At 59.2% G+C, this 135,000-nt stretch overlaps 2 protein-coding genes across 3 annotated transcripts in view; one reads left to right on the top strand and one right to left on the bottom strand.

Moving 5' to 3' along the window:
- Positions 1-50,582: 50,582 nt before the first annotated feature.
- On the bottom strand, positions 50,583-103,091 carry tmem79b (transmembrane protein 79b). Of its 2 annotated transcripts, none has more exons than XM_072490565.1 (4): positions 102,919-103,091; positions 89,245-90,028; positions 68,023-68,236; positions 50,583-51,053 (listed from the first exon to the last, which is right to left on the bottom strand). In XM_072490565.1, the coding sequence occupies exons 2-4, from the start codon at positions 90,014-90,016 to the stop codon at positions 50,849-50,851; spliced, it is 1,191 nt and encodes a 396-aa protein (XP_072346666.1). In that variant the 5' UTR covers positions 90,017-90,028; positions 102,919-103,091; the 3' UTR covers positions 50,583-50,848. The 2 variants fall into 2 exon arrangements, with proteins under 2 accessions (XP_072346666.1, XP_072346667.1); XM_072490566.1 differs by lacking the exon at positions 102,919-103,091 and adding an exon at positions 102,751-102,820.
- A 24,557-nt stretch (positions 103,092-127,648) lies between these two features.
- smg5 (SMG5 nonsense mediated mRNA decay factor) overlaps positions 127,649-135,000 on the top strand; it is a 29,982-nt gene continuing 22,630 nt past the window's right edge. Inside the window, exon 1 of the mRNA XM_072490729.1 lies at positions 127,649-127,840. Coding sequence (XP_072346830.1) covers positions 127,725-127,840 — 116 coding nt within the window. The 5' untranslated portion in view covers positions 127,649-127,724. The remainder of the gene's footprint in view (positions 127,841-135,000) is intronic.

The following is a 135,000-nucleotide window of genomic DNA, read 5'->3' on the forward strand; positions in this document are numbered from 1 at the left end:
GAGGGGGTGTAGGGGCTGGAGGAGGTTACAGAGATAGGGAGGGGGTGTAGGGGCTGGAGGAGGTTACAGAGATAGGGAGAGGGTGTAGGGACTGGAGGAGGTTACAGAGATAGGGAGGGGGTGTTGGGGCTGGAGGAGGTTGCAGAGATAGGGAGGGGGTGTAGGGGCTGGAGGAGGTTACAGAGATAGGGAGGGGGTGTAGGGGCTGGAGGAGGTTACAGAGATAGGGAGGGGGTGTAGGGACTGGAGGGGGCTACAGCGATAGGGAGGGGGTGTAGGGGCTGGAGGAGGTTACAGAGATGGGGAGGGGGGTGTGGGGGCTGGAGGAGGTTACAGAGATAGGGAGGGGCTGTAGGGGCTGGAGGAGGTTACAGAGATAGGGAGGGGGTGTAGGAGCTGGAGGAGGTTACAGACAGGGAGGGGGTGTAGGGGCTGGAGGAGGTTACAGAGATAGGGAGGGGGTGTAGGGGGCTGGAGGAGGTTACAGAGATAGGGAGGGGGTGTAGGTTCTGGAGGAGGTTACAGAGGTAGGGAGGGGGTGTAGGGGGCTGGAGGAGGTTACAGAGATAGGGAGGGGGTGTAGGGGCTGGAGGAGGTTACAGAGATAGGGAGGGGGTGTAGGGACTGGAGGGGGTTACAGAGATAGGGAGGGGGTTACAGAGATAGGGAGGGGGTGTAGGGGCTGGAGGGGGTTACAGAGATAGGGAGGGGGTGTAGGGGCTGGAGGAGGTTAAGGAGACAGGGAAGGGGGTGTGGGGGCTGCAGGAGGTTACAGAGATAGGGAGCGGGTGTAGGGGCTGGAGGAGGTTACACAGATAGGGAGGGGGTGTAGGGGCGGGAGGAGGTTGCAGAGATATGGAGGGGGTGTGGGGGCTGGAGGAGGTTACAGAGATAGGGAGGGGTGTAGGGGCTGGAGGAGGTTACAGAGATAGGGAGGGGGTGTAGGGGCTGGAGGAGGTTACAGAGATAGGGAGGGGGTGTAAGGGCTGGAGGAGGTTACAGAGATAGGGAGGGGGTGTGTAGGGGCTGGAGGAGAGTTACAGAGATAGGGAGGGGGTGTAGGGGCTGGAGGAGGTTACAGAGATAGGGAGGTGGTGTAGGGGCTGGAGGAGGTTGCAGGGATAGGGAGGGGGTGTAGGGGCTGGAGGAGGTTACAGAGATAGGGAGGGGGTGTAGGGGCTAGAGGAGGTTACAGAGATAGGGAGGGGGTGTAAGGGCTGGAGGAGGTTACAGAGATAGGGAGGGGGTGTGTAGGGGCTGGAGGAGGTTCCAGAGATAGGGAGGGGGTGTGGGGGCTGGAGGAGGTTACAGAGATAGGGAGGGGGTGTAGATGCTGGAGGAGGTTACAGAGATAGGGAGGGGGGTGAAGGGGGTTACAGAGATAGGGAGGGGGTGTAGGGGCTGGAGGAAGTTACAGAGATAGGGAGGGGGTGTAGGGACTGGAGGAGGTTACAGAGATAGGGAGGGTGTAGGGGCTGGAGGAGGTTACGGAGATAGGGAGGGGGTTACAGAGATAGGGAGGGGTGTAAGGGCTGGAGGAGGCTACAGCGATAGGGAGGGGGTGTAGGGGCTGGAGGAGGTTACACAGATAGGGAGGGGTTGTAGGGGCTGGAGGAGGTTACAGAGATAGTGAGGGGGTGTAGGGGCTGGAGGAGGATACAGAGATAGGGAGGGGGTGTAGAGACTGGAGGAAGTTACAGAGGTAGGGAGGGGGTGTAGGGGCTGGAGGAGGTTACAGAGAGAGGGAGGGGGTGTAGGGGCTGCAGGGGGTTACAGAGATAGGGAGGGGTTGTAGGGGCTGGAGGAGGTTACAGAGATAGGGAGGGTGTGTAGGGGGCTGGAGGAGGTTACAGAGATAGGGAGGGGGTGTAGGGGCTGGAGGAGGTTACAGAGATAGGGAGGGGGTGTAGGGACTGGAGGGGGTTACAGAGATAGGGAGGGGGTGTAGGGGCTGGAGGAGGTTACAGAGATAGGGAGGGGGGTGTGGGGGCTGGAGGAGGTTACAGAGATAGGGAGGGGGTGTAGGGGCTGGAGGAGGTTACAGAGATAGGGAGGGGGTGTAGGAGCTGGAGGAGGTTCCAGACAGGGAGGGGGTGTAGGGGGCTGGAGGAGGTTACAGAGATAGGGAGCGGGTGTAGGGGCTGGAGGAGGTTACCGAGATAGGGAGGGGGTGTAGGAGCTGGATGATGTTACAAAGATAGGGAGGGGTTGTAGGGGCTGGAGGAGGTTACAGGGATAGGGAGGGGTTGTTGGGGCTGGAGGATGTTACAGAGATAGGGAGGGGCTGGAGGAGGTTACAGAGATAGGGAGGGGGTGTAGGGGCTGGAGGAGGTTACAGAGATAGGGAGAGGGTGTAGGGGCTGGAGGAGGTTAAAGAGATAGGGAGGGGGTGTAGAGGCTGGAGGAGGTTACAGAGATAGGGAGGGGTGTGGGGGCTGGAGGAGGTTACAAAGATAGGGAGGGGGTGTAGGGGCTGGAGGAGGTTACAGAGATAGGGAGGGGGTGTCGGGGCTGGAGGAGGTTACAGAGATAGGGAGGGGGTGTAGGGGCTGGAGGAGGTTACAGAGATAGGGAGGGGGTGTAGGGGCGGGAGGAGGTTACAGAGATATGGAGGGGGTGTGGGGGCTGGAGGAGGTTACAGAGATAGGGAGGGGTGTGGGAGCTGGAGGAGGTTACAGCGATAGGGAGTGGGTGTGGGGGCTGGAGGAGGTTACAGAGATAGGGAGTGGTGTAGGGGCTGGAGGAGGTTACAGAGACAGGGAGGGGGTGTAGGGGCTGGAGGAGGTTGCAGGTATAGGGAGGGGATGTAGGGGCTGGAGGAGGTTACAGAGATAGGGAGGGGGTGTAGGGGCTGGAGGAGGTTACAGAGATAGGGAGGGGGTGTAGGGGCGGGAGGAGGTTACAGAGATATGGAGGGGGTGTGGGGGCTGGAGGAGGTTACAGAGATAGGGAGGGGTGTGGGGGCTGGAGGAGGTTACAGCGATAGGGAGTGGGTGTAGGGGCTGGAGGAGGTTACAGAGATAGGGAGTGGGTGTAGGGGCTGGAGGAGGTTACAGAGATAGGGAGGGGGTGTAGGGGCGGGAGGAGGTTACAGAGATATGGAGGGGGTGTGGGTGCCGGAGGAGGTTACAGAGATAGGGAGGGGTGTGGGGGCTGGAGGAGGTTACAGCGATAGGGAGTGGGTGTAGGGGCTGGAGGAGGTTACACAGATGGGGAGTGGTGTAGGGGCTGGAGGAGGTTACAGAGATAGGGAGGGGGTGTAGGGGCTGGAGGAGGTTACAGAGATAGGGAGGGGGTGTAAGGGCTGGAGGAGGTTACAGAGATAGGGAGGGGGTGTGTAGGGGCTGGAGGAGGTTACAGAGATAGGGAGGGGGTGTGGGGGCTGGAGGAGGTTACAGAGATAGGGAGGGGGTGTAGATGCTGGAGGTGGTTACAGAGATAGGGAGGGGGGTGAAGGGGGTTACAGAGATAGGGAGGGGGTGGAGGGGCTGGAGGAAGTTACAGAGATAGGGAGGGGGTGTAGGGACTGGAGGAGTTTACAGAGATAGTGAGGGGGTGTAAGGGCTGGAGGGGGTTACAGAGATAGGGAGGGGGTGTAGGGGGCTGGAGGAGGTTACAGAGATAGGGAGGGGGTACGGGCTGGAGGAGGTTACGGAGATAGGGAGGGGGTTACAGAGATAGGGAGGGGTGTAAGGGCTGGAGGAGGTTACAGCGATAGGGAGGGGGTGTAGGGGCTGGAGGAGGTTACACAGATAGGGAGGGGTTGTAGGGGCTGGAGGAGGTTACAGAGATAGTGAGGGGGTGTAGGGGCTGGAGGAGGTTACAGAGATAGGGAGGGGGTGTAGGGACTGGAGGAAGTTACAGAGGTAGGTAGGGGGTGTAGGGGCTGGAGGAGGTTACAGAGAGAGGGAGGGGGTGTAGGGGCTGCAGGGGGTTACAGAGATAGGGAGGGGTTGTAGGGGCTGGAGGAGGTTACAGAGATAGGGAGGGTGTGTAGGGGGCTGGAGGAGGTTACAGAGATAGTGAGGGGGTGTAGGGGCTGGAGGAGGTTACAGAGATAGGGAGGGGGTGTAGGGACTGGAGGATGTTACAGAGATAGGGAGGGGGTGTAGGGGCTGGAGGAGGTTACAGAGGTAGGTAGGGGGTGTAGGGGCTGGAGGAGGTTACAGAGAGAGGGAGGGGGTGTAGGGGCTGCAGGGGGTTACAGCGATAGGGAGGGGTTGTAGGGGCTGGAGGAGGTTACAGAGATAGGGAGGGTGTGTAGGGGGCTGGAGGAGGTTACAGAGATAGGGAGGGGGTGTAGGGGGCTGGAGGAGGTTACAGAGATAGGGAGGGGGTGTAGGGGCTGCAGGAGGTTACAGAGACAGGGAGGGGGTGTAGTGACTGGAGGAAGTTACAGAGATAGGGAGGGGGTGTAGGGTTTGGAGGAGGTTACAGAGATAGGGAGGGGGTGTAAGGGCTGGAGGAGGTTACAGAGATAGGGAGGGGGTGTGTAGGGGCTGGAGGAGGTTACAGAGATAGGGGGGGGTGGGGGCTGGAGGAGGTTACAGAGATAGGGAGGGGGTGTAGATGCTGGAGGAGGTTACAGAGATAGGGAGGGGGTGTCGGGGGCTGGAGGAGGTTACAGAGATAGGGAGGGGGTGTAGGGGCTGGAGGAGGTTACAGAGACAGGGAGGGGGTGTAGTGACTGGAGGAAGTTACAGAGATAGGGAGGGGTTGTAGGGTTTGGAGGAGGTTACAGAGATAGGGAGGGGGTGTAAGGGCTGGAGGAGGTTACAGAGATAGGGAGGGGGTGTGTAGGATCTGGAGGAGGTTACAGAGATAGGGGGGGGGTGGGGGCTGGAGGAGGTTACAGAGATAGGGAGGGGGTGTAAGGGCTGGAGGAGGTTACAGAGATAGGGAGGGGGTGTGTAGGATCTGGAGGAGGTTACAGAGATAGGGAGGGGGTGTAGGGTTTGGAGGAGGTTACAGAGATAGGGAGGGGGTGTAAGGGCTGGAGGAGGTTACAGAGATAGGGAGGGGGTGTGTAGGATCTGGAGGAGGTTACAGAGATAGGGAGGGGTGTAAGGGCTGGAGGAGGTTACAGCGATAGGGAGGGGGTGTAAGGGCTGGAGGAGGTTACACAGATAGGGAGGGGTTGTAGGGGCTGGAGGAGGTTACAGAGATAGGGAGGGTGTGTAGGGGGCTGGAGGAGGTTACAGAGATAGGGAGGGGGTGTAGGGGCTGGAGGGGGTTACAGAGATAGGGAGGGGTGTAAGGGCTGGAGGAGGTTACAGCGATAGGGAGGGGGTGTAGGGGCTGGAGGAGGTTACACAGATAGGGAGGGGTTGTAGGGGCTGGAGGAGGTTACAGAGAGAGGGAGGGGGTGTAGGGGCTGGAGGAGGTTACAGAGACAGGGAGGGGTTGTAGGGGCTGGAGGAGGTTACAGAGAGAGGGAGGGGGTGTAGGGGCTGCAGGGGGTTACAGAGATAGGGAGGGGTTGTAGGGGCTGGAGGAGGTTACAGAGATAGGGAGGGTGTGTAGGGGGCTGGAGGAGGTTACAGAGAGAGGGAGGGGGTGTAGGGGGCTGGAGGAGGTTACAGAGATAGGGAGGGGGTGTAGGGGCTGGAGGAGGTTACAGAGATAGGGACGGGGTGTAAGGGCTGGAGGAGGTTACAGAGATAGGGAGGGGGTGTAGCGGCTGGAGGAGGTTACAGAGATAGGGAGGGGGTGTAGGGGCTGGAGGAGGTTACAGAGATGGGGAGGGGGGTGAAGGGGTTACAGAGATAGGGAGGGGTTGTAGGGGCTGGAGGAGGTTACAGCGATAGGGAGGGGGTGTAGGGGCTGGAGGAGGTTACAGAGATAGGGAGGGTGTGTAGGGGGCTGGAGGAGGTTACAGAGAGAGGGAGGGGGTGTAGGGGCTGCAGGGGGTTACAGAGATAGGGAGGGGGGTGTAGGGGCTGGAGGAGGTTACAGAGATAGGGAGGGGGTGTAGGGGCTGGAGGAGGTTACAGAGATAGGGAGGGGTTTGTTGGGGCTGGAGGAGGTTACAGAGATAGGGAGGGGGGTGTAGGGGCTGGAGGAGGTTACAGAGATAGGGAGGGGGTTGTTGGGGCTGGAGGAGGTTACAGAGATAGGGAGGGGGTGTAGGGGCTGGAGGATGTTACAGAGATAGGGAGGGGGGTGTCGGGGTTGGAGGAGGTTACAGAGATAGGGAGGGGGTTGTAGGGGCTGGAGGAAGTTACAGAGATAGGGAGGGGGTGTAGGGGCTGGAGGAGGTTACAGAGATAGGGAGGGGGTGTAGGGGCTGGAGGATGTTACAGAGATAGGGAGGGGGGTGTAGGGGCTGGAGGAGGTTACAGAGATAGGGAGGGGGTTGTAGGGGCTGGAGGAAGTTACAGAGATGGGGAGGGGGTGTAGGGGCTGGAGGAGGTTACAGAGTTACTGTGAAAAGCCCCTAGTCGCCACATTCCGGCACCTGTTTGGGGAGGCTGGTGCGGGAATTGAACCGTGCTGCTGGCCTGCCTTGGTCTGCTAGATAGGGGCGTGAGTAGGTTAGAGATAAGGATGACATTCCGGGCAGGATTGACGATCGGAGGTCAAGGATAGATTTTCGACAGCAAATTTAAAATGATGTTGTTGTCAGACGGGAGATGATATTGTCGAACGGGTCGGGGGGGGGGTGTTGAAGTGTGCACAATGCAGCGCGTGGGGGCAGCGTGACAAAATCTCACCCAGAAATGTTGACATAGGGATTCAGAATGGGGAGGGCAGGGGGGGGGGAATCCGAAAAGACCTGGCAGTGTGGCAAAGGGGTTAATTTTCGAAATAAAGCGATCAAGCCACTTCCTCATCCACATTTCTCACTGACCCTGGTCGAAACTGCTTCCTTAAAGTAGTTTCCCCTTCCCAAAACCAGGGTTTAGAGGCACAAATATAAACACGCAAGGGAAGCCCCCCCCCCCCCCGCCCCCCACCCCCCCCACCCCCCCCCGCCTCCACCAAAGCGATAAACTTCCTCCAGCAGCAAAGTTTTCAAAAAGTTTTTTACAAGTTCCGTCAATAGTTTGCCAAACTAGCTTCTTACCCCAGGAGCAAACGTGACTCGAAAAAGAGGAATTGGCTCTCTTGCAGCCTTCAGAAGATCACGGCGAGGTTTAGAAAGTATTTTACAAACAGGTTTTTAAAGCCTTACTGTATGTGTTGCTGGGCCGCAGCTTCCTGGCAAGTTTGCGCAGCGGACAGTGCTGGAAGGCCAGTCGGAAGATGCATTGTTTCCGACGGTGCTGGATATGCTCGGACGCTGCCATCTCGTCCCCCTTCCTCCCCTCCAGCCCTCCGTCCCTCCTGGGAGGGGAGGTGAAGTGACGGGAAGGCTCCGAGAGGCGGGTCCCCAGGCAGCGGAGACCTCCTCCCGCAAAGCGACCAGGGCCCGCCCCAAAGGAGTGCCATTGAACCCTCCCCACGGAGCTCTGCCAAACCTGTTGTGTGAGTACTTGGGCAGGTCTCAGACTGAGGGACGTCGTGCTCTGGAGATATCCATTACAGCCTTGTTTTGGAACCTGTGGGAGGTGGGGCGGGGGCGGGACTTGGGGCTGGAAAGTGCTGACTAGGCCAGCATGTGTCCTGTGATGTAGACCGGGAGTGGAGAGTTGTGGGAGGGTCAGTACTGAGGGAGCGCTGCACTGTGGGAGGGTCAGTACTGAGGGAGTGCCGCACTGTCGGAGGGTCAGTACTGAGGGAGCGCCGCACTGTGGGAGGGTCAGTACTGAGGGAGCGCTGCACTGCCGGAGGGTCAGTACTGAGGGAGCGCCGCACTGTTGGAGGGTCAGTACTGAGGGAGTGCCGCACTGTCAGCGGGTCAGTGCTGAGGGAGCGCCGCACTGTCAGAGGGTCAGTGCTGAGGGAGCGCCGCACTGTCAGAGGGTCAGTACTGAGGGAGCGCCGCACTGTCAGAGGGTCAGTACTGAGTGAGCGCCACACTGTGGGAGGGTCAGTACTGAGGGAGCGCCGCACTGTCGGAGGGTCAGTGCTGAGGGAGCGCCGCACTGTCGGAGGGTCAGTAGTGAGGGAGCACAGCACTGTCGGAGGGTCAGTACTGAGGGAGTGCCGCACTGTCGGAGGGTCAGTGCTGAGGGAGCGCCACACTGTCGGAGGGTCAGTGCTGAGGGAGCGCCGCACTGTGGGAGGGTCAGTACTGAGGGAGCGCCGCACTGTGTGAGGGTCAGTGCTGAGGGAGCGCCGCACTGTCGGAGGGTCAGTACTGAGTGAGTGCCGCACTGTCAGAGGGTCAGTACTGAGGGAGCGCCGCACTGTCGGAGGGTTAGTACTGAGGGAGCGCCGCACTGTCGGAGGGTCAGTACTGAGGGAGCGCCGCACTGTCGGAGGGTCAGTACTGAGGGAGCGCCGCACTGTCAGAGGGTCAGTACTGAGGGAGCGCCACACTGTGGGAGGGTCAGTACTGAGGGAGCGCCGCACTGTCGGAGGGTCAGTGCTAAGGGAGTGCCGCACTGTCGGAGGGTCAATGCTGACGGAGCGCCGCACTGTGGGAGGGTCAGTACTGAGGGAGCGTCGCACTGTCAGAGGGTCAGTACTGAGGGAGCGTCCCACTGTGGGAGAGTCAGTACTGAGGGAGTGCCGCACTGTGGGAGAGTCAGTACTGTGGGAGCGCCGCACTGTGGGAGGGTCAGTACTGAGGGAGCGCTGCACTGTCGAAGGGTCAGTACTGAGGGAGCGCCGCACTGTGGGAGGGTCAGTACTGAGGGAGCGCTGCACTGTCGAAGGGTCAGTACTGAGGGAGCGCCGCACTGTCAGAGGGTCAGTACTGAGGGAGCGCCACACTGTGGGAGGGTCAGTACTGAGGGAGCGCCGCACTGTCGGAGGGTCAGTGCTAAGGGAGTGCCGCACTGTCGGAGGGTCAATGCTGACGGAGCGCCGCACTGTGGGAGGGTCAGTACTGAGGGAGCGCCGCACTGTCGGAGGGTCAGTGCTAAGGGAGTGCCGCACTGTCGGAGGGTCAATGCTGATGGAGCGCCGCACTGTCAGAGGGTCAGTACTGAGCGAGTGCCGCACTGTGGGAGAGTCAGTACTGTGGGAGCGCCGCACTGTGGGAGGGTCAGTACTGAGGGAGCGCTGCACTGTCGAAGGGTCAGTACTGAGGGAGCGCCGCACTGTCGGAGGGTCAGTACTGAGGGAGCGCTGCACTATCGAAGGGTCAGTACTGAGGGAGCGCCGCACTGTCGGAGGGTCAGTGCTGGGAGTGCCGCACTGTGGGAGGGTCAGTACTGAGGGGGCGCCGCACTGTGGGAGGGTCAGTACTGAGGGAGCGCCGCACTGTGGGAGGGTCAGTACTGGGAGTGCCGCACTGTCGGAGGGTCAGTACTGAGGGAGCGCCGCACTGTCGGAGTGTCAGTACTGAGGGAGCCGCGCACTGTCGGAGGGTCAGTACTAATGGACTGCCGCAGTGTGGGTCAGTACTGAGGGAACGCCGCCCTGTGGGAGGGTCAGTAGTGAGGGAGTGCCGCACTGTCGGAGGGTCAGTACTGAGGGAGCGCCGCACTGTGGGAGGGTCAGTACTGAGGGAAAACCGCACTGTGGGAGGGTCAGTACTGAGGGAGCGCCGCACTGTGGGAGGGTCAGTACTGAGGGAGCGCCGCACTGTCGGAGGGTCAGTACTGAGGGAGCACCGCACTGTCGGACGGTCAGTACTGAGGGAGCGCCGCACTGTGGGAGGATCAGGATTGAGGGAGCGCCGCACTGTGGGAGGGTCAGTACTGAGGGAGCGCCGCACTGTCGGAGGGTCAGTACTGAGGGAGTGCCGCACTGTGGGAGGGTCAGTACTGAGGGAGCTCCGCACTGTCGGAGGGTCAGTACTGAGGGAGCACCGCACTGTCGGAGGGTCAGTACTGAGGGAGAGCCGCACTGTGGGAGGTTCAGTACTGAGGGGGCGCCGCACTGTGGGAGGGTCAGTACTGAGGGGGCGCCGCACTGTGGGAGGGTCAGTACTGAGGGGGCGCCGCACTGTGGGAGGGTCAGTACTGAGGGAGCGCCGCACTGTGGGAGTGTCAGTACTGAGGGAGCGCCGCACTGTCGGAGGGTCAGTACTGAGTGAGCGCCGCACTGTGGGAGGGTCAGTACTGAGGGAGCGCCGCACTGTCGGAGGGTCAGTGCTAAGGGAGTGCCGCACTGTGGGAGGGTCAGTACTGAGGGAGCGCCGCAGTGTCGGAGGGTCAGTACTGAGGGAGTGCTGCACTGTCGGAGGGTCAGTACTGAGGGAGCGCCGCACTGTGGGAGGGTCAGTACTGAGGGAGCGCCGCACTGTCGGAGGGTCAGTACTGAGGGAGCGCCGCACTGTCGGAGGGTCAGTACTGAGTGAGCGCCACACTGTCAGAGGGTCAGTACTGAGGGAGCGCCGCACTGTCAGAGGGTCAGTACTGAGTGAGCGCCATACTGTCGGAGGGTCAGTACTGAGTGAGCGCTGCACTGTGGGAGGGTCAGTACTGAAGGAGCGCCGCACTGTCAGAGGGTCAGTACTGAGGGAGCGCCGCACTGTCGGAGGGTCAGTGCTAAGGGAGTGCCGCACTGTCGGAGGGTTAGTACTGAGGGAGCGCCGCACTGTCGGAGGGTCAATGCTGACGGAGCGCCGCACTGTGGGAGGGTCAGTACTGAGGGAGCGCCGCACTGTCGGAGGGTCAGTACTGAGCGAGTGCCGCACTGTGGGAGAGTCAGTACTGTGGGAGGGTCTGTACTGAGGGAGCGCTGCACTGTCGGAGGGTCAGTACTGAGGGAGCGCCGCACTGTCGGAGGGTCAGTGCTGGGAGTGCCGCACTGTGGGAGGGTCAGTACTGAGGGGGCGCCGCACTGTGGGAGGGTCAGTACTGGGAGTGCCGCACTGTGGGAGGGTCAGTACTGAGGGAGCGCCGCACTGTGGGAGGGTCAGTACTGAGGGAGCGCCGCACTATGGGAGGGTCAGTACTGGGAGTGCCGCACTGTGGGAGGGTCAGTACTGAGGGAACGCCGCACTGTCAGAGGGTCAGTACTGAGGGAGCGCCGCACTGTGGGAGGGTCAGTACTGAGGGAGCGCCGCACTGTGGGAGGGTCAGTAGTGAGGGAGCGCCGCACTGTGGGAGGGTCAGTACTGAGGGAGCGCCGCACTGTCGGAGGGTCAGTACTGTGCGAGTGCCGCACTGTCGGAGGGTCAGTACTGAGGGAGCGCCGCACTGTGGGAGGGTCAGTACTGAGGGAGCACCGCACTGTCAGCGGGTCAGTACTGAGGGAGCGCCGCACTGTCGGAGGGTCAGTACTGAGGGAGCGCCGCACTGTCGGAGGGTCAGTACTGAGGGAGCGCCGCACTGTCGGAGGGTCAGTACTGAGGGAGCGCCGCACTTCCGGAGGGTCAGTACTGAGGGAGCGCCGCACTGTGGAAGGGTCAGTACTGAGGGAGCCGCGCACTGTCGGAGGGTCAGTACTAATGGACTGCCGCAGTGTGGGTCAGTACTGAGGGAACGCCGCACTTCCGGAGGGTCAGTACTGAGGGAGCACCGCACTGTCGGACGGTCAGTACTGAGGGAGCGCCGCACTGTGGGAGGATCAGGATTGAGGGAGCGCCGCACTGTTGGAGGGTCAGTACTGAGGGAGTGCCGCACTGTGGGAGGGTCAGTACTGAGGGAGTGCCGCACTGTGGGAGGGTCAGTACTGAGGGAGCTCCGCACTGTCGGAGGGTCAGTACTGAGGGAGCGCCGCACTGTCGGTGCGTCAGTGCTGAGGGAGTGCCGCACTGTCGGAGGGTCAGTACTGAGGGAGCGCTGCACTGTGGGAGTGTCAGGACTGAGGGAGCACCGCACTGCAGGAGGGTCAGTACTGAGGGAGTGCCGCACTGTCGGAGGGTCAGTACTGAGGGAGCGCCGCACTGTCGGAGGGTCAGTAATGAGGGAGCGCCGCACTTCCGGAGGGTCAGTACTGAGGGAGCACCGCACTGTCGGACGGTCAGTACTGAGGGAGCGACGCACTGTGGGAGGATCAGGATTGAGGGAGCGCCGCACTGTTGGAGGGTCAGTACTGAGGGAGTGCCGCACTGTGGGAGGGTCAGTACTGAGGGAGTGCCGCACTGTGGGAGGGTCAGTACTGAGGGAGCTCCGCACTGTCGGAGGGTCAGTACTGAGGGAGCTCCGCACTGTCGGTGCGTCAGTGCTGAGGGAGTGCCGCACTGTCGGAGGGTCAGTACTGAGGGAGCGCTGCACTGTGGGAGTGTCAGGACTGAGGGAGCGCCGCACTGCAGGAGGGTCAGTACTGAGGGAGCTCCGCACTGTCGGAGGGTCAGTACTGAGGGAGCTCCGCACTGTCGGAGGGTCAGTACTGAGGGAGCGCCGCACTGTCGGTGCGTCAGTGCTGAGGGAGCGCCGCACTTTGGGAGGGTCAGTACTGAGGAAGTGCTGCACTGTGGGAGGGTCAGTACTGAGGAAGTGCTGCACTGTGGGAGGTTCAGTACTGAGGAAGTGCCGCACTGTGGGAGGGTCAGTACTGAGGAAGTGCTGCACTGTGGGAGGGTCAGTACTGACGGAGCGCCGCACTTTGGGAGTGTCAGTACTGAGGGAATGCCGCACTGTCGGAGCGTCAGTACTGAGGGAATGCCGCACTGTCAGAGGGTCAGTACTGAGGGAGCGCCACACTGTCAGAGGGTCAGTACTGAGGGAGTGCCACACTGTCGGAGGGTCAGTACTGAGTGAGCGCCGCACTGTCGGAGGGTCAGTACTGACAGAGCGCCGCACTGTGGGAGGGTCAGTACTGAGGGAGCGCTGCACTGTGGGAGGGTCAGTACTGAGGGAGCGCCGCACTGTGGGAGGGTCAGTACTGAGGGAGCGCCGCACTGTGGGAGGGTCAGTACTGAGGGAGCGCCGCACTGTGGGAGGGTCAGTACTGAGGGAGCGCCGCAGTGTGGGAGGGTCAGTACTGAGGGAGCGCCGCACTGTGGGAGGGTCAGTACTGAGGGAGCGCCGCAGTGTGGGAGGGTCAGTACTGAGGGAGCGCCGCACTGTGGGAGGGTCAGTACTGGGAGTGCGCACTGTGGGCGGGTCAGTACTGTGGGAGCGACGCAGTGTGGGAGGGTCAGTACTGATGGAGCGCCGCACTGTCGGAGGGTCAGTACTGAGGGAGCGCCGCACTGTCGGAGGGTCAGTAATGAGGGAGCGCCGCACTTCCGGAGGGTCAGTACTGAGGGAGTGCTGCACTGTCGGAGGGTCAGTACTGAGGGAGCGCCGCACTGTGGGAGGGTCAGTACTGAGTGAGCGCCACACTGTGGGAGGGTCAGTGCTGACGGAGCGCCGCACTGTGGGAGGGTTAGTACTGAGGGAGCGCCGCACTGTCAGAGGGTCAGTACTGAGGGAACGCCGCACTGTCGGAGGGTCAGTACTGAGGGAGCCCCGCACTGTCGGAGGGTCAGTACTGAGCGAGCGCAGCTCTATGGGAGGTTCAGTACTGAAGGAGTGCCGCACTGTGGGAGTGTCAGGACTGAGGGAGCGCCGCACTGCAGGAGGGTCAGTACTGAGGGAGCACCGCACTGCAGGAGGGTTAGTACTGAGGGAGTGCCGCAATGTGGGAGGGTCAGTACTGAGGGAGCTCCGCACTGTCGGAGGGTCAGTACTGAGGGAGAACCGCACTGTCGGAGGGTCAGTACTGAGGGAGCGCCGCACTGTCGGTGCGTCAGTGCTGAGGGAGTGCCGCACTGTCGGAGGGTCAGTACTGAGGGACTGCCGCACTGTCGGAGGGTCAGTACTGAGGGAGCGCCGCACTTTGGGAGGGTCAGTACTGAGGGACTGCCGCACTGTGGGAGGGTCAGTACTGAGGGAGCGCCGCACTTTGGGAGGGCCAGTACTGAGGGAGCGCCGCACTGTGGGAGGGTCAGTACTGAGGGAGCGCCGCACTTTGGGAGGGTCAGTACTGAGGAAGTGCCGCACTGTCTGAGGGTCAGTGCTGAGGGAGAGCCGCACTGTGGGAGTGTCAGTACTGAGGGAGCGCCGCACTGTCGGAGGGTCAGTACTGAGGGAGCGCCGCACTGTGGGAGGGTCAGTACTGAGGGAGTGCCTCACTGTGGGAGGGTCAGTACTGAGGGAGCGCCGCACTGTCGGAGGGTCAGTAATGAGGGAGCGCCGCACTTCCGGAGGGTCAGTACTGAGGGAGCACCGCACTGTCGGACGGTCAGTACTGAGGGAGCGCCGCACTGTGGGAGGATCAGGATTGAGGGAGCGCCGCACTGTTGGAGGGTCAGTACTGAGGGAGTGCCGCACTGTGGGAGGGTCAGTACTGAGGGAGTGCCGCACTGTGGGAGGGTCAGTACTGAAGGAGCTCCGCACTGTCGGAGGGTCAGTACTGAGGGAGCACCGCACTGTCGGAGGGTCAGTACTGAGGGATCGCCGCACTGTCGGTGCGTCAGTGCTGAGGGAGTGCCGCACTGTCGGAGGGTCAGTACTGAGGGACTGCCGCACTGTCGGAGGGTCAGTACTGAGGGAGCGCCGCACTTTGTGAGGGTCAGTACTGAGGGACTGCCGCACTGTGGGAGGGTCAGTACTGAGGGAGCGCCGCACTGTGGGAGGGTCAGTACTGAGGGAGCGCCGCACTGTGGGAGGGTCAGTAGTGAGGGAGCGCCGCACTGTGGGAGGGTCAGTACTGAGGGAGCGCCGCACTGTCGGAGGGTCAGTACTGTGCGAGTGCCGCACTGTCGGAGGGTCAGTACTGAGGGAGCGCCGCACTGTGGGAGGGTCAGTACTGAGGGAGCACCGCACTGTCAGCGGGTCAGTACTGAGGGAGCGCCGCACTGTCGGAGGGTCAGTACTGAGGGAGCGCCGCACTGTCGGAGGGTCAGTACTGAGGGAGCGCCGCACTGTCGGAGGGTCAGTACTGAGGGAGCGCCGCACTTCCGGAGGGTCAGTACTGAGGGAGCGCCGCACTGTGGAAGGGTCAGTACTGAGGGAGCCGCGCACTGTCGGAGGGTCAGTACTAATGGACTGCCGCAGTGTGGGTCAGTACTGAGGGAACGCCGCACTTCCGGAGGGTCAGTACTGAGGGAGCACCGCACTGTCGGACGGTCAGTACTGAGGGAGCGCCGCACTGTGGGAGGATCAGGATTGAGGGAGCGCCGCACTGTTGGAGGGTCAGTACTGAGGGAGTGCCGCACTGTGGGAGGGTCAGTACTGAGGGAGTGCCGCACTGTGGGAGGGTCAGTACTGAGGGAGCTCCGCACTGTCGGAGGGTCAGTACTGAGGGAGCGCCGCACTGTCGGTGCGTCAGTGCTGAGGGAGTGCCGCACTGTCGGAGGGTCAGTACTGAGGGAGCGCTGCACTGTGGGAGTGTCAGGACTGAGGGAGCACCGCACTGCAGGAGGGTCAGTACTGAGGGAGTGCCGCACTGTCGGAGGGTCAGTACTGAGGGAGCGCCGCACTGTCGGAGGGTCAGTAATGAGGGAGCGCCGCACTTCCGGAGGGTCAGTACTGAGGGAGCACCGCACTGTCGGACGGTCAGTACTGAGGGAGCGACGCACTGTGGGAGGATCAGGATTGAGGGAGCGCCGCACTGTTGGAGGGTCAGTACTGAGGGAGTGCCGCACTGTGGGAGGGTCAGTACTGAGGGAGTGCCGCACTGTGGGAGGGTCAGTACTGAGGGAGCTCCGCACTGTCGGAGGGTCAGTACTGAGGGAGCTCCGCACTGTCGGTGCGTCAGTGCTGAGGGAGTGCCGCACTGTCGGAGGGTCAGTACTGAGGGAGCGCTGCACTGTGGGAGTGTCAGGACTGAGGGAGCGCCGCACTGCAGGAGGGTCAGTACTGAGGGAGCTCCGCACTGTCGGAGGGTCAGTACTGAGGGAGCTCCGCACTGTCGGAGGGTCAGTACTGAGGGAGCGCCGCACTGTCGGTGCGTCAGTGCTGAGGGAGCGCCGCACTTTGGGAGGGTCAGTACTGAGGAAGTGCTGCACTGTGGGAGGGTCAGTACTGAGGAAGTGCTGCACTGTGGGAGGTTCAGTACTGAGGAAGTGCCGCACTGTGGGAGGGTCAGTACTGAGGAAGTGCTGCACTGTGGGAGGGTCAGTACTGACGGAGCGCCGCACTTTGGGAGTGTCAGTACTGAGGGAATGCCGCACTGTCGGAGCGTCAGTACTGAGGGAATGCCGCACTGTCAGAGGGTCAGTACTGAGGGAGCGCCACACTGTCAGAGGGTCAGTACTGAGGGAGTGCCACACTGTCGGAGGGTCAGTACTGAGTGAGCGCCGCACTGTCGGAGGGTCAGTACTGACAGAGCGCCGCACTGTGGGAGGGTCAGTACTGAGGGAGCGCTGCACTGTGGGAGGGTCAGTACTGAGGGAGCGCCGCACTGTGGGAGGGTCAGTACTGAGGGAGCGCCGCACTGTGGGAGGGTCAGTACTGAGGGAGCGCCGCACTGTGGGAGGGTCAGTACTGAGGGAGCGCCGCAGTGTGGGAGGGTCAGTACTGAGGGAGCGCCGCACTGTGGGAGGGTCAGTACTGAGGGAGCGCCGCAGTGTGGGAGGGTCAGTACTGAGGGAGCGCCGCACTGTGGGAGGGTCAGTACTGGGAGTGCGCACTGTGGGCGGGTCAGTACTGTGGGAGCGACGCAGTGTGGGAGGGTCAGTACTGATGGAGCGCCGCACTGTCGGAGGGTCAGTACTGAGGGAGCGCCGCACTGTCGGAGGGTCAGTAATGAGGGAGCGCCGCACTTCCGGAGGGTCAGTACTGAGGGAGTGCTGCACTGTCGGAGGGTCAGTACTGAGGGAGCGCCGCACTGTGGGAGGGTCAGTACTGAGTGAGCGCCACACTGTGGGAGGGTCAGTGCTGACGGAGCGCCGCACTGTGGGAGGGTTAGTACTGAGGGAGCGCCGCACTGTCAGAGGGTCAGTACTGAGGGAACGCCGCACTGTCGGAGGGTCAGTACTGAGGGAGCCCCGCACTGTCGGAGGGTCAGTACTGAGCGAGCGCAGCTCTATGGGAGGTTCAGTACTGAAGGAGTGCCGCACTGTGGGAGTGTCAGGACTGAGGGAGCGCCGCACTGCAGGAGGGTCAGTACTGAGGGAGCACCGCACTGCAGGAGGGTTAGTACTGAGGGAGTGCCGCAATGTGGGAGGGTCAGTACTGAGGGAGCTCCGCACTGTCGGAGGGTCAGTACTGAGGGAGCACCGCACTGTCGGAGGGTCAGTACTGAGGGAGCGCCGCACTGTCGGTGCGTCAGTGCTGAGGGAGTGCCGCACTGTCGGAGGGTCAGTACTGAGGGACTGCCGCACTGTCGGAGGGTCAGTACTGAGGGAGCGCCGCACTTTGGGAGGGTCAGTACTGAGGGACTGCCGCACTGTGGGAGGGTCAGTACTGAGGGAGCGCCGCACTTTGGGAGGGCCAGTACTGAGGGAGCGCCGCACTGTGGGAGGGTCAGTACTGAGGGAGCGCCGCACTTTGGGAGGGTCAGTACTGAGGAAGTGCCGCACTGTCTGAGGGTCAGTGCTGAGGGAGAGCCGCACTGTGGGAGTGTCAGTACTGAGGGAGCGCCGCACTGTCGGAGGGTCAGTACTGAGGGAGCGCCGCACTGTGGGAGGGTCAGTACTGAGGGAGTGCCTCACTGTGGGAGGGTCAGTACTGAGGGAGCGCCGCACTGTCGGAGGGTCAGTAATGAGGGAGCGCCGCACTTCCGGAGGGTCAGTACTGAGGGAGCACCGCACTGTCGGACGGTCAGTACTGAGGGAGCGCCGCACTGTGGGAGGATCAGGATTGAGGGAGCGCCGCACTGTTGGAGGGTCAGTACTGAGGGAGTGCCGCACTGTGGGAGGGTCAGTACTGAGGGAGTGCCGCACTGTGGGAGGGTCAGTACTGAAGGAGCTCCGCACTGTCGGAGGGTCAGTACTGAGGGAGCACCGCACTGTCGGAGGGTCAGTACTGAGGGATCGCCGCACTGTCGGTGCGTCAGTGCTGAGGGAGTGCCGCACTGTCGGAGGGTCAGTACTGAGGGACTGCCGCACTGTCGGAGGGTCAGTACTGAGGGAGCGCCGCACTTTGTGAGGGTCAGTACTGAGGGACTGCCGCACTGTGGGAGGGTCAGTACTGAGGGAGCGCCGCACTGTGGGAGGGTCAGTACTGAGGGAGCGCCGCACTTTGGGAGGGTCAGTACTGAGGAAGTGCCGCACTGTCTGAGGGTCAGTGCTGAGGGAGAGCCGCACTGTGGGAGTGTCAGTACTGAGGGAGCGCCGCACTGTCGGAGGGTCAGTACTGAGGGAGCGCCGCACTGTGGGAGGGTCAGTACTGAGGGAGTGCCTCACTGTGGGAGGGTCAGTACTGAGGGAGCGCCGCACTGTCGGAGGGTCAGTAATGAGGGAGCGCCGCACTTCCGGAGGGTCTGTACTGAGGGAGCACCGCACTGTCGGACGGTCAGTACTGAGGGAGCGCCGCACTGTGGGAGGATCAGGATTGAGGGAGCGCCGCACTGTTGGAGGGTCAGTACTGAGGGAGTGCCGCACTGTGGGAGGGTCAGTACTGAGGGAGTGCCGCACTGTGGGAGGGTCAGTACTGAGGGAGCTCCGCACTGTCGGAGGGTCAGTACTGAGGGAGCGCCGCACTGTCGGAGGGTCAGTACTGAGGGAGAGCCGCACTGTGGGAGGTTCAGTACTGAGGGAGCGCCGCACTGTGGGAGGGTCAGTACTGAGGGAGCGCCGCACTGTCGGAGGGTCAGTACTGAGTGAGCGCCGCACTGTGGGAGGGTCAGTACTGAGGGAGCGCCGCACTGTCGGAGGGTCAGTGCTAAGGGAGTGCCGCACTGTGGGAGGGTCAGTACTGAGGGAGCCGCGCACTGTCAGAGGGTCAGTACTAATGGACTGTCGCAGTGTGGGTCAGTACTGAGGGAACGCCGCCCTGTGGGAGGGTCAGTAGTGAGGGAGTGCCGCACTGTGGGAGGGTCAGTACTGAGGGAGCGCCGCACTGTGGGAGGGTCAGTACTGAGGGAGCGCCGCGCTGTCGGAGTGTCAGTAATGAGGGAGCGCCGCACTTCCGGAGGGTCAGTACTGAGGGAGCACCGCACTGTCGGACGGTCAGTACTGAGGGAGCGCCGCACTGTGGGAGGATCAGGATTGAGGGAGCGCCGCACTGTTGGAGGGTCAGTACTGAGGGAGTGCCGCACTGTGGGAGGGTCAGTACTGAGGGAGTGCCGCACTGTGGGTCAGTACTGAGGGAGCTCCGCACTGTCGGAGGGTCAGTACTGAGGGAGCGCCGCACTGTCGGTGCGTCAGTGCTGAGGGAGTGCCGCACTGTCGGAGGGTCAGTACTGAGGGAGCGCTGCACTGTGGGAGTGTCAGGACTGAGGGAGCACCGCACTGCAGGAGGGTCAGTACTGAGGGAGTGCCGCACTGTGGGAGGGTCAGTACTGAGGGAGCTCCGCACTGTCGGAGGGTCAGTACTGAGGGAGCGCCGCACTGTCGGAGGGTCAGTAATGAGGGAGCGCCGCACTTCCGGAGGGTCAGTACTGAGGGAGCACCGCACTGTCGGACGGTCAGTACTGAGGGAGCGACGCACTGTGGGAGGTTCAGGATTGAGGGAGCGCCGCACTGTTGGAGGGTCAGTACTGAGGGAGCGCTGCACTGTGGGAGTGTCAGGACTGAGGGAGCGCCGCACTGCGGGAGGGTCAGTACTGAGGGAGCTCCGCACTGTCGGAGGGTCAGTACTGAGGGAGCGCCGCACTGTCGGTGCGTCAGTGCTGAGGGAGCGCCGCACTTTGGGAGGGTCAGTACTGAGGAAGTGCCGCACTGTGGGAGGGTCAGTATTGAGGAAGTGCCGCACTGTGGGAGGGCCAGTACTGACGGAGCGCCGCACTTTGGGAGTGTCAGTACTGAGGGAGTGCCGCACTGTCGGAGGGTCAGTACGGAGTGAGTGCCGCACTGTGGGAGGGTCAGTGCTGAGTGAGCGCCACACTGTCGGAGGGTCAGTACTGAGGGAGCGCTGCACTGTGGGAGGGTCAGTACTGAGTGAGCGCCACACTGTGGGAGGGTCAGTGCTGACGGAGCGCCGCACTGTGGGAGGGTCAGTACTGAGGGAGCGCCGCACTGTCGGAGGGTCAGTACTGAGGGAGTGCCGCACTGTCAGAGGGTCAGTACTGACGGAGCGCCGTACTGTCAGAGGGTCAGTACTGACGGAGCGCCGCACTGTCAGAGGGTCAGTACTGAGGGAGCGCCGCACTGTCAGAGGGTCAGTACTGAGGGAATGCCGCACTGTCGGAGGGTCAGTACTGAGGGAATGCCGCACTGTCAGAGTGTCAGTACTGAGGGAGCGCCACACTGTCAGAGTGTCAGTACTGAGGGAACGCCACACTGTCGGAGGGTCAGTACTGAGTGAGCGCCGCACTGTCGGAGGGTCAGTACTGACAGAGCGCCGCACTGTGGGAGGGTCAGTACTGAGGGAGCGCTGCACTGTGGGAGGGTCAGTACTGAGGGAGCGCCGCACTGTGGGAGGGTCAGTACTGAGGGAGCGCCGCACTGTGGGAGGGTCAGTACTGAGGGAGCGCCGCACTGTGGGAGGGTCAGTACTGAGGGAGCGCCGCACTGTGGGAGGGTCAGTACTGAGGGAGCGCCGCAGTGTGGGAGGGTCAGTACTGAGGGAGCGCCGCACTGTGGGAGGGTCAGTACTGAGGGAGCGCCGCAGTGTGGGAGGGTCAGTACTGAGGGAGCGCCGCACTGTGGGAGGGTCAGTACTGGGAGTGCGCACTGTGGGAGGGTCAGTACTGAGGGAGCGACGCAGTGTGGGAGGGTCAGTACTGATGGAGCGCCGCACTGTCGGAGGGTCAGTACTGAGGGAGCGCCGCACTGTCGGAGGGTCAGTACTGAGGGAGCGCCGCACTGTCAGAGGGTCAGTACTGAGGGAGCGCCGCACTGTCAGAGGGTCAGTACTGAGGGAATGCCGCACTGTCGGAGCGTCAGTACTGAGGGAATGCCGCACTGTCAGAGGGTCAGTACTGAGGGAGCGCCGCACTGTCGGAGGGTCAGTACTGAGTGAGCGCCGCACTGTCGGAGGGTCAGTACTGACAGAGCGCCGCACTGTGGGAGGGTCAGTACTGAGGGAGCGCTGCACTGTGGGAGGGTCAGTACTGAGGGAGCGCCGCACTGTGGGAGGGTCAGTACTGAGGGAGCGCCGCACTGTGGGAGGGTCAGTACTGAGGGAGCGCCGCACTGTAGGAGGGTCAGTACTGAGGGAGCGCCGCAGTGTGGGAGGGTCAGAACTGAGGGAGCGCCGCACTGTGGGAGGGTCAGTACTGAGGGAGCGCCGCAGTGTGGGAGGGTCAGTACTGAGGGAGCGCCGCACTGTGGGAGGGTCAGTACTGGGAGTGCGCACTGTGGGAGGGTCAGTACTGAGGGAGCGACGCAGTGTGGGAGGGTCAGTACAGATGGAGCGCCGCACTGTCGGAGGGTCAGTACTGAGGGAGCGCCGCACTGTCGGAGGGTCAGTACTGAGGGAGCGCCGCACTGTGGAAGGGTCAGTAGTGAGGGCGCGTTGTACTGTGGAAGGGTCAGTACTGAGGGAACGCCGCACTGTCGGAGGGTCAGTACTGAGGGAGCCCCGTACTGTCGGAGGGTCAGTACTGAGGGACTGCCGCAGTGTGGGTCAGTACTGAGGGAGTGCCGCACTGTGGGAGGATCAGGATTGAGGGAGTGCCGCACTGTGGGAGAGTCAGTACTGAGGGAGCACCGCACTGTGGGAGTGTCAGGACTGAGGGAGCGCCGCACTGCAGGAGGGTCAGTACTGAGGGAGCGCCGCACTGTCGGTGCGTCAGTGCTGAGGGAGTACCGCACTGTCGGAGGGTCAGTACTGAGGGAGCGCTGCACTGTGGGAGTGTCAGGACTGAGGGAGCACCGCACTGCAGGAGGGTCAGTACTGAGGGAGCGCCGCACTGTCAGAGGGTCAGTACTGAGGGAGCGCCGCACTGTCGGAGGGTCAGTGCTAAGGGAGTGCCGCACTGTCGGAGGGTCAGTACTGAGGGAGCGCCGCACTGTCGGAGGGTCAATGCTGACGGAGCGCCGCACTGTGGGAGGGTCAGTACTGAGGGAGCGCCGCACTGTCGGAGGGTCAGTCCTGAGCGAGTGCCGCACTGTGGGAGAGTCAGTACTGTGGGAGCGCCGCACTGTGGGAGGGTCTGTACTGAGGGAGCGCTGCACTGTCGGAGGGTCAGTACTGAGGGAGCGCCGCACTGTCGGAGGGTCAGTGCTGGGAGTGCCGCACTGTGGGAGGGTCAGTACTGAGGGGGCGCCGCACTGTGGGAGGGTCAGTACTGAGGGAGCGCCGCACTATGGGAGGGTCAGTACTGGGAGTGCCGCACTGTGGGAGGGTCAGTACTGAGGGAACGCCGCACTGTCGGAGGGTCAGTACTGAGGGAGCGCCGCACTGTCGGAGGGTCAGTACTGAGGGAGTGCCGCACTGTGGGAGGGTCAGTAGTGAGGGAGCGCCGCACTGTGGGAGGGTCAGTACTGAGGGAGCGCCGCACTGTCGGAGGGTCAGTACTGAGGGAGCGCCGCACTGTCGGAGGGTCAGTAATGAGGGAGCGCCGCACTTCCGGAGGGTCAGTACTGAGGGAGCGCCGCACTGTGGAAGGGTCAGTACTGAGGGAGCCGCGCACTGTCGGAGGGTCAGTACTAATGGACTGCCGCAGTGTGGGTCAGTACTGAGGGAACGCCGCCCAGTGGGAGGGTCAGTAGTGAGGGAGTGCCGCACTGTGGGAGGGTCAGTACTGAGGGAGCGCCGCACTGTGGGAGGGTCAGTACTGAGGGAGCGCCGCACTGTCGGAGGGTCAGTACTGAGGGAGCGCCGCACTGTGGGAGGGTCAGTACTGAGGGAGCGCCGCACTGTGGGAGGATCAGGATTGAGGGAGCGCCGCACTGTTGGAGGGTCAGTACTGAGGGAGTGCCGCACTGTGGGAGGGTCAGTACTGAGGGAGTGCCGCACTGTGGGAGGGTCAGTACTGAGGGAGCTCCGCACTGTCGGAGGGTCAGTACTGAGGGAGAACCGCACTGTGGGAGGGTCAGTACTGAGGGAGAGCCGCACTGTCGGTGCGTCAGTGCTGAGGGAGTGCCGCACTGTCGGAGGGTCAGTACTGAGGGAGCGCTGCACTGTGGGAGTGTCAGGACTGAGGGAGCACCGCACTGCAGGAGGGTCAGTACTGAGGGAGCGCCGCACTGTCGGAGGGTCAGTAATGAGGGAGCGCCGCACTGTCGGACGGTCAGTACTGAGGGAGCGACGCACTGTGGGAGGATCAGGATTGAGGGAGCGCCGCACTGTTGGAGGGTCAGTACTGAGGGAGTGCCGCACTGTGGGAGGGTCAGTACTGAGGGAGTGCCGCACTGTGGGAGGGTCAGTACTGAGGGAGCTCCGCACTGTCGGAGGGTCAGTACTGAGGGAGCGCCGCACTGTCGGTGCGTCAGTACTGAGGGAGCGCTGCACTGTGGGAGTGTCAGGACTGAGGGAGCGCCGCACTGCAGGAGGGTCAGTACTGAGGGAGCTCCGCACTGTCGGAGGGTCAGTACTGAGGGAGCTCCGCACTGTCGGAGGGTCAGTACTGAGGGAGCGCCGCACTGTCGGTGCGTCAGTGCTGAAGGAGCGCCGCACTTTGGGAGGGTCAGTACTGAGGAAGTGCCGCACTGTGGGAGGGTCAGTACTGAGGAAGTGCCGCACTGTGGGAGGGCCAGTACTGACGGAGCGCCGCACTTTGGGAGTGTCAGTACTGAGGGAGTGCCGCACTGTCGGAGGGTCAGTACGGAGTGAGTGCCGCACTGTGGGAGGGTCAGTGCTGAGTGAGCGCCACACTGTCGGAGGGTCAGTACGGAGTGAGTGTCGCACTGTGGGAGGGTCAGTGCTGACGGAGCGCCGCACTGTGGGAGGGTCAGTACTGAGGGAGCGCCGCACTGTCGGAGGGTCAGTACTGAGGGAGTGCCGCACTGTCAGAGGGTCAGTATTGATGGAGCGCCGCACTGTCAGAGGGTAAGTACTGACGGAGCGCCGTACTGTCAGAGGGTCAGTACTGAGGGAGCGCCGCACTGTCAGAGGGTCAGTACTGAGGGAATGCCGCACTGTCGGAGCGTCAGTACTGAGGGAATGCCGCACTGTCAGAGGGTCAGTACTGAGGGAGCGCCACACTGTCAGAGGGTCAGTACTGAGGGAGCGCCACACTGTCGGAGGGTCAGTACTGAGTGAGCGCCGCACTGTCGGAGGGTCAGTACTGACAGAGCGCCGCACTGTGGGAGGGTCAGTACTGAGGGAGCGCTGCACTGTGGGAGGGTCAGTACTGAGGGAGCGCCGCACTGTGGGAGGGTCAGTACTGAGGGAGCGCCGCAGTGTGGGAGGGTCAGTACTGAGGGAGCGCCGCACTGTGGGAGAGTCAGTACTGAGGGAGCGCCGCAGTGTGGGAGGGTCAGTACTGAGGGAGCGCCGCACTGTGGGAGGGTCAGTACTGGGAGTGCGCACTGTGGGAGGGTCAGTTCTGAGGGAGCGACGCAGTGTGGGAGGGTCAGTACTGATGGAGCGCCGCACTGTCGGAGGGTCAGTACTGAGGGAGCGCCGCACTGTCGGAGGGTCAGTAATGAGGGAGCGCCGCACTTCCGGAGGGTCAGTACTGAGGGAGTGCTGCACTGTCGGAGGGTCAGTACTGAGGGAGAGCCGCACTGTGGGAGGGTCAGTACTGAGTGAGCGCCACACTGTGGGAGGGTCAGTGCTGACGGAGCGCCGCACTGTGGGAGGGTCAGTACTGAGGGAGCGCCGCACTGTCAGAGGGTCAGTACTGAGGGAACGCCGCACTGTCGGAGGGTCAGTACTGAGGGAGCCCCGCACTGTCGGAGGGTCAGTACTGAGGGACTGCCGCAGTGTGGGTCAGTACTGAGGGAGTGCCGCACTGTGGGAGGATCAGGATTGAGGGAGTGCCGCACTGTGGGAGAGTCAGTACTGAGGGAGCACCGCACTGTGGGAGTGTCAGTACTGAGGGAGCGCTGCACTTTGGGAGGGTCAGTACTGAGGAAGTGCCGCACTGTGGGAGTGTCAGTACTGAGGGAGTGCCGCACTGTGGGAGGGTCAGTACTGAGGAAGTGCCGCACTGTCGGAGGGTCAGTGCTGAGGGAGAGCCGCACTGTGGGAGGGTCAGTACTGAGGGAGCACCGCACTGTCGGACGGTCAGTACTGAGGGAGCGCCGCACTGTGGGAGGATCAGGATTGAGGGAGCGCCGCACTGTTGGAGGGTCAGTACTGAGGGAGTGCCGCACTGTGGGAGGGTCAGTACTGAGGGAGCTCCGCACTGTCGGAGGGTCAGTACTAAGGGAGCGCCGCACTGTCGGAGGGTCAGTGCTAAGGGAGTGCCGCACTGTCGGAGGGTCAGTACTGAGGGAGCGCCGCACTGTCGGAGGGTCAATGCTGACGGAGCGCCGCACTGTGGGAGGGTCAGTACTGAGGGAGCGCCGCACTGTCGGACGGTCAGTACTGAGCGAGTGCCGCACTGTGGGAGAGTCAGTACTGTGGGAGCGCCGCACTGTGGGAGGGTCTGTACTGAGGGAGCGCTGCACTGTCGGAGGGTCAGTACTGAGGGAGCGCCGCACTGTCGGAGGGTCAGTGCTGGGAGTGCCGCACTGTGGGAGGGTCAGTACTGAGGGGGCGCCGCACTGTGGGAGGGTCAGTACTGGGAGTGCCGCACTGTGGGAGGGTCAGTACTGAGGGAGCGCCGCACTTTGGGAGGGCCAGTACTGAGGGAGCGCCGCACTGTGGGAGGGTCAGTACTGAGGGAGCGCCGCACTTTGGGAGGGTCAGTACTGAGGAAGTGCCGCACTGTCTGAGGGTCAGTGCTGAGGGAGAGCCGCACTGTGGGAGTGTCAGTACTGAGGGAGCGCCGCACTGTCGGAGGGTCAGTACTGAGGGAGCGCCGCACTGTGGGAGGGTCAGTACTGAGGGAGTGCCTCACTGTGGGAGGGTCAGTACTGAGGGAGCGCCGCACTGTCGGAGGGTCAGTAATGAGGGAGCGCCGCACTTCCGGAGGGTCAGTACTGAGGGAGTGCCGCACTGTGGGAGGGTCAGTACTGAGGGAGTGCAGCACTGTGGGAGGGTCAGTACTGAGGGAGTGCCGCACTGTGGGAGGGTCAGTACTGAGGGAGCTCCGCACTGTCGGAGGGTCAGTACTGAGGGAGCACCGCACTGTCGGAGGGTCAGTACTGAGGGAGCGCCGCACTGTCGGTGCGTCAGTGCTGAGGGAGTGCCGCACTGTCGGAGGGTCAGTACTGAGGGACTGCCGCACTGTCGGAGACTCAGTACTGAGGGAGCGCCGCACTTTGTGAGGGTCAGTACTGAGGGACTGCCGCACTGTGGGAGGGTCAGTACTGAGGGAGCGCCGCACTTTGGGAGGGCCAGTACTGAGGGAGCGCCGCACTGTGGGAGGGTCAGTACTGAGGGAGCGCCGCACTTTGGGAGGGTCAGTACTGAGGAAGTGCCGCACTGTCTGAGGGTCAGTGCTGAGGGAGAGCCGCACTGTGGGAGTGTCAGTACTGAGGGAGCGCCGCACTGTTGGAGGGTCAGTACTGAGGGAGCGCCGCACTGTGGGAGGGTCAGTACTGAGGGAGTGCCTCACTGTGGGAGGGTCAGTACTGAGGGAGCGCCGCACTGTCGGAGGGTCAGTAATGAGGGAGCGCCGCACTTCCGGAGGGTCAGTACTGAGGGAGCACCGCACTGTCGGACGGTCAGTACTGAGGGAGTGCCGCACTGTGGGAGGGTCAGTACTGAGGGAGCTCCGCACTGTCGGAGGGTCAGTACTGAGGGAGCGCCGCACTGTCGGAGGGTCAGTACTGAGGGAGAGCCGCACTGTGGGAGGTTCAGTACTGAGGGAGCGCCGCACTGTGGGAGGGTCAGTACTGAGGGAGCGCCGCACTGTCGGAGGGTCAGTACTGAGTGAGCGCCGCACTGTGGGAGGGTCAGTACTGAGGGAGCGCCGCACTGTCGGAGGGTCAGTGCTAAGGGAGTGCCGCACTGTGGGAGGGTCAGTACTGAGGGAGCGCCGCAATGTCGGAGGGTCAGTACTGAGTGAGCGCCACACTGTCAGAGGGTCAGTACTGAGGGAGCGCCGCACTGTCAGAGGGTCAGTACTGAGTGAGCGCCACACTGTCGGAGGGTCAGGACTGAGTGAGCGCTGCACTGTGGGAGGGTCAGTACTGAGGGAGCGCCGCACTGTCAGAGGGTCAGTACTGAGGGAGCGCCGCACTGTCGGAGGGTCAGTGCTAAGGGAGTGCCGCACTGTCGGAGGGTCAGTACTGAGGGAGCGCCGCACTGTCGGAGGGTCAATGCTGACGGAGCGCCGCACTGTGGGAGGGTCAGTACTGAGGGAGCGCCGCACTGTCGGAGGGTCAGTACTGAGCGAGTGCCGCACTATGGGAGAGTCAGTACTGAGGGAGCGCCGCACTGTCGGAGGGTCAGTACTGAGGGAGAGCCGCACTGTGGGAGGTTCAGTACTGAGGGAGCGCCGCACTGTGGGAGGGTCAGTACTGAGGGAGCGCCGCACTGTCGGAGGGTCAGTACTGAGTGAGCGCCGCACTGTGGGAGGGTCAGTACTGAGGGAGCGCCGCACTGTCGGAGGGTCAGTGCTAAGGGAGTGCCGCACTGTGGGAGGGTCAGTACTGAGGGAGCGCCGCAGTGTCGGAGGGTCAGTACTGTGTGAGCGCCACACTGTCAGAGGGTCAGTACTGAGGGAGCGCCGCACTGTCAGAGGGACAGTACTGAGTGAGCGCCACACTGTCGGAGGGTCAGGACTGAGTGAGCGCTGCACTGTGGGAGGGTCAGTACTGAGGGAGCGCCGCACTGTCAGAGGGTCAGTACTGAGGGAGCGCCGCACTGTCGGAGGGTCAGTGCTAAGGGAGTGCCGCACTGTCGGAGGGTCAGTACTGAGGGAGCGCCGCACTGTCGGAGGGTCAATGCTGACGGAGCGCCGCACTGTGGGAGGGTCAGTACTGAGGGAGCGCCGCACTGTCGGAGGGTCAGTACTGAGCGAGTGCCGCACTGTGGGAGAGTCAGTACTGTGGGAGCGCCGCACTGTGGGAGGGTCTGTACTGAGGGAGCGCTGCACTGTCGGAGGGTCAGTACTGAGGGAGCGCCGCACTGTCGGAGGGTCAGTGCTGGGAGTGCCGCACTGTGGGAGGGTCAGTACTGAGGGGGCGCCGCACTGTGGGAGGGTCAGTACTGGGAGTGCCGCACTGTGGGAGGGTCAGTACTGAGGGAGCGCCGCACTGTGGGAGGGTCAGTACTGAGGGAGCGCCGCACTATGGGAGGGTCAGTACTGGGAGTGCCGCACTGTGGGAGGGTCAGTACTGAGGGAACGCCGCACTGTCGGAGGGTCAGTACTGAGGGAGCGCCGCACTGTCGGAGGGTCAGTACTGAGGGAGCGCCGCACTGTGGGAGGGTCAGTAGTGAGGGAGCGCCGCACTGTGGGAGGGTCAGTACTGAGGGAGCGCCGCACTGTCGGAGGGTCAGTACTGAGGGAGCGCCGCACTGTCGGAGGGTCAGTAATGAGGGAGCGCCGCACTTCCGGAGGGTCAGTACTGAGGGAGCGCCGCACTGTGGAAGGGTCGGTACTGAGGGAGCCGCGCACTGTCAGAGGGTCAGTACTAATGGACTGCCGCAGTGTGGGTCAGTACTGAGGGAACGCCGCCCTGTGGGAGGGTCAGTACTGAGGGAGCGCCGCAGTGTCGGAGGGTCAGTACTGAGTGAGCGCCACACTGTCAGAGGGTCAGTACTGAGGGAGCGCCGCACTGTCAGAGGGTCAGTACTGAGTGAGCGCCACACTGTCGGAGGGTCAGGACTGAGTGAGCGCTGCACTGTGGGAGGGTCAGTACTGAGGGAGCGCCGCACTGTCAGAGGGTCAGTACTGAGGGAGCGCCGCACTGTCGGAGGGTCAGTGCTAAGGGAGTGCCGCACTGTCGGAGGGTCAGTACTGAGGGAGCGCCGCACTGTCGGAGGGTCAATGCTGACGGAGCGCCGCACTGTGGGAGGGTCAGTACTGAGGGAGCGCCGCACTGTCGGAGGGTCAGTACTGAGCGAGTGCCGCACTGTGGGAGAGTCAGTACTGAGGGAGCGCCGCACTGTCGGAGGGTCAGTACTGAGGGAGAGCCGCACTGTGGGAGGTTCAGTACTGAGGGAGCGCCGCACTGTGGGAGGGTCAGTACTGAGGGAGCGCCGCACTGTCGGAGGGTCAGTACTGAGTGAGCGCCGCACTGTGGGAGGGTCAGTACTGAGGGAGCGCCGCACTGTCGGAGGGTCAGTGCTAAGGGAGTGCCGCACTGTGGGAGGGTCAGTACTGAGGGAGCGCCGCAGTGTCGGAGGGTCAGTACTGAGTGAGCGCCACACTGTCAGAGGGTCAGTACTGAGGGAGCGCCGCACTGTCAGAGGGACAGTACTGAGTGAGCGCCACACTGTCGGAGGGTCAGGACTGAGTGAGCGCTGCACTGTGGGAGGGTCAGTACTGAGGGAGCGCCGCACTGTCAGAGGGTCAGTACTGAGGGAGCGCCGCACTGTCGGAGGGTCAGTGCTAAGGGAGTGCCGCACTGTCGGAGGGTCAGTACTGAGGGAGCGCCGCACTGTCGGAGGGTCAATGCTGACGGAGCGCCGCACTGTGGGAGGGTCAGTACTGAGGGAGCGCCGCACTGTCGGAGGGTCAGTACTGAGCGAGTGCCGCACTGTGGGAGAGTCAGTACTGTGGGAGCGCCGCACTGTGGGAGGGTCTGTACTGAGGGAGCGCTGCACTGTCGGAGGGTCAGTACTGAGGGAGCGCCGCACTGTCGGAGGGTCAGTGCTGGGAGTGCCGCACTGTGGGAGGGTCAGTACTGAGGGGGTGCCGCACTGTGGGAGGGTCAGTACTGGGAGTGCCGCACTGTGGGAGGGTCAGTACTGAGGGAGCGCCGCACTGTGGGAGGGTCAGTACTGAGGGAGCGCCGCACTATGGGAGGGTCAGTACTGGGAGTGCCGCACTGTGGGAGGGTCAGTACTGAGGGAACGCCGCACTGTCGGAGGGTCAGTACTGAGGGAGCGCCGCACTGTCGGAGGGTCAGTACTGAGGGAGCGCCGCACTGTGGGAGGGTCAGTAGTGAGGGAGCGCCGCACTGTGGGAGGGTCAGTACTGAGGGAGCGCCGCACTGTCGGAGGGTCAGTACTGAGGGAGCGCCGCACTGTCGGAGGGTCAGTAATGAGGGAGCGCCGCACTTTCGGAGGGTCAGTACTGAGGGAGCGCCGCACTGTGGAAGGGTCGGTACTGAGGGAGCCGCGCACTGTCAGAGGGTCAGTACTAATGGACTGCCGCAGTGTGGGTCAGTACTGAGGGAACGCCGCCCTGTGGGAGGGTCAGTAGTGAGGGAGTGCCGCACTGTGGGAGGGTCAGTACTGAGGGAGCGCCGCACTGTGGGAGGGTCAGTACTGAGGGAGCGCCGCACTGTCGGAGTGTCAGTAATGAGGGAGCGCCGCACTTCCGGAGGGTCAGTACTGAGGGAGCACCGCACTGTCGGACGGTCAGTACTGAGGGAGCGCCGCACTGTGGGAGGATCAGGATTGAGGGAGCGCCGCACTGTTGGAGGGTCAGTACTGAGGGAGTGCCGCACTGTGGGAGGGTCAGTACTGAGGGAGTGCCGCACTGTGGGAGGGTCAGTACTGAGGGAGCTCCGCACTGTCGGAGGGTCAGTACTGAGGGAGCGCCGCACTGTCGGTGGGTCAGTGCTGAGGGAGTGCCGCACTGTCGGATGGTCAGTACTGAGGGAGCGCTGCACTGTGGGAGTGTCAGGACTGAGGGAGCACCGCACTGCAGGAGGGTCAGTACTGAGGGAGTGCCGCACTGTGGGAGGGTCAGTACTGAGGGAGCTCCGCACTGTCGGAGGGTCAGTACTGAGGGAGCGCCGCACTGTCGGAGGGTCAGTAATGAGGGAGCGCCGCACTTCCGGAGGGTCAGTACTGAGGGAGCACCGCACTGTCGGACGGTCAGTACTGAGGGAGCGACGCACTGTGGGAGGATCAGGATTGAGGGAGCGCCGCACTGTTGGAGGGTCAGTACTGAGGGAGTGCCGCACTGTGGGAGGGTCAGTACTGAGGGAGTGCCGCACTGTGGGAGGGTCAGTACTGAGGGAGCTCCGCACTGTCGGAGGGTCAGTACTGAGGGAGCGCCGCACTGTCGGTGCGTCAGTGCTGAGGGTGTGCCGCACTGTCGGAGGGTCAGTACTGAGGGAGCGCCGCACTGTCGGAGGGTCAGTACTGAGGTAGCTCCGCACTGTCGGAGGGTCAGTACTGAGGGAGCGCCGCACTGTGGGACGGTCAGTACTGAGGAAGTGCCGCACTGTGGGAGGGTCAGTACTGAGGAAGTGCCGCACTGTGGGAGGGCCAGTACTGACGGAGCGCCGCACTTTGGGAGTGTCAGTACTGAGGGAGTGCCGCACTGTCGGAGGGTCAGTACGGAGTGAGTGCCGCACTGTGGGAGGGTCAGTGCTGAGTGAGCGCCACACTGTCGGAGGGTCAGTACTGAGGGAGCGCCGCACTGTGGGAGGGTCAGTACTGAGTGAGCGCCACACTGTGGGAGGGTCAGTGCTGACGGAGCGCCGCACTGTGGGAGGGTCAGTACTGAGGGAGCGCCGCACTGTCGGAGGGTCAGTACTGAGGGAGTGCCGCACTGTCAGAGGGTCAGTACTGACGGAGCGCCGCACTGTCAGAGGGTCAGTACTGACGGAGCGCCGCACTGTCAGAGGGTCAGTACTGAGGGAGCGCCGCACTGTCAGAGGGTCAGTACTGAGGGAATGCCGCACTGTCGGAGCGTCAGTACTGAGGGAATGCCGCACTGTCAGAGTGTCAGTACTGAGGGAGCGCCACACTGTCAGAGTGTCAGTACTGAGGGAACGCCACACTGTCGGAGGGTCAGTACTGAGTGAGCGCCGCACTGTCGGAGGGTCAGTACTGACAGAGCGCCGCACTGTGGGAGGGTCAGTACTGAGGGAGCGCTGCACTGTGGGAGGGTCAGTACTGAGGGAGCGCCGCACTGTGGGAGGGTCAGTACTGAGGGAGCGCCGCACTGTGGGAGGGTCAGTACTGAGGGAGCGCCGCACTGTGGGAGGGTCAGTACTGAGGGAGCGCCGCACTGTGGGAGGGTCAGTACTGAGGGAGCGCCGCAGTGTGGGAGGGTCAGTACTGAGGGAGCGCCGCACTGTGGGAGGGTCAGTACTGAGGGAGCGCCGCAGTGTGGGAGGGTCAGTACTGAGGGAGCGCCGCACTGTGGGAGGGTCAGTACTGGGAGTGCGCACTGTGGGAGGGTCAGTACTGAGGGAGCGACGCAGTGTGGGAGGGTCAGTACTGATGGAGCGCCGCACTGTCGGAGGGTCAGTACTGAGGGAGCGCCGCACTGTCGGAGGGTCAGTAATGAGGGAGCGCCGCACTTCCGGAGGGTCAGTACTGAGGGAGTGCTGCACTGTCGGAGGGTCAGTACTGAGGGAGCGCCGCACTGTGGGAGGGTCAGTGCTGACGGAGCGCCGCACTGTGGGAGGGTCAGTACTGAGGGAGCGCCGCACTGTCGGAGGGTCAGTACTGAGGGAGTGCCGCACTGTCAGAGGGTTAGTACTGACGGAGCGCCGCACTGTCAGAGGGTCAGTACTGACGGAGCGCCGCACTGTCAGAGGGTCAGTACTGAGGGAGCGCCGCACTGTCAGAGGGTCAGTACTGAGGGAATGCCGCACTGTCGGAGCGTCAGTACTGAGGGAATGCCGCACTGTCAGAGGGTCAGTACTGAGGGAGCGCCACACTGTCAGAGGGTCAGTACTGAGGGAGCGCCGCACTGTCGGAGGGTCAGTACTGAGTGAGCGCAGCACTGTCGGAGGGTCAGTACTGAGGGAGCGCCGCACTGTGGGAGGGTCAGTACTGAGGGAGCGCCGCACTGTGGGAGGGTCAGTACTGAGGGAGCGCCGCACTGTGGGAGGGTCAGTACTGAGGGAGCGCCGCACTGTGGGAGGGTCAGTACTGAGGGAGCGCCGCAGTGTGGGAGGGTCAGAACTGAGGGAGCGCCGCACTGTGGGAGGGTCAGTACTGAGGGAGCGCCGCAGTGTGGGAGGGTCAGTACTGAGGGAGCGCCGCACTGTGGGAGGGTCAGTACTGGGAGTGCGCACTGTGGGAGGGTCAGTACTGAGGGAGCGACGCAGTGTGGGAGGGTCAGTACAGATGGAGCGCCGCACTGTCGGAGGGTCAGTACTGAGGGAGCGCCGCACTGTCGGAGGGTCAGTACTGAGGGAGCGCCGCACTGCGGAAGGGTCAGTAGTGAGGGCGCGTTGTACTGTGGAAGGGTCAGTACTGAGGGAACGCCGCACTGTCGGAGGGTCAGTACTGAGGGAGCCCCGTACTGTCGGAGGGTCAGTACTGAGGGACTGCCGCAGTGTGGGTCAGTACTGAGGGAGTGCCGCACTGTGGGAGGATCAGGATTGAGGGAGTGCCGCACTGTGGGAGAGTCAGTACTGAGGGAGCACCGCACTGTGGGAGTGTCAGGACTGAGGGAGCGCCGCACTGCAGGAGGGTCAGTACTGAGGGAGCGCCGCACTGTCGGTGCGTCAGTGCTGAGGGAGTGCCGCACTGTCGGAGGGTCAGTACTGAGGGAGCGCTGCACTGTGGGAGTGTCAGGACTGAGGGAGCACCGCACTGCAGGAGGGTCAGTACTGAGGGAGTGCCGCACTGTGGGAGGGTCAGTACTGAGGGAGCTCCGCACTGTCGGAGGGTCAGTACTGAGGGAGCGCCGCACTGTCGGAGGGTCAGTAATGAGGGAGCGCCGCACTTCCGGAGGGTCAGTACTGAGGGAGCGCCGCACTGTGGGAGGGTCAGTACTGAGGGAGCGCCGCACTGTGGGAGGGTCAGTACTGAGGGAGCGCCGCACTGTGGGAGGGTCAGTACTGAGGGAGCGCCGCAGTGTGGGAGGGTCAGTACTGAGGGAGCGCCGCACTGTGGGAGGGTCAGTACTGAGGGAGCGCCGCAGTGTGGGAGGGTCAGTACTGAGGGAGCGCCGCACTGTGGGAGGGTCAGTACTGGGAGTGCGCACTGTGGGAGGGTCAGTACTGAGGGAGCGACGCAGTGTGGGAGGGTCAGTACTGATGGAGCGCCGCACTGTCGGAGGGTCAGTACTGAGGGAGCGCCGCACTGTCGGAGGGTCAGTAATGAGGGAGCGCCGCACTTCCGGAGGGTCAGTACTGAGGGAGTGCTGCACTGTCGGAGGGTCAGTACTGAGGGAGCGCCGCACTGTGGGAGGGTCAGTGCTGACGGAGCGCCGCACTGTGGGAGGGTCAGTACTGAGGGAGCGCCGCACTGTCGGAGGGTCAGTACTGAGGGAGTGCCGCACTGTCAGAGGGTTAGTACTGACGGAGCGCCGCACTGTCAGAGGGTCAGTACTGACGGAGCGCCGCACTGTCAGAGGGTCAGTACTGAGGGAGCGCCGCACTGTCAGAGGGTCAGTACTGAGGGAATGCCGCACTGTCGGAGCGTCAGTACTGAGGGAATGCCGCACTGTCAGAGGGTCAGTACTGAGGGAGCGCCACACTGTCAGAGGGTCAGTACTGAGGGAGCGCCGCACTGTCGGAGGGTCAGTACTGAGTGAGCGCAGCACTGTCGGAGGGTCAGTACTGACAGAGCGCCGCACTGTGGGAGGGTCAGTACTGAGGGAGCGCTGCACTGTGGGAGGGTCAGTACTGAGGGAGCGCCGCACTGTGGGAGGGTCAGTACTGAGGGAGCGCCGCACTGTGGGAGGGTCAGTACTGAGGGAGCGCCGCACTGTGGGAGGGTCAGTACTGAGGGAGCGCCGCAGTGTGGGAGGGTCAGAACTGAGGGAGCGCCGCACTGTGGGAGGGTCAGTACTGAGGGAGCGCCGCAGTGTGGGAGTGTCAGTACTGAGGGAGCGCCGCACTGTGGGAGGGTCAGTACTGGGAGTGCGCACTGTGGGAGGGTCAGTACTGAGGGAGCGACGCAGTGTGGGAGGGTCAGTACAGATGGAGCGCCGCACTGTCGGAGGGTCAGTACTGAGGGAGCGCCGCACTGTGGAAGGGTCAGTAGTGAGGGCGCGTTGTACTGTGGAAGGGTCAGTACTGAGGGAACGCCGCACTGTCGGAGGGTCAGTACTGAGGGAGCCCCGTACTGTCGGAGGGTCAGTACTGAGGGACTGCCGCAGTGTGGGTCAGTACTGAGGGAGTGCCGCACTGTGGGAGGATCAGGATTGAGGGAGTGCCGCACTGTGGGAGAGTCAGTACTGAGGGAGCACCGCACTGTGGGAGTGTCAGGACTGAGGGAGCGCCGCACTGCAGGAGGGTCAGTACTGAGGGAGCGCCGCACTGTCGGTGCGTCAGTGCTGAGGGAGTGCCGCACTGTCGGAGGGTCAGTACTGAGGGAGCGCTGCACTGTGGGAGTGTCAGGACTGAGGGAGCACCGCACTGCAGGAGGGTCAGTACTGAGGGAGTGCCGCACTGTGGGAGGGTCAGTACTGAGGGAGCTCCGCACTGTCGAAGGGTCAGTACTGAGGGAGCGCCGCACTGTCGGAGGGTCAGTAATGAGGGAGCGCCGCACTTCCGGAGGGTCAGTACTGAGGGAGCACCGCACTGTCGGACGGTCAGTACTGAGGGAGCGACGCACTGTGGGAGGATCAGGATTGAGGGAGCGCCGCACTGTTGGAGGGTCAGTACTGAGGGAGTGCCGCACTGTGGGAGGGTCAGTACTGAGGGAGTGCCGCACTGTGGGAGGGTCAGTACTGAGGGAGCTCCGCACTGTCGGAGGGTCAGTACTGAGGGAGCGCCGCACTGTCGGTGCGTCAGTGCTGAGGGAGTGCCGCACTGTCGGAGGGTCAGTACTGAGGGAGCGCTGCACTGTGGGAGTGTCAGGACTGAGGGAGCGCCGCACTGCAGGAGGGTCAGTACTGAGGGAGCTCCGCAATGTCGGAGGGTCAGTACTGAGGGAGCTCCGCACTGTCGGTGCGTCAGTGCTGAGGGAGCGCCGCACTGTCGGTGCGTCAGTGCTGAGGGAGCGCCGCACTTTGGGAGGGTCAGTACTGAGGAAGTGCCGCACTGTGGGAGGGTCAGTACTGACGGAGCGCCGCACTTTGGGAGTGTCAGTACTGAGGGAGTGCCGCACTGTCGGAGGGTCAGTACGGAGTGAGTGCCGCACTGTGGGAGGGTCAGTGCTGAGTGAGCGCCACACTGTCGGAGGGTCAGTACTGAGTGAGCGCCGCACTGTGGGAGGGTCAGTACTGAGTGAGCGCCGCACTGTGGGAGGGTCAGTACTGAGGGAGCGCCGCACTGTCGGAGGGTCAGTACTGAGGGAGCGCCACACTGTCGGAGGGTCAGTACTGAGTGAGCGCCGCACTGTGGGAGGGTCAGTACTGAGTGAGCGCCGCACTGTGGGAGGGTCAGTACTGAGGGAGCGCCGCACTGTCAGAGGGTCAGTATTGATGGAGCGCTGCACTGTCAGAGGGTCAGTACTGACGGAGCGCCGCACTGTCAGAGGGTCAGTACTGAGGGAGCGCCGCACTGTCGGAGAGTCAGTACTGAGGGAGCGCCGCACTGTGGGAGGGTCAGTAGTGAGGGAGTGCCGCACTGTGGGAGGGTCAGTACTGAGGGAGTGCCGCACTGTCAGAGGGTCAGTACTGACGGAGCGCCGCACTGTCAGAGGGTCAGTACTGACGGAGCGCCGCACTGTCAGAGGGTCAGTACTGAGGGAGCGCCGCACTGTCAGAGGGTCAGTACTGAGGGAATGCCGCACTGTCGGAGCGTCAGTACTGAGGGAATGCCGCACTGTCAGAGGGTCAGTACTGAGGGAGCGCCACACTGTCAGAGGGTCAGTACTGAGGGAGCGCCGCACTGTCGGAGGGTCAGTACTGAGTGAGTGCCGCACTGTGGGAGGGTCAGTACTGAGGGAGCGCTGCACTGTGGGAGGGTCAGTACTGAGGGAGCGCCGCACTGTGGGAGGGTCAGTACTGAGGGAGCGCCGCACTGTGGGAGGGTCAGTACTGAGGGAGCGCCGCACTGTGGGAGGGTCAGTACTGAGGGAGCGCCGCACTGTGGGAGGGTCAGTACTGAGGGAGCGCCGCAGTGTGGGAGGGTCAGTACTGAGGGAGCGCCGCACTGTGGGAGGGTCAGTACTGAGGGAGCGCCGCAGTGTGGGAGGGTCAGTACTGAGGGAGCGCCGCACTGTGGGAGGGTCAGTACTGGGAGTGCGCACTGTGGGAGGGTCAGTACTGAGGGAGCGACGCAGTGTGGGAGGGTCAGTACTGATGGAGCGCCGCACTGTCGGAGGGTCAGTACTGAGGGAGCGCCGCACTGTCGGAGGGTCAGTACTGAGGGAGCGCCGCACTGAGGAAGGGTCAGTAGTGAGGGCGCGTTGTACTGTGGAAGGGTCAGTACTGAGGGAACGCCGCACTGTCGGAGGGTCAGTACTGAGGGAGCCCCGCACTGTCGGAGGGTCAGTACTGAGGGACTGCCGCAGTGTGGGTCAGTACTGAGGGAGTGCCGCACTGTGGGAGGATCAGGATTGAGGGAGTGCCGCACTGTGGGAGAGTCAGTACTGAGGGAGCACCGCACTGTGGGAGTGTCAGGACTGACGGAGCGCCGCACTGCAGGAGGGTCAGTACTGAGGGAGCGCCGCACTGTCGGTGCGTCAGTGCTGAGGTAGCGCAGCACTTTGGGAGGGTCAGTACTGAGGGACTGCCGCACTGTGGGAGGGTCAGTACTGAGGGAGCGCCGCACTTTGGGAGGGTCAGTACTGAGGGAGCGCCGCACTGTGGGAGGGTCAGTACTGAGGGAGTGCCGCACTGTCGGAGGGTCAGTGCTGAGGGAGAGCCGCACTGTGGGAGGGTCAGGACTGAGGGAGCGCCGCACTGCAGGAGGGTCAGTACTGAGGGAGCACCGCACTGCAGGAGGGTTAGTACTGAGGGATTGCCGCACTGTGGAAGGGTCAGTACTGAGGGAGCTCCGCACTGTCGGAGGGTCAGTACTGAGGGAGCACCGCACTGAGGAAGGGTCAGTAGTGAGGGCGCGTTGTACTGTGGAAGGGTCAGTACTGAGGGAACGCCGCACTGTCGGAGGGTCAGTACTGAGGGAGCCCCGCACTGTCGGAGGGTCAGTACTGAGGGACTGCCGCAGTGTGGGTCAGTACTGAGGGAGTGCCGCACTGTGGGAGGATCAGGATTGAGGGAGTGCCGCACTGTGGGAGAGTCAGTACTGAGGGAGCACCGCACTGTGGGAGTGTCAGGACTGAGGGAGCGCCGCACTGCAGGAGGGTCAGTACTGAGGGAGCGCCGCACTGTCGGTGCGTCAGTGCTGAGGTAGCGCAGCACTTTGGGAGGGTCAGTACTGAGGGACTGCCGCACTGTGGGAGGGTCAGTACTGAGGGAGCGCCGCACTTTGGGAGGGTCAGTACTGAGGGAGCGCCGCACTGTGGGAGGGTCAGTACTGAGAGAGTGCCGCACTGTAGGAGGGTCAGTGCTGAGGGAGAGCCGCACTGTGGGAGGGTCAGGACTGAGGGAGCGCCGCACTGCAGGAGGGTCAGTACTGAGGGAGCACCGCACTGCAGGAGGGTTAGTACTGAGGGATTGCCGCACTGTGGAAGGGTCAGTACTGAGGGAGCTCCGCACTGTCGGAGGGTCAGTACTGAGAGAGCACCGCACTGTCGGAGGGTCAGTACTGAGGGAGCGCCGCACTGTCGGTGCGTCAGTGCTGAGGGAGTGCCGCACTGTCGGAGGGTCAGTACTGAGGGACTGCCGCACTGTCGGAGGGTCAGTACTGAGGGAGCGCCGCACTTTGGGAGGGTCAGTACTGAGGGACTGCCGCACTGTGGGAGGGTCAGTACTGAGGGAGCGCCGCACTTTAGGAGGGTCAGTACTGAGGAAGTGACGCACTGTGGGAGGGTCAGTACTGAGGGAGCGCCGCACTTTGGGAGGGCCAGTACTGAGGGAGCGCCGCACTGTCGGAGGGTCAGTACTGAGCGAGCGCAGCTCTGTGGGAGGTTCAGTACTGAAGGAGTGCTGCACTGTCGGAGGGTCAGTACTGAGGGAGCGCCGCACTGTCGGAGGGTCAGCACTGAGGGAGCGCCGCACTGTCGGAGGGTCAGTACTGAGGGAGCGCCGCACTGTCGGAGGGTCATTACTGAGGGAGCGCTGCACTGTCAGAGGGTCAGTACTGAGGGAGCACCCCACTGTCGGAGGGTCAGTACTGAGGGAGTGCCGCACTGTCGGAGGGTCAGTCCTGAGTGAGCGCCACACTGTGGGAGGGTCAGTACTGAGGGAGCGCTGCACTGTGGGAGGGTCAGTACTGAGGGAGAGCCGCACTGTCGCTGGGTCAGTACTGAGGGAGCGCCGCACTGTGGGAGGGTCAGTACTGAGGGAGTGCCGCACTGTGGGAGGGTCAGTACTGAGGGAGCGCCGCACTGTGGGAGGGTCAGTACTGAGGACGCGCCGAACTGTCGGAGGGTCAGTACTGAGGGAGCGCCGCACTGTGGGAGGGTCAGTACTGAGGGAGCGCCGCAGTGTGGGAGGGTCAGTACTGAGGGAGCGCCGCACTGTGGGAGGGTCAGTACTGAGGGAGCGCCGCAGTGTGGGAGGGTCAGTACTGAGGGAGCGCCGCACTGCGGGAGGGTCAGTACTGAGGGAGCGGCGCACTGTGGGAGGGTCAGTACTGAGGGAGTGCCGCACTGTCGGAGGGTCAGTACTGAGGGAGCTGTACTGTCGGAGGGTCAGTACTGAGGGAGCGCCGCACTGTGGGAGGGTCAGTGCTGAGGGAGTGCCGCACTGTCAGAGGGTCAGTACTGAGGGAGCGCCGCACTGTGGGAGGGTCAGTAATGAGGGAGCGCCGCACTTCCGGAGGGTCAGTATTGAGGGAGTGCCGCACTGTCGGAAGTTCAGTGCTGAGGGAGCGCCTCACTGTCGGAGGGTCAGTACTGAGGGAGTTCTGCACTGTCGGAGGGTCAGTACTGAGGGAGTGCTGCACTGTCGGAGGGTCAGTACTGAGGGAGCGCCGCACTGTCGGAGAGTCAGTACTGAGGGAGCGCCGCACTGTCGGAGAGTCAGTACTGAGGGAGCGCCGCACTGTGGGAGGGTCAGTAGTGAGGGAGTGCCGCACTGTGGGAGGGTCAGTACTGAGGGAGTGCCGCACTGTCAGAGGGTCAGTACTGACGGAGCGCCGCACTGTCAGAGGGTCAGTACTGACGGAGCGCCGCACTGTCAGAGGATCAGTACTGAGGGAGCGCCGCACTGTCAGAGGGTCAGTACTGAGGGAATGCCGCACTGTCGGAGCGTCAGTACTGAGGGAATGCCGCACTGTCAGAGGGTCAGTACTGAGGGAGCGCCACACTGTCAGAGGGTCAGTACTGAGGGAGCGCCGCACTGTCGGAGGGTCAGTACTGAGTGAGTGCCGCACTGTGGGAGGGTCAGTACTGAGCGTGCGCTGCACTGTGGGAGGGTCAGTACTGAGGGAGCGCCGCACTGTGGGAGGGTCAGTACTGAGGGAGCGCCGCACTGTGGGAGGGTCAGTACTGAGGGAGCGCCGCACTGTGGGAGGGTCAGTACTGAGGGAGCGCCGCACTGTGGGAGGGTCAGTACTGAGGGAGCGCCGCAGTGTGGGAGGGTCAGTACTGAGGGAGCGCCGCACTGTGGGAGGGTCAGTACTGAGGGAGCGCCGCAGTGTGGGAGGGTCAGTACTGAGGGAGCGCCGCACTGTGGGAGGGTCAGTACTGGGAGTGCGCACTGTGGGAGGGTCAGTACTGAGGGAGCGACGCAGTGTGGGAGGGTCAGTACTGATGGAGCGCCGCACTGTCGGAAGGTCAGTACTGAGGGAGCGCCGCACTGTCGGAGGGTCAGTACTGAGGGAGCGCCGCACTGAGGAAGGGTCAGTAGTGAGGGCGCGTTGTACTGTGGAAGGGTCAGTACTGAGGGAACGCCGCACTGTCGGAGGGTCAGTACTGAGGGAGCCCCGCACTGTCGGAGGGTCAGTACTGAGGGACTGCCGCAGTGTGGGTCAGTACTGAGGGAGTGCCGCACTGTGGGAGGATCAGGATTGAGGGAGTGCCGCACTGTGGGAGAGTCAGTACTGAGGGAGCACCGCACTGTGGGAGTGTCAGGACTGAGGGAGCGCCGCACTGCAGGAGGGTCAGTACTGAGGGAGCGCCGCACTGTCGGTGCGTCAGTGCTGAGGTAGCGCAGCACTTTGGGAGGGTCAGTACTGAGGGACTGCCGCACTGTGGGAGGGTCAGTACTGAGGGAGCGCCGCACTTTGGGAGGGTCAGTACTGAGGGAGCGCCGCACTGTGGGAGGGTCAGTACTGAGGGAGTGCCGCACTGTCGGAGGGTCAGTGCTGAGGGAGAGCCGCACTGTGGGAGGGTCAGGACTGAGGGAGCGCCGCACTGCAGGAGGGTCAGTACTGAGGGAGCACCGCACTGCAGGAGGGTTAGTACTGAGGGATTGCCGCACTGTGGAAGGGTCAGTACTGAGGGAGCTCCGCACTGTCGGAGGGTCAGTACTGAGGGAGCACCGCACTGTCGGAGGGTCAGTACTGAGGGAGCGCCGCACTGTCGGTGCGTCAGTGCTGAGGGAGTGCCGCACTGTCGGAGGGTCAGTACTGAGGGAGCGCCGCACTTTGGGAGGGTCAGTACTGAGGGACTGCCGCACTGTGGGAGGGTCAGTACTGAGGGAGCGCCGCACTTTAGGAGGGTCAGTACTGAGGAAGTGACGCACTGTGGGAGGGTCAGTACTGAGGGAGCGCCGCACTTTGGGAGGGCCAGTACTGAGGGAGCGCCGCACTGTCGGAGGGTCAGTACTGAGCGAGCGCAGCTCTGTGGGAGGTTCAGTACTGAAGGAGTGCTGCACTGTCGGAGGGTCAGTACTGAGGGAGCGCCGCACTGTCGGAGGGTCAGCACTGAGGGAGCGCCGCACTGTCGGAGGGTCAGTACTGAGGGAGCACCCCACTGTCGGAGGGTCATTACTGAGGGAGTGCCGCACTGTCGGAGGGTCAGTCCTGAGTGAGCGCCACACTGTGGGAGGGTCAGTACTGAGGGAGCGCTGCACTGTGGGAGGGTCAGTACTGAGGGAGAGCCGCACTGTCGGTGGGTCAGTACTGAGGGAGCGCCGCACTGTGGGAGGGTCAGTACTGAGGGAGTGCCGCACTGTGGGAGGGTCAGTACTGAGGGAGCGCCGCACTGTGGGAGGGTCAGTACTGAGGACGCGCCGCACTGTCGGAGGGTCAGTACTGAGGGAGCGCCGCACTGTGGGAGGGTCAGTACTGAGGGAGCGCCGCAGTGTGGGAGGGTCAGTACTGAGGGAGCGCCGCACTGTGGGAGGGTCAGTACTGAGGGAGCGCCGCAGTGTGGGAGGGTCAGTACTGAGGGAGCGCCGCACTGCGGGAGGGTCAGTACTGAGGGAGCGGCGCACTGTGGGAGGGTCAGTACTGAGGGAGTGCCGCACTGTCGGAGGGTCAGTACTGAGGGAGCTGTACTGTCGGAGGGTCAGTACTGAGGGAGCGCCGCACTGTGGGAGGGTCAGTAATGAGGGAGCGCCGCACTTCCGGAGGGTCAGTATTGAGGGAGTGCCGCACTGTCGGAAGTTCAGTGCTGAGGGAGCGCCTCACTGTCGGAGGGTCAGTACTGAGGGAGTTCTGCACTGTCGGAGGGTCAGTACTGAGGGAGTGCTGCACTGTCGGAGGGTCAGTACTGAGGGAGCGCCGCACTGTCGGAGAGTCAGTACTGAGGGAGCGCCGCACTGTCGGAGAGTCAGTACTGAGGGAGCGCCGCACTGTGGGAGGGTCAGTAGTGAGGGAGTGCCGCACTGTGGGAGGGTCAGTACTGAGGGAGCGCCGCATTGTGGGAGGGTCACTAGTGAGGGCGCGTTGTACTGTGGAAGGGTCAGTACTGAGGGAACGCCGCACTGTCGGTGGGTCAGTACTGAGGGAGCGCTGCACTGTCGGAGGGTCAGTACTGAGGGACTGCCGCAGTGTGGGTCAGTACTGAGGGAGCGCCGCACTGTGGGAGGGTCAGTGCTGATGGAGCGCCGCACTGTGGGAGGGTCAGTACTGAGGGAGCGCCGCACTGTGGGAGGGTCAGTGCTGACGGAGCGCCGCACTGTGGGAGGGTCAGTACTGAGGGAGCGCCGCACTGTCAGAGGGTCAGTACTGAGGGAGCGCCACACTGTCAGAGGGTCAGTACTGAGGGAATGCCGCACTGTCAGAGGGTCAGTACTGAGGGAGCACCCCACTGTCGGAGCGTCAGTACTGAGGGAATGCCGCACTGTCAGAGGGTCAGTACTGAGGGAGCGCCACACTGTCAGAGGGTCAGTACTGAGGGAGCGCCACACTGTCAGAGGGTCAGTACTGAGTGAGCGCCGCACTGTCGGAGGGTCAGTACTGAGTGAGCGCCACACTGTGGGAGGGTCAGTGCTGACAGAGCGCCGCACTGTGGGAGGGTCAGTACTGAGGGAGCGCCGCACTGTCGGTGGGTCAGTACTGAGGACGCGCCGCACTGTGGGAGGGTCAGTACTGAGGGAGCGCCGCACTGTCGGTGGGTCAGTACTGAGGGAGCGCCGCACTGTCGGAGGGTCAGTACTGAGGGAGCGCCGCACTGTCGGTGGGTCAGTACTGAGGGAGCGCCGCACTGTCGGAGGGTCAGTACTGAGGGAGCGCCGCACTGTGGGAGGGTCAGTACTGAGGGAGCGCCGCACTGTGGGAGGGTCAGTACTGAGGGAGCGCCGCAGTGTGGGAGGGTCAGTACTGAGGGAGCGCCGCACTGTGGGAGGGTCAGTACTGGGAGTGCCGCACTGTGGGAGGGTCAGTACTGAGGGAGCGACGCAGTGTGGGAGGGTCAGTACTGATGGAGCGCCGCACTGTCGGAGGGTCAGTAATGAGGGAGCGCCGCACTTCCGGAGGGTCAGTATTGAGGGAGTGCCGCACTGTCGGAAGTTCAGTGCTGAGGGAGCGCCTCACTGTCGGAGGGTCAGTACTGAGGGAGTTCTGCACTGTCGGAGGGTCAGTACTGAGGGAGTGCTGCACTGTCGGAGGGTCAGTACTGAGGGAGCGCCGCACTGTCGGAGAGTCAGTACTGAGGGAGCGCCGCACTGTCGGAGAGTCAGTACTGAGGGAGCGCCGCACTGTGGGAGGGTCAGTAGTGAGGGAGTGCCGCACTGTGGGAGGGTCAGTACTGAGGGAGCGCCGCATTGTGGGAGGGTCACTAGTGAGGGCGCGTTGTACTGTGGAAGGGTCTGTACTGAGGGAACGCCGCACTGTCGGTGGGTCAGTACTGAGGGAGCGCTGCACTGTCGGAGGGTCAGTACTGAGGGACTGCCGCAGTGTGGGTCAGTACTGAGGGAGCGCCGCCCTGTGGGAGAGTCAGTAGTGAGGGAGTGCCGCACTGTCGGAGGGTCAGTACTGAGTGAGTGCCGCACTGTGGGAGGGTCAGTGCTGACGGAGCGCCGCACTGTGGGAGGGTCAGTACTGAGGGAGCGCCGCACTGTGGGAGGGTCAGTGCTGACGGAGCGCCGCACTGTGGGAGGGTCAGTACTGAGGGAGCGCCGCACTGTCAGAGGGTCAGTACTGAGGGAGCGCCACACTGTCAGAGGGTCAGTACTGAGGGAATGCCGCACTGTCAGAGGGTCAGTACTGAGGGAGCACCCCACTGTCGGAGCGTCAGTACTGAGGGAATGCCGCACTGTCAGAGGGTCAGTACTGAGGGAGCGCCACACTGTCAGAGGGTCAGTACTGAGGGAGCGCCACACTGTCAGAGGGTCAGTACTGAGTGAGCGCCACACTGTGGGAGGGTCAGTGCTGACAGAGCGCCGCACTGTGGGAGGGTCAGTACTGAGGGAGCGCCGCACTGTCGGTGGGTCAGTACTGAGGACGCGCCGCACTGTGGGAGGGTCAGTACAGAGGGAGCGCCGCACTGTCGGTGGGTCAGTACTGAGGGAGCGCCGCACTGTCGGAGGGTCAGTACTGAGGGAGCGCCGCACTGTCGGAGGGTCAGTACTGAGGGAGCGCCGCACTGTGGGAGGGTCAGTACTGAGGGAGCGCCGCACTGTGGGAGGGTCAGTACTGAGGGAGCGCCGCAGTGTGGGAGGGTCAGTACTGAGGGAGCGCCGCACTGTGGGAGGGTCAGTACTGGGAGTGCCGCACTGTGGGAGGGTCAGTACTGAGGGAGCGACGCAGTGTGGGAGGGTCAGTACTGATGGAGCGCCGCACTGTCGGAGGGTCAGTAATGAGGGAGCGCCGCACTTCCGGAGGGTCTGTACTGAGGGAGTGCTGCACTGTCGGAGGGTCAGTACTGAGGGAGCGCCGCACTGTGGAAGGGTCAGTAGTGAGGGCGCGTTGTACTGTGGAAGGGTCAGTACTGAGGGAACGCCGCACTGTCGGAGGGTCAGTACTGAGGGAGCCCCGCACTGTCGGAGGGTCAGTACTGAGGGACTGCCGCAGTGTGGGTCAGTACTGAGGCAGTGCCGCACTGTGGGAGGATCAGGATTGAGGGAGTGCAGCACTGTGGGAGAGTCAGTACTGAGGGAGCACCGCAGTGTGGGAGTGTCAGGACTGAGGGAGCGCCGCACTGCAGGAGGGTCAGTACTGAGGGACTGCCGCACTGTGGGTGGGTCAGGACTGAGGGAGCGCAGCACTTTGGGAGGGTCAGTACTGAGGGACTGCCGCACTGTGGGAGGGTCAGTACTGAGGGAGCGCCGCACTTTGGGAGGGTCAGTACTGAGGAAGTGCCGCACTGTGGGAGTGTCAGTACTGAGGGAGCGCCGCACTGTGGGAGGGTCAGTACTGAGGAAGTGCCGCACTGTCGGAGGGTCAGTGCTGAGGGAGAGCCGCACTGTGGGAGGGTCAGTACTGAGGGAGCGCCGCACTGTGGGAGTGTCAGGACTGAGGGAGCGCCGCACTGCAGGAGGGTCAGTACTGAGGGAGCACCGCACTGCAGGAGGGTTAGTACTGAGGGAGTGCCGCACTGTGGGAGGGTCAGTACTGAGGGAGCTCCGCACTGTCGGAGGGTCAGTACTGAGGGAGCACCGCACTGTCGGAGGGTCAGTACTGAGGGAGCGCCGCACTGTCGTTGCGTCAGTGCTGAGGGAGTGCCGCACTGTGGGAGGGTCAGTACTGAGGGAGCTCCGCACTGTCGGAGGGTCAGTACTGAGGGAGCACCGCACTGTCGGAGGGTCAGTACTGAGGGAGCGCCGCACTGTCGTTGCGTCAGTACTGAGGGAGCACCGCACTGCAGGAGGGTTAGTACTGAGGGAGTGCCGCACTGTGGGAGGGTCAGTACTGAGGGAGCTCCGCACTGTCGGAGGGTCAGTACTGAGGGAGCGCCGCACTGTCGGAGGGTCAGTACTGAGGGACTGCCGCACTGTCGGAGGGTCAGTACTGAGGGAGCGCCGCACTTTGGGAGGGTCAGTACTGAGGGAGTGCCGCACTGTGGGAGGGTCAGTACTGAGGGAATGCCGCACTGTGGGAGGGTCAGTACTGAGGGAGCGCCGCACTTTGGGAGGGTCAGTACTGAGGAAGTGCCGCACTGTGGTAGTGTCTGGACTGAGGGAGCGCAGCACTTTGGGAGGGTCAGTACTGAGGGACTGCCGCACTGTGGGAGGGTCAGTACTGAGGGAGCGCCGCACTTTGGGAGGGTCAGTACTGAGGAAGTGCCGCACTGTGGGAGGGTCAGTACTGAGGGAGCGCTGCACTTTGGGAGGGCCAGTACTGAGGGAGCGCCGCACTTTGGGAGGGTCAGTACTGAGGAAGTGCCGCACTGTCTGAGGGTCAGTGCTGAGGGAGCGCCGCACTGTCGGAGGGTCAGTACTGAGCAAGCGCAGCTCTGTGGGAGGGTCAGCACTGAGGGAGCGCCGCACTGTCGGAGGGTCAGTACTGAGGGAGCGCCGCACTGTCGGAGGGTCATTACTGAGGGAGCGCTGCACTGTCAGAGGGTCAGTACTGAGGGAGCACCCCACTGTCGGAGGGTCAGTACTGAGGGAGTGCCGCACTGTCGGACGGTCAGTCCTGAGTGAGCACCACACTGTGGGAGGGTCAGTGCTGACGGAGCGCCGCACTGTCGGTGGGTCAGTACTGAGGGAGCGCCGCACTGTGGGAGGGTCAGTACTTAGGGAGTGCCGCACTGTGGGAGGGTCAGTACTGAGGGAGCGCCGCACTGTCGGAGGGTCAGTACTGAGGGAGTTCTGCACTGTCGGAGGGTCAGTACTGAGGGAGTGCTGCACTGTGGGAGGGTCAGTACTGAGCGAGCGCAGCTCTGTGGGAGGTTCAGTACTGAAGGAGTGCCACACTGTCGGAGGGTCAGTACTGAGGGAGCGCCGCACAGTAGGAGTGTCAGTACTGAGGGAGCGCCGCACAGTAGGAGTGTCAGTACTGAGGGAGCTCCGCACTGTCGGAGGGTCAGTACTGAGGGAGCGCCGCACTGTCGGAGGGTCAGTACTGAGGGAGCACCTCATTGTTGAAGGATCAGTACTGATGGAGCGCCGCACTGTCGGAGGGTCAGGACTGAGGGAGCGCCGCATTATCCGATGGTCAGTACTGAGGGAGCGCCGCACTGTGGGAGGGTCAGTACTGGGGGAGCGCCGCACAGTCGGAGGGTCAGTGCTGATGGAGCGCCGCACTGTGGGAGGGTCAGTACTGAGGGAGCGCCGCACTGTCGGAGGGTCAGTACTGAGGTAGCGCCGCACTGTGGGAGGGTCAGTACTGAAGGGGCGCTGCACTGTCGGTGGGTCAGTACTGAGGGACTGCCGCAGTGTGGGTCAGTACTGAGGGAGCGCCGCCCTGTGGGAGAGTCAGTAGTGAGGGAGCCCTGTACTGTGGGAGGGTCAGTACTGAGGGAGCGCCGCACTGTGGGAGGGTCAGTACTGAGGGAGCCCTGTACTGTGGGAGGGTCAGTACTGAGGGAGCGCCGCACTGTCGGAGGGTCAGTACTGAGGGAGTGGCGCACTGTGGGAGGATCAGGATTGAGGGAGCACCGCACTGTGGGAGTGTCAGTGCTGACGGAGTGCCGCACTGTGGGAGAGTCAGTACTGAGGGAGCACCGCACTGTGGGAGGGTCAGTACTGAGGGAGCACCGCACTGTGGGAGTGTCAGGACTGAGGGAGCACCGCACTGTGGGAGTGTCAGGACTGAGAGAGCACCGCACTGCAGGAGGGTTAGTACTGAGGGAGTGCCGCACTGTGGGAGGGTCAGTTCTGAGGGAGCACCGCACTGTGGGACGGTCAGTACTGAGGGAGCGCCGCACTGTCGGTGCATCAGTGCTGAGGGAGTGCCGCACTGTCGGAGGGTCAGTACTGAGGGACTGCCGCACTGTGGGAGGGTCAGGACTGAGGGAGCGCAGCACTTTGGGAGGGTCAGGACTGAGGGAGCGCCGCACTGCAGGAGGGTCAGTACTGAGGGAGCACCGCACTGCAGGAGGGTTAGTACTGAGGGAGTGCCGCACTGTGGGAGGGTCAGTACTGAGGGAGCTCCGCACTGTCGGAGGGTCAGTACTGAGGGAGCACCGCACTGTCGGAGGGTCAGTACTGAGGGAGCGCCGCACTGTCGGTTCGTCAGTGCTGAGGGAGTGCCGCACTGTCGGAGGGTCAGTACTGAGGGAGCACCGCACTTTGGGAGGGTCAGTACTGAGGGAGTGCCGCACTGTGGGAGGGTCAGTACTGAGGGAGTGCCGCACTGTGGGAGGGTCAGTACTGAGGGAGTGCCGCACTTTGGGAGGGCCAGTACTGAGGAAGTGCCGCACTGTCGGAGTGTCAGTACTGAGGGAGCCCCGCACTGTCGGAGGGTCAGTACTGAGGAAGTGCCGCACTGTCGGAGGGTCAGTGCTGAGGGAGCGCCGCACAGTGGGAGTGTCAGTACTGAGGGAGTGCCGCACTGTCGGAGGGTCAGTACTGAGCGAGCGCAGCTCTGTGGGAGGTTCAGTACTGAAGGAGTGCCGCACTGTCGGAGGGTCAGTACTGAGGGAGCGCCGCACTGTAGGTGGGTCAGTACAAAGGGAGCTCCGCACTGTCGGAGGGTCAGTACTGAGGGAGCGCCGCACTGTCGGTGCGTCAGTGCTGAGGGAGTGCCGCACTGTCGGAGGGTCAGTACTGAGGGACTGCCGCACTGTCGGAGGGTCAGTACTGAGGGACTGCCGCACTGTGGGAGGGCCAGGACTGAGGGAGCGCAGCACTTTGGGAGGGTCAGTACTGAGGGAGCCCCGCACTGTCGGAGGGTCAGTGCTGAGGGAGTGCCGCACTGTCGGAGGGTCAGTACTGAGGGAGCGCCGCACTGTGGGAGGGTCAGTACTGAGGGAGCGCCGCACTGTCAGAGGGTCAGTACTGAGGGAGCCCCGCACTGTCGGAGGGTCAGTACTGTGGAAGTGCCGCACTGTCGGAGGGTCAGTGCTGAGGGAGCGCCGCACAGTGGGAGTGTCAGTACTGAGGGAGTGCCGCACTGTAGGAGGGTCACTACTGAGGGAGCGCCGCACTGTCGGAGGGTCAGTACTGAGCGAGCGCAGCTCTGTGGGAGGTTCAGTACTGAAGGAGTGCCACACTGTCGGAGGGTCAGTACTGAGGGAGCGCCGCACAGTAGGAGTGTCAGTACTGAGGGAGCTCCGCACTGTCGGAGGGTCAGTACTGAGGGAGCGCCGCACTGTCGGAGGGTCAGTACTGAGGGAGCACCTCATTGTTGAAGGATCAGTACTGATGGAGCGCCGCACTGTCGGAGGGTCAGTACTGAGGGAGCGCCGCATTATCCGATGGTCAGTACTGAGGGAGCGCCGCACTGTGGGAGGGTCAGTACTGGGGGAGCGCCGCACAGTCGGAGGGTCAGTGCTGATGGAGCGCCGCACTGTGGGAGGGTCAGTACTGAGGGAGCGCCGCACTGTCGGAGGGTCAGTACTGAGGTAGCGCCGCACTGTGGGAGGGTCAGTACTGAAGGGGCGCTGCACTGTCGGTGGGTCAGTACTGAGGGAGCGCCGCACTGTCCGAGGGTCAGTACTGAGGGAGTGCCGCACTTTGGGAGGGTCAGTACTGACGCAGTGCCGCACTGTCGGAGGGTCAGTACTGAGGGAGCGCCGCACTGTCCGAGGGTCAGTATTGAGGGAGTGCCGCACTGTGGGAGGGTCAGTACTGACGGAGTGCCGCACTGTCGGTGGGTCAGTACTGAGGGAGCGCCGCACTGTCCGAGGGTCAGTACTGAGGGACCGGCGCACTGCCCGAGGGTCAGTACTGAGGGAGTACCGCACTGTGGGAGGGTCAGTACTGAGGGAGCGCCGCATTGTCGGAGGGTCAGTACTGAGGGAGTGCCGCACTGTCGGAGGTCAGTACTGAGGGACCGGCGCTCTGTCCGAGGGTCAGTGCTGAGGGAGCGCCGCACTGTGGGAGGGTCAGTACTGAGGGAGCGCCGCACTGTCGGAGGGTCAGTACTGAGGGAGTGCCGGTCCATGGACACAATGCTGTGTGCGTGATCTTGCTCTGATAACATTTGTTTCTCCCATTGCAAAGAGGCCTGTGTCCATTCTGATGGGACTTTGTAAGGTGTGAGGGGATTGAGTTCAATCCCGCATTCCCTGGCAACTCTGCAGGGCGATGCTTCTTAAATCGAATGAGTAATAAACACAGCGTTCTCGTATTACAGATGCATTTATTCATCGGACCACCTCTTGTGGCCTGGTCGGTTGCCAGGGAACCATTAAGAAAATTAATAAAATGGGAACATTGACACCAGATGGGGGAGGGATGCGTGGGGGGCGGGGGGGGGGGGGGGGGTGTTATTTTTTAAAATCCTTTTACGAAAGAAAACATCAACGATTCAGCTGTACAAGAACGTTTGGCGGGTAGAGGGCCAGTCGCCACGGTAACCAGAGTCCATTTCTCCAAGGGACGACCTTCAACCCCAGAACCTCTGGCGTGGGCCCGAGCCCTCCTCCTGCCCGTCGCGCCCGCTGGCCGAGGTGGCGAACATCTTGTCAGGAGCTAGGATGAACATGTAGCAGAGGTTGGCGATCAGCAGGGCCACGATGGGGAAGAAGGTTAGGCCGTACCCAAAGCCCCGGAACGTGCTGCTGATGGCGAAGGTTAACCAGTAAATCAATCTGAGGGAGAGAGAGAGAGAGACGGAGAATAAAGAGTGCGGTATTAAACCTGTCCAAAGACCAGTCATCACACACTGTTCCTCACTAATGTCTACTTTGTTGTGTAATACCTTATTACGCATTTGCTTCTTTCCAAGATCATCGTGTAATCGATACTCATTAACACTCAAAGTCTCCAAATAAAGCAAATTGTTTATTGAGTAATGTTAACAAATAAACTGTGAGTTCGTTCTCTCCTCAACAACTAAACCGGAGATTAAATTAACCAGATTAAATATATATTAACAAACAACAGCTGAACTCTGAGCTATCTCTCTCTACCTCTGGTCCCTTGAAACAGAAAGACGCATGAACTCAAATTGAGCTTGTCTTTTATACCCATCTCCAGTGCTGCCACCTCATGATTATCTAGCTGTTACTTCTGTGTATTAACCCTTTATATACTTCCAGATGTGCAGGTCACTACATCCCCCCCTTTTTTAAAAAAAAAAAAATTTTTTATTAAGGTTTTCATAAAATATCAATAACAAAATGAAAAAGGAGCCCAACAGGGTTAAGTACAAAACACGGTCTAAAAACTACAACCCTCCCTACCCCCCTCCCCCTGTACATAAATAATAAAATTAACATTAACACCCCGACTTAACACAACTGGTATATACACCCCCCTGGACCCTCCAGTGTAAATAACAAAAACAGAAATAAAGTAAACCCCTCCACCCCCCCCGAGTTGCTGCTGCCATTGACCAATGTCTACCGTTCTGCCAGGAAGTCTAAGAACGGTTGCCACCGCCTAAAGAACCCTTGTACTGACCCTCTCGAGGCGAATTTCACCATTTGTCCTCTTGCTGTGAAATACATTTTGTCGAAGAAGTGACTCATTCAGATTTAATGTGGGAAGAATTGGTGTTGGACGTTGAACCTTCAGTGGATCTCGCTGGTTGCGTTGGATAATCGCCCCCTCGGCAGACGTTTCTTTACATTTAGAGTACCCAATTCATTTTTTTCCAATTAAGGGGCAATTTAGCGTGGCCAATCCACCTACCCTGCACATCTTTGGGTTGTGGGGACGAAACCCACGCAGACATGGGGAGAATGTGCAAACCCCACACGGACAGTGACCCAGGGCCGTGATCGAACCCGGGACCTCGGCGCCGTGAGGCAGCAGGGCTAACCCACTGCGCCACCGTGCTGCCCCCACCCCCATCCCCCGCCTCAGCAGATTTGACGATGTAAGATCACGGTGCTGCTTGCCGAAGTACAGTGGCTGGAGAAGGCCCACCCTTGTTCCCTCTGGATTCTTTACTTTGTCACCTTTTGTCAGTAGTTTGATCGCTAACTGATCACGGTGTTGCCTCTGGAACGCGGTTTTTTGATTTTGGCGAGACCATTAAAGTGATCAGGATCTTGAGTGAGGGAACCATGGTTGACAAGAGAGGTTGAATGTCTTGTTAAGAGGAAAAAGGAGACTTATGTAAGGCTGAGGAAATTTGGTTCAGTTGGAGGGATACAAGATAGCCAGGAGGGAACTGAAGAAAGGGATTAGGAGAGCTAAGAGAGGGCATGAACTATCTTTGGCGGGTAGGATCAAGGAAAACCCCAAGGCCTTTTACACATGTGTGAGAAATATGAGAATGACTAGAGCGAGGGTACGTCCGATCAAGGACAGTAGCGGGAGATTGTGTATTGTTGGAGAGGACAGTGTGAAACAGACTGGTAAGCTCGAGGAAATACTTGTCAGGAAGGAAGATGTGTTGGGCATTTTGAAAAACTTGAGGATAGACAAGTCCCCCGGGCCTGACGGGATATATCCAAGGATTCTATGGGAAGCAAGAGATGAAATTGCAGAGCCGTTGGCAATGATCTTTTCGTCCTCACTGTCAACAGGGGTGGTACCAGGGGATTGGAGAGTGGCGAATGTTGTGTCCCTGTTCAAAAAAGGGAATAGGGATAACCCTGGGAATTACAGGCCAGTTAGTCTTACTTCGGTGGTAGGCAAAGTAATGGAGAGGGTACTGAAGGATAGGATTTCTGAGCATCTGGAAAGACACTGCTTGATTAGGGATAGTCAGCATGGATTTGTGAGGGGTAGGTTTTGCCTTACAAGTCTTATTGAATTCTTTGAGGAGGTGACCGAGCATGTGGATGAAGGTAAAGCAATGGATGTAGTGTACATGGATTTTAGTAAGGCATTTGATAAGGTTTCCCATGGTAGACTTCTGCAGAGAGTAAGGAGGCATGGGATAGTGGGAAATTTGGCCAGTTGGATAACGAACTGGCTAACCGATAGAAGTCAGACAGTGGTGGTAGATGGCAAATATTCAGCCTGGATCCCAGTTACCAGTGGCGTACCGCAGGGATCAGTTCTGGGTCCTCTGCTGTTTGTGATTTTCATTAATGATTTGGATGAGGGAGTTGAAGGGTGGGTCAGTAAATTTGCAGACGATACGAAGATTGGTGGAGTTGTGGATAGTGAGGTGGGCTGTTGTCAGCTGCAAAGAGACATAGATAAGATGCAGAGCTGGGCTGAGAATTGGCAGATGGAGTTTAACACTGAAAAGTGTGAGGTTGTGCATTTTGGAAGGACAAATATGAATGCGGAATACAGGGTTAACGGTAGAGTTCTTGGCAATGTGGAGGAGCAGAGAGATCTTGGGGTCTATATTCATACATCTTTGAAAGTTGCCACTCAAGTGGATAGAGCTGCGAAGAAGGCCTATGGTGTGCTCACGTTCATTAACAGAGGGATTGAATTTAAGAGCCGTGAGGTGATGATGCAGCTGTGGTAAGGCCACATTTGGAGTACTGTGTACAGTTCTGGTCGCCTCATTTTAGGAAGGATGTGGAAGCTTTGGAAAAGGTGCAAAGGAGATTTACCAGGATGTTGCCTGGAATGGAGAGTAGGTCTTACGAGGAAAGGTTGAGGGTGCTAGGCCTTTTCTCATTAGAACGGAGAAGGATGAGGGGCGACTTGATAGAGGTTTATAAGATGATCAGGGGAATAGATAGAGTAGACAGTCAGAGACTTTTTCCCCAGGTGGAACAAACCATTACAAGGGGACATAAATTTAAGGTGAATGGTGGAAGACATAGGGGGGATGTCAGAGGTAGGTTCTTTACCCAGAGAGTAGTGGGGGCATGGAATGCACTGCCTGTGGAAGTAGTTGAGTCGGAAACATTAGGGACCTTCAAGCGGCTATTGAATAGGTACATGGATTACGGTAGAATGATATAGTGTAGATTTATTTGTTCTTAAGGGCAGCACGGTAGCATTGTGGATAGCACAATTGCTTCACAGCTCCAGAGTCCCAGGTTCGATTCCGGCTTCGGTCACTGTCTGTGCGGAGTCTGCACGTCCTCCCCGTGTCTGCGTGGGTTTCCTCCGGGTGCTCCGGTTTCCTCCCACAGTCCAAAGATGTGCAGGTTAGGTGGATTGGCCGCGCTAAATTGTCCCTTCGTGTCCAAAATTGGGTGGGGTTATGGGGATAGGGTGGAGGTGTTGGCCTTGGATAGGGTGCTCTTTCCAAGAGCCGGTGCAGACTCCAGCAGAGGGCAGTAGAGCGGAGCTGCTGTTTGGTGTTGCAAGGGAAATTTGCATACCTATGTCGTGGTCACCCTAACTTGAAGGTAGTTTGTGGAGGAGCTGTTGCCAAGTGACACTTAAACCCAAAACACTTTTTCAGTGTTTCCCTCCCTAACCCCTCCTCTAACCCAAAAAAAACAACCGCTGTAAAGATCAAGAGGAAGGCTCGAGGGCAGGTAGAAGTGGAAAGTTGAACCGTGACACCACAGCCTGCAGGAAGGGATTGGCTGGTGACTGGTAAGTAGTTTTTATTTATTTTCCCTCAGGTGTTATCGTGCGGGGCGCAGAGGTTGCTGAGTGAGTGCTTGCTGAGAAGGGGAGTGAATAACATGTAAGCTCTTTCTTTTAATTTGTTTTATCTCGAGGGGATGACAGGGAAGGTAGTGCAATGTTCCTCCTGCAGAGTGTTTGAAGTGAGGGACGCTGTCAGTGTCCCTGCTGATTTCATCTGTGGGAAGTGCACCTATCTCCAGCTCCTCAGAAACCGCGTTAGGGAACTGGAGCCGGAGCTGGATGAACTTCGGATCATTCGAGAGGCAGAGGTGGTCATAGATAGAAGCTTCAGGGATGTAGTTACTCCGAAGAATAAAGATAGATGGGTGATGGTGAGAGGGGCTGGGAGGAAGTAAACAGTACAGGGATCCCCTGTGGCCGTTCCCCTTAGTAATAAGTATACCGCTTTGGATACTGTTGGGGGGACGACTTACCAGGGTTAAGCCATGGGGTGCAGGTCTCTGGCACCGAGTCTGTCCCTGTTGCTCAGAAGGGGAGGGGGGAGAGGTGTAGAGCATTAGTCATTGGAGACTCCATAGTTAGGGGGATAGATAGGAGATTCTGTGGGAACGAGAGAGACTCACGGTTGGTGTGTTGCCTCCCAGGTGCCAGGGTGCGTGATGTCTCGGATCGTGTTTTCGGGATCCTTAAGGGGGAGGGGGAGCAGCCCCAAGTCGTAGTCCACATAGGTACCAACGACATAGGTAGGAAAAGGGATAGGGATGTAAGGCAGGAATTCAGGGAGCTAGGGTGGAAACTTAGATCTAGGACAAACAGAGTTATTATCTCTGGGTTGTTACCCGTGCCACGTGATAGCGAGACGAGGAATAGGGAGAGAGAGGAGTTGAACACGTGGCTACAGGGATGGTGCAGGAGGGAGGGTTTCAGATTTCTGGATAATTGGGGCTCATTCTGGGGTCGGTGGGACCTCTACAAATGCGATGGTCTACACCTGGACCAGAGGGGTACCAATATCCTGGGGGGGAAATTTGCTAATGCTCTTCGGGAGGGTTTAAACTAGTTCAGCAGGGGCTTGGGAACCTGAATTGTAGCTCCAGTATACAGGAGGTTGAGAGTAGTGAGGTCATGAGTAGGGTTTCAAAGTTGCAGGAGTGTACCGGCAGGCAGGAAGGTGGTTTACAGTGTGTCTTCTTCAATGTCAGGAGCATCCGGAATAAGGTGGGTGAACCTGCGGCATGGGTTGGTACCTGGGACTTGGATGTTGTGGCCATTTCGGAGACATGGATAGAGCAGGGACAGGAATGGTTGTTGCAGGTGCCGGGATTTAGATATTTCAGTAAGCTCAGGGAAGGTGGTAAAAGAGGGGGAGGGGTGGCATTGTTAGTCAAGGACAGTATTACAGTGGCAGAAAGGACGTTTGATGAGGACTCGTCTACTGAGGTAGTAGGGGCTGAGGTTAGAAACAGGAAAGGAGAGGTCACCCTGTTAGGGGTTTTCTATAGGCCTCCGAAAAGTTCCAGAGATGTAGAGGAGAGGATTGCAAAGTTGATTCTGGATAGGAGTGAAAGTAACAGGGTAGTTGTTATGGGGGACTTTAACTTTCCAAATATTGACTGGAAACGCTATAGTTCGAGTACTTTAAATGGGTCCGTTTTTGTCCAATGTGTGCAGGAGGGTTTCCTGACACAGTATGTAGATAGGCCAACGAGAGGCGAGGCCATATTGGATTTGGTACTGGGTAATGAACCAGGACAGGTGTTAGATTTGGAGGTAGGTGAGCACTTTGGTGATAGTGACCACAATTCGATTACGTTTACTTTGGTGATGGAAAGGGATAGGTATATACCGCAGGGCAAGAGTTATATCTGGGGGAAAGGCAATTATGATGCGATGATGGGCAGCACGGTAGCATTGTGGATAGCGCAATTGCTTCACAGCTCCAGGGTCCCAGGTTCGATTCTGGCTTGGGTCACTGTCTGTGCGGAGTCTGCACATCCTCCCCGTGTGTGCGTGGGTTTCCTCCGGGTGCCCCGGTTTCCTCCCACAGTCCAAAGATGTGCAGGTTAGGTGGATTGGCCATGATAAATTGCCCTTAATTCCAAAATTGCCCTTAGTGTTGGGTGGGGTTACTGGGTTATGGGGATGGGGTGGAGGTGTTGGCCTTGGGTGGGGTGCTCTTTCCAAGAGCCGGTGCAGACTCGATGGGCCGAATGGCCTCCTTCTGCACTGTAAATTCTATGATGAGGCAAGACTTAGGATGCATCGGATGGAGAGGAAAACTGCAGGGGATGGGCACAATGGAAATATGGAACTTGTTCAAGGAACAGCTACTGCGTGTCCTTGATAAGTATGTGCCTGTCAGGCAGGGAGGAAGTGGTCGAGCAAGGGAACCGTGGTTTACTAAAGCAGGCGAAACACTCGTCAAGAGGACGACACTGGGGCTCTGATCCCCACGCCCGCGGAAAAGCGCGCGCGAATCACTCTGGACTTGCCTGGATTGAGTCCAGGGTGATTCTGCGATTTGCATGGGGGCTTGCCGGACCCCGGAGTGCTCCCCGCAGCTCCGGCTACCGGTACGGGCCCCCGCATATCTGGTGGAGGGTCCGCGCACGCGGCCGCCGCTCGCGCCATGGCCGACCCACACCGCGGAGCAACAGCAAAAAGATAGCCCCCCCCCACCTCCAAGATCGCGCCTGTCCGCGGATCGGTGGCCCCCCCCCCGGAGGCCCTCTCCCCCCCCCCCCGTGAATGACACCCCCGCTCCTCCCCCCCCCCCCCCCCCACCAGGGTGGCCGCGCTCTGAGTCCGCAGCCGCCACGCCCAGTACTCAGCCAGTTGCACCGGGTGAATCGCCGCGGGGGCCTTTTTCAATGGCCCCCGACCGGCGCAGCGTCGACCGCGCGCGCGCGCGCCCCCCCCCCCCCGATTGGCGCCCATTCCCCCGGGACCGGAGAATCGCAGGAGCGGCGTCAGGCCCGGTCTCGGGGTTTGCCGCCCATTCTCCGCCCCTGCGCCTGTTGCTAATTGATGGCGGCCAATATGGTCGCCTTCCTTAATTCTAATTACGTTTCGCTCTAGAGTCGCCAGGTATCTCTCGATACCGCCACAAGGTTCAAACCCCAATCCTGATCAAAGACTCGATACACCGGTTAGTAAGTTCAAACTCAATGCTTATTTATTTACACACACAGTTAAATATACTCATGCATAAAACACTACAGACTAAACTATCACTACTGCTAAAGCCTATACTTAGCTTCGGGCGCCCACTCAGTCAGAGGAACAATGGCCGTTGTCCGGTTCTGAGGCTGCTGGGGTCGGATTGGTACGGAATAACAGCTAGGAGCGTCTGTCTCGGAGCGTGCGTTGACCTAGGACTTACTTGTTCTGGTGTTGCTGTTGGGCAGGTCTCTCCTCGGTGAGAGCCGGGGCCGCAAGAGAGCGATTCTCTCTTGGGGGATTCTTCTTATACCCAAAAGGGGCTTCGCGCGCTTTTGGGCGGGCCTTGAACTTGGCCCCGATTAATTGGGCCGTTTCCCAATCATTCCTATCGATTTCCTCCAATAGAGGGGTGGGTGCCCTGATTGCTGGGCGTGTCCTAGGTGGCCGTCGGCCTGCTTTGTTCTGGTCTCCTCTGGCGCCGGGGTGTCTGCCTTGGTATTGTTTACTTAAATGTTACTCTTGTTCCCGGAGATGGGCCATTAGTATGGAAATGGTTTGCAGTGTCGGTCTTGTCTGGGAGCTATGGCTCCAATCAACAGACAAACCTTGCACCTGCTTGCTTTCTCAGCATTGTCCATTTTCCCAGCAATCTTTGCAAAGTGTCCATTTTGTAATCGGGAAGTGGCCATCCAAGATGGCTGCCGTGCGAAACGTGCTTCTTTAATGCCTGCGACCCCATTTTTAACACTCTCGACCTCGCGGTGGATTTTTTTTGCCTCTTTTTCACGGAGATTACATTCAATGTACTGGTTTTTACTCGGTTTTGTGAGGTAAACACCTTTCCAATTGCGATTTTCAGCGTTAAATCTTGGCTGTCTTAACAATGCTTCCCTTAAACTCTCATCACATATTCCATACACTACCTGATCGCGGATCAGCGAATCACGCAAAGTTGCACAGTTACAAGTTGGTACGAGTAATTTTAAATCGGTGACAAGGCTGGGGAATGATTCTCCACGTTTTTGCAAACGTTTGTTGAACCTGAATCTCTCCAAGATTTGTCTGTGTTTTGCAATGGTCACCAAATTTGGTAATTATCAAATTAAATTTGCTTTGTCTTCCCCTTCAGAGTAGATGAAAGAGTGATATATTTCTATAGCCTGCTGTCCTGCCATGGATAACAGCAGTGCTATTTTCCGAGCCTCAGTGGCGGCGGTTAAACCATGTGCCTCGAGATAAACCTGGAATTGCTGTTTCAATAGTTTCCAATTGGAGTTCAGGGGCGAGATTCTCCGACCCCACGCCGATTCGGCCCGGATGGGCCGAAGTCCCGCTGCTGGATTAAACCACCTCTCTTACCGGCGGGACAAGGCGGCGCGGGCGGGCTGCGGGGTCCTGGGGGGGGGGCGCGGGGCGATCTGGACCCGGGGGCGTGCCCCCACGGTGGCCTGGCCCGCGATCGGGGCCCACCGATCCGCCGGCGGGCCTGTGCCGTGGGGGCACTCTTTTCCTTCCGCCTTCGCCACGGTCTCCACCATGGCGGAGGCGGAAGAGACCCCCTCCACTGCGCATGCGCGGGGATGCCGTGAGCGGCCGCTGACGCCCCCGCGCATGCGCCGCCCGGCAATGTCATTTCCGCGCCAGCTGGCGGGACACCAAAGGCCTTTCCCGCCAGCTGGCGGGGTGGAAATCAGTCCGGCGCGGGCCTAGCCCCTCAAGGTTAGGGCTCGGCCGGTCAAGATGCGGAGGATTCCGCACCTTTGGGGCGGCGCGATGCCGGACTGATTGGCGCCGTTTTTGACGCCGGTCGGCGGACATCGTGCCAATTACGGAGAATTTTGCCCCAGATTACTGATTGTCTTGAGTTGACGTGGAGATTGAACATGGTCCATCGTGGTCATTTGGCTTCGAAGGATCCGAATGCTGTGAAGCCTCCCCAGTAAAATAGTCGGCACAACTTTTTTTTCTTCTCGCTGATTCTAATCTACTCTAGTAAATTTTCTTGAAGTCAAGGTCCTGGTACCATGTTACATTACGTTGTGTAATATCTTATTACTCAGTTGCTTCTTTCCAAGCTGATCCGGTACTAGATGTTTATTGACACTCAAAGACTCCAATTAAAGCAAATTGTTCATTGAGTAATGTTAACAAATAAACTGTGAGTGTAAAGCTCCCTCTACACTGTCCCCATCAAACACTCCCAGGACAGGTAGAGCACGGGATTAGATACAGAGTAAAGCTCCCTCTATACTGTCCCCATCAAACACTCCCAGGACAGTTACAGCACGGGGTTAGATACAGAGTAAAGCTCCCTCTACACTGTCCCCATCAAACACTCCCAGGACAGGTACAGCACGGGGTTAGATACAGAGTAAAGCTCCCTCTACACTGTCCCCATCAAACACTCCCAGGACAGGTACAGCACGGGGTTAGATACAGAGTAAAGCTCCCTCTACACTGTCCCCATCAAACACTCCCAGGACAGGTACAGCACGGGGTTAGATACAGAGTAAAGCTCCCTCTACACTGTCCCCATCAAACACTCCCAGGACAGGTACAGCACGGGGTTAGATACAGAGTAAATCTCCCTCTACACTGTCCCCATCAAACACTCCCAGGACTGGTACAGCACGGTGTTAGATACAGAGTAAAGCTCCCTCTACACTGTCCCCATCAAACACTCCCAGGACAGGTACAGCACGGGGTTAGATACAGAGTAAAGCTCCCTCGACACTGTCCCCATCAAACACTCCCAGGACAGGTACAGCACGGGGTTAGATACAGAGTAAAGCTCCCTCTACACTGTCCCCATCAAACACTCCCAGGACAGGTACAGCACGGGGTTAGATACAGAGTAAATCTCCCTCTACACTGTCCCCATCAAACACTCCCAGGACTGGTACAGCACGGTGTTAGATACAGAGTAAAGCTCCCTCTACACTGTCCCCATCAAACACTCCCAGGACAGGTACAGCACGGGGTTAGATACAGAGTAAAGCTCCCTCTACACCGTCCCCATCAAACACTCCCAGGACAGGTACAGCACGGGGTTAGATACAGAGTAAAGCTCCCTCTACACCGTCCCCATCAAACACTCCCAGGACAGGTACAGCACGGGGTTAGATACAGAGTAAAGCTCCCTCTACACTGTCCCCATCAAACACTCCCAGGACAGGTACAGCACGGGGTTAGATACAGAGTAAAGCTCCCTCTACACTGTCCCCATCAAACATTCCCAGGACAGGTACAGCACGGGGTTAGATACAGAGTAAAGCTCCCTCTACACTGTCCCCATCAAACACTCCCAGGACAGGTACAGCACGGGGTTAGATACAGAGTAAATCTCCCTCTACACTGTCCCCATCAAACACTCCCAGGACAGGTACAGCACGGTGTTAGATACAGAATAACGCTCCCTCTACACTGTCCCCATCAAACACTCCCAGGACAGGTACAGCACGGGGTTAGGTACAGAGTAAAGCTCCCTCTACACCGTCCCCATCAAACACTCCCAGGACAGGTACAGCACGGGGTTAGATACAGAGTAAAGCTCCCTCTACACTGTCCCCATCAAACACTCCCAGGACAGGTACAGCACGGGGTTAGATACAGAGTAAAGCTCCCTCTACACTGTCCCCATCAAACACTCCCAGGACAGGTACAGCACGGGGTTAGATACAGAGTAAAGCTCCCTCTACACTGTCCCCATCAAACACTCCCAGGACAGGTACAGCACGGGGTTAGATACAGAGTAAAGCTCCCTCTACACTGTCCCCATCAAACACTCCCAGGACAGGTACAGCACGGGGTTAGATACAGAGTAAATCTCCCTCTACACTGTCCCCATCAAACACTCCCAGGACAGGTACAGCACGGTGTTAGATACAGAGTAAAGCTCCCTCTACACTGTCCCCATCAAACACTCCCAGGACAGGTACAGCACGGGATTAGATACAGGGTAAAGCCCCCTCTACACTGTCCCCATCAAACACTCCCAGGACAGGTACAGCACGGGGTTAGATACAGAGTAAAGCTCCCTCTACACCGTCCCCATCAAACACTCCCAGGACAGGTACAGCACGGGGCTAGATACAGAGTAAAGATCTCTCTACACTGTCCCCTTCAAACATTCCCAGGACAGGTACAGCACAGGGTTAGATGCAGAGTAAACTCCCTCTACACTGTCCCCATCAAACACTCCCAGGACAGGTACAGCACGGGGTTAGATACAGAGTAAAGCTCCCTCTACACTATCCCCATCAAACACTCCCAGGACAGGTACAGCACGGGATTAGATACATAGTAAAGCTCCCTCTACACTGTCCCCATCAAACTCTCCCAGGACAGGTACAGCACGGGGTTAGATACAGAGTGTGGTAGTATGCATTAGGGGTGATGTGGGACTGTGAAGCCGTGATGTCATTGGCTGACAGATCCCAGGTCCTGGTTGGCTGTTGATCTCTAGCTCCGCCCTGAAGGCGGAGTATAAGAACCAGGAGTTCTCCCCCGCAGGCCAGTCTGTTGCTGAACTGCGGGGAACAAGTCACGCTTAATAAAGCCTCATCGACTTCACCTCTATTCGTCTCTCGGGAGTCTTTGTGCGCTACAATTTATTAAGCGTGCTTAAAGGACTATGGAGCTCAGGATCATCCCGGAATGCCTGAGGATCAGCCCCCACGCAGTGAACTCAGCAGCAGTTTTTAAACACTGGCAGACTTGTTTCGAAGGCTACCTCCGAACGGTCCCTGGCCGGGTCACAGAAGACCAGAAACTACAGGTCCTGCACTCGAGGGTAAGCCCGGAAATTTTCCCTCTCATAGAAGATGCAGAGGATTTCCAGACGGCGTTCGCAGCACTAAAGAGCATCGACGTTCGCCCCGTGAACCAGGTCTACGCACGCTACCAACTCGCAACGAGACGGCAAAGTCTCGCAGAATCGCTGGACGAATTCTACGCCGCGCTACTAATTTTGGGACGGGCCTGCAGCTGCCTGCCGGTAAACGCGACTGAACACACGGACATGTTAATTCGCGATGCGTTTGTGGCAGGTATGAACTCTCCCCAAATCCGCCAAAGACTTTTAGAAAAAGAGTCGCTAGGACTCTCAGAGGCACGGGCCCTTGCAGCCTCACTAGATGTGGCCGCGCGAAACGCCCGCGCCTACGGCCCCGACCGCGCGGCAGCCCCTTGGGCTCCGTGGACCCCCGTCGCAACAACCCCCCCCCCCCCCCCCCCCCCCACAGGCTTTCGCGGTTCAGACGCCAAGTCGTCCCGGGGGAGCCCGCTGCTATTTCTGCGGCCAGGCGAAACACCCCCGGCAGCGCTGCCCGGCCCGCGCAGCGATTTGCAAGAGCTGCGGGAAAAAGGGCCATTTCGCGGCTGTGTGCCGGTCCCGGGGGGTCGCCGCTGTCCCCGGAGAAGAAGGAGTCCAGCGCGTTCCAAACGCTCCCCAACCCCCCCAGCGCCCCATGTGCTACCCGCAGGCGCCGCCATTTTGGGTCCCGGCCACCACGAGGGGAGGAGGGGCGCCGCCATCTTGTGACCACCCAGCCATGTGCGATGCATGGGGGTGGCCATTTTGTTCACCCCCGCCGCCATCTTGGACGGCAACAATGGACCCCAGCATCGACGGCTCCACGGGGTTCGAGGAAGACGCTGAAGCACTACGACCACGTCTGGCCTTAATGACGCTGGACCAAGCACGGCCCCGGACGCTCCAGACGACGACAACAACGGCGCTGATCAACGGGCACGAGACACCATGCCTGGTCGACTCCGGGAGCACAGAAAGCTTCATCCACCCCGACACGGTAAGACGCTGTTTTTTGACCATCCGTCCCAGTGCGCAAAAGATTTCCCTAGCTGCAGGATCCCACTCCGTACAGATCAAAGGCTTCTGCATAGTGACCCTAACGGTGCAAGGGAGGGAGTTTAAAAACTACAGACTCTACGTCCTTCCCCAACTCTGCGCCCCCACATTACTGGGATTAGACTTCCAGTGCAATCTGCAGAGCCTAACCTTCAAATTTGGCGGCCCAAAACCCCCACTCACTATCTGCGGCCTCGCAACCCTCAAGGTTGAGCCCCCATCCTTGTTTGCAAACCTCACCCCAGATTGCAAGCCCATCGCCACTAGGAGCAGACGGTACAGCGCCCAGGACCGGACATTCATTCGGTCCGAAGTCCAGCGGCTACTGAAGGAAGGCATCATCCAGGCCAGCAATAGTCACTGGAGAGCACAGGTGGTAGTAGTAAAGACAGGGGAGAAGCAAAGGATGGTCATAGACTATAGCCAGACCATCAACAGGTACACACAGCTAGATGCGTACCCTCTCCCCCGCATATCCGACATGGTCAATCGGATTGCCCAATATAAGGTCTTCTCCACCGTGGACCTCAAGTCCGCCTACCATCAGCTCCCCATCCGCCCAAGTGACCGCAAGTACACAGCCTTCGAGGCAGACGGTCGATTATACCACTTCCTAAGGGTCCCATTTGGCGTCACAAACGGGGTCTCGGTCTTCCAACGGGAGATGGACCGAATGGTTGATCAACACGGGTTGCAGGCCACGTTCCCGTATCTCGACAACATAACCATCTGCGGCCACGATCAGCAGGACCACGACGCCAATCTCCAAAAATTCCTCCAGACCGCTAAAGCCTTGAACCTCACATACAACGAGGACAAGTGCGTTTTTAGCACAAACCGGCTAGCCATCCTGGGCTACGTAGTGCGCAATGGGATAATAGGCCCCGACCCCGAACGTATGCGCCCCCTCATGGAATTTCCCCTCCCTCACTGCTCAAAAGCCCTAAAACGCTGCCTGGGGTTCTTTTCATATTACGCCCAGTGGGTCCCCCAGTACGCAGACAAGGCCCGCCCCCTAATACAGACCACGACCTTCCCTCTGTCGACAGAGGCTTGCCAGGCCTTCAGCCGCATCAAAGCGGACATCGCAAAGGCCACGATGCGCGCCATCGACGAGTCTCTCCCCTTCCAGGTCGAGAGCGACGCCTCCGACGTAGCTCTAGCGGCCACCCTTAACCAAGCGGGCAGACCCGTGGCCTTTTTCTCCCGAACCCTCCACGCCTCAGAAATCCGCCACTCCTCAGTGGAAAAGGAAGCCCAAGCCATAGTGGAAGCTGTGCGACATTGGAGGCATTACCTGGCCGGCAGGAGATTCACTCTCCTCACGGACCAACGGTCGGTAGCTTTCATGTTCGATAATGCACAGCGGGGCAAAATTAAAAATGACAAGATCTTAAGGTGGAGGATCGAGCTCTCCACCTTCAACTATGAGATCTTGTACTGTCCCGGAAAGCTGAACGAGCCGTCCGATGCCCTATCCCGCGGCACATGTGCCAACGCACAAATTAACCGTCTCCAAACCCTCCACGAGGACCTCTGCCACCCGGGGGTCACTCGGTTCTACCATTTTATAAAGTCCCGCAACCTCCCCTACTCCGTGGAGGAGGTCCGTACAGTCACAAGGAACTGCCACATCTGCGCAGAGTGCAAACCGCATTTTTTCAGGCCGGATAGTGCGCACCTGATCAAGGCTTCCCGTTCCTTTGAACGCCTCAGTCTGGATTTCAAAGGGCCCCTCCCCTCCACCGGCCGCAACACATACTTCCTTAACGTGGTGGACGAGTACTCCCGTTTCCCCTTCGCCATCCCCTGCCCCGACACGACAGCGGCCACAGTTATTAAAGCCCTTAACACCATATTCACACTGTTCGGTTGCCCCGCATATATCCATAGCGACAGGGGGTCCTCCTTCATGAGTGACGAGCTGCGCCAGTTCCTGCTCAGCAAGGGTATAGCCTCGAGCAGGACGACCAGCTACAACCCCCGGGGGAACGTGCAAGTAGAGAGGGAGAACGGCACGGTCTGGAAGACCGTCCTACTGGCCCTACGGTCCAGGGATCTCCCAGTTTCACGGTGGCAGGAGGTCCTCCCGGACGCTCTCCACTCCATCCGGTCGCTGCTGTGTACCACCACTAACCAAACGCCTCCTGAGCGCCTCCTTGTCTTCCCCAGGAAGTCCTCCTCTGGAACGTCGCTGCCGACCTGGCTGGCGGCCCCAGGACCCATCTTGCTCCGGAAACATGTGCGGGCGCACAAGTCGGACCCGTTGGTCGAGAGGGTTCGCCTCCTCCACGCGAACCCGCAGTACGCCGCGTACCCCGACGGCCGACAGGACACGGTGTCCCTGCGAGATCTGGCGCCCGCCGGCAACACGCACACCCCCCCGACACCAATCACCCCCTCCCTGCCACCGGCGCACCCCGCGACCGCCCCCTTCCCGGGAGGATCGGTCCTCCTCTCAGGTCCGACCAGAAGTGAAGCGGAAGCAGAAACCGTAAGGCTCCCGGAGACGACAACACGGGAACAAGCACCACCACCGGGGCCGAGGCGATCGACGAGGACGACCAGACCGACCGACTCGTGGCATCGGTGCAACACTAGAATGTTGTGGACTTTAACAAGAATTTGTTTTCCTTTTTCCCTCTTACGAATACTGTAAATAGTTCAAAACAAAAAACCCTGTACATAGTCCAGTGTAGGACACTGTGATGACATGTAAAAGTTTTTTTCCTCCCAGGACCAGCCTTGTAAACCCCTACCACCATGCGAAGCACCACCCCTCCGGGTTCATTTTTAACAAGGGGTGAATGTGGTAGTATGCATTAGGGGTCATGTGGGACTGTGAAGCCGTGATGTCATTGGCTGACAGATCCCGGGTCCTGGTTGGCTGTTGATCTCTAGCTCCGCCCTGAAGGCGAGTATAAGAACCAGGAGTTCTCCCCCGCAGGCCAGTCTGTTGCTGAACTGCGGGGAACAAGTCACGCTTAATAAAGCCTCATCGACTTCACCTCTATTCGTCTCTCGGGAGTCTTTGTGCGCTACACAGAGTAAAGCTCCCTCTCCTCTGTCCCCATCAAACACTCCCAGGACAGGTACAGCACGGGGTTAGATACAGAGTAAAGCTCCCTCTACACAGTCTCCATCAAACACTCCCAGGACAGGTACAGCACGGCGTTAGATACAGAGTAAAGCTCCCTCTACACTGTCCCCATCAAATACTCCCAGGGGAGGTACAGCACGGGGTTAGATACAGAGTAAAGCCCTCTCTACAGTGTCCCCACCAAACACTCCCAGGACAGGAACAGCAAGGGGTTAGATACAGAGTAAAGCTCCCTCTACACTGTCCCCATCAAACACTCCCAGGACAGGTACAGCACAGGGTTAGACACAGAGTAAAGCTCCTTCTACAGTGTCCCCACCAAACACTCCCAGGACAGATACAGCACGGGGTTAGATACAGAGTAAAGCTCCCTCTACACTGTCCCCATCAAACACTCCCAGGACAGGTACAGCACGGGGTTAGATACAGAGTAAAGCTCCCTCTACACTGTCCCCATCAAATACTCCCAGGGCAGGTACAGCACGGGGTTAGATACAGAGTAAAGCTCCCTCTGCACTGTCCCCATCAAATACTCCCAGGGCAGGTACAGCACGGGGTTAGGTACAGAGTAAAGCCCCCTCTACAGTGTCCCCACCAAACACTCCCAGGACAGGAACAGCAAGGGGTTAGATACAGAGTAAAGCTCCCTCTGCACTGTCCCCATCAAACACTCCCAGGGCAGGTACAGCACGGGGTTAGATACAGAGTAAAGCCCCCTCTACAGTGTCCCCACCAAACACTCCCAGGACAGGAACAGCAAGGGGTTAGATACAGAGTAAAGCTCCCTCTGCACTGTCCCCATCAAACACTCCCAGGGCAGGTACAGCTCGGGGTTAGATAGAGAGTAAAGCTCCCTCTACACTGTCCTTATCAAACACAGATTAAACAGAGGTGGTCACGGAGGCCATTCGGTCCACCTTGACTGGACTAGCTCTGCGAATAAACATCTCGCCTCGTGCGTTATTCCCCCACCAACCCTGCCGACGATCTGACTGAGCGGGCGTCCCCAACGAAGACTGACCTTGCCAGGGCGAAGAAGGCAGCGAGGAGCGGGAGGAGCTTCAACACCTCCTGGGGGATGTACGTGGAGAGGACGAGCAGGTTGACGAGGAAGAGGACAAGCAGGTGGATGGAGTCCGTCACAAATCGCAGGTGGACCTCCACCTCGTCCCTGCGCGGTCCGAAGGGGTCGATGGCATCCGAGCAGCACCTCGCCAGGCCGTACACGATGATACCTGCCATTCCAGGGTGGGTGAGGGAGGAAGGGAAGACAAGGTGGGTCAGTGAAACCGGCGGGGATATCGAGGACCCAACCCTGGGACGTGGAGCACATCCCCCCCCCCCCCAGGCCAATCCATTGCCGCACTGACCGACGGGCGAGGGTGGGTCAGCTTTCAGCTGTCTCATTAACGGGATTGGGGCCTGTCTGGCACCACCAGGATTTGCCCCCCCCCCATTGCGTGTTGCCCCTTGAGAAGGTGGGGGGTACCCGCCAGCTTGAGCTGCAGCCGCCCGTGTCGTGTGGTTCCACCCATTGTGCTGACCCCCCCCCCAGTGTGTTAGAATGCCACGTTGCAGGACTCAACAGTAAGCGGGTAAATGCCAATCACATCGCCGCACTGTGGGAGGGTCAGTACTGAGGGAGTGCCGCACTGTGGGAGGGTCAGTACTGAGGGAGCGCCGCACTGTCGGAGGGTCAGTACTGAGGGAGCGCCGCACTGTGGGAGGGTCAGTACTGAGGGAGTGCCGCACTGTGGGAGGGTCAGTACTGAGGGAGTGCTGCACTGTGGGAGGGTCAGTACTGAGGGAGCGCCGCACTGTGGGAGGGTCAGTACTGAGGGAGTGCTGCACTGTGGGAGGGTCAGTACTGAGGGAGTGCTGCACTGTGGGAGGGTCAGTACTGAGGGAGTGCTGCACTGTGGGAGGGTCAGTACTGAGGGAGCGCCGCACTGTGGGAGAGTCAGTACTGAGGGAGTGCTGCACTGTGGGAGGGTCAGTGCTGAGGGAGTGCTGCACTGTCCGAGGAGGGTCAGTACTGAGTGAGCGCCGCACTGCGGGAGGGTCAGTGCTGAGGGAGTGTCGCACTGTGGGAGGGTCAGTACTGAGTGAGCGCCGCACTGTCCGAGGAGGGTCAGTACTGAGGGAGTGCCGCACTGTGGGAGGGTCAGTACTGAGTGAGCGCCGCACTGTCCGAGGAGGGTCAGTACTGAGGGAGTGCCGCACTGTGGGAGGGTCAGTACTGAGTGAGCGCCGCACTGTCCGAGGAGGGTCAGTACTGAGGGAGTGCCGCACTGTGGGAGGGTCAGTGCTGAGGGAGTGCCGCACTGTGGGAGGGTCAGTGCTGAGGGAGTGTCGCACTGTGGGAGGGTCAGTACTGAGTGAGCGCCGCACTGTCCGAGGAGGGTCAGTACTGAGGGAGCGCCGCACTGTGGGAGGGTCAGTGCTGAGGGAGTGCCGCACTGTCCGAGGAGGGTCAGTACTGAGGGAGCGCCGCACTGTGGGAGGGTCAGTGCTGAGGGAGCGCCGCACTGTGGGCGGGTCAGTACTGAGGGAGCGCCGCACTGTGGGAGGGTCAGTGCTGAGGGAGCGCCGCACTGTGGGAGGGTCAGTGCTGAGGGAGCGCCGCACTGTCGGAGGGTCAGTACTGAGGGAGCGCCGCACTGTGGGCGGGTCAGTACTGAGGGAGCGCCGCACTGTGGGAGGGTCAGTGCTGAGGGAGCGCCGCACTGTCGGAGGGTCAGTACTGAGGGAGCGCCGCACTGTCGGAGGGTCAGTACTGAGAGAGCGCCGCACTGTCAGAGGGTCAGTACTGAGAGAGCGCCGCACTGTGGGCGGGTCAGTATTGAGGGAGCGCCGCACTGTGGGAGGGTCAGTGCTGAGGGAGCGACGCACTGTCGGAGAGTCAGTACTGAGGGAGGGCCGCACTGTCAGAGGGTCAGTACTGAGGGAGTGCCGCACTGTGGGAGGGTCAGTACTGAGGGAGTGCCGCACTGTGGGCGGGTCAGTACTGAGGGAGTGCCGCACTGTGGGAGGGTCAGTACTGAGGGAGCGCCGCACTGTGGGAGGGTCAGTCCTGAGGGAGCGCCGCACTGTGGGAGAGTCAGTGCTGACGGAGTGCCGCACTGTGGGAGGGTCAGTACTGAGGGAGCGCCGCACTGTCGGAGGGTCAGTACTGAGGGAGCGCTGCACTGTCGGAGTGTCAGTACTGAGGGAGTGCCGCACTGTGGGAGGGTCAGTACTGAGGGAGTGCCGCACTGTGGGAGGGTCAGTACTGAGGGAGCGCCGCACTGTGGGAGGGTCAGTGCTGAGGGAGCGCCGCACTGTGGGCGGGTCAGTACTGAGGGAGCGCCGCACTGTGGGAGGGTCAGTGCTGAGGGAGCGCCGCACTGTGGGCGGGTCAGTACTGAGGGAGCGCCGCACTGTGGGAGGGTCAGTGCTGAGGGAGCGCCGCACTGTCGGAGGGTCAGTACTGAGGGAGCGCCGCACTGTCGGAGGGTCAGTACTGAGAGAGCGCCGCACTGTCAGAGGGTCAGTACTGAGAGAGCGCCGCACTGTGGGCAGGTCAGTATTGAGGGAGCGCCGCACTGTGGGAGGGTCAGTGCTGAGGGAGCGACGCACTGTCGGAGAGTCAGTACTGAGGGAGGGCCGCACTGTCAGAGGGTCAGTACTGAGGGAGTGCCGCACTGTGGGAGGGTCAGTACTGAGGGAGTGCCGCACTGTGGGCGGGTCAGTACTGAGGGAGTGCCGCACTGTGGGAGGGTCAGTACTGAGGGAGCGCCGCACTGTGGGAGGGTCAGTCCTGAGGGAGCGCCGCACTGTGGGAGGGTCAGTGCTGAGGGAGCGCCGCACTGTCAGAGAGTCAGTGCTGACGGAGTGCCGCACTGTGGGAGGGTCAGTACTGAGGGAGCGCCGCACTGTCGGAGGGTCAGTACTGAGGGAGCGCTGCACTGTCGGAGTGTCAGTACTGAGGGAGTGCCGCACTGTGGGAGGGTCAGTACTGAGGGAGTGCCGCACTGTGGGAGGGTCAGTACTGAGGGTGCGCCGCACTGTGGGAGGGTCAGTACTGAGGGAGTGCCGCACTGTGGGAGGGTCAGTACTGAGGGAGTGCCGCACTGTGGGAGGGTCAGTACTGAGGGAGTGCCGCACTGTGGGAGGGTCAGTACTGAGGGAGTGCCGCACTGTGGGAGGGTCAGTACTGAGGGAGCACCGCACTGTGGGAGGGTCAGTGCTGAGGGAGCGCCGCACTGTGGGAGGGTCAGTACTGAGGGAGTGCCGCACTGTGGGAGGGTCAGTACTGCGGTAGCGTTCCTTTGTCGGGGGGGGCGGGGGGGAGGGGGGGGAGATGGGCAGGGAAGTGGACAATGCATTTCAATCTCAGCAAATTCATTCTGTCGAATGAGAACACGAATTGACCCTCATTACAATCAAATTCTCATCCTTGTTTTCAAATACCTTCCTCCAACCCCTGCACCTCCTCCCTATCTCTATAACCTCCTCCAGCCCCTACACCCCCTCCCTATCTCTGTAATCTCCTCCAGCCCGGACGCCCCCTCCCTATCTCCGTATTCTCCTCCAGCCCCGACGCCCCCTCCCTATCTCCGTAACCTCCTCCAGCCCCTACACCCCCTCCCTATCTCTGTAACACCCTCCAGCCCCTACACCCCCTCCCTATCTCTGTAACCCCCTCCAGCCCCTTCACCCCCTCCCTATCTCTGTAATCTCCTCCAGCCCCTATACCCCCTCCCTATCTCTGTAACTCCCTCCAGCCCCTACACCCCCTCCCTATCTCTGTAACCCCCTCCAGCCCCTACGCCTCCTATCTCTGTAACCTCCTCCAGCCCCGACGCCCCCTCCCTATCTCCGTAACCTCCTCCAGCCCCTACACCCCCTCCCTATCTCTGTAACCACCTCCTGCCCCTACAACCCCCTCCCTATCTCTCTCTGTAACCTCCTCCAGCCCCTACACCCGCTCCCTATCTCTGTAACCTCCTCCAGCCCCTACAACCCCTCCCTATCTCTGTAACCTCCTCCAGCCCATACAACCCCTCCCTATCTCTGTAACCTCCTCCAGCCCCTCCCTATCTCCGTAACCTCCTCCAGTCCCTACACCCCCTCCCTATCTCTGTAACCTCCTCCAGCCCCTACACCCCTTCCCTATCTCTGTAACCTCCTCCAGCCCCTACACCCCCTCCCTATCTCTGTAACCTCCTCCAGCCCCTACACCCCCTCCCTATCTCTGTAACCTCCTCCAGCCCCAACACCCCCCTCCCTATCTCTGTAACCTCCTCCAGCCCCGACACCCCCTCCCTATCTCTGTAACCTCCTCCAGTCCCTACACCCCCTCCCTATCTCTGTAACCTCCTCCAGCCCCTACACCCCCTCCCTATCTCTGTAACCTCCTCCAGCCTCTATACCCCCTCCCTATCTCTGTAACCTCCTCCAGCCCCATCACCCCTCCCTATCTCTGTAACCTCCTCCAGCCCCTACACCCCCTCCCTATCTCCGTAACCTCCTCCAGCCCCTATACCCCCTCCCTATCTCTGTAACCTCCTCCAGCCCCTACACCCCCTCCCTATCTCTGTAATCTCCTCCAGCCCCGACGCCCCCTCCCTATCTCCGTAACCTCCTCCAGCCCCTACACCCCCTCCCTATCTCTGTAACTCCCTCCAGCCCCTACACCCCCTCCCTATCTCTGCAACCCCCTCCAGCCCCTAGGCCTCCTCCCTCTCTCTGTAACCTCCTCCAGCCCCGACGCCCCCTCCCTATTTCTGTAACCACCTCCTGCCCCTACAACCCCCTCCCTATCTCTCTCTGTAACCTCCTCCAGCCCCTATACCCCCTCCCTATCTCTGTAACCTCCTCCAGCCCCTACACCCCCTCCCTATCTCTGTAACCTCCTCCAGTCCCTACACCTCCTCCCTATCTCTGTAACCTCCTCCAGCCCCATCACCCCTCCCTATCTCTGTAACTCCCTCCAGCCCCTACGCCTCCTCCCTATCTCTGTAACCTCCTCCAGCCCCGGCGCCCCCTCCCTATCTCCGTAACCTCCTCCAGCCCCTACACCCCCTCCCTATCTCTGTAACCACCTCCTGCCCCGACAACCCCTCCCTATCTCTCTCTGTAACCTCCTCCAGCCCCTATACCCCCTCCCTATCTCTGTAACCTCCTCCAGCCCCTACACCCCCTCCCTATCTCTGTAACCTCCTCCAGCACCTCCACCCCCTCCCTATCTCTGTAACCTCCTCCAGCTCCTACAGCCCCTCCCTATCTCTGTAACCTCCTCCAGCCCCGACACCCCCTCCCTATCTCTGTAACCTCCTCCAGTCCCTACACCCCCTCCCTATCTCTGTAACCTCCTCCAGCCCCTACACCCCCTCCCTATCTCTGTAACCTCCTCCAGCCCCTATACCCCCTCCCTATCTCTGTAACCTCCTCCAGCCCCATCACCCCTCCCTATCTCTGTAACCTCCTCCAGTCCCTACACCCCCTCCCTATCTCTGTAACCTCCTCCAGCCCCTACACCCCCTCCCTCTCTCTGTAACCTCCCCCAGCCCCATCACCCCTCCCTATCTCTGTAACCTCCTCCAGTCCCTACACCCCCTCCCTATCTCTGTAACCTCCTCCAGTCCCTACACCCCCTCCCTATCTCTGTAACCTCCTCCAGCCCCTACACCCCCTCCCTATCTCTGTAACCTCCTCCAGCCCCTATACCCCCTCCCTATCTCTGTAACCTCCTCCAGCCCCATCACCCCTCCCTATCTCTGTAACCTCCTCCAGTCCCTACACCCCCTCCCTATCTCTGTAACCTCCTCCAGCCCCTACACCCCCTCCCTCTCTCTGTAACCTCCCCCAGCCCCATCACCCCTCCCTATCTCTGTAACCTCCTCCAGTCCCTACACCCCCTCCCTATCTCTGTAACCTCCTCCAGTCCCTACACCCCCTCCCTATCTCTGTAACCTCCTCCAGCCCCATCACCCCTCCCTATCTCTGTAACCTCCTCCAGTCCCTACACCCCCTCCCTATCTCTGTAACCTCCTCCAGTCCCTACACCCCCTCCCTATCTCTGTAACCTCCTCCAGCCCCATCACCCCTCCCTATCTCTGTAACCTCCTCCAGTCCCTACACCCCCTCCCTATCTCTGTAACCTCCGCCAGCCCCATCACCCCTCCCTATCTCTGTAACCCCCTCCAGCCCCTACGCCTCCTCCCTATCTCTGTAACCTCCTCCAGCCCCGACGCCCCCTCCCTATCTCTGTAACCACCTCCTGCCCCTACAACCCCCACCCTATCTCTCTATGTAACCTCCTCCAGCCCCTATACCCCCTCCCTATCTCTGTAACCTCCTCCAGCCCCTACACCCCCTCCCTATCTCTGTAACCTCCTCCAGCCCCTACACCCCCTCTCTATCTCTGTAACCTCCTCCAGCCCCTACAACCCCTCCCTATCTCTGTAATCTCCTCCAGCCCCATCACCCCTCCCTATCTCTGTAACCTCCTCCAGCCCCTACACCCCCTCTCTATCTCTGTAACCTCCTCCAGCCCCTACACCCCCTCCCTATCTCTGTAACCTCCTCCAGCCCCTATACCCCCTCCCTATCTCTATAACCTCCTCCAGCCCCTACACCCCCTCCCTATCTCTGTAATCTCCTCCAGCCCCGGCGCCCCCTCCCTATCTCCGTAACCTCCTCCAGCCCCTACACCCCCTCCCTATCTCTGTAACCCCCTCCAGCCCCTACACCCCCTCCCTATCTCTGTAACCCCCTCCAGCCCCTACACCCCCTCCCTATCTCTGTAACCTCCTCCAGTCCCTACACCCCCTCCCTATCTCTGTAACCTCCTCCAGCCCCTAGACCCCCTCCCTATCTCTGTAACCTCCTCCAGCCCCTATACCCCCTCCCTATCTCTGTAACCTCCTCCAGCCCCATCACCCCTCCCTATCTCTGTAACCTCCTCCAGTCCCTACACCCCCTCCCTATCTCTGTAACCTCCTCCAGCCCCTACACCCCCTCCCTCTCTCTGTAACATCCTCCAGCCCCTATACCCCCTCCCTATCTCTGTAACCTCCTCCAGCCCCATCATCCCTCCCTATCTCTGTAACCCCCTCCAGCCCCTACGCCTCCTCCCTATCTCTGTAACCTCCTCCAGCCCCGACGCCCCCTCCCTATCTCTGTAACCACCTCCTGCCCCTACAACCCCCACCCTATCTCTCTATGTAACCTCCTCGAGCCCCTATACCCCCTCCCTATCTCTGTAACCTCCTCCAGCCCCTACACCCCCTCCCTATCTCTGTAACCTCCTCCAGCCCCTACACCCCCTCCCTATCTCTGTAACCTCCTCCAGCCCCTACACCCCCTCCCTATCTCTGTAACCTCCTCCTGCCTCTATACCCCCTTCCTATCTCTGTAACCTCCTCCAGCCCCATCACCCCTCCCTATCTCTGTAACCTCCTCCAGCCCCTACACCCCCTCTCTATCTCTGTAACCTCCTCCAGCCCCTACACCCCCTCCCTATCTCTGTAACCCCCTCCAGCCCCTACACCCCCTCCCTATCTCTGTAACACCCTCCAGCCCCTACACCCCCTCCCTATCTCTGTAAACCCCTCCAGCTCCTACACCCTCTCCCTATCTCTGTAACCTCCTCCAGCCCCGACGCCCCGTCCCTATCTCTGTAACCTCCTCCAGCCCCTACACCCCCTCCCTATCTCTCTAACCACCTCCTGCCCCTACAACCCCCTCCCTATCACTCTCTGTAACCTCCTCCAGCCCCTATACCCCCACCATATCTCTGTAACCTCCTCCAGACCCTACACCCCCTCCCTATCTCTGTAACCTCCTCCAGCACCTACACCCCCTCCCTATCTCTGTAACCTCCTCCAGCCCCTACACCCCCTCCCTATCTCTGTAACCTCCTCCAGCCCCTACACCCCCTCCCTATCTCTGTAACCTTCTCCAGCCCCTACACCCCCTCCCTATCTCTGTAACCTCCTCCAGCCTCTATACCCCCTTCCTATCTCTGTAACCTCCTCCAGCCCCATCACCCCTCCCTATCTCTGTAACCTCCTCCAGCCCCTACACCCCCTCTCTATCTCTGTAACCTCCTCCAGCCCCTACACCCCCTCCCTATCTCTGTAACCTCCTCCAGCCCCTACACCCCCTCCCTATCTCTGTAATCTCCTCCAGCCCCGGCGCCCCCTCCCTATCTCCGTAACCTCCTCCAGCCCCTACACCCCCTCCCTATCTCTGTAACCCCCTCCAGCCCCTACACCCCCTCCCTATCTCTGTAACCTCCTCCGGCCCCGACGCCCCCTCCCTATCTCCGTAACCTCCTCCAGCCCCTACACCCCCTCCCTATCTCTGTAACCACCTCCTGCCCCTACAACCCCCTCCCTATCTCTCTCCGTAACCTCCTCCAGCCCCTATACCCCCACCATATCTCTGTACCCTCCTCCAGCCCCTACACCCCCTCCCTATCTCTGTAACCCACTCCAGCCCCTACACCCCCTCCCTAGCCCCGTAACCTCCTCCAGCCCCTATACCCCCTCCCTATCTCTGTAACCTCCTCCAGCCCCTACACCCCCTCCCTATCTCTGTAATCTCCTCCAGCCCCGACGCCCCCTCCCTATCTCCGTAACCTCCTCCAGCCCCTACACCCCCTCCCTATCTCTGTAACTCCCTCCAGCCCCTACACCCCCTCCCTATCTCTGCAACCCCCTCCAGCCCCTACGCCTCCTCCCTATCTCTGTAACCTCCTCCAGCCCCGACGCCCCCTCCCTATTTCTGTAACCACCTCCTGCCCCTACAACCCCCTCCCTATCTCTCTCTGTAACCTCCTCCAGCCCCTATACCCCCTCCCTATCTCTGTAACCTCCTCCAGCCCCTACACCCCCTCCCTATCTCTGTAACCTCCTCCAGCCCCTACACCCCCTCCCTATCTCTGTAACCTCCTCCAGCCCCATCACCCCTCCCTATCTCTGTAACTCCCTCCAGCCCCTACGCCTCCTCCCTATCTCTGTAACCTCCTCCAGCCCCGACGCCCCCTCCCTATCTCCGTAACCTCCTCCAGCCCCTACACCCCCTCCCTATCTCTGTAACCAGCTCCTGCCCCTACAACCCCCTCCCTATCTCTCTCTGTAACCTCCTCCAGCCCCTATACCCCCTCCCTATCTCTGTAACCTCCTCCAGCCCCTACACCCCCTCCCTATCTCTGTAACCTCCTCCAGCCCCTCCACCCCCTCCCTATCTCTGTGACCTCCTCCAGCCCTCCCTATCTCTGTAACCTCCTCCAGCCCCGACACCCCCTCCCTATCTCTGTAACCTCCTCCAGTCCCTACACCCCCTCCCTTTCTCTGTAACCTCCTCCAGCCCCTACATCCCCTCCCTATCTCTGTAACCTCCTCCAGCCCCTCCACCCCCTCCCTATCTCTGTAACCTCCTCCAGCCCCTCCCTATCTCTGTAACCTCCTCCAGCCCCGACACCCCCTCCCTATCTCTGTAACCTCCTCCATTCCCTACACCCCCTCCCTATCTCTGTAACCTCCTCCAGCCCCGACGCCCCCTCCCTATCTCTGTAACCACCTCCTGCCCCTCCACCCCCTCCCTATCTCTGTGACCTCCTCCAGCCCCTCCCTATCTCTGTAACCTCCTCCAGCCCCGACACCCCCTCCCTATCTCTGTAACCTCCTCCAGTCCCTACACCCCCTCCCTTTCTCTGTAACCTCCTCCAGCCCCTACACCCCTCCCTATCTCTGTAACCTCCTCCAGCCCCTCCACCCCCTCCATATCTCCGTAACCTCCTCCAGCCCCTACACCCCCTCCCTATCTCTGTAACCAGCTCCTGCCCCTACAACCCCCTCCCTATCTCTCTCTGTAACCTCCTCCAGCCCCTATACCCCCTCCCTATCTCTGTAACCTCCTCCAGCCCCTACACCCCCTCCCTATCTCTGTAACCTCCTCCAGCCCCTCCACCCCCTCCCTCTCTCTGTGACCTCCTCCAGCCCCTCCCTATCTCTGTAACCTCCTCCAGCCCCGACACCCCCTCCCTATCTCTGTAACCTCCTCCAGTCCCTACACCCCCTCCCTTTCTCTGTAACCTCCTCCAGCCCCTACATCCCCTCCCTATCTCTGTAACCTCCTCCAGCCCCTCCACCCCCTCCCTATCTCTGTAACCTCCTCCAGCCCCTCCCTATCTCTGTAACCTCCTCCAGCCCCGACACCCCCTCCCTATCTCTGTAACCTCCTCCATTCCCTACACCCCCTCCCTATCTCTGTAACCTCCTCCAGCCCCGACGCCCCCTCCCTATCTCTGTAACCACCTCCGGCCCCTACAACCCCCTCCCTATCTCTCGCTGTAACCTCCTCCAGCCCCTATACCCCCTCCCTATCTCTGTAACCTCCTCCAGCCCCTACACCCCCTCCCTATCTCTGTAACCTCCTCCAGCCCCTACACCCTCTCCCTATCTCTGTAACCTCCTCCAGCCTCTATACCCCCTTCCTATCTCTGTAACCTCCTCCAGCCCCATCACCCCTCCCTATCTCTGTAACCTCCTCCAGCCCCTACACCCCCTCTCTATCTCTGTAACCTCCTCCAGCCCCTACACCCCCTCCCTATCTCTGTAACCTCCTCTAGCCCCTATAACCCCTCCCTATCTCTGTAACCTCCTCCAGCCCCTACCCCCCCTCCCTATCTCTGGAATCTCCTCCAGCCCCGGCGCCCCCTCCCTATCTCCGTAACCTCCTCCATCCCCTACACCCCCTCCCTATCTCTGTAATCTCCTCCAGCCCCGGCGCCCCCTCCCTATCTCCGTAACCTCCTCCAGCCCCTACACCCCCTCCCTATCTCTGTAACCCCCACCAGACCCTACACCCCCTCCCTATCTCTGTAACCCCCTCCAGCCCCTACGCCTCCTCCCTATCTCTGTAACCTCCTCCAGCCCCGACGCCCCCTCCCTATCTCTGTAACCACCTCCTGCCCCTACAACCCCCACCCTATCTCTCTATGTAACCTCCTCGAGCCCCTATACCCCCTCCCTATCTCTGTAATCTCCTCCAGCCCCTACACCCCCTCCCTATCTCTGTAACCTCCTCCAGCCCCTACACCCCCTCCCTATCTCTGTAACCTCCTCCAGCCCCTACACCCCCTCCCTATCTCTGTAACCTCCTCCTGCCTCTATACCCCCTTCCTATCTCTGTAACCTCCTCCAGCCCCATCACCCCTCCCTATCTCTGTAACCTCCTCCAGCCCCTACACCCCCTCTCTATCTCTGTAACCTCCTCCAGCCCCTACACCCCCTCCCTATCTCTGTAACCCCCTCCAGCCCCTACACCCCCTCCCTATCTCTGTAACACCCTCCAGCCCCTACACCCCCTCCCTATCTCTGTAAACCCCTCCAGCTCCTACACCCTCTCCCTATCTCTGTAACCTCCTCCAGCCCCGACGCCCCGTCCCTATCTCTGTAACCTCCTCCGGCCCCGACGCCCCCTCCCTATCTCCGTAACCTCCTCCAGCCCCTACACCCCCTCCCTATCTCTGTAACCACCTCCTGCCCCTACAACCCCCTCCCTATCTCTCTCCGTAACCTCCTCCAGCCCCTATACCCCCACCATATCTCTGTACCCTCCTCCAGCCCCTACACCCCCTCCCTATCTCTGTAACCCACTCCAGCCCCTACACCCCCTCCCTAGCCCCGTAACCTCCTCCAGCCCCTATACCCCCTCCCTATCTCTGTAACCTCCTCCAGCCCCTACACCCCCTCCCTATCTCTGTAATCTCCTCCAGCCCCGACGCCCCCTCCCTATCTCCGTAACCTCCTCCAGCCCCTACACCCCCTCCCTATCTCTGTAACTCCCTCCAGCCCCTACACCCCCTCCCTATCTCTGCAACCCCCTCCAGCCCCTACGCCTCCTCCCTATCTCTGTAACCTCCTCCAGCCCCGACGCCCCCTCCCTATTTCTGTAACCACCTCCTGCCCCTACAACCCCCTCCCTATCTCTCTCTGTAACCTCCTCCAGCCCCTATACCCCCTCCCTATCTCTGTAACCTCCTCCAGCCCCTACACCCCCTCCCTATCTCTGTAACCTCCTCCAGCCCCTACACCCCCTCCCTATCTCTGTAACCTCCTCCAGCCCCATCACCCCTCCCTATCTCTGTAACTCCCTCCAGCCCCTACGCCTCCTCCCTATCTCTGTAACCTCCTCCAGCCCCGACGCCCCCTCCCTATCTCCGTAACCTCCTCCAGCCCCTACACCCCCTCCCTATCTCTGTAACCAGCTCCTGCCCCTACAACCCCCTCCCTATCTCTCTCTGTAACCTCCTCCAGCCCCTATACCCCCTCCCTATCTCTGTAACCTCCTCCAGCCCCTCCACCCCCTCCCTATCTCTGTAACCTCCTCCAGCCCCTCCCTATCTCTGTAACCTCTTCCAGCCCCGACACCCCCTCCCTATCTCTGTAACCTCCTCCATTCCCTACACCCCCTCCCTATCTCTGTAACCTCCTCCAGCCCCGACGCCCCCTCCCTATCTCTGTAACCACCTCCGGCCCCTACAACCCCCTCCCTATCTCTCGCTGTAACCTCCTCCAGCCCCTATACCCCCTCCCTATCTCTGTAACCTCCTCCAGCCCCTACACCCCCTCCCTATCTCTGTAACCTCCTCCAGCCCCTACACCACCTCCCTATCTCTGTAACCTCCTCCAGCCCCTACACCCCCTCCCTATCTCTGTAACCTCCTCCAGCCTCTATACCCCCTTCCTATCTCTGTAACCTCCTCCAGCCCCATCACCCCTCCCTATCTCTGTAACCTCCTCCAGCCCCTACACCCCCTCTCTATCTCTGTAACCTCCTCCAGCCCCTACACCCCCTCCCTATCTCTGTAACCTCCTCTTGCCCCTATAACCCCTCCCTATCTCTGTAACCTCCTCCAGCCCCTACCCCCCCTCCCTATCTCTGGAATCTCCTCCAGCCCCGGCGCCCCCTCCCTATCTCCGTAACCTCCTCCATCCCCTACACCCCCTCCCTATCTCTGTAATCTCCTCCAGCCCCGGCGCCCCCTCCCTATCTCCGTAACCTCCTCCAGCCCCTACACCCCCTCCCTATCTCTGTAACCCCCACCAGACCCTACACCCCCTCCCTATCTCTGTAACCCCCTCCAGCCCCTACGCCTCCTCCCTATCTCTGTAACCTCCTCCAGCCCCGACACCCCCTCCCTATCTCTGTAACCACCTCCTGCCCCTACAACCCCCTCCCTATCTCTCTCTGTAACCTCCTCCAGCCCCTATACCCCCTCCATATCTCTGTAACCTCCTCCAGCCCCTACACCCCCTCCCTATCTCTGTAACCTCCTCCAGCACCTACACCCCCTCCCTATCTCTGTAACCTCCTCCAGCCCCGACGCCCCCTTCCTATCTCCGTAACCTCCTCCAGCCCCTACACCCCCTCCCTATCTCTGTAACCCCCTCCAGCCCCTACACCCCCTCCCTATCTCTGTAACCCACTCCAGCCCCTACGCCACCTCCCTATCTCTGTAACCTCCTCCAGTCCCTACACCCCGTCCCTATCTCTGTAACCTCCTCCAGCCCCTACACCCCCTCCCTATCTCTGTAACCTCCTCCAGCCCCTACACCCCCTCCCTATCTCTTAACCTCCTCCAGCTCCTACACCCCCTCCCTATCTCTGTCACCTCCTCCAGCCCCTACACCCCCTCCCTATCTCTGTAACCTCCTCCAGCCCCTACACCCCCTCCCTATCTCTGTAACCCCCTCCAGCCCCTACACCCCCTCCCTATCTCTGTAACCTCCTCCAGCCCCTACACCCCCTCCCTATCTCTGTAACCTCCTCCAGCCCCTACACCCCCTCCCTATCTCTGTAACCTCCTCCAGCGCCTACACCCCCTCCCTATCGCTGTAACCTCCTCTAGCCCTTACACCCCTCCCTATCTCTGTAACCTCCTCCAGCCCCTACACCCCCTCCCTATCGCTGTAACCTCCTCCAGCCCCTACACCCCCTCCCTATCTCTGTAACCTCCTCCAGCCCCTACACCCCCTCTCTATCTCTGTAAGCTCCTCCAGTCCCTACACCCCCTCCCTATCTCTGTAACCTCCTCCAGCCCCTATACCCCCTCCCTATCTCTGTAACCTCCTCCAGCCCCTACACCCCCTCCCTATCTCTGTAATCTCCTCCAGCCCCGGCGCCCCCTCCCTATCTCCGTAACCTCCTCCAGCCCCTACACCCCCTCCCTATCTCTGTAACCCCCTCCAGACCCTACACCCCCTCCCTATCTCTGTAACCCCCTCCAGCCCTGACGCCTCCTCCCTATCTCTGTAACCTCCTCCAGCCCCGACACCCCCTCCCTATCTCCGTAACCTCCTCCAGCCCCTGCACCCCCTCCATATCTCTGTAACCTCCTCCAGCCCCTACACCCCCTCCCTATCTCTGTAACCTCCTCCAGCACCTACACCCCCTCCCTATCTCTGTAACCTCCTCCAGCCCCTACACCCCCTCCCTATCTCTGTAACCCCCTCCAGCCCCTACACCCCCTCCCTATCTCTGTAACATCCTCCACTCCCCTTCACCCCCTCCCTATCTCTGTACCCTCCTCCAGCCACGACACCCCCTCCCTATCTCTGTAACCTCCTCCAGCCCCTACACCCCCTCCCTATCTCTGTAACCTCCTCCAGCCGCTACACCCCCTCCCTATCTCTGTAACCTCCTCCAGCTCCTACACCCCCTCCCTATCTCTGTAACCTCCTCCAGCCCCTACACCCCCTCCCTATCTCTGTAACCTCCTCCAGCCCCTACACCCCCTCCCTATCTCTGTAACCTCCTCCAGCCCCTACACCCCCTCCCTATCTCTGTAACCTCCTCCAGCTCCTACACCCCCTCCCTATCTCTGTAACCTCCTCCAGCCCCTACACCCCCTCCCTATCTCTGTAACCTCCTCCAGCCCCTACACCCCCTCCCTATCTCTGTAACCTCCTCCAGCCCCGACGCCTCCTCCCTATCTCTGTAACCTCCTCCAGCCCCTACACCCCCTCCCTATCTCTGTAACCTCCTCCAGCCCCGACACCCCCTCCCTATCTCTGTAACCTCCTCCAGCCCCTACACCCCCTCCCTATCTCTGTAGTCTCCTCCAGCCCCTACACCCCCTCCCTATCTCTGGAACCTCCTCCAGCCACTACAAACCTCCGAGATCTCTGCTCCTCCAATTCCGGCCTCTTGACCATCCCCCCATTCCCATCGCTCCGCCATTGGCGGCCGTGCCTGCGGCTGCCTGGGGGGGGGTGGGGGGCGCTGAGCTCTGGAATTCCCTCCCTAAACCTCTCCAGCTCTCTCTCTCTCCCTCTGTCTCTCCTTTCAGACGCTCCTTCCAACCGACCGATTGACTGACCCTTTGATCGCTGACCCTAATATTTCCTTGGGGGGGGGGGGCAAACGTTACCCCTGTGCATCTTGGGAGGGCTTCCTCAATTGTTCCTGATAATTTCCTTTTTCTTTCGTTTTTTGCAGTCACGGTTTTGATTGATGGATGACTAATGGACATGTGTCTTTAAGGAATGAGTTCTCCCAGTGAGACAGAGAAGACAGCCAGAGTGAGACAGCAAAGAGTGAGTTTGGGAATTTGAATCGAGGTGGGAATTCAAAGCTGGGTGGGGAGGAAGTGCTTTTTGTGACTGGTAAGTAGTGTTTCTGTTTTTCTGTTTCTTTTCATTGGTGTATATATATATATTTTTTTCTTCATTGTTTATTTATTTAGTTAAATTTTGGGGGGGGGAATTGAAATTGTTCAAGTTAACCGAAGGTTTAAGACATGGCAGGAGATCTCAGACCCGTGTCATGCTCCTCGTGTGCGATGTGGGAGCTCAGGGACACGTCCACTGTCCCTGGCTCCTTCACGTGCATGAAGTGTGTCCAGTTGCAGCTCCTGTTAGACCGCTTGACGGCTCTGGAGCTGCGGATGGACTCACTTTGGAGCGTCCGCGATGCTGAGGACGTCGTGGATAGCCCGCAGGTGGAAGGTACTGAGGGAGATAGTAAATGGGTGACCAAAAGACAGAGCAAGAGTAGGAAGGCGGTGCAGGTGTCCTCTGCGGTCATCTCCCTGCAAAACAGATATACCGCTTTGGATACTGTTGAGGGAGATGACTCACCAGGGGAAGGCAGCAGCAGCCAAGTTCATGGCACCGTGGCTGGCTCTGCTGCACAGCTGGGCAGGAAGAAGAATGGCAGGGCGATAGTGATAGGGGACTCAATTGTAAGGGGAATAGACAGGCGGTTCTGCGGACGAAATCGAGACTCCAGGATGGTATGTTGCCTCCCTGGTGCAAGGGTCAAGGATGTCTCGGAGCGGCTGCAGGACATTCTGGGGGGGGGAGGGTGAACAGCCAGCTGTCGTGGTGCACGTAGGCACCAACGATAGAGGTAAAAAACGGGACGAGGTCCTAAAGCTGAATTTAGGGAGCTAGGAGTTAAACTAAAAAGTAGGACCTCAAAGGTAGTAATCTCAGGATTGCTACCAGTGCCACGAGCTAGTCAGAGTAGGAATGTCAGGATAGACAGGATGAATACGTGGCTCGAGAGATGGTGCAAGAGGGAGGGATTCAAATTCCTGGGACATTGGAACCGATTCTGGGGGAGGTGGGACCAGTACAAACCGGACGGTCTGCACCTGGGCAGGACTGGAACCGATGTCCTAGGGGGGGGGGTGTTTGCTAGAGCTGTTGGGGAGAGTTTAAACTAATGTGGCAGGGGGATGGGAACCGATGCAGGAAGTTGGAAGGTAGTAAAACAGGGACAGAAATAAAAGGCAGTAAGGGGGAAAGTGTAAGGCAGAGAAGCCATAGTCAAAAATCAAAAAGGGCGACAGTACAAGGTACAGTGACTGAGGGGAGCTCAGTGAATAGGACCAGGAATACTAAAAGAAATAAAACGGGAAGTGAAAACATTAATGGTAAGCGATGCGGCAGGTTGTTACAGGAAGATGTGGGTTCGGCGACAAGGAAAATTAGGAGAAAGGTTAAGAGGAAATATAAGTTAGGAGAGGTTACTGATCGAGGTGTTAAGATTCAGAACAGAGGTAAAAAAGCCAACATAAGTGTACTTTACCTGAATGCTCGTAGTATTCGGAATATGGTAAATGAGTTGATGGCGCAAATCATCGTGAATGACTATGATTTAGTGGCCATTACTGAAACATGGTTGAAGGATGGTCACGACTGGGAGTTAAATATCCGAGGTTATCAAACTTTTCGGAAGGACAGAGTGGATGGTAAGGGAGGTGGTGTAGCTCTGTTATTTAAGGATGACATCCGGGCAACAGGAAGGGATGACATCGGTGCTATGGAGGATAAGGTTGAATCCATTTGGGTGGAAATCAGGAATAGTAAGGCGAAAAAGTCACTAATAGGAGTAATCTATAGGCCACCAAATAGTAACATTATGGTGGGGCAGGCAATAAACAAAGAAATAACAGATGCATGTAGAAATGGTACAGCAGTTATCATGGGGGATTTTAATCTACATGTCGATTGGTTTAACCAGGTCGGTCAAGGCAGCCTTGAGGAGGAGTTTCTAGAATGTATCCGCGATAGTTTCCTCGAACAGTATGTAATGGAACCTACGAGGGAACAAGCGGTCCTAGATCTGGTCCTGTGTAATGAGACAGGATTGATTCAGGATCTCATAGTTAGGGATCCTCTCGGAAGGAGCGATCACAATATGGTGGAATTTAAAATACAGATGGAGGGTGAGAAGGTAAAATCAAGCACTAGTGTTTTGTGCTTAAACAAAGGAGATTACAATGGGATGAGAGAAGAACTAGCTAAGGTAGACTGGGAGCAAAGACTTTATGGTGAAACAGTTGAGGAACAGTGGAGAACCTTCCAAGTGATTTTTCACAGTGCCCAGCAAAGGTTTATACCAACAAAAAGGAAGGACGGTAAAAAGAGGGAAAATCGACCATGGATATCTAAGGAAATAAGGGAGAGTATCAAATTGAAGGAAAAAACATACAAAGTAGCAAAGATCAGTGGGAGACTAGAGGACTGGGAAATCTTTAGGGGGCAACAGAAAGCTAATAAAAAAGCTATAAAGAAGAGTAAGATAGATTATGAGAGTAAACTTGCTCAGAATATAAAAACAGATAGTAAAAGTTTCTACAAATACATAAAACAAAAAAGAGTGGCTAAGGTAAATATTGGTCCTTTAGAGGATGAGAAGGGAGATTTAATAATGGGAGATGAGGAAATGGCTGAGGAACTGAACAGGTTTTTTGGGTCGGTCTTCACAGTGGAAGACACAAATAACATGCCAGTGACTGATGGAAATGAGGCTATGACAGGTGAGGACCTCGAGAGGATTGATATCACCAAGGAGGTAGTGATGGGCAAGCTAATGGGGCTAAAGGTAGACAAGTCTCCTGGCCCTGATGGAATGCATCCCAGAGTGCTAAAAGAGATGGCTAGGGAAATTGCAAATGCACTAGTGATAATTTACCAAAATTCACTAGACTCTGGGGTGGTCCCGGCGGATTGGAAATTAGCAAACGTGACACCACTGTTTAAAAAAGGAGGTAGGCAGAAAGTGGGTAATTATAGGCCAGTGAGCTTAACTTCGGTAGTAGGGAAGATGCTGGAATCTATCATCAAGGAAGAAATAGCGAGGCATCTGGATGGAAATTGTCCCATTGGACAGACGCAGCATGGGTTCATAAAGGGCAGGTCGTGCCTAACTAATTTAGTGGAATTTTTTGAGGACATTAACAGTGCGGTAGATAACGGGGAGCCAATGGATGTGGTATATCTGGATTTCCAGAAAGCCTTTGACAAGGTGCCACACATAAGGTTGTTGCATAAGATAAAGATGCATGGCATTAAGGGGAAAGTAGGAGCATGGATAGAGGATTGGTTAATTAATAGAAAGCAAAGAGTGGGGATTAATGGGTGTTTCTCTGGTTGGCAATCAGTAGCTAGTGGTGTCCCTCCAGGGATCAGTGTTGGGCCCACAACTGTTCACAATTTACATAGATGATTTGGAGTTGGGGACCAAGGGCAATGTGTCCAAGTTTGCAGACGACACTAAGATAAGTGGTAAAGCAAAAAGTGCAGAGGATACTGGAAGTCTGCAGAGGGATTTGGGTAGGCTAAGTGAATGGGGCTAGGGTCTGGCAGATGGAATACAATGTTGACAAATGTGAGGTTATCCATTTTGATAAGAATAACGGCAAAAGGGATTATTATTTAAATGATAAAATATTAAAACATGCTGCTGTGCAGAGAGACCTGGGTGTGCTAGTGCATGAGTCGCAAAACGTTGGTTTTCAGGTGCAACAGGTGATTAAGAAGGCAAATGGAATTTTGTCCTTCATTGCTAGAGGGATGGAGTTTAAGACTAGGGAGGTTATGCTGCAATTGTATAAGGTGTTAGTGAGGCCACACCTGGAGTATTGTGTTCAGTTTTGGTCTCCTTACTTGAGAAAGGACGTACTGGCACTGGAGGGTGTGCAGAGGAGATTCACTAGGTTAATCCCAGAGCTGAAGGGGTTGGATTACGAGGAGAGGTTGAGTAGACTGGGACTGTACTCGTTGGAATTTAGAAGGATGAGGGGGGATCTTATAGAAACATATAAGATTATGAAGGGAATCGAGAGGATAGATGCGGGCAGGTTGTTTCCACTGGCGGGTGAAAGCAGAACTAGGGGGGGCATAGCCTCAAAATAAGGGGAAGTAGATTTAGGACTGAGTTTAGGAGGAACTTCTTCACCCAAAGGGTTGTGAATCTATGGAATTCCTTGCCCAGTGAAGCAGTAGAGGCTCCTTCATTAAATGTTTTTAAGATAAAGATAGATAGTTTTTTGAAGAATAAAGGGATTAAGGGTTATGGTGTTCGGGCCGGAAAGTGGAGCTGAGTCCACAAAAGATCAGCCATGACCTCATTGAATGGCGGAGCAGGCTCGAGGGGCCAGATGGCCGACTCCTGCTCCTAGTTCTTATGTTCTTATTTATGAATGGTGGCCTGCCCCTTTAATTCGAGCGTTCGGCTGCGTTGTTTTAGATTGACATCAGTGATGACTCAGATTGATTGATCTGCCTGGTGGCCAGTGAATGGGGCTAGGAGGCTGAGCCCTGCCCGGTAACCGGCGGTGATCGGCCATTACCTCACCGAAATGTTTCTCAGTGCCACAAGGTGGCGTTGAACCAACTCACTCCTGGAATGTCCAGTCAATTCTCGCCAAGACGCCACCGTGAGAACCAACTCTCTCTCTCTCTGCCCACCTGGCTGTGCGAGTATAACTGGCGGCGCAGTGGTTAGCACTGCTGCCTCACGGCGCCGAGGACCCGGGTTCAATCCCGGTCCCCAGGTCACTGTCCGTGTAGAGTTTGCACATTCTCCCAGTGTCTGCGAGGGTTTCCTCCGGGTGCTCCGGTTTCCTCCCACAGTCCAAAGACGTGGATTGGTGGATTGGCCGTGCTAAATTGCCCTTAGTGACCATAAAGGTTAGGAGGGGTCGGTGCAGACTCGATGGGCCGAATAGCCTCCTTCTACACTGTATGTTCTATGTTGATGTTCTATGTCAGGCGGATTGGCCACGCTAAATTGCCCCTGAATTGCAAAAAAAGAATTGGGTACTCTAAATTTTGTATTAAAAAAACTCTCTCTGAGGACATGCTGGTGTGAAGCCAAAGGCCTCCCCTGGAAAAGATGTAAGATATACTGCCAGAGACTTCAAACCACACTCCTACTGTGAAGAGCTCGTCACCTGGAGCAAAGCCTCTTATCTTTGGATCTTAATTCCGGATTATTTTTCACCCTTTTCCTTCTCCTCTGTGTTTGTCTGTCTTTGTGTCTGTGTGTGTGTGTGTGTGTGTGGGGGTGGGTGGGTGGAGGCTGGGGCAGTTGGGGGAGGGGAGCAGTTGTTAAAGGACATTTAACTAACTGTATTCACAGCATATTTCATATTTGCTCTGCTTCTAAATAAAGAATATTTGTCTTTCAACTTACAAAACCGGTGACTGTAATTATCGGGGGATCGCGGGACTTTTTTTAGATGAATTATTGGTTCATTCAATTGTGTTGTGGCTCTGGGGCCTGTGGGACTGGAGTTGACCGCAAGGCAATTACATTATTGTTCAGTTTCCCAGGCTGAGCATGGGCACTTCACTCTCCCCCCTCTCCCCCCCTCCCCCCCCCCCCCCCCCATGCCCGCACCGACCCCCCCCTCTCCAAACGTCACGCCTGCCAGAAGGGGCTGGCTTACCCATCACTATGGGGACAGTGGTGAAGACGCCACAGCGGAGGGTGTAGATCATCCGGGTGCTGAGGTCAGGCATCAGGGGCACGTCGAAGGGGAGAAAGACGTAGGCGCCGTACAGGAAGCAGGGGTAGATGAGCAGGGAGCCCACCAGCGCTGCCGTGGCTTTGAGGTTGGGCCGGGCGCAGCGGGCGCAGGGCCGCCGCTTCGCGGCCCGCGCGTCCCCTTCCGTCTCCGGCCACTCGGCGTCATGCGGCGGGTAGCCCCGGGCGGTCGACCAGCCGCCGGGCCCGCCGGGCGCCGTCAGGAAGGGCTGCCCAGCGGGATCCTCGGCGCCAGGGTCCAGGGCCTTCTCGGTCTCGGGCCAGAACCCTTCGGCAGCCTCTGTTGGCGCGCCAACCACGCGGACCGTGGGATCGAAGACGACGGGCACCGTGCCCGACGGCAGGCCGTCCTTCTCGGGCCAGAGGTCGCCTGCGGCACGGTGTCCCTCGGGACGGTGGGGTTCAGGCACGCCATCTCGCGGCTGGCTCGCCGGTAGGTCGCCCACTAAGGTGACCATCTCGAGGTCGCCCAGCACGGTAAGTGGTGGCGGGCCGCTGTTGGGGTATTCCAGTGTGTCCGCGGAGTGCAGCAGGCACAAGTCACTGCCCTCGGAGGTTCCTGAGCTCTCTGGGCAATCTGAATCGTCCTCTTGCTCCAACACATGCTCCGTGATATCCTCCTTGCTGTCCGGACTCGGAGAGTCAGCCGCGACGGCGGGCAGGAACCCGGACATATTGAGCGGATCCTGCAATCACAAGGGCGTCAGGTTTACCGTCTTGCAACACGCTATTCGGCCCAAATACTCCCTGCTGGCATTGATGCTACTCGTGTTTCAGGGAATTCTGGGAACTCTGCAATGAGCAACTCATCTCCTGACTCCCGGGAGAAAGCCCCATGGACACATCCATTCACCAGATCTGGGGTCAGTACTGAGGGAGGGCCGCACTGTGGGAGAGTCGGGAGCTGAGGGAGCGCCGCACTGTGGGAGAGTCAGTACTGAGGGAGCGCCGCACTGTGGGAGGGTCAGTACTGAGGGAGCACCGCACTGTGGGAGGGTCAGTACTGAGGGAGTGCCGCACTGTGGGAGGGTCAGTACTGAGGGAGCGCTGCACTGTGGGAGGGTCAGTACTGAGGGAGCGCCGCACTGTGGGAGGGTCAGTACTGAGGGAGAGCCGCACTGTCGGGGGGTCAGTACTGAGGGAGCGCCGCACTGTGGGAGAGTCAGAGCTGAGGGAGCTCCGCACTATGGGAGGGTCAGAGCTGAGGGAGCGCCGCACTGTGGGAGAGTCAGTACTGAGGGAGCGCCGCACTGTGGGAGGGTCAGTACTGAGGGAGCGCCGCACTGTGGGAGGGTCAGTACTGAGGGAGCACCGCACTGTGGGAGGGTCAGTACTGAGGGAGCGCCGCACTGTGGGAGGGTCAGTACTGAGGGAGCGCCGCACTGTCGGAGGGTCAGTAGTGAGGGAGCATCGCACTGTGGGAGGGTCAGTACTGAGGGAGCGCCGCACTGTCAGAGGGTCAGTACTGAGGGAGCGCCGCACTGTTGGAGGGTCAGGTTTAGGGAGCGCGGCACTGTGGGAGAGTCAGTACTGTGGGAGCGCCGCACTGTGGGAGGGTCAGTGCTGAGGGAGCGCCGCACTGTCGGAGCGTCAGTACTGAGGGAGCGCCGCACTCGAGGAGGGTCAGTGCTGAGGGAGCGCCGCACTGTGGGAGGGTCAGTACTGAGGGAGCGCCGCACTGTCGGAGGGTCAGTACTGAGGGAGCGCCGCACTGTCGGAGGGTCAGTACTGAGGGTGCGCTGCACGGTCAGAGGGTCAGTACTGAGGGAGTGCCGCACTGTGGGAGGGTCAGTTCTGAGGGAGCGCCGCACTGTGGGAGGGTCAGTGCTGAGGGAGCGCCGCACTGTCAGAGTGTCAGTGCTGAGGGAGCGCCGCACTGTCGGAGGGTCAGTACTGAGGGAGCGCCGCACTGTCGGAGGGTCAGTACTGAGGGAGCACCACACTGTCGGAGGGTCAGTACTGAGGGAGCGCCGCACTGTCGGAGTGTCAGTGCATAGGGAGAGCCGCACTGTGGGAGGGTCAGTACTGAGGGAGCGCCGCACTGTGGGAGGGTCAGTACTGAGGGAGCGCCGCACTGTGGGAGGGTCAGTACTGAGGGAGCGCCGCACTGTGGGAGGGTCAGTACTGAGGGAGTGCCACACTGTCGGAGGGTCAGTACTGAGGGAGCACCACACTGTCGGAGGGTCAGTACTGAGGGAGCGCCGCACTGTCGGAGAGTCAGTACTGAGGGAGCGCCGCACTGTCGGAGGGTCAGTACTGAGGGAGAGCCGCACTGTCGGTGGGTCAGTACTGAGGGAGCGCCGCACTGTGGGAGGGTCAGTACTGAGGGAGCGCCGCACTGTGGGAGGGTCAGTACTGAGGGAGCGCCGCACTGTCAGAGTGTCAGTACTGAGGGAGCGCCGCACTGTGGGAGGGTCAGTACTGAGGGAGCGCCGCACTGTGAGGGTCAGTACTGAGGGAGTGCCGCACTGTCAGAGGGTCGGTACTGAGGGAGCGCCGCACTGTGGGAGGGTCAGTACTGAGGGTGCGCTGCACTGTCAGAGGGTCAGTACTGAGGGAGTGCCGCACTGTGGGAGGGTCAGTACTGAGGGGGCGCCGCACTGTCAGAGTGTCAGTACTGAGGGAGCACCGCACGGTGGGAGGGTCAGTGCTGAGGGAGCGCCGCACTGTCGGAGGATCAGTACTGAGGGAGCGCCGCACTGTGGGAGGGTCAGTACTGAGGGAGCGCCGCACTGTGGGAGGGTCAGTACTGAGGGAGCGCCGCACTGTGGGAGGGTCAGTACGGAGGGAGCGCCGCACTTTGGGAGGGTCAGTACTGAGGGAGCGCCGCACTGTCGGTGGGTCAGTACTGAGGGAGAGCCGCACTGTCGGTGGGTCAGTACTGAGGGAGCGCCGCACTGTGGGAGGGTCAGTACTGAGGGAGCGCCGCACTGTGGGAGGGTCAGTACTGAGGGAGCGCCGCACTGTGGGAGGGTCAGTACTGAGGGAGAGCCGCACAGTGGGAGGGTCAGTACTGAGGGAGAGCCGCACTGTCGGAGGGTCAGTGCTGAGGGAGCGCCGCACTGTGGGAGGGTCAGTACTGAGGGAGCACCACACTGTGGGAGGGTCAGTACTGAGGGAGCGCCGCACTGTGGGAGGGTCAGTACTGAGGGAGCGCCGCACTGTGGGAGGGTTAGTACTGAGGGAGCGCCGCACTGTCAGAGGGTCAGTACTGAGGGAGCGCCGCACTGGGAGGGTCAGTACTGAGGGAGTGCCGCACTGTCAGAGGGTCAGTACTGTACGAGCGCCGCACTGTGGGAGAGTCAGTACTGAGGGAGAGCCGCACTGTGGGAGGGTCAGTACTGAGGGAGTGCCGCACTGTCAGAGGGTCGGTACTGAGGGAGTGCCGCACTGTCAGAGGGTCAGTACTGAGGGAGCGCCGCACTGTGGGAGAGTCAGTACTGAGGGAGTGCCGCACTGTGGGAGGGTCAGTACAGAGGGAGTGCCGCGCTGTGGGAGGGCCAGTACTGAGGGAGCGCCGCACTGTGGGAGGGTCAGTACTGAGGGAGCGCCGCACTGTGGGAGGGTCAGTACTGAGGGAGCGCCGCACTGTGGGAGGGTCAGTACTGAGGGAGCGCCGCACTGTCGGAGGGTCAGTACTGAGGGAGCGCCGCACTGTCGGAGAGTCAGTACTGAGGGAACGCCGCACTGTCGGAGGGTCAGTACTGAGGGAGAGCCGCACTGTCGGAGGGTCAGTACTGAGGGAGCGCCGCACTGTGGGAGGGTCAGTACTGAGGGAGCGCCGCACTGTCGGAGGGTCAGTACTGAGGGAGCGCCGCACTGTGGGAGGGTCAGTACTGAGGGAGCGCCGCACTGTCGGAGGGTCAGTACTGAGGGAGCGCCGCACTGTCGGAGAGTCAGTACTGAGGGAACGCCGCACTGTCGGAGGGTCAGTACTGAGGGAGAGCCGCACTGTCGGTGGGTCAGTACTGAGGGAGCGCCGCACTGTGGGAGGGTCAGTACTGAGGGAGAGCCGCACTGTCGGAGGGTCAGTACTGAGGGAGCGCCGCACTGTCGGAGGGTCAGTACTGAGGGAGCGCCGCACTGTCGGTGGGTCAGTACTGAGGGAGCGCCGCACTGTGGGAGGGTCAGTACTGAGGGAGCGCCGCACTGTGGGAGGGTCAGTACTGAGGGAGCACCACACTGTGGGAGGGTCAGTGCTGAGGGAGCGCCGCACTGTGGGAGGGTCAGTACTGAGGGAGCGCCGTACTGTGGGAGGGTCAGTACTGAGGGAGCGCCGCACTGTGGGAGGGTCAACACTGAGGGAGCGCCGCACTGTGGGAGGGTCAGTACTGAAGGAGCGCCGCACTGTGGGAGGGTCAGTACTGAGGGAGCGCCGCACTGTGGGAGGGTCAGTACTGTGGGAGCGCCGCACTGTCGGAGGGTCAGTACTGAGGGAGCGCCGCACTGTCAGAGGGTCAGTACTGAGGGAGCGCTGCACTGTGGGAGGGTCAGTACTGAGGGAGCGCCGCACTGTGGGAGGGTCAGTACTGAGGGAGCGCCGCACTGTGGGAGAGTCAGTACTGAGGGAGTGCCGCACTGTGGGAGGGTCAGTACTGAGGGAGCGCCGCACTGTGGGAGAGTCAGTACTGAGGGAGCGCCGCACTGTGGGAGGGTCAGTACTGAGGGAGCGCCGCACTGTGGGAGGGTCAGTACTGAGGGAGCACCGCACTGTGGGAGGGTCAGTACTGAGGGAGTGCCGCACTGTGGGAGGGTCAGTACTGAGGGAGCGCTGCACTGTGGGAGGGTCAGTACTGAGGGAGCGCCGCACTGTGGGAGGGTCAGTACTGAGGGAGAGCCGCACTGTCGGGGGGGTCAGTACTGAGGGAGCGCCGCACTGTGGGAGAGTCAGAGCTGAGGGAGCTCCGCACTATGGGAGGGTCAGAGCTGAGGGAGCGCCGCACTGTGGGAGGGTCAGTACTGAGGGAGCGCCGCACTGTGGGAGGGTCAGTACTGAGGGTGCGCCGCACTGTGGGAGGGTCAGTACTGAGGGAGCGCCGCACTGTGGGAGGGTCAGTACTGAGGGAGCGCCGCACTGTCAGAGGGTCAGTACTGAGGGAGCGCCGCACTGTTGGAGGGTCAGGTTTAGGGAGCGCGGCACTGTGGGAGAGCCAGTACTGTGGGAGCGCCGCACTGTCGGAGGGTCAGTACTGAGGGAGTGCCACACTGTGGGAGGGTCAGTACTGAGGGAGCGCTGCACTGTCGGAGGGTGAGTACTGAGGGAGCGTCGCACTGTGGGAGGGTCAATGCTGAGGGAGCGCCGCGCTGTCAGAGGGTCAGTACTGAGGGAGTGTCGCACTGTGGGAGGGTCAATGCTGAGGGAGCGCCGCGCTGTCAGAGGGTCAGTACTGAGGGAGCCCCGCACTGTCGGAGGGTCAGTACTGAGGGAGCGCCGCACTGTGGGAGGGTCAGTACTGAGGGAGCGCCGCACTGTCGGAGCGTCAGTACTGAGGGAGCGCCGCACTCGAGGAGGGTCAGTGCTGAGGGAGCGCCGCACTGTGGGAGGGTCAGTACTGAGGGAGCGCCGCACTGTCGGAGGGTCAGTACTGAGGGAGAGCTGCACTGTCGGAGAGTCAGTACTGAGGGAGTGCTGCCCGGTCAGAGGGTCAGTACTGAGGGAGTGCCGCACTGTGGGAGGGTCAGTACTGAGGGAGCGCCGCACTGTGGGAGGGTCAGTACTGAGGGAGCGCCGCACTGTCGGAGGGTCAGTGCTGAGGGAGCGCCGCACTGTCGGAGAGTCAGTGCTGAGGGAGCGCCGCACTGTCAGAGTGTCAGTGCTGAGGGAGCGCCGCACTGTCGGAGGGTCAGTGCTGAGGGAGCGCCGCACTGTCGGAGAGTCAGTGCTGAGGGGAGGAGCCGCACTGTGGGAGGGTCAGTACTGAGGGAGAGCCGCACTGTCGGTGGGTCAGTACTGAGGGAGCGCCGCACTGTGGGAGGGTCAGTACTGAGGGAGCGCCGCACTGTCGGAGGGTCAGTGCTGAGGGAGCGCCGCACTGTCGGAGAGTCAGTGCTGAGGGAGAGCCGCACTGTGGGAGGGTCAGTACTGAGGGAGCGCCGCACTGTCGGAGGGTCAGTACTGAGGGAGAGCCGCACTGTCGGTGGGTCAGTACTGAGGGAGCGCCGCACTGTGGGAGGGTCAGTACTGAGGGAGCGCCGCACTGTGGGAGGGTCAGTACTGAGGGAGCGCCGCACTGGGAGGGTCAGTACTGAGGGAGTGCCGCACTGTCAGAGGGTCGGTACTGAGGGAGCGCCGCACTGTGGGAGGGTCAGTACTGAGGGTGCGCTGCACTGTCAGAGGGTCAGTACTGAGGGAGCGTCGCACTGTGGGAGGGTCAGTACTGAGGGAGTGCCGCACTGTGGGAGGGTCAGTACTGAGGGAGCGCCGCACCGTCAGAGGGTCAGTACTGAGGGAGCACCGCACTGTGGGAGGGTCAGTACTGAGGGGCGCCGCGCTGTCAGAGTGTCAGTACTGAGGGAGCACCGGATGGTGGGAGGGTCAGTGCTGAGGCAGCGCCGCACTGTCGGAGGATCAGTACTGAGGGAGCGCCGCACTGTGGGAGGGTCAGTACTGAGGGAGCGCCGCACTGTGGGAGGGTCAGTACTGAGGGAGCGCCGCACTGTCGGAGAGTCAGTGCTGAGGGAGCGCCGCACTGTCAGAGTGTCAGTGCTGAGGGAGCGCCGCACTGTCGGAGGGTCAGTGCTGAGGGAGCGCCGCACTGTCGGAGAGTCAGTGCTGAGGGAGAGCCGCACTGTGGGAGGGTCAGTACTGAGGGAGCGCCGCACTGTGGGAGGGTCAGTACTGAGGGAGCGCCGCACTGTGGGAGGGTCAGTACTGAGGGAGCGCCGCACTGTGGGAGGGTCAGTACTGAGGGAGTGCCGCACTGTCGGAGGGTCAGTACGGAGGGAGCACCACACTGTCGGAGGGTCAGTACTGAGGGAGCGCCGCACTGTCGGAGAGTCAGTACTGAGGGAGCGCCGCACTGTCAGAGTGTCAGTACTGAGGGAGCGCCGCACTGTGGGAGGGTCAGTACTGAGGGAGCGCCGCACTGGGAGGGTCAGTACTGAGGGAGCGCCGCACTGTGGGAGGGTCAGTGCTGAGGGAGCACCGCACTGTGGGAGGGTCAGTACTGAGGGAGTGCTGCACTGTCAGAGGGTCGGTACTGAGGGAGCGCCGCACTGTGGGAGGGTCAGTACTGAGGGTGCGCTGCACTGTCAGAGGGTCAGTACTGAGGGAGCGTCGCACTGTGGGAGGGTCAGTACTGAGGGGGCGCCGCACTGTCAGAGGGCCAGTACTGAGGGAGTGCCGCACTGTGGGAGAGTCAGTACTGAGGGAGCGCCGCACCGTCAGAGGGTCAGTACTGAGGGAGCACCGCACTGTGGGAGGGTCAGTACTGAGGGGCGCCGCACTGTCAGAGTGTCAGTACTGAGGGAGCACCGGACGGTGGGAGGGTCAGTGCTGAGGGAGCGCCGCACTGTGGGAGGGTCAGTACTGAGGGAGCGCCGCACTGTGGGAGGGTCAGTACTGAGGGAGCGCCGCACTGTGGGAGGGTCAGTACTGAGGGAGCGCCGCACTGTGGGAGGGTCAGTACTGAGGGAGCGCCGCACTGTGGGAGGGTCAGTACTGAGGGAGCGCCGCACTGTCGGAGGGTCAGTACTGAGGGAGCGCCGCACTGTGGGAGGGTCAGTACTGAGGGAGCGCCGCACTGTGGGAGGGTCAGTACTGAGGGAGAGCCGCACTGTCGGAGGGTCAGTACTGAGGGAGCGCCGCACTGTGGGAGGGTCAGTACTGAGGGAGCACCACACTGTGGGAGGGTCAGTACTGAGGGAGCGCCGCACTGTGGGAGGGTCAGTACTGAGGGAGCGCCGCACTGTGGGAGGGTTAGTACTGAGGGAGCGCCGCACTGTCAGAGTGTCAGTACTGAGGGAGCGCCGCACTGTGGGAGGGTCAGTACTGAGGGAGCGCCGCACTGGGAGGGTCAGTACTGAGGGAGTGCCGCATTGTCAGAGGGTCAGTACTGAGGGAGCGCCGCACTGTGGGAGAGTCAGTACTGAGGGAGAGCCGCACTGTGGGAGGGTCAGTACTGAGGGAGTGCCGCACTGTCAGAGGGTCGGTACTGAGGGAGTGCCGCACTGTCAGAGGGTCAGTACTGAGGGAGCGCCGCACTGTGGGAGAGTCAGTACTGAGGGAGTGCCGCACTGTGGGAGGGTCAGTACAGAGGGAGTGCCGCGCTGTGGGAGGGTCAGTACTGAGAGAGTGCCGCACTGTCGGAGAGTCAGTACTGAGGGAACGCCGCACTGTCGGAGGGTCAGTACTGAGGGAGAGCCGCACTGTCGGTGGGTCAGTACTGAGGGAGCGCCGCACTGTCGGAGGGTCAGTACTGAGGGAGCGCCGCACTGTCGGTGGGTCAGTACTGAGGGAGCGCCGCACTGTGGGAGGGTCAGTACTGAGGGAGCGCCGCACTGTGGGAGGGTCAGTACTGAGGGAGCACCACACTGTGGGAGGGTCAGTGCTGAGGGAGCACCGCACTGTGGGAGGGTCAACACTGAGGGAGCGCCGCACTGTGGGAGGGTCAGTACTGAGGGAGCGCCGCACTGTGGGAGGGTCAGTACTGAGGGAGCACCACACTGTGGGAGGGTCAGTACTGAGGGAGCGCCGCACTGTGGGAGGGTCAACACTGAGGGAGCGCCGCACTGTGGGAGGGTCAGTACTGAGGGAGCACCACACTGTGGGAGGGTCAGTACTGAGGGAGCGCCGCACTGTGGGAGGGTCAGTACTGAGGGAGCACCACACTGTGGGAGGGTCAGTACTGAGGGAGCGCCGCACTGTGGGAGGGTCAACACTGAGGGAGCGCCGCACTGTGGGAGGGTCAGTACTGAGGGAGCGCCGCACTGTCAGAGGGTCAGTGCTGAGGGAGCGCCGCACTGTCGGAGGGTCAGTGCTGAGGGAGCGCCGCACTGTGGGAGGGTGAACACTGAGGGAGCGCCGCACTGTGGGAGGGTCAGTACTGAGGGAGCGCTGCACTGTCAGAGGGTCAGTACTGAGGGAGTGCCGCGCTGTGGGAGGGCCAGTACTGAGGGAGCGCCGCACTGTGGGAGGGTCAGTGCTGAGGGAGCACCGCACGGTGGGAAGGTCAGTGCTGAGTGAGCGCCACACTGTCGGAGGGTCAGTACTGAGGGAGCGCCGCACTGTGGGAGGGTCAGTACTGAGGGAGCGCCGCACTGTGGGAGGGTCAGTACTGAGGGAGCGCCGCTCTGTGGGAGGGTCAGTACTGAGGGAGCGCCGCACTGTCAGAGGGTCAGTACTGAGGGAGCGTCGCACTGTCAGAGGGTCAGTACTGAGGGAGCGCTGCACTGTCAGAGGGTCAGTACTGAGGGAGCGCCGCACTGTGGGAGGGTCAGTACTGAGGGAGTGCGCACTGTCAGAGGGTCAGTACTGAGGGAGCGCCGCACTGTGGGAGGGTCAGTACTGAGGGAGTGCGCACTGTCAGAGGGTCAGTACTGAGGGAGCGCCGCACTGGGAGGGTCAGTACTGAGGGAGTGCTGCACTGTCAGAGGGTCGGTACTGAAGGAGCGCCGCACTGTCAGAGGGTCAGCACTGAGGGAGTGCCGCACTGTCGGAGGGTCAGTACTGATGGAGCGCCGCACTGTTGGAGGGTCAGTACTGAGGGAGCGCCGCACTGTGGGAGAGTCAGTACTGAGGGAGTGCCGCACTGTGGGAGGGTCAGTACAGAGGGAGTGCCGCGCTGTGGGAGGGCCAGTACTGAGGGAGCGCCGCACTGTGGGAGGGTCAGTGCTGAGGGAGTGCCGCACTGTGGGAGGGTCAGTACTGAGGGAGCGCCGCACTGTGGGAGGGTCAGTACTGAGGGAGCGCCGCACTGTCGGAGGGTCAGTACTGAGGGAGCGCCGCACTGTCGGAGAGTCAGTACTGAGCGAACGCCGCACTGTCGGAGGGTCAGTACTGAGGGAGAGCCGCACTGTCGGTGGGTCAGTACTGAGGGAGCGCCGCACTGTGGGAGGGTCAGTACTGAGGGAGAGCCGCACTGTCGGAGGGTCAGTACTGAGGGAGCGCCGCACTGTCGGAGGGTCAGTACTGAGGGAGCGCCGCACTGTCGGTGGGTCAGTACTGAGGGAGCGCCGCACTGTGGGAGGGGCAGTACTGAGGGAGCGCCGCACTGTGGGAGGGTCAGTACTGAGGGAGCACCACACTGTGGGAGGGTCAGTGCTGAGGGAGCGCCGCACTGTGGGAGGGTCAGTACTGAGGGAGCGCCGCACTGTGGGAGGGTCAACACTGAGGGAGCGCCGCACTGTGGGAGGGTCAGTACTGAGGGAGCGCCGCACTGTGGGAGGGTCAGTACTGAGGGAGCACCACACTGTGGGAGGGTCAGTACTGAGGGAGCGCCGCACTGTGGGAGGGTCAACACTGAGGGAGCGCCGCACTGTGGGAGGGTCAGTACTGAGGGAGCGCCGCACTGTCAGAGGGGCAGTACTGAGGGAGCGCTGCACTGGGGGGGTCAGTACTGAGGGAGTGCCGCTCTGTCAGAGGGTCAGTACTGAGGGAGCGCCGCACTGTGGGAGAGTCAGTGCTGAGCGAGCGCCGCACTGTGGGAGGGTCGGTGCTGAGGGAGCGCCGCACTGTCAGAGGGTCAGTACTGAGGGAGTGCCGCGCTGTGGGAGGGCCAGTACTGAGGGAGCGCCGCACTGTGGGAGGGTCAGTGCTGAGGGAGCACCGCACGGTGGGAAGGTCAGTGCTGAGTGAGCGCCGCACTGTCGGAGGGTCAGTACTGAGGGAGCGCCGCACTGTGGGAGGGTCAGTACTGAGGGAGCGCCGCACTGTGGGAGGGTCAGTACTGAGGGAGCGCCGCTCTATGGGAGGGTCAGTACTGATGGAGCGCCGCACTGTCAGAGGGTCAGTACTGAGGGAGCGCCGCACTGTCAGAGGGCCAGTACTGAGGGAGCGCTGCACTGTGGGAGGGTCAGTACTGAGGGAGTGCCGCACTGTCAGAGAGTCAGTACTGAGGGAGCGCCGCACTGGGAGGGTCAGTACTGAGGGAGTGCTGCACTGTCAGAGGGTCGGTACTGAGGGAGCGCCGCACTGTCAGAGGGTCAGTACTGAGGGAGCGCCGCGCTGTGGGAGGGTCAGTACTGAGGGAGCGCCGCACTGTCAGAGGGTCAGCACTGAGGGAGTGCCGCACTGTTGGAGGGTCAGTACTGATGGAGTGCCGCACTGTCGGAGGGTCAGTGCTGAGGGAGTGCCGCACTGTCGGAGGGTCAGCAATGAGGGAGCACTGCACTGTCAGAGGGTCAGTACTGAGGGAGCGCCGCGCTGTGGGAGGGTCAGTACTGAGGGAGTGCCGCACTGTCAGAGGGTCAGTACTGAGGGAGTGCCGCACTGTCAGAGGGTCAGTACTGAGGGAGCCCCGCACTGTGGGAGGTCAGTACTGAGGGAGCGCCGCACTGTCGGAGGGTCAGCATTTGCTACATCACAGCAGTAGCTGAACCTCCGAAAGCGGTGCGTGATTGGCTGCGAGGTGCTTTCCCGGAAGTCCTGCCTTCGTGTCGGCCGCTGTGTAGGCCCGGGTTGTTGTCTGTTGCTTTAATCAAGGAGATGTCGCTGACCCAGTAAACAATCTCAATCTCAAGATAAACAAAGGCAATTTGGTTGTCATTGCGACACTGCTTTGAGGAAACGCCCCCATTGCATTCCGACACTGGGTTGGGCACTGCTTGTGGATATATAGTTCGCTGCGCTCTCCCTGAGAAATTGCCAACACAGCCTCGGGCCTGTTGAACAGGTAGATCCGAAACTCAGAAAGACAAGACTCATCGCCGTAATTGTCATTCAACTCACCCGCCGACACCTGCCCGGATTGGCAAACAAAAGGAACAATGAAGCGATTGGCTCGGGGCGTCCGACAAACCAATCCGGAAATAAGTTCCAGAGATGGCTACCCTCCCCCCCTCCCTCCCACACAGTTGAAGGCTCGTCCGCCAACGGTGGAGCAATGGGAATGGGGGAGGGGGAATGGGGGGGTTGGTGGTCGCGCGGGAGGCAGAGATCTCGAAGGGGGTGTAGGGGCTGGAGGAGGTTACAGAGATAGGGAGGGGGTGTCGGGGCTGGAGGAGGTTACAGAGATAGGGAGGGGGTGTAGGGGCTGGAGGAGGTTACAGAGATAGGGAGGGGGTGTAGGGGCTGGAGGAGGTTACAGAGATAGGGAGGGGGTGTAGGGGCTGGAGGAGGTTACAGAGATAGGGAGGGGGTGTTGGGGCTGGAGGAGGTTACAGAGATAGGGAGGGGGTGTTGGGGCTGGAGGAGGTTACAGAGATAGGGAGGGGGTGTAGGGGCTGGAGGAGGTTACAGAGAGAGGGAGGGGGTGTAGGGGCTGGAGGAGGTTACAGAGATAGGGAGGGGGTGTTGGGGCTGGAGGAGGTTACAGAGATAGGGAGGGGGTGTCGGGGCTGGAGGAGGTTACAGAGACAGGGAGGGGGTGTCGGGGCTGGAGGAGGTTACAGAGATAGGGAGGGGGTGTAGGGGCTGGAGGAGGTTACAGAGATAGGGAGGGGGTGTAGGGGCTGGAGGAGGTTACAGAGATAGGGAGGGGTGTAGGGGCTGGAGTAGGTTACATAGATAGGGAGGGGGTGTAGGGGCTGGAGGAGGTTACAGAGATAGGGAGGGGGTGTAGGGGCTGGAGGAGGTTACAGAGATGGGGAGGGAAGAGACCAGTGAAGGGTGTACAATCTGCATCTGCCATCCCTGGTATCTGGGGCGGGTAGATCGACACCTTGGGGGGCAGCAGGCGAACATGTGCCAAGCGACGGCTTGGCCAAGGCTACCGGTCCTCCACAGCCGTCGGTGGTCACCTGCTGGCAGCCTCGTGGCAGCGGAGGGCTTCGCCTGAACAGCCCTCCGGACAACTGCTGCAGGAACGGCAAAATCAGCTGCCAAATTAAACCGGGGAAAGCGATTCGCCACAAAGCGATCCGTCCCGGCTTCAGATACACGCTGGGCGTCCGGTGGGATTGGCCCCGTCAAATTGCCCCTTAGTTGGATACCAGTAACGGGCTGTCCTTAACGTATTTTTTTATATACAAATGCCTCAACCTCGTGCGCGAGGCTGGGGTTGATCGGATTAAGAGTGCGACACGGGGCGCGCTTGGCGAAGGCGAGGATGAGGCGGCTGCTAGAGGGGGTGTGGGAGGGGGGGGGGGGCCCTGACAATCGCGTCCAGGTGTTCTAGTCCTGCCCGAAGTTGGAGAAATATCGGGGGGGGGGTCGTTTTTCAACGCCGTCAGAAGGTCCAGCAGGTAGATTTGGAACCGGACAAAACACTGAATTTGAGCAGCGAAACCTCAAAGCGACAGGAATACTCACCCTGACCAGCAGCGGCTGTGCAGGTAGAAGGCCTGAAGGGCCAGAATCCTTCCCCCCCCCCCCCCCCCCCCCCCCCGAATATCTGGGAAAGAAAACCCCCGTGCCTTGCCGTGATTGTACAATCAAATCGAAGGGCGGGATGATGTCTTCCGAGAAAGTAAATCCTACCTTAATCCGCCTGTGGATGATTAACCGGCTGACTTTAGTGAACTTGATTCCGTTAATAGGCTAACTTTAATTTTGCTAGCGATAGACGTGACCGGCCCTGCTCGCGATGCTGGACTGAAGCAAACTTGGCAGGTTGAGAACCTGTTTGTTTTCCCCCAGCCGCATCCCCCCTCTCCGCCCCGCCTCCTAAAGCCTGCCCTTCACCTGACTCTCTGTCTCTCTTTCTCAACTCTTCCTTCCTGCCAAACTAAACAGAACCTGTTCGACCGGAGTGTCCTTTGCAAGAGGTGGAGTTTCCACTTAAAGGGGTCAGGGACAAGCGGAGGACCGGGAGAGGATCTGTTGACGGGAAGATCGCCGTGAAGGCTTTCGAAGCTGTGAACGTTTATTCTGTATCGGGGGGCAGCACGGTAGCATTGTGGGTAGCACAATTGCTTCACAGCTCCAGGGTCTCAGGTTCGATTCCCGGCTTGGGTCACTGTCTGTGCGGAGTCTGCACATCCTCCCCGTGTGTGCGTGGGTTTCCTCCGGGTGCTCCGGTTTCCTCCCACAGTCCAAAGATGTGCGGGTTAGGTGGATTGGCCGTGATAAATTGTCCCTTAGTGTCCAAAAATGTGCGGGTTAGGTGGATTGGCCGTGCTAAATTGTCCCTTAATGTCCAAAGAGGTGCAGGTTAGGTGGATTGGCCGAGATAAATTGCCCTCAGTGTCCAAAATTGCCCTTAGTGTTGGGTGGGGTTTACTGGGTTATGGGGATAGGGTGGAGGTGTTGACCTTGGGTAGGGTGCACTTTCCAAGAGCCGGTGCAGACTCGATGGGCCGAATGGCCTCCTTCTGCACTGTAAATTCTATGACATCAGCGGTTAGCGCTGCTGCCTCACAGCGACAGGGATCCCAGGTTCGATTCCGGCCTTTCTGGGGGGAGGGGGGAGGGACGTGACTGTCTGTGTGGAGTTTGCACGTTCTCCCCGTGTCCGCGTGGCGTTCCTCCGGGTGCTCCGGTTTCACAGAATCATAGCATTTTCACCGAAACTGCACATCTTTGGACACTAAGGGACACAATGGTGCGCACGTGGGTGATGGAGGGGGAGGGGGCTGCATGGAAGAGGCTGGAGACGGCGTCCTGTGTGGGTACGAGTCTGGGGGCGCTGGCAACGGCACCGCTGCCACTCCCTCCAAGGAGGTATACCACGAGCCCGGTGGTGGTGGCGGCCCTCAAAATGTGGGGGCAGTGGAGGCGGCATCGGGGGGAAGTTAGGGCCTTGGCGTGGACCCCATTACGGGGGAACCACCGGTTCGCCCCAGGAAGAACAGGTGGAGGGTTTTCGGGGTGGCACAGGGCAGGCATACGAAAGTTGGGGGACCTGTTTGTGGACGGGAAGTTCGCGAGCTTGGGTGAGCTGGAGGAGAGGTACGGGCTCCCCCCGGGGAACACCTTCAGGTACTTACAGGTAAGGGCGTTTGCCAGACGGCAGGTGGTGGAATTCCCGCGGCTACTGCCACACACAGTACAGGACAGGGTGCTCTCGGGGGGGTGGATGGGATTGGGGAAGATCTCGGAAACTTACCAGGTGACGCAGGAGGAGGAGGCCTCGGTGGAGGAGTTGAAAGGTAAGTGGGAGGAGGAGTTGGGAGAGGAGATCGAAGAGGGGACGTGGGCAGATGCCCTTGGGAGGGTGAACTCTTCCTCTTCATGCGCGAGGCTCAGCCTCATACAGTTTAAGGTGCTGCACAGGGCACACATGACCGGGACAAGGATGAGCAGGTTCTTTGGGGGTGAGGACAGGTGTGTTAGGTGCTCAGGGAGCCCAGCAAATCACACCCATATGTTCTGGGCATGCCCAGCGCTGGAGGAATTTTGGAAGGGCGTAGCGAGGACGGTGTCGAGGGTGGTAGGATCCAGGGTCAAACCGGGCTGGGGGCTCGCAATATTTCTGTGGAACCCCCCCCCCCCCCCCCCCACCCCCCGACATATCACGTAGTCGGCAGGCTACTCAGGATGTCCGGCTCGTACACCATCGTGCTCTCAGACAGTCCTTTAAGGGTTTGCAGTCCACGCGACAGGCTTGGGTCAAATCGCGTGGAGCGTGGGAATCCTGACCCAACAGTGAGAAAGTGTGGGGTTCTGGGGGCAGTGTGGACCCCAGAGCTGGAGAGTTGAGACCTGTCCGGCATTTCTCTGTGCCCGCTTATAGTCTTGAGCCACCACGTTGGCGACGAGGTGAACCGAATGACTTGGAAGAAAACGTAGCGGGTCTGACTAGCACGTTTGCGGCTGATACTAAGATTGCAGGAGTTGCGGATCGCGATGAAGATTGTCAGAGAACACAGCAGGATATAGATAGGCTGCAAATCCGGGCAGAGAAATGGCAGATGGAGTTTGACCCGGACGCGAGGTGATGTATTTTGGGAGATCCAATTCAGGTGGGAGCTGTAAAATAAATGGCAGAACCATCAGGAGCATAGAGACGGAGATCTGGGCGTGCAGGTCCACAGATCCTTAAAAGTGGCAGCACAGGTGGAAATGGTGCTCAAGAAAGCACATGGCATGCTTGCCTTCATAGGACGGGGTATCGAGTATGAAAGCTCAAGAATTAATGTTACAGTTATGTAGAACGTTGGTTAGGCCACATTTGGAACATTGCGTCCAATTCTGGTCACCACACTACCAGAAGGACGTGGAGGCTTTGGAGAGAGTGCTGAAAAAGTTGACCAGGATGTTGCCTGGTACGGAGGGTATTAGCTATGAGGAGAGATTGAATAAACTGGGATTGTTCTCCCTGGTGAGACGGAGGCTGAGGGGCGGCCTGATAGAAGTTTGTCGAATTATGAGGGGTATAGATAGGGTGAACAGTTGGAGGCTTTTTCCCCAGGGCGGAAATGACAATTACAAGGGGGGACAAGTTCGAGGGGAGGGGGAACGGTTCAGTGGAGATGTGCGGGGGACGTTTTTTTACACAGGGGGCGGTGGTGGCCTGGAATTCACTGCCAAGTGAGGTAGTTGAGGCAGATACGTTAGCGACCTTTAAGACTTATCTGGCTAGGCACATGGACAGGCGGGGTATAGAAGGATGCAGGCGGTTGGTCTAGATAGGACATAGGCGAAGGCTTGGAGGGCCTGCTCCTGCGCTGCATTGTTCTTGGTTCTTTCCTCAGCACTTTGGGAATTGAGGGGGTGATGGAAGAAATCTTACTGGGCCTCAAACCTACAACCCGATAGCTACATCGGTTGAGGGACATGTTAGCGCCGGGCCCTCGATCATCCGACCGTGTGTGGTAACATAATCAGGGCCCCGTTTTCAGGCCTGGTTAAATTGGATATCCCAAGATAAAGAATTGGGCATTTTAAAATCATGCTGCAGTCAAACCTCTGGCGAGCTGTTGGAATCCAAACTTGACCAAAGTCAAATGCGCAATCAACAGGCACGTTGAAATGTCATGGGAGAGGACCTTTAAGAAATGGGGGTCTATAAAATAGCTGCAGTGGATGTACCTTTAAGAGATGGGGGTCTATAAAATAGCTGTAGTGGATGTACCTTTAAGAGATGGGGTCTATAAAATAGCTGTAGTGGATGTACCTTTAAGAGATGGGGGTCAATAAAATAGCTGTAGTGGATGTACCTTTAAGAAATGGGGGTCTATAAAATAGCTGTAGTGGATGTACCTTTAAGAGATGGGGGTCTATAAAATAGCTGCAGTGGATGTACCTTTAAGAGATGGGGGTCTATAAAATAGCTGCAGTGGATGTACCTTTAAGAAATGGGGGTCTATAAAATAGCTGTAGTGGATGTACCTTTAAGAGATGGGGTCTATAAAATAGCTGCAGTGGATGTACCTTTAAGAGATTGGGGGGTCTAAAAAATAGCTGTAGTGGATGTGCCTTTAAGAGATGGGGGTCTATAAAATAGCTGCAGTGGATGTACCTTTAAGAAATGGGGTCTATAAAATAGCTGTAGTGGATGTACCTTTAAGAGATGGGGGTCTATAAAATAGCTGTAGTGGATGTACCTTTAAGAAATGGGGGTCTATAAAATAGCTGTAGTGGATGTACCTTTAAGAGATGGGGGTCTATAAAATAGCTGTAGTGGATGTACCTTTAAGAGATGGGGTCTATAAAATAGCTGCAGTGGATGTACCTTTAAGAGATGGGGGTCTAAAAAATAGCTGTAGTGGATGTACCTTTAAGAGATGGGGGTCTATAAAATAGCTGCAGTGGATGTACCCTTAAGAAATGGGGGTCTATAAAATAGCTGTAGTGGATGTACCTTTAAGAGATGGGGGTCTATAAAATAGCTGTAGTGGATGTACCTTTAAGAAATGGGGGTCTATAAAATAGCTGCAGTGGATGTACCTTTAAGAGATGGGGGGGTCTATAAAATAGCTGTAGTGGATGTACCTTTAAGAGATGGGGGTCTATAAAATAGCTGTAGTGGATGTACCTTTAAGAAATGGGGGGTCTATAAAATAGCTGTAGTGGATGTACCTTTAAGAGATGGGGGTCTATAAAATAGCTGCAGTGGACTTCCGGGTGCGGCGATGACCAGCTGAGTCGCACGTTTCGGCAGCTCCCTGTGAAACGGACTTTTGGGCTCTTGATAGGAGCCCCAACGGCAATTTGGACGGCTAAAAACTCTGTGCGGTAAACCAGAAGGGAATCCCCCCTGGATACGGATGGAAAAAGGAGGAGAGAGTGGCCAGATTGCAGTGGATCCTTTAGAACAGCGGCAAGGAAGGCAAGCAAAAACCAAGATGGCGTCGGAAGGTGGCAGTTTAACATGGGGCCCTGAACAACAAGAGTTCTTGAAATGCTGTGTGGAAGAGATAAAAAAGGAAATGAAGAAAGAGCTGTTGGCCCCGATACTACAGGCGATCGAAGGGCTAAAGGAGGAACAAAAGACCCAGGAGCGGGAGCTTCGGGTCGTGAAGGCAAAGGCAGCCGAGAATGAGGACGATATACAGGGCCTGGTGGTGAAGACGGAGATGCATGAGGCACATCAGAAACGATGTGTGGAAAGGTTGGAGGCACTGGAAAACAACGCAAGGAGGAACAACCTGAGGATTCTTGGTCTTCCTGAAGGTGTGGAGGGAGCGGACGTCGGGGCATATGTGAGCACGATGCTGCACTCGTTAATGGGAGCGGAGGCCCCGGCGGGTCCGTTGGAGGTGGAGGGAGCATACCGAGTGATGGCGCGAGGACCGAGAGCAGGAGAAATTCCCAGAGCCATAGTGGTGAGATTCCTCCGTTTTAAGGATAGAGAAATGGTCCTTAGATGGGCGAAGAAAACTCGGAGCAGTAAATGGGAGAACGCGGTGATCCGCGTTTATCAAGACTGGAGTGCGGAGGTGGCGAGAAGGAGGGCGAGCTTTAATCGGGCCAAGGCGGTGCTTCATAAAAAGAAGATAAAATTTGGAATGCTGCAACCGGCAAGACTGTGGGTCACATATCGAGGGAGGCACCACTACTTTGAGACGGCGGATGAAGCGTGGACTTTTATTGTGCAAGAAAAACTGGAATGAGCGGGTTATTAAAAAGAACGTTCGAACAAAGTGGTGGGGCGAATGTGGGGGGCAAAGAGGGGTTTTATGTACTAATCCTGCGATGTGGTAACTTTTCTCTCTCCCACAGGTGGTGATGGGGGGAGGTGGGGAGGGAGAGGAGATGGGGCGTTGGCCATGGGAGGCGGGGCCGAGGGAGAGGCGCGGGCTTGGTTCCCGCGCTATGATAATTATGGCGGGAATAGAGAAGCAGGAAGGAGGGGGCGTTGCACGGTGCGAGCCGAGGTCACGGGGGGAAGCCGAGGTCAGCCAGAGTTTGCTGACTTCTGGGAGCAACATGGGGGGAGTAATTACGCTAGCGGGGGATCTAGCGGGGGGGGTGGGAGGGGGGAATTACTGGGTTGCTGCTGCTGGGGAGAGGGGGGAGCTGGTATGGGAGGGGATGGGCAGGGGGGCACCGCCTGGGGGAGATACAGCTGCGTGGGAACCGGGTGAGGAGCTGGAAAAAGGTGATGGCTAATCGACAAGGAAGCCCCCCAACTCGGCTGATCACGTGGAATGTGAGAGGGCTGAACGGGCCGATAAAGAGGGCACGGGTACTCGCACACCTTAAGAAACTTAAGGCAGATGTGGTTATGTTACAGGAAACGCACCTGAAACTGATAGACCAGGTTAGACTACGCAAAGGATGGGTGGGGCAGGTGTTCCATTTGGGGCTAGATGCGAAAAACAGGGGGGTGGCTATATTAGTGGGGAAGCGGGTAATGTTCGAGGCAAAGACTATAGTGGCGGATAACGGGGGCAGATACGTGATGGTGAGTGGCAAACTACAGGGGGAGACGGTGGTTTTGGTAAACGTATATGCCCCGAACTGGGATGATGCCAATTTTATGAGGCGGATGCTAGGACGCATTCCGGACCTAGAGATGGGAAAGCTGATAATGGGGGGAGATTTTAATACGGTGTTGGAACCAGGGCTGGATAGGTCGAAGTCCAGGACTGGAAGGAGGCCGGCAGCAGCCAAGGTGCTTAAAGATTTTATGGAGCAGATGGGAGGTGTAGACCCGTGGAGATTTAGCAGACCTAGGAGTAAGGAGTTCTCGTTTTTCTCCTATGTCCATAAAGTCTACTCGCGAATAGACTTTTTTGTGCTGGGTAGGGCATTGATCCCGAAGGTGAGGGGAACGGAGTATACGGCTATAGCCATTTCGGATCACGCTCCACACTGGGTGGACTTGGAGATAGGGGAGGAAACAGGAGGGCGCCCACCCTGGAGAATGGACATGGGACTAATGGCAGATGAGGGTGTGTGTCTAAGGGTGAGGGGGTGCATTGAAAAGTACTTGGAACTCAATGATAATGGGGAGGTCCAGGTGGGAGTGGTCTGGGAGGCGTTGAAGGCGGTGGTTAGAGGGGAGCTGATATCAATAAGGGCACATAAAGGGAAGCAGGAGAGTAAGGAACGGGAGCGGTTGCTGCAAGAACTTTTGAGGGTGGACAGACAATATGCGGAAGCACCGGAGGAGGGACTGTACAGGGAAAGGCAAAGGCTACATGTAGAATTTGACTTGCTGACTACAGGCACTGCAGAGGCACAATGGAGGAAGGCACAGGGTGTACAGTACGAATATGGGGAGAAGGCGAGCAGGTTGCTGGCACACCAATTGAGGAAAAGGGGAGCAGCGAGGGAAATAGGGGGAGTGAGGGATGAGGAAGGAGAGATGGAGCGGGGAGCGGAGAGAGTGAATGGAGTGTTCAAGACATTTTATAAAAAATTATATGAAGCTCAACCCCCGGATGGGAGGGAGAGAATGATGGGCTTCTTGGATCGGCTGGAATTTCCCAAGGTGGAAGATCAGGAAAGGGTGGGACTGGGAGCACAGATCGAGGTAGAAGAAGTGGTGAAAGGAATTAGGAGCATGCAGGCGGGAAAGGCCCCGGGACCGGATGGATTCCCAGTCGAATTCTATAGAAAATATGTGGACTTGCTCGCCCCGGTACTGACGAGGACCTTTAATGAGGCAAAGGAAAGGGGACAACTGCCCCCGACTATGTCTGAAGCAACGATATCGCTTCTCTTAAAGAAGGAAAAGGACCCGCTACAATGCGGGTCCTATAGACCTATTTCCCTCCTAAATGTAGATGCCAAGGTCCTGGCCAAGGTAATGGCAATGAGAATAGAGGAATGTGTCCCGGGGGTGGTCCACGAGGACCAAACTGGGTTTGTGAAGGGGAGACAGCTGAACACGAATATACGGAGGTTGTTAGGGGTAATGATGATGGCCCCATCAGAGGGAGAAACGGAGATAGTAGTGGCGATGGATGCCGAGAAAGCATTTGATAGAGTGGAGTGGGATTATTTGTGGGCGGTGTTGAGGAGATTTGGTTTTGGAGAGGGGTATGTTAGATGGGTGCAGCTGTTGTATAGTGCCCCAGTGGCGAGCGTGGTCACGAATGGACGGGGATCTGCATATTTTCGGCTCCATAGAGGGACAAGGCAGGGATGCCCTCTGTCCCCATTATTGTTTGCACTGGCGATTGAGCCCCTGGCGATAGCGTTGAGGGGTTCCAAGAAGTGGAGGGGAGTACTTAGGGGAGGAGAAGAGCACCGGGTATCTTTGTATGCGGACGATTTGCTACTATACGTGGCAGACCCGGCGGAGGGGATGCCAGAAATAATGCGGATACTTGGGGAGTTTGGGGATTTTTCAGGGTATAAATTGAACATGGGGAAAAGTGAGTTGTTTGTGGTGCATCCAGGGGAGCAGAGTAGAGAAATAGAGGACCTACCGCTGAGGAAGGTAACAAGGGACTTTCGTTACCTGGGGATCCAGATAGCTAAGAATTGGGGCACATTGCATAGGTTAAATTTAACGCGGTTGGTGGAACAGATGGAGGAGGATTTCAAGAGATGGGATATGGTATCCCTGTCAATGGCAGGGAGGGTGCAGGCGGTTAAGATGGTGGTCCTCCCGAGATTCCTCTTTGTGTTTCAGTGCCTCCCGGTGGTGATCACGAAGGCTTTTTTTAAAAGGATTGAAAAGAGCATCATGGGTTTTGTGTGGGCCGGGAAGACCCCGAGAGTGAGGAAGGGATTCTTACAGCGTAGCAGGGATAGGGGGGGTTTGGCACTACCGAGCCTAAGTGAGTATTATTGGGCCGCTAATATTTCAATGGTGAGTAAGTGGATGGGAGAGGAGGAGGGAGCGGCGTGGAAGAGATTAGAGAGGGCGTCCTGTAGGGGGACTAGCCTACAGGCTATGGTGACAGCCCCATTGCCGTTCTCACCGAGGAACTACACCACAAGCCCGGTGGTGGTGGCTACACTGAAGATTTGGGGACAGTGGAGACGGCATAGGGGAAAGACTGGAGCCTTGGGGGGGTCCCCGATAAGAAACAACCATAGGTTTGCCCCGGGAGGAATGGATGGGGGATATGGAATGTGGCAAAGAGCAGGAATAACGCAACTGAAAGATCTGTTTGTGGATGGGAAGTTCGCGAGTCTGGGAGCGCTGACCGAGAAATATGGGTTGCCCCAAGGGAATGCATTCAGGTATATGCAACTGAGGGCTTTTGCGAGGCAACAGGTGAGGGAATTCCCGCAGCTCCCGACACAAGAGGTGCAGGACAGAGTGATCTCAAAGACATGGGTGGGGGATGGTAAGGTGTCAGATATATATAGGGAAATGAGGGACGAAGGGGAGACTATGGTAGATGAACTAAAAGGGAAATGGGAAGAAGAGCTGGGGGAGGAGATCGAGGAGGGGCTGTGGGCAGATGCCCTAAGCAGGGTAAACTCGTCGTCCTCGTGTGCCAGGCTAAGCCTGATTCAGTTTAAGGTATTACACAGGGCGCATATGACTGGAGCACGGCACAGTAAATTTTTTGGGGTGGAGGATAGGTGTGCGAGGTGCTCGAGAAGCCCAGCGAATCATACCCATATGTTTTGGTCATGCCCGGCACTACAGAGGTTTTGGATGGGGGTGACAAAGGTGCTTTCAAAAGTAGTAGGAGTCCGGGTCGAACCAAGCTGGGGGTTGGCTATATTTGGGGTTGCACAAGAGCCGGGAGTGCAGGAGGCGAGAGAGGCCGATGTTATGGCCTTTGCGTCCCTAGTAGCCCGGCGCAGGATATTGCTAATGTGGAAAGAAGCCAAGCCCCCGGGGGTGGAGACCTGGATAAATGACATGGCGGGGTTTATAAAGCTAGAGCGGATTAAGTTCGTCCTAAGGGGGTCGGCTCAAGGGTTCACCAGGCGGTGGCAACCGTTCGTCGAATACCTCGCAGAAAGATAGACGGAATGGGAAAAAGAAGGCAGCAGCAGCAGCCCAGGATCGGGGGGGGGGGGGGAGGGGTGGGGGGGGGGGGGGAGGAGGAACCAGAAGGACTCTCAGGGTTGCTAATATATACTGTATAGTATGTATAGGTCGTTGCTACAGATAATTATATATTGGACTGTTAAATTATATTTTTGGAGAGTGTTACTTGTGACAAGGCAGTTGCCAATTAGGGCTAGTTTTCATTTTTGTTATTTATTATTTATTAATTTTTTGTTTATAAAATAGGTCATTGTTATTTGTGTTGTTATAATATTGTGTAAAGGATGCACAATGTACTGTGTTGGTTGACCAAAAATTTTCAATAAAATATTTAATTAAAAAAAAAAGCTGCAGTGGATGTACCTTTAAGAAATGGGGGTCTATAAAATAGCTGCAGTGGATGTACCTTTAAGAGATGGGGGTCTATAAAATAGCTGTAATGGATGTACCTTTAAGAAATGGGGGTCTATAAAATAGCTGTAGTGGATGTTCCTTTAAGAGATGGGGTCTATAAAATAGCTGTAGTGGATGTACCTTTAAGAGATGGGGGTCGATAAAATAGCTGTAGTGGATGTACCTTTAAGAAATGGGGGTCTATAAAATAGCTGTAGTGGATGTACCTTGAAGAGATGGGGTCTATAAAATAGCTGTAGTGGATGCACCTTTAAGAGATGGGGTCTATAAAATAGCTGTAGTGGATGTACCTTTAAGAGATGGAGTCTATAAAATAGCTGTAGTGGATGTACCTTGAAGAGATGGGGTCTATAAAATAGTTGTAGTGGATGTACCTTTAAGAGATGGGGTCTATAAAATAGCTGTAGTGGATGTACCTTTAAGAGATGGAGTCTATAAAATAGCTGTAGTGGATGTACCTTTAAGAGATGGGGGTCTATAAAATAGCTGTAGTGGATGTACCTTTAAGAGGTGGGGGTCTATAAAATAGCTGTAGTGGATGTACCATTAAGAAATGGGTGCCTATAAAATAGCTGTAGTGGATGTACCTTTAAGAAATGGGGGTCTATAAAATAGCTGTAGTGGATGTACCATTAAGAAATGGGTGCCTATAAAATAGCTGTAGTGGATGTACCTTTAAGAAATGGGGGGAATAGCTGTAGTGGATGTACCTTTAAGAAATGGGTGTTTATCGGTGATGTCAGAGTGTGGGTGGAGCTGGGCTGTCTGTTGGCTTTTACTTTCGCTTTAGGCTGTCTGCTACAGGTTGTGTTTTAGTTTTGTTTTAGACTTGGAGCTGCAGCCACAGCAAGAAGGTGAATTAGTCTCTCTCTCTGCAATCCAAAGACTGTCTACAGATCCTTTGGTGATTTAAATTAATACCTGTTTCTGGAGAGAAGTTAAACCTGATGTCTTTCTGTAAATAGGGTTCTTGTTTGGCTTATGTGTCATGAGAATGTCACTTTAAGAAATGTTTGGCTGCTCAAGTGGCTGCAGTGATGTCAGAGTGTGGGTGGAGATAGTCTCTGGCTCTGCTTTTTAGTTTCACTTTGAGAAAAGCTTGGGTGTGTCTGTGTTTTTTTGGGTTTCGTTTCGGTGTTGGAGCTGAAGCCAGACTAAGCAGGTGTCCTGTTGATCTCTCTGCCATGAAAAGGCTATCTCTTGATCATTTGGTGAATTCAGTGTGATAACTGTTCTCAGTAGTGAATTTAAACCTGTTGTGCTTCTGTTAAAAGTTTTTTTTAAAGGTCTTATGGATGTTAAAAGGAAAGTTTAAGGATTACTTAGTGTTGTATTCTTTGGGGGTTGTATTTGAATTGATGGTTGCTAAGATGTTCACTGTATGTTTTAAAAAGGTTAACTTGAGTTCATGGAATAAACATTGTTTTGCTTTAAAAAATACTTGTCCATTTCTGCTGTCCCACGCCTGGAGAGTGGGCCGTGTGCTCCCCATACCACAATCTAGTAAAAGTTGTGGGTCAGGTGGACTCCATGATACACTTTGGGGTTCTCCAAACCCTGGCCCATAACAGCCAGAACATGTCTAGGCCTGTCCCATTCAATCACCCATCACAGATCGTCGCACTCTACTGCGACCCAGCGGGAGATCATCGTGCCCCATTGAAATTCACAGGTCTATTGTCCGTAGCCCAGATCGAGCCAGACTTTCCGACACCCAGAGTGTCTACTGTTACCTTATTTGGGAACAGGTCACATGGTGCAGCACACGCCACCAGAGATGGATCACCTGGGGTGGGCTCAGGTGGCCTGTCAAAGCGGTCATCAACCGGACCATTGGCTGCTGGTCACTCCCCCCCCCCCCCCCACTCCCCTCCTGAGACCTCATTGGCCGGAAGCCAGAGAAGTTTCTGGAAATACGGGGGGGAGAGAGGGGGATAAAGGTAGGCATCTCAGAGCCACCTCGGTGTGTGAGGTGACCTTGACCAGACCAAAAGGAAGCCAGCCAGGAAGGAAGTGCCAGCGACAATCGCCTTTACAAAGAGGAACCCGATGGACTTGGGGATCGGATCTGCAGCTGACCAAACCATCTTTGCGGGTAGTATAGTCAATCCTGCGTGTTTCTGGTCGAGGTAGTGGGTAATTTACGGGTTGTAGCCACTTAAAATGGCTAACTCCCGATTTAAAATGGCGAACGGCAAAGGCTGATGGGAAAGTCAGCCAACAGGACAAAAACGAGCAGCTGCAGGTTGACTGTGTATTTACCTCTGGAAAGGCCAGACAAGATGGATACCAGCAACCACCAGCACAACAAAACACCAGCCATCTGCATACTAATGAGCGATCCCCGGGAACAATAAGCAACATTTAGACACACAAAGCTAACCCAGACTCGGCGGCGCCAGCAGGAACCAACACAAAAGGAGGTGAACGAGCACCTCAGGACCGCCCCTCGATCAGGGAACCGCTCCAGCATTGGAGAAAATCGAACCACGCGATTGGGACAAAGTCCAATCACCTGGGACCAGGTACAGGGTCCGCCCCGAAAGGCGGGAAGCCCCTGGGGGCTATAAGAATTAAGCCCCAAGTTCAAATCGTTCTTCTTGACCGGGTCACTCAGCAACGCGAACCAACCCTTTAAAAAAATATATATTTATTAAAGTTTTTTTAACACAATTATTCTCCCTTACAAACAATAACCCCCCCCACCCACCTCGTAACAAAAAAAAAACGAGAAATCGCGCAGAGCAAGATATATACATGGCAAAATGATATATTTACACAGCTTTGTACACTGGCCCTCACCCGTACGTGCCAGTTTCCCCAACCCTTCATGTTATCTCTTGCTCATCCTGATCGGGGACCACACCGATGCTCCCATTGCGCCCCGGAGCCGTCTCCACTGGCCCCAGATCCTTAGCGTTGCCGCCACCACCGGGCTCGTGGTAGCGAACCAACCCTTGACAGTGACCGGTTCAGCCGCCGCCGATATCCAGTAAGTCTTAATTCAGCGCTCGCTACGAGATAGGCGCTCCCAGCTACCAATCCGTACCAACTTCGAATCCCGCAGGCTCAGAGCCCGAACGAAAGGCCATTTGTTTCCCTGACCTGGTGGGCCAGTTCCAAGTTAAGTACTGGCCTGTTAGTCGTAGAAGTAGCTTAGACGTAGAATTTATGCATGAGTAGCGATTACTGTGTATAATAAATGTGCTTTGATTTAAATCTTACTAAGCGGTGTATTGGATTATTGATCATTACTCGGACTTGAACCACGTGGCGGTATCATAAAGATACCTGGCGACTCGAGCAAAGGTGATAAAACAGAGCAATTAAACTAAGGCAAAAGTTAGCAACAGCGTTAACTATATTTAATAAAGTGTGTTGCCTATATCTGTGCTGTACTTTGTCCTCCTCTTAAATAAGGTTAACTTAAAAAACTTACCTTAGCAGGAGGAGCAGTGTCCAGGGGCCTGTCGGGAAGGTAAGGTTAACTTTAACCCGTTCTCAGTACTGAATACAATAGAATACAATGGTTAATTCATTACATGAGAAAATGACTCGGTTCCTAGATGTGAAGGTACTTGTAATATTTTTGCCTGTTAGCTATATGCATTCAACTAGCCTCTATCTGAGTAAAACTGTACTCTATCAGGTTATTAAAGAGGTTCAGAGATGCGGGGGTCCACCTTAAATGTGATAAATGTACCTTCTGTAAGAATAAAAATCTTGATTGTCACAAGTAGGCTGACATTAGCACTGCAATGAAGCTACTGTGAAAAGCCCCTAGTCGCCACACTCCGGCGCCTGTTCGGGTACACGGAGGGAGAATTCAGAATGTCCAATTCACCTAACAAGCACGTCTTTCGGGTCTCGTGGGAGGAAACCGGAGCGCCCGGAGGAAACCCACGCAGGTACGGGGGGAGAACGTGCAGACTCCGCACAGACAGTGACCCAAGCCGGGAATCGAACCTGGGACCCTGTCGCTGTGAGGCAACAGTACTAACCTTCTCGGCCACTGTAGTCGCAGGTCTACATCCACTCGAAAGAAAAGTCGAAACCCACGCGAGATTCCAGCCGCCAGGAATGCTGCTTTCCTGGGATTGGTGAAGATGAACATTCTGCCAGTGCGGTAGATAACAGGGAGCTAATCGATGTGGTATATCTGGATTTCCAGAAAACCTTCGACAAGGTGCCACACAAAAGGTTGCTGCATAAGATAAAGATGCATGGCATTAAGGGGAAAGTAGTAGCATGGATAGAGGATTGGTTAATTAATAGAAAGCAAAGAGTGGGAATTAATGGGTGTTTCTCTGGTTGGCAACCAGTAGCTAGTGGTGTCCCTCAGGGAACAGTGTTGGGCCCACAACTGTTCACAATTTACATAGATGATTTGGAGTTGGGGACCAAGGGCAATGTGTCCAAGTTTGCAGACGACACTAAGGTAAGTGGTAAAGCAAAAAGTGCAGGGATACTGGAAGTCTGCAGAGGGATTTGGATAGGCTAAGTGAATGGGCTAGGGTCTGGCAGATGGAGTACAATGTTGACAAATGTGAGGTTATCCATTTTGGTAGGTTTTGTAAGGGCCACGAAGAATCCAGCACGAGTTTTAAGGATACAAAGTAATAATATTTATTTACTATAACATATATACATAACAGTAGCAGTAACTTCCCTTGCTACATACTCCTTCCTGCTGGTTCCTGAACTGGCCAGCTTTATTTATACTAGGAGTTTACTAGTGGTTTCTCCGCCCCCCTCATTGGGGAAGCTCATACTCCCACAGGATTGTGGGATAATCATTAGTCCCAGCCAATGGTAAGTAGGCAGGTTATAACAGTAGGAATAACAGCAAAAGGGATTATTATTTAAATGATAAAATATTAAAACATGCTGCTGTGCAGAGAGACCTGGGTGTGCTAGTGCATGAGTCGCAAAAAGTTGGTTAACAGGTGCAACAGGTGATTATGAAATGAAAATCGCTTATTGTCACAAGTAGGCTTCAAATGAAGTTACTGTGAAAAGCCCCTAGTCGCCACATTCCTGCGCCTGTTCGGGGAGGCTGGTACGGGAATTGAACCGTGCTGCTGGCCTGCCTTGGTCTGCTTTAAAAGCCAGCGATTTAGCCCAGTGTGCTAAACCAGCCCCTTTAAGAAGGCAATTAAGAAGGCAAATGGAATTTTGTCCTTCATTGCTAGAGGGATGGAGTTTAAGACTAGGGAGGTTATGCTGCAATTGTATAAGGTGTTAGTGAGGACACACCTGGAGTATTGTGTTCAGTTTTGGTCTCCTTACTTGAGAAAGGACGTACTGGCACTGGAGGGTGTGCAGAGGAGATTCACTCGGTTAATCCCAGAGCTGAAGGGGTTGGATTACGAGGTGAGGGTGGGTAGACTGGGACTGTACTCGTTGGAATTTAGAAGGATGAGGGGGGATCTTATAGAAACATATAAAATTATGAAGGGAATAGATAGGATAGATGCGGGCAGGTTGTTTCCACTGGCGGGTGAAAGCAGAACTAGGGGGCATAGCCTCAAAATAAGGGGAAGTAGATTTAGGACTGAGCTTAGGAGGAACTTCTTCACCCAAAGGGTTGTGAATCTATGGAATTCCTTGCCCAGTGAAGCAGTAGAGGCTCCTTCATTAAATGTTTTTAAGATAAAGATAGATAGTTTTTTGAAGAATAAAGGGATTAAGGGTTATGGTGTTCGGGCCGGAAAGTGGAGCTGAGTCCACAAAAGATCAGCCATGATCTCATTGAATGGCCGAGCGGGCTCGAGGGGCCAGGTGGCCGACTCCTGCTCCTAGTTCTTATGTTCCTGCACATTTTCTAGACACTCCCGATCTTTATGCCGAGGGCCTTCTTTCCGAAACTAGACACAATTATTTCGGACTTTGTGCGGACGGGGAAGGTGCCGAGGGTGGGGAGGACCCAGTGGCAGAGGCAACAGGGGTGGGGTTGGCATTGCCGAACCTGCTACATTACTATTGGGAGGCGAACGTGGAGACGGTGAGGCGATGGTGGGAAGAGGAGAGGGTAGAGTGTGTTAGGATGGAGGAGGAATCTTGTAAGGGGTCCAGCTTAAGGGCGATGGTGACGGCAGCAGTGCCGATGGTGCTGAACACATACTCAGCAGAGACAGGCCCCGTGGTGCAGTCCACGGTGAAGATATGGAATCAGTTGAGGAGGCATTTTAGGATGGAGTGGATGTTGGAGTTAACGCCGCTTTGCGAGAATCAGGGCAGCACGGTAGCACAGTGGGTAGCACTCTGGCTTCACAGCGTCGGGGTCCCAGGTTCGATTCCCGGCTTGGGTCACTGTCTGTGCGGAGTCTGCACGTCCTCCCCGTGTGTGCGTGGGTTTCCTCCGGGAGCTCCGGTTTCCTCCCACGAGTCCCGAAAGACCCGCTTGTTGGTCGGACATTCTGAATTCTCCCTCCGTGTCCCCGAACAGGCGCCGGAATGTGGCGACTAGGGGCTTTTCACAGTCACTTTAACGTCAGCCTACCTGTGACAATGAAGGTTATTATTATCACGGGTTTGAGCTGGGGAAACGGATGGCACGTAAAGGAGGTGGAGAGGAGTGGGGCTGGTCAAGGTGAGGGATTTGTATCTGGAAGGGTTCGCCGGTGTGGATGAATTGAGGGAGAGGGCAGAGCTGCTGAGGGGGAGTGAGTTCAGGTAGCTACAGGTTAGGGACTCTGCACCCACGGTTTGGAGGGGGTTCCCTAGGTTGCCGGGATACACCCTGCTGGAAATGAAAATCGCTTATTGTCACAAGTAGGCCTCAGTGAAGTTACTGTGAAAAGCCCCTAGTCGCCACTTTCGGGCGTCGACTGCTGCTCCCGGATGTGGAAGGGGAGGGGAAGAATTGGGGATATATACAAGTGGCTGGGGGAGCAGGGAGGCGAGCGGGTGGTGAAGATCAAAGAGAAATGGGAAGCGGAATTGGGAGGGGAGATCAATTGGGGAGTATGGAGTGAGGCACTGCGAAGGGGAAACGGGACCTCCTCTTGTGCAAGGATGAGCCTGATACAGTTTACGGTGATGCACAGGGTGCATGTGACTCGGGCGAGAATGAGTGGGTTCTTTCAGGGGGCAGCAGATGAGTGTGAGAGGTGCGGGCGGGGGGCCAGCGAATCGCGCGCACATGTTTTGGGGTTGCGAAAGGTTGGAGAGATTCGGGGCGGGAGTGTTCGGGGTCTTCGCCAGGATAGCGGAGGAGGAGGCGGACCCTTTGGTGGCGACATTTGGGGTCTCAGAGAAGCCGGAGCTCATGGAGAGGGGGAAGGCCGATGTCGTGGCCTTGGCCTGGCGGCGAATCGTGTTGGGAGTGGCGGTCGGCGTCGCCCCCGGGGGTAGCAGCTTGGTCGGGTGACCTGGACGACTTCCTGCGGCTGAAAAAGATCAAACAGGAGTTAAGGGGTTCAGTGGAGGGTTTTGAGGGGCGAGGTGGGGGATGTTCGTGACCGTGTTCGAGGAGTTGTTCATCGCAGACGGGGAGGGGGGGGTGAGGTGGGGGGGGGGGGGGTGAAAAAGGGGAAACATTTGTACACACCGTATAGTCGTTTGTTGGGAAGCCTGGTCCCGAATTGTTTGCGTCTTGTAACTTTTTATACACTTTCGTTCCAGTGATGTTGGACGACAGATTGATAAAATGCAGGCCCGACACGGGAGCGAAGGCCAACTTCCTCAGCCTGCCCGATTTGCCGGGGCTGCGGGTGAAACGGAAAGTCGCCAGTCAACCGCGACTGCTGACAGACGACGGTGGGACTGAGATTGAGACGCTGGGTGCATGTGAACTCGAGGTAGGGGGGGGGCACACAACGGAAGTCACATGCTGCCATTTTCCATCGTGGACACGGAATGCGAGTCCGTCAGAGGAGCGGACGCGTGTGAGACCCTGAACCTCGTTGTGAAAAGCCCCTAGTCGCCACATTCTGGCGCCTGTTCGGGGAGGCCGGTACGGGAATTGAACCCGCGCTGCTGGCCCGGTTCTGCTTTCCAAGCCAGCTGTTTAGCCCCCCGTGCTAAACCAGCCCACATGCCCACTGAACTTCACTCTGGGGTTTACATTTGCGCCGGATGAGTATTTTACAAACTAGGTAGTCACGAACGTGTACCAGGCGGAATCGCGGCCCGGCGACTTTTCATTCTTTGGCGGACCAGAAATCAGGGGATGCACAGGGTGCCAGGTCGACGGGAAGAAAGGTAAAAAGGTCACACTGAAAACCATTAAAACAAAGCAGAGGGGGCAGCGCGGTGGGGTTAGCCCTGCGGCCTCGCGGCGCCGAGCGTCCCGGGTTCGATCCCGGCTCTGGGTCACTGTCCGTGTGGGGTTTGCACATTCTCCCCCGCGTCTGCGTGGGTCTCGCCCCCCACAACCCAAAGATGTGCAGGGTTCGGTGGATTGAACAAAGAACAAAGAAAAGTACAGCACAGGAACAGGCCCTTCGGCCCTCCAAGCCTGTGCCGACCATGCTGCCCGTCGGAACTAAAATAAAAAAGGCCACGCTAAGATGTGCCTTAATTGGAAAAAATGAATTGGGGATTCACAAAAAGAAAAAAAGCAGAAAGAAAAGGGTCGGAGTGCTCCCCAAGCAGTCTCGGAAACTACCAAATGACTCGCTCTTCAATCTCTCCAGTCCTCCCGAGGTCCCGCGGAGTATCGACGAACGTTCCGCAACAAGACCTGCGGCTCACTTCGAAGAGGAAGGAGTCGTCCACGAGGCTGACAGGACAGGACGTACACGACGACGCAGCAAGAAGCATCGCGGTCGCAAATTTAACAAGCTGGGTGAGGACGACAAGGCCAGCAAGCAAACTGGTCCTCCGGCCGCATCGCGTCAAAAGGCGAGAAGACAAAAGAGACCTGCCAGAAATCCGGTATTCCAGGAGCAAAAGCCACATCGGGCAGCTGATAAAAGTTCCGAAGCCCGATGGGGCGATATCGCTGTAGATGGCCAATAAGCTGTGAACCAGGGACATGTCCATGCTGTTCGAAGCACAGTTAGAGCTACAAAAACATGTTTAAAATGATAACACGGATCATGTTTTTGTAAGACACAGATATATTTGAATATAAATGTCCAAAGGAAAGGGGATGTGGTGATAGGCCTGTGCCCAGTTCTGTATATAGTTGGCAATACCACCGCCAACCAGCTGGTGGCGTCAGCCATCTTTCAGATGACTTGAGATCTTGAAAATTCTATGATCCCCGCCAGTTGGTAGTAAGATGTACAAGAGGATGGCCGCACTTAGAGTAGCTCCAGCAGAATTCATGGAATTCATTCAGTAGCCATTGTCTGTATAGCGGTCTGTTAGTTATCAGTCCACGTTTTTGTTAGTAAATCACCTTTCTGGTTAAACGACTGTGTACATCATTCAAACGGCATTATCACAGAACACAACACAGGGGATAAAGGATGTTACAGAACTAGGAAGGGGGTGAGGGGCTGGAGGAGGTTACAGAGATAGGGAGGGGGTGTAGGGGCTGGAGGAGGTTACAGAGATAGGGAGGGGGTGTAGGGGGCTGGAGGAGGTTACAGAGATAGGGAGGGGGTGTAGGGGCTGGAGGTTACAGAGATAGGGAGGGGGTGTAGGGGTTGGAGGAGGTTAGAGAGATAGGGAGCGGGTGTAGGGGCTGGAGGAGGTTAGAGAGATAGGGAGGGGGTGTAGGGGCTGGAGGAGGTTACAGAGATAGGGAGGGGGTGTAGGGACAGGAGGAGGCTACAGAGATAGGGAGGGGGTGTAGGGGCTGGAGGAGGTTACAGAGATAGTGAGGGTGTGTAGGGGCTGGAGGAGGTTACAGAGATAGGGAGGGGGTGTAGGGGCTGGAGGAGGTTACAGAGATAGGGAGGGGGTGTAGGGGCTGGAGGAGGTTACAGAGATAGGGAGGGGTGTAGGGGCTGGAGGAGGTTACAGAGATAGGGAGGGGGTGTAGGGGCTGGAGGAGGTTAGAGAGATAGGGAGGGGGTGTAGGGGCTGGAGAAGGTTACAGAGATAGGGAGGGGGTGTAGGGACAGGAGGAGGCTACAGAGATAGGGAGGGGGTGTAGGGGCTGGAGGAGGTTACAGAGATAGTGAGGGTGTGTAGGGGCTGGAGGAGGTTACAGAGATAGGGAGGGGGTGTAGGGGCTGGAGGAGGTTACAGAGATAGGGAGGGGGTGTAGGGGCTGGAGGAGGTTACAGAGATAGGGAGGGGTGTAGGGGCTGGAGGAGGTTACAGAGATAGGGAGGGGGTGTAGGGGCTGGAGGAGGTTACAGAGATAGGGAGGGGGTGTAGGGGCTGGAGGAGGTTACAGAGATAGGGAGGGGGTGTAGGGACTGGAGGAGGTTACAGAGATAGGGAGGGGGTTTAGGGACTGGACATGGTTACAGAGATAGGGAGGGGGGTGTAGGGGCTGGAGGAGGTTACAGAGATAGGGAGGGGAGTAGGGGCTGGAGGAGGTTACAGAGATAGGGAGGGGGTGTAGGGACTGGAGGAGGTTACAGAGATAGGGAGGGGGTGAGGGGTTGGAGGAGGTTACAGAGATAGGGAGGGGGTGTAGGGGCTGGAGGAGGTTACAGAGATAGGGAGGGGGTGTAGGGGCTGGAGGAGGTTACTGAGATAGGGAGCGGGTGTAGGAGCTGGAGGAGGTTACAGAGATAGGGAGGGGGTGTAGGGGCTGGAGGAGGCTACGGAGATAGGGAGGGGGTGTAGAGGCTGGAGGAGGTTACAGAGATAGGGAGGGGGTGTAGGGGCTGGAGTAGGTTACAGAGATAGGGAGGGGGTGTAGGAGCTGGAGGAGGTTACAGAGATAGGGAGGGGAGTAGGGGCTGGAGGAGGTTACAGAGATAGGGAGGGGGTGTAGGGACTGGAGGAGGTTACAGAGATAGGGAGCGGGTGTAGGAGCTGGAGGAGGTTGCAGAGATAGGGAGGGGGTGTAGGGGCTGGAGGAGGTTACAGAGATAGGGAGCGGGTGTAGGGGCTGGACGTGGTTACAGAGATGGGGAGGGGGTGTCGGGGCTGGAGGAGGTTACAGAGATAGGGAGGGGGTGTAGGGACTGGAGGAGGTTACAGAGATAGGGAGGGGGTGTAGGGGCTGGAGGAGGTTACAGAGATAGGGAGGGGGTGTAGGGGGCTGGAGGAGGTTACAGAGATAGGGAGGGGGTGTAGGGACTGGAGGAGGTTACAGAGATAGGGAGGGGGGTGTAGGGACTGGAGGAGGTTACAGAGATAGGTAGGGGGGTGTAGGGGCTGGAGGAGGTTACAGAGATCGGGAGGGGGTGTAGGGGCTGGAGGAGGTTACAGAGATAGGGAGGGGATGTAGGGGCTGGAGGAGGTTACAGAGATAGGGAGGGGGTGTAGGGGCTGGAAGAGGTTACAGAGATAGGGAGTGGGTGTAGGGGCTGGAGGAGGTTACAGAGATAGGGAGGGGGTGTAGGGGCTGGAGGAGGTTACAGAGATAGGGAGGGGGTGTAGTGTCTGGAGGAGGTTACAGAGATAGGGAGGGGGTGTCGGGGCTGGAGGAGGTTACAGAGATAGGGAGGGGGTGTAGGGGGTGGAGGAGGTTACAGAGATAGGGAGGTGGTGTGGGGGTTGGAGGAGGTTACAGAGATAGGGAGGGGGTGTAGGAGCTGGAAGAGGTTACAGAGATAGGGAGGGGGTGTAGGGGCTGGAGGAGGTTACAGAGATAGGGAGAGGGTCTAGGGGCTGGAGGAGGTTATAGAGATAGGGAGGGGGTGTAGGGAGCTGGAGGAGGTTACAGAGATAGGGAGGGGATGTAGGGGCTGGAGGAGGTGACAGAGATAGGGAGGGGGTGTAGGGGCTGGAGGAGGTTACAGAGATAGGGAGGGGGTGTAGGGGCTGGAGGAGGTTACAGAGATTGGGAGGGGGTGTAGGGGCTGGAGGAGATACAGAGATAGGTAGGGGTGTAGGTGACAGAGATAGGGAGGGAGTGTAGGGGCTGGAGGAGGTTACAGAGATAGGGAGGGGGTGTAGTGGCTGGAGGAGGTTACAGAGATAGGGAGGGGGTGTAGGGGCTGGAGGAGGTTACAGAGATTGGGAGGGGGTGTAGGGGCTGGAGGAGGTTACAGAGATAGGGAGGGGGTGTAGTGGCTGGAGGAGGTTACAGAGATAGGGAGGGGGTGTAGGGGCTGGAGGAGGTTACAGAGATTGGGAGGGGGTGTAGGGGCTGGAGGAGGTTACAGAGATAGGAAGGGAGTGTAGGGGCTGTAGGAGGTTACTGAGATAGGGAGGGGGTGTAGGGGGTGTAGGGGCTGCAGGAGATACAGAGATAGGTAGGGGTGTAGGTTACAGAGATAGGGAGGGGGTGTAGGGGCTGGAGGAGGTTACAGAGGTAGGGAGGGGGTGTAGGGTCTGGAGGAGGTTAGAGATTGGGAGGGGGTGTAGGGGCTGGAGGAGGTTACAGAGATAGGGAGGGGGTGTAGGGGCTGGAGGAGGGTACAGAGATAGGGAGGGGGTGTAGGGGCTGGAGGAGGTTACAGAGATAGGGAGGGTGTGTAGGGGCTGGAGGAGGTTACAGAGATAGGGAGGGGGTGTAGGGGCTGGAGGAGGTTACAGAGATAGGGAGGGGGTGTAGGGACTGGAGGAGGTTACTGAGATAGGGAGGAGTGTAGGTGCTGGAGGAGGTGAAAGAGATAGGGAGTGTTGTATGGAGGAGAGGAAATTACAAATATCGGGAATTGTGAGGCCATCCTCGAGGATGAGAATTTTCACCTCAAACGGCTGGATTCCCCGTTCCTGAGGCTAAGTGTTGTGGCCGGTGCAGGATTCGTGGAGTTCATTCCTCTCCTGCTGGGCGATGTTGGCCACGATGCGGGGAGACCGCCCCAGTGCCATACTGGAGGGCCCCTCCAAAGCGGTCCAGAGCGAACCGCATCTTCAGCAGGCCGGAGCACCGCTCGCTCGGGCCCCTGGTCGCTGCATGGGCGTCGTTGTAGCGGGTCGCCGTGTCGTTCTGTGGCCTCTGGGTGTGTGTCACCAGCCACGACCGCAGCGGATAAGCCCTGTCGCCCAAGAGCCAATCCCCTCAGCTGGGCCGGGGGGTGGCGCCAGGAATCACTGGATGGAGGCGTCGTGCACACACTGCCCGGGTATGTTGGTCACATACCAGCTTGAATGTTCATTGAGTGTAGCCCCTTTTGGTTTGTGACGATCGGCCCGTCATCTGCAGGTGCTGGTAGGGGGAGCCGGAGCCTTCGATGGCAGGTCCTTGAACGAGAGGCGGTGCTGGTATTCGCGAGGCCTCATGCGGCGCCTCCTCCTCGGCCTGTTGGGCGGCCGGCTCTCCATCCTCAGCGGCTGCCTCCTGTTCCTCGGGGGGAGGTCCTGGTGCTCCAGCTCCCTCCTCCTCGAGCAGCTCCAGCTCGTAGAGTCGCTCATCCCCAAGGGGTCTCGTACAGCCAGATTGGCAATAATTCCCTTCTCATTACGCAGTACCCAGTTTGGGGGGGGGGGTCACAGGTAAGGCTTCCAAACCCTCAATGCTGATTGGATGTCGGGTTGGGGGGGTCACAGGTAAGACTTCCAAACCCTCAATGCTGATTGGATGTCGGGTTGGGGGGGTCACAGGTAAGACTTCCAAACCCTCAATGCTGATTGGATGTCGGGTTGGGGGGGTCACAGGTAAGACTTCCAAACCCTCAATGCTGATTGGTTACGGGGTTGGGGGGGTTCACAGGTAAAACTTCCAAACCCTCAATGCTGATTGGATGCCGGGTTGGGGGGGTCACAGGTAAGACTTCCAAACCCTCAATGCTGATTGGTTACGGGGTTGGGGGGGGTCACAGGTAAGGCTTCCAAACCCTCAATGCTGATTGGATGTCGGGTTGGGGGGGGTCACAGGTAAGACTTCCAAACCCTCAATGCTGATTGGATGTCGGTTTGGGGCGTCAACAATGGGACTCTCAATCCCCCAGTGCTGATTGGTCGGGGGCGGTGTCAGGCGGTGACGTTTGGGTTGGGGCGGGGTTTGGAGCGGTGACGTTGCGGGGTTGGGGCGGGTTTGGGAGCGGGGTCGGATCGGGGGCGGGGCTGTGACGTCGAGGTTGGGGGCGGGGCGGCGTTGCCCGGTTGGTTTGGGAGCGCGGTCGGGTTGGGGGCGGGGCTGCGAACGTCCAGGTTGGGGGCGGGGAGGTGACGTCGAATTGTGGGCGGGGCGGTGACGTCGCGGGTGCGTGCGACGTTGCTCGGTTGGTTTGGGGCGGAGTTGGGGGCGGGGCGGCGACGTCGCGGTTTGGTGCGACGTTGCCCGGTTGGTTTGGGGCGGAGTTGGGGGCGGGGCGGTGACGTCGGGATTGAGGGCGGGGCGGTGACGTTTCCATATTGGGGGCGGGGCGGCGACGTTCCGGGTTGGTGGCGGGGCGGTGACGTTCCGGGTTGGGGGCGGGACGGTGACGTCGGGATTGGGGGCGGGGCGGTGACGTTCCGGGTTGGTGGCGGGGCGGTGACGTTCCGGGTTGGGGGCGGTACGGTGACGTCGGGACTGGGGGCGGGGCTCAGCGCTCTCGCGAGGTTTGGCGGCTGATGGCGGGTTGGGGGCCGGAGCTGTGAGGACCGCAGCGGCCCCGGGACCGGCAGCATGAAGCAGCCCGAGCCGCCCGAGGGCCTCCCGCACGGCGAGGACCCGGACACCGAGCCCGCGCAGGGACAGGCCGAGCCCGACGCCAAACTCCTCCACACCAAGAGGCTGTACCGGTGAGAGAGAGAGAGAGAGAGAGGGAGAGGGAGAGGGAGAGAGAGGGAGAGAGGAAGGGAGAGAGAGGGAGAGAGGAAGGGAGAGAGGGAGAGGGAGAGAGAGGGAGAGAGGGAGGGGGGGAGAGGGAGGGAGGGAGGGGGGGAAGAGAGAGAGGGGGGAAGAGAGAGAGGGGGGAAGAGAGAGAGGGGGGAAGAGAGAGAGGGGGGAAGAGAGAGAGGGGGGAAGAGAGAGAGGGGGGAAGAGAGAGAGGGGGGAAGAGAGAGAGGGGGGAAGAGAGAGAGGGGGGAAGAGAGAGAGGGGGGAAGAGAGAGAGGGGGGAAGAGAGAGAGGGGGGAAGAGAGAGAGGGGGGAAGAGAGAGAGGGGGGAAGAGAGAGAGGGGGGAAGAGAGAGAGGGGGGAAGAGAGAGAGGGGGGAAGAGAGAGAGGGGGGAAGAGAGAGAGGGGGGAAGAGAGAGAGGGGGGGAGAGAGAGAGGGGGGGAGAGAGAGAGGGGGGGAGAGAGAGAGGGGGGGAGAGAGAGAGGGGGGGAGAGAGAGAGGGGGGGAGAGAGAGAGGGGGGAAGAGAGAGAGGGGGGAAGAGAGAGAGGGGGGGAGAGAGAGAGGGGGGGAGAGAGAGAGGGGGGGAGAGAGAGAGGGGGGGAGAGAGAGAGGGGGGGAGAGAGAGAGGGGGGGAGAGAGAGAGGGGGGGAGAGAGAGAGGGGGGGAGGGGGGGAGAGAGGGAGGGAGGGGGGGAGAGAGAGGGAGAGAGAGGGAGGGAGGGGGGGAGGGAGGGGGGGAGAGAGAGGGAGGGAGGGAGGGGGGAGAGAGAGAGGGAGAGAGGGGGGGAGAGGGAGAGGGAGGGGGGGAGAGAGAGAGGGAGAGGGAGGGGGGAGGGAGGGGGGGAGAGGGAGGGAGGGGGGGAGAGAGAGAGAGACAGAGAGGGAGGGGAGGGAGAGACAGAGAGGGAGAGACAGAGGGGGAGGGAGAGGGAGGGAGAGACAGAGAGGGAGGGAGGGAGGGGGAGAGAGAGACAGAGGGAGGGGGATAGTGAGGGAGGGGGATAGTGAGGGAGGGGGATAGTGAGGGAGGGGGATAGTGAGGGAGAGGGGGAGAGAGAGAGGGAGGGGGATAGTGAGGGAGGGGGATAGTGAGGGGGAGGGAGGGGGATAGTGAGGGAGGGGGATAGTGAGGGGGAGGGAGGGGGATAGTGAGGGAGGGAGAGTGAGAGAGAGGGAGATGGAGGGAATGGGAGGGAGAGGGAGTGAGGGAGGGGAGAGAGTGTGTGAGTGAGGGAGGAGGGATAGTGAGGGTGAGGGAGAGATAGTGAGGGGGAGAGAGGGATAGGGAGGGAGAGGGATAGTGAGGGAGGGAGGGAATGGGAGGGATAGTGAGTGAGGGAGGGGAGAGAGTGAGTGATAGTGAGGGAGGGTGAGTGAGGGAGGGGGAGGAGGGATAGTGAGGAAGGGATTGTGAGGGTCAGAGGGAGGAGGAGGGATGGTGAGCGGGGAGGGATGGTGAGCGGGGAGGGAGGCTGATAGACAGTGAGGGTGGGGGAGTGAGGGTGGGGGAGTGAGGGACGGGGGAGTGAGGAATGGGGAGGAGGAGGGATAGTGAGGGAGAGGGATAGTGAGGGAGAGGGATGGTGGGATAGTGAGGGGGGAGGGAGGGAGGGGGAGTTGGGATAGTGAGGGAGTGATAGTGGGGGAGAGGGATGGAGAGTGGGGAGGGATAGTGAGGGAGGGAGGAGGAGGGATGGTGAGAGGGAAGAGGGAGGGGAGGAGGGATAGTGAGTGAGGGAGAGAGGGATATTGAGGGGGTGAGCGAGGGAGATTGAGGGGGGCGAGCGAGGGAGATTGAGGGGGGCGAGCGAGGGAGATTGAGGGGGGCGAGCGAGATTGAGGGGGCGAGCGAGGGAGATTGAGGGGGGCGAGCGGGGGAGATTGAGGGGGCGAGCGGGGGAGATTGAGGGGGGCGAGCGGGGGAGATTGAGGGGGGCGAGCGGGGGAGATTGAGGGGGGCGAGCGGGGGAGATTGAGGGGGGAGATTGAGGGGGGCGAGCGGGGGAGATTGAGGGGGGCGAGCGGGGGAGATTGAGGGGGGCGAGCGGGGGAGATTGAGGGGGCCGAGCGGGGGAGATTGAGGGGGGCGAGCGGGGGAGATTGAGGGGGGCGAGCGAGGGAGATTGAGGGGGGCGAGCGAGGGAGATTGAGGGGGGCGAGCGAGGGAGATTGAGGGGGGCGAGCGAGGGAGATTGAGGGGGGCGAGCGAGGGAGATTGAGGGGGGCGAGCGAGGGAGATTGAGGGGGGCGAGCGAGGGAGATTGAGGGGGGGGCGAGCGAGGGAGATTGAGGGGGGGGCGAGCGAGGGAGATTGAGGGGGGCGAGCGAGGGAGATTGAGGGGGGCGGGCGGGGGAGATTGAGGGGGGCGGGCGGGGGAGGTTGAGGGGGCGGGCGGGGGGGTTGAGGGGGGCGGGCGGGGGAGGTTGAGGGGGGGGCGAGCGAGGGAGATTGAGGGGGGCGAGCGGGGGAGATTGAGGGGGGCGGGCGGGGGAGATTGAGGGGGGCGGGCGGGAGAGGTTGAGGGGGGCGGGCGGGAGAGGTTGAGGGGGGCGGGCGGGAGAGGTTGAGGGGGGCGGGCGGGGGAGGTTGAGGGGGGCGGGCGGGGGAGGTTGAGGGGGGCGGGCGGGGGAGGTTGAGGGGGGCGGGCGGGGGAGGTTGAGGGGGGCGGGCGGGGGAGGTTGAGGGGGGCGGGCGGGGGAGGTTGAGGGGGGCGGGCGGGGGAGGTTGAGGGGGGCGGGCGGGGGAGGTTGAGGGGGGCGGGCGGGGGAGGTTGAGGGGGGCGGGCGGGGGAGGTTGAGGGGGGCGGGCGGGGGAGGTTGAGGGGGGCGGGCGGGGGAGGTTGAGGGGGGCGGGCGGGGGAGGTTGAGGGGGGCGGGCGGGGGAGGTTGAGGGGGGCGGGCGGGGGAGGTTGAGGGGGGCGGGCGGGGGAGGTTGAGGGGGGCGGGCGGGGGAGGTTGAGGGGGGCGGGCGGGGGAGGTTGAGGGGGGCGGGCGGGGGAGGTTGAGGGGGGCGGGCGGGGGAGGTTGAGGGGGGCGGGCGGGGGAGGTTGAGGGGGGCGGGCGGGGGAGGTTGAGGGGGGCGGGCGGGGGAGGTTGAGGGGGGCGGGCGGGGGAGGTTGAGGGGGGCGGGCGGGGGAGGTTGAGGGGGGCGGGCGGGGGAGGTTGAGGGGGGCGGGCGGGGGAGGTTGAGGGGGGCGGGCGGGGGAGGTTGAGGGGGGCGGGCGGGGGAGGTTGAGGGGGGCGGGCGGGGGAGGTTGAGGGGGGCGGGCGGGGGAGGTTGAGGGGGGCGGGCGGGGGAGGTTGAGGGGGGCGGGCGGGGGAGATTGAGGGGGGCGGGCGGGGGAGATTGAGCGGGGCGAGCGAGATGCGGGGTTGCGCGAGTGAGATGGGAAGCGGGGCGATGGAAGGAGGTCCTCCTGCATGAAGGCTAGGATTTTGCCAGGCCCGTGTCAAGTAATTGGGACAGTTAATAGTGTGTTAGACAGGGGAGGTTGTGCTTTAGATGTACGGGGCACTGGTGAGCCCACATCTGGAGTGTTGTGGACGGTGTCGGTCTCCTTAGTGAAAGAAAGGTGTCGGAAGGTTTGTCAGACTAACACCAGGTTGTCTATGAGGAGGGATCGGAGAGGTCAGGCTTGTATGCGCGGTTCAGAAGAGTGGGAAGCGACTCGATCGAAACCTTTAAGATGCTGAGGGGAGGGTTATTAACGGGTTGGATGTGGAAGGATGTTTCCTCTTGTGGGAGAATCTAGAACTCGGGGGTCACCGTTTAAAAACAAGGGGGCCGCCCGTGTCAAACAGTTGGGGAGAAATATTTTCTCTCGGGTCTCTGGAACTTCTTCGCGAGGGGGTGGGAGCAGAATCTGTGAATATTTTTAAGACACAGCTGGAGAGATTCTGGATTAACGAGGGGGGGGTTAAAGGCTATCGGGGGGGGTCGGCGGGACTGTGGGGCCGAGGTCACCGTCAGGTCAGCTACGATCTTATTTAATGTCGGAGCAGTCTCGAGGGGTGGAGTGGTGGTCTTCCTCCTGATTCGTGTGAAGCCAAGAGGGAGACACTGGCCAGTGGGGTTTAACTGAAGTGACAGGGGGCCACTGAGGCTGGTGGGGGGGGGGGGGGGCGCACTGTCGGAGAGTCAGTACTGAGGGAGCGCCGCGCTGTCGGAGGATCAGCGCTGAGGGAGTGCCGCAGTGTTGGAGGGTCAGTACTGAGGGAGCGCCGCACTGTCCGAGGGTCAGTACTGAGGGAGTGCCGCACTGTGTGAGGGTCAGTACTGAGGGACGGCCGCACATCGGAGGGTTAGTACTGAGGGAGCGCCGCACTGTCGGAGAGTCAGTACTGAGGGAGCGCCGCACTGTCGGAGGGTCAGTACTGAGGGAGCGCCGCACTGTCAGAGGGTCAGTACTGAGGGAGCACCGCACTGTGGGAGGGTCAGTGCTGAGGGAGTGCCGCACTGTCAGTGGGTCAGTACTGAGGGAGCGCCGCACTGTCGGAGGGTTAGTACTGAGGGAGCGCCGCACTGTCAGAGGGTCAGTACTGAGGGAGTGCCGCACTGTCGGAGGGGCAGTACTGAGGGAGCTCCGCGCTGTGGGAGGGTCAGTGCTGTGGGAGCGCCGCACTGTGGGAGGGTCAGTATTGAGGGAGCACTGCACTGTCGGAGGGTCAGTACTGAGTGCTGCACTGTCGGAGGGTCAGTACTGAGGGAGCGCCGCACTGTCAGAGGGTCAGTACTGAGGGAGCGCCGCACTGTGGGAGGGTCAGTGCTGTGGGAGCGCCGCACTGTGGGAGGGTCAGTACTGAGGGAGTGCCGCACTGTGGGGGGGTGGTCAGTACTGAGGGAGCGCTGCACTGTCAGAGGGTCAGTACTGAGGGAGCGCCGCACTGTGGGAGGGTCAGTGCTGTGGGAGCGCCGCACTGTGGGGGGGTGGTCAGTACTGAGGGAGCGCTGCACTGTCAGAGGGTCAGTACTGAGGGAGCACCGCACTGTGGGAGGGTTCAGTACTGAGGGAGCGCTGCACTGTCAGAGGGTCAGTACTGAGGGAGCGCCGCACTGTCAGAGGGTCAGTACTGAGGGAGCGCCGCACTGTCGGAGGGTCAGTACTGAGGGAGTGCCGCACTGTGGGGGGGATCAGTACTGAGGGAACGCTGCACTGTCGGAGGGTCAGTACTGAGGGAGCGCCGCACTGTCAGAGGGTCAGTACTGAGGGAGCGCTGCACTGTCGGAGGGTCAGTACTGAGGGAGCGCCGCACTGTCGGAGGGTCAGTACTGAGGGAGCGCCGCACTGTCGGAGGGTCAGTACTGAGGGTGCGCCGCACTGTGGGAGAGTCAGTACTGAGGGAGTGCCGCACTGTCGGAGGGTCAGTACTGAGGGAGTGCCGCAGTGTCGGAGGGTCAGCACTGAGGGAGTGCCGCACTGTCGGAGGCTCAGTACCGAGGGAGCGCCGCACTGTCGGAGGGTCAGTACTGAGCGAGTGCCGCACTGTGGGAGGGTCAGTACTGAGGGAGCGCTGCACTGTGGGAGGGTCAGTACTGAGGGAGCGACGCACTGTGGGAGGGTCAGTGCTGAGGGAGCGCCACACTGTCCGTGGGTCAGTACTGAGGGAGCGCCGCACTGTGGGAGGGTCAGTGCTGTGGGAGCGCCGCACTGTGGGAGGGTCAGTACTGAGGGAGCACTGCACTGTCGGAGGGTCAGTACTGAGTGCTGCACTGTCGGAGGGTCAGTACTGAGGGAGCGCCGCACTGTGGGAGGGTCAGTACTGAGGGAGCGACGCACTGTCGGAGAGTCAGTACTGAGGGAGCACTGCACTGTGGGAGGGTCAGTGCTGTGGGAGCGCCGCACTGTGGGAGGGTCAGTACTGAGGGAGTGCCGCACTGTGGGGGGGGGGTCAGTACTGAGGTAGCGCTGCACTGTCAGAGGGTCAGTACTGAGGGAGCACAGCACTGGGAGGGTCAGTACTGAGGGAGCGCTGCACTGTCAGAGTGTCAGTACTGAGGGAGCACCGCACTGTGGGAGGGTCAGTACTGAGGGAGCGCTGCACTGTCAGAGGGTCAGTACTGAGGGAGCGCTGCACTGTGGGAGGGTCAGTACTGAGGGAGCGCCGCACTGTGGGAGGGTCAGTACTGAGGGAGCGGCGCACTGTGGGGGGGGGGGGGGTCAATACTGAGGTAGCGCCGCGCTGTGGGAGGGTCAGTACTGAGGGAGCGCCGCACTGTGGGGGGGGATCAGTACTGAGGGAACGCTGCACTGTCGGAGGGTCTGTGATGAGGGAGCGCTGCACTGTCAGAGGGTCAGTACTGAGGGAGCGCCGCACTGTCGGAGGGTCAGTACTGAGGGAGCGCCGCACTGTCGGAGGGTCAGTACTGAGGGTGCGCAGCACTGGGACGGTCAGTACTGAGGGAGCGCTGCACTGTCAGAGGGTCAGTACTGAGTGAGTGCCGCACTGTGGGGGGGGGTCAGTACTGAGGGAGCGCCGCAGTGTGGGAGGGTCAGTACTGCGGTAGCGCCGCACTGTGGGAGAGTCAGTACTGAGGTTTCGCCGCACTGTCGGAGGGTCAGTACTGAGGGAGCGCCGCACTGTCGGAGGGTCAGTACTGAGTGAGCGCCGCACTGTCGGAGGGTCAGTACTGAGGGAGCGCCGCACTGTCAGAGGGTCAATACTGAGTGAGCGCCGCACTGTCGGAGGGTCAGTACTGAGGGAGCGCCGCACTGTCGGAGGGTCAGTACTGAGGGTGCGCCGCACTGTGGGAGAGTCAGTACTGAGGGAGTGCCGCACTGTCGGAGGGTCAGTGCTGTGGGAGTGCCGCACTGTCGGAGGGTCAGTACTGAGGGAGCTCCGCACTGTGGGAGGGTCAGTACTGAGGGAGCTCCGCACTGTGGGAGAGTCAGTACTGAGGGAGCTCCGCACTGTGGGAGAGTCAGTACTGAGGGAGCTCCGCACTGTGGGAGGGTCAGTACTGAGGGAGCTCCGCACTGTGGGAGAGTCAGTACTGAGGGAGCGCCGCACTGTCGGAGGGTCAGTACTGAGGGAGCGCCGCACTGTCAGAGGGTCAGTACTGAGGGAGTTCCGCACTGTCGGAGGGTCAGTACTGAGGGCGCGCCGCACTGTGGGAGGGTCAGT

This window comes from Scyliorhinus torazame, chromosome 26 (assembly GCF_047496885.1).
Source record: "Scyliorhinus torazame isolate Kashiwa2021f chromosome 26, sScyTor2.1, whole genome shotgun sequence".
Lineage (NCBI taxonomy): Eukaryota > Metazoa > Chordata > Chondrichthyes > Carcharhiniformes > Scyliorhinidae > Scyliorhinus > Scyliorhinus torazame.

What these genes read in the sequence shown, in the direction of transcription:
- tmem79b (XM_072490565.1), bottom strand. Translation starts at nt 90,016, where the DNA reads ATGTCCGGGTTCCTGCCCGCCGTCGCGGCTGACTCTCCGAGTCCGGAC. An exon ending in CACTGTCCCCATAGTGATGG is followed by an intron (nt 68,237 to 89,244) that starts GTAAGCCAGCCC and finishes CTGGAATGGCAG; the next exon opens with GTATCATCGTGTACGGCCTG. An exon ending in GCCTTCTTCGCCCTGGCAAG is followed by an intron (nt 51,054 to 68,022) that starts GTCAGTCTTCGT and finishes TCTCTCCCTCAG; the next exon opens with ATTGATTTACTGGTTAACCT.